The sequence below is a fragment of the Phaenicophaeus curvirostris genome, chromosome 9, assembly GCF_032191515.1.
Source record: "Phaenicophaeus curvirostris isolate KB17595 chromosome 9, BPBGC_Pcur_1.0, whole genome shotgun sequence".
NCBI classification, from domain to species: Eukaryota; Metazoa; Chordata; class Aves; order Cuculiformes; family Cuculidae; genus Phaenicophaeus; species Phaenicophaeus curvirostris.
Window position 1 is genome coordinate 24,639,576 of NC_091400.1, and position 144,179 is coordinate 24,783,754.

The window sequence follows — 144,179 nt, forward strand, 5'->3', positions numbered from 1 at the left end:
AAAGATGAAAAAGTGACTGGATCTCTTAAGCTGAAGGAGATTCTTTTACAAATAGCAGGCAACTGTCTACATCATTGGTTGCTGGGATAGTGGTAATTAGAAATCCAGGTGCTTTGTTCCCCCAGGGAATAGATCAGTAGAATAATACCATATGTGTGATGACAAAGTCCTTGAAAAATCTCTCTGGTTACAGTCTGTAGCATTGTGAAATTAGTACTGTAGACAGCAAAATCGACCAAGTAGCTGACCGAAGAGCCATTTTTAGAAAAGCCTTGCAGAAGGCAGTATTTAACTGTAACAGTCTTAAAATACTGAACTCTTTCCTCAGATACTCAGTATTTTATCATGTTGTATATTATTTATAAAAACTTGATTCATTTAATCAATATGGGACTGATTCTTTAATACTCATTATCTTACAGTCTTTGCTTCTGAAGGGGAATTGAAGAAGACACTGCAAATTATTTTTTTTTTTGAGAGGCAATAATAACCATGCACATACAGATTGTGACAAAAGTTACCCAGAAAAAGAAGGTATTTGTTGTCTGGAAAATCCTGGGTTGAAGTTTTTTGGTTCATCAAATGCTGGAACAGAATGTCAGCGTAGAGAAACTTGAGGCAAAACAGAACAATTAGTTTCAGATTTTTTTGCAAATGCGGTTCTTCCCGGCCAGGGGCTGCCTGCTGCGCCAGCCTGCTCCTGACTGGCTGGTAGACAAGCTGGGAAGAAGCCAACCAGGCTAGCCAGCTGGTTGGGCAGCAGGGAGTGCCTGTCTGCCTGGCATCTGAGGAGGTTTTTAGCAGAATAAACATGTTCTCAAGGAATATTTTTCATTCTCTTTAATCAGCATTTTTATCAGAATTTTGTTGATCAGCTGTACTAATTTACTGTGGAAGGGAGGGAAATGGGCTCGGGTCTGGGAAGCTCTAATTTCGCTTTCTCCCCCATTACCTGCAGGATCTGAATTTAGCAATCTCTAGAGATTGCAGTACAAAATGCTTTTTTTTTTCCTGAGCTGAAGGGCTAGGATATGAATTCACACATAAATCTGTAAGCTACTGAGTAGAAGCATAGGCAGAAAACTTCTGCTGTGGGAATTGGATTTTTATCATCCCAGTAAGAGCAGGAACAATAAAGCAGAGAACATGCTGCACCTTGGAGATTTCACCAGCCTTCTGCAGTAGTGAACGAGCCCTGAGGTGAGGGGCCTTTGGATCCACTGTGTCAATTCCCAGGGCAAGTTTTAACCTATGAAGTCATCAGGGAGTGAGAAAGAAGGAATCAATCAAAGAAGGTCTCCAAATTGTTCAGTGACTGGTTATGCCCCGCCAGCCCCCCAAACCAGCAATGCCTTATCTGTTTTTTTGCCAAATTTTATAGTCTTTCACATGTATAGGAACTACTTTCAATTTTTTTCTAGAGAAAATAGACCCCTATATTGCAATACCAAATGCTTCATTTGCTGTTGTTTATTTACTGTTGGATCCTGAGCAGTGTGAATTCAGTACAATCCAGTTTGTTTTGAGGGCTTGCAACAACTCAAAACTGAGACAAGAGGAAATGGCTTCAAGCTCTGCCAGGGGAGGTTCAGGCTGGACATTAGGAAAAAAAAATTCACAGAAAGGGTCATTGGAACAGGCTGCCCAGGGAGGTGGTTGAGTCACCTTCACTGGAGGTGTTTAAGGCACGGGTGGACGAGGCGCTGAGGGGCATGGTTTAGTGTTTGATAGGAATGGTTGGACTCGATGATCTGGTGGGTCTCTTCCAACCTCGTGATTCTATGATTCTAAGGAAACTTAACTGCAGTTGAATGCCTAGCCTTGTGTCCCTTTCACTGCTCCCTCTTCCTTCAGTTATTTCACATAATAAGCTTATTTCTCTGCCACAAACCTTTAGTATACACTAGAAGATTAGTCCATGGAAAATTATGATGATCATGATTATTATTATTTGCAAAACAAGTTAATGTGGTTTTCCAGATGTGGTAATTGTTTACAATAGAGGTCCATTTAGCTCAGTGTCCTGTCTCTGGTAATAGATGATTAAAGAACAGTAAAAGACAACTGTGTGTAACATTTCCTTGCTGTATTTTCTCAGCTTTGAGAAATCAACTCCTTGGCGATTTCCTTTGCTGGAAGTTTCATCTTGTTTAATTGCACTTGAATACATGAATGTAATTAGTTTGAAATTGTTTGTAATTTAGCCTCCAGAACTGGTGATGAGTTGCACAAAGTAATTTTGGACTGAGAGAGAACATAACTCATTCTTGTATTCTCTTGTTGACATCACCATCTAGTCTTGTCTTGGCTCCTGATTTTCAGAAATTGTGCTGTATCACTAGGGTGGGCAACACAAGTCTCTATTGAAGGCATCCAGTGTAACAGTTGAGAGGTAAGAGTCCATGTTAATAAACTGAGTTCTGCAGCTCAGGAATAGCTGGAAAGCATAGGACTCCTGAAGAAACTAAAATTTCAAGTCATAACACTGGAAAATGGCTGCTGGATCTGCCTAGAAGTTTAATAATAAAAAACCCAGGAAAGTTGACCTGCATCTTTATTTGTGTGGCTGCCTGCAAAATCATGAACTGTAAGCCTCCCTTTTCCCACATAATTTTTTTCATGATCTTCCCTTAAATAACAAAAATTACTGGTCTATGGCATTTCCCATATAAACGAATGGTAACAAATCTGCTTGTGTGTAGGGTAAAAGGATCAGTAATAGTAGAAGTTAGGCTCTAGGTCTCCACTTCTAGGAGTGTGATGTTATATTTACTTCCTAATGAAAGATGAAAAAGGAATAAATTGGAGATGGAAAAATCTAGAAGGGCAAATAAGTTTGTGTGCTAAGGGCAAATAAAACCTCTAAGTTCCAAGACTTGCATTCCTGCTGGCTGTGAAAGATACAGCTGTACGAGGAGAGCAGTTTTGCTGTAACCAAGGGAAGAAAAGCTGGTGCTTTTTTTTTGACTTCAGAAGCCCTACCAGGGAAGTGAGGAGAAAGATGCAATTCCGTTTGGGGAAAGGTGTTTTAGTTTCTCTAGTGGTGAATTATTATATTCCATTTCTAGAAAGGCATACAACTGTCTTGGGACTGGGCTGACTTATATTCTTTCCAATAGAAGTATCTTATCTTGGTGCATGAAGTAAAGTATTGGAGGAACAGAACTTCCATCTTTCCAGACTTTCAAACCCATGGCAAGAAAATTGTCCTATAAATCAGATAAGCTATTATCTATGTCTCCATGAAAATCCACTTATGGCTATGTTAAAAGATATGCTTTGTGTCTATGTCACTGCACTCAAGGGTGATGAGATGTAGGAGAAAAATCATTAGATTAAAAAGAAGCTGGGGAGAGAATTCAAAACCAATATCCTAGGGATGACAAGGATATAATTATGAACAACTTCTTACCTGATTTTTTTTTTATTCTTGTTTCTCTATAAAGTATTTTAGATTACTCATGTCTATCCTATAGTCATAAAGAATTCACAGTAAAAGTAAATTTTAAGGATTCCTTTGAGGGTTTCTTTTTTAACTGTTCCTGTGTGAAAGTCACTTGCCAGAAAATGTCTGTGGACAAAAAATGAGTTCTGCTTTGCAGGCACATTTTCTTTATTAAAATTATAAAAGGGGAAAGAACTATTTTGAAACATTTTTGAAAGTTTTAGGCAGCATTTTGATTTACAGGTCTCTTGATGGACATTCACTGGTATGTCCTTGGTTTAATTAAATTGAACTGTGCTTAAGGTTTGTTCCAGTACATATGGCATCGTGGGGTTGAAATCTAAAATATGGTTTGAAAGGGCACCCAGCACTCAGCCTGGGCAGTCTTGTAGTTTAAGATCATGTGGGTATATATATATAGTTTCTGTATCATTCTTGCCCCTGCATCCTTTAGCAACCCTCTTTGAGAAGGAAAGGAGTAGGAATGGATGACTAGTATATTAGTGTAGGTTGCCCTAGAAGGCTGGAGCCATGTCATTATCTGGGAATTGAAATTTCTCCTTCTGCCCACTCTCAGAATCTGAAAAGGGCCATATGTTCCCCAATATTATTTTCTTCAGGTCTAAACTGCTGGTAAATGTTCTCAAAGTTAATGGCAAAATCCATACTGTTGCTGTCCATGTTTTAAAAATATCTACAGCCAAGAACTGGAAAACAAAGGAAAGCCTGCTGTGTTGTCCACAAAAAATAACCTTTGGTTGTTGCTTTTGCAGCTTTTCTGGATTCCACTGAGCCATCCTGAACAATAGAGAGCATTGTTCAGTGCCTGTGATCCTGTGGGATGCACCTTTGAACATCTTACTGTTCAAAGAACGTGAGAATGAAGTGAAGTTTTAAGGAGATTTTTAGTGTTTAGCCTGAGCTGCAGGTTGAAAGGATGATGAAAACAGGAATTTAAGCCTGATTGGCTAGTACTTACATTAATGTTCTCTATTAATCTCAAGGGTTTAAGAAAATTTTCTGTAATCCATGTCTAAAATTCTCTGAATTGTCATAGATAAGCCAGGACACCCATAAATGCTCTCCTTGAAGTGGTATCATGAGTGGTATTAATTTCTTTTTTAAAAAAGTCAAAAAATGAGGTGGTAATAGGAACTACCTAGCAGTAAAGCAGAAAAGAAAATAGATATAAAACAGAAATGGGTCAGAATTTGGTTGCCATGGCTAGATACTGAATGTGGGGTTTTTAATGCCCTAACACCAACTGTTAAGACAGGAGAACACTGAAAGGAGATGGGGAGTAGAGTATTATGGGACGCTTACTATGAGGTTGATATGTCTACAATATGTGCATCAGCTGGCTTTGGACTGTTCCTTAATCTCTCAGCTGTTGATCACCACTCAGCCTTTATTTCTGCAGGGTTTCCTACCATTCATCTGCTGTTTGGCTTGCAGTTTGTCCAGACAGCTTAGTTGTCCTTTGGACCTTGCCAGGCTCATTTCCAGATATATTCAGAGCGGATATCAGAAAACAGATGGGTAGGCAGAGTGGTTCACTTCTCAGCAAGAGTTTTACTAACAATACAGCAGCCCTGAGTGGTGAAAGACAACTTCTTTATATGGCTGAGAGGAACGAGAGAAGGAAGAAAGTGCGCTGATGCAGGAAGGGTGTTCAATTGATGATATTCATCCTTGGAGAACCTGTGCATATAGTTTTAACTTGAGCAAAACATGGACTTGAAAATATGAGCAGTTAAAGGACATGTAGATGTGTTGCATTATTTGGATGGAAATTACTTGGCTGAAGTTTAGTCTCATAGGGTCTGTTTGACACAACAGCTTCATAGGCTAATGCTGAGCCTGAGCTCCCGGATACTCTAATTCCTTACACAAGGAAAGGGCTTTAGGAGTCATACTGGCAGGAATTGCAACAAATGAACTATGCCTAAAAGCAATTAGTCATGCACCTAAAAATTACTTTCTTTCACTGTAAACAACAGTTTGTGTTTGGGTCATATTTTCAGTTTTTTTCTTCGTGAACAGGAGGTCAGGAAACTTGCTGGTTCATTTTTTTCCATAGTTGCTTAGTTCCAGGAGGTGTTGTTTTCATGAAGTATTGTGAAACATCAGGGTGAATTGTCAGATCTGGCAAAGCTGCATGCTGACTACAACAATGTGAGCAGATAAGTAATCAGACAAATTGTGACAGCTGGGTATAAATTGACTGACTACATTCATGGAAATTAATTAAATCCTTCTGTCTTACTTTCTCAATTGAGTTCTAGTTCCTGCATTTGTTAGGGGCGATGTTGGTCTCTAAAGGTACCTGTGATCACACTGTTAATATGTATCTTAAGTAAGTTATATTTTATATGGTGGGTTTGCTGTTCACTCACATTTTGTAGTTTTATGGCACAAAGTATATTAAAGGAACCCTTCTCTTTGGCCATTGTGTGTATGGGAAGTAGGCCATAGCCCCAGCCGAATAGCATTCGGTCTAATTTCCCTGGCTCCTTAAATTTAGCTTGAAGAGCTGTCAGTGGAGGAAAAACCAATTAGACTCCATAGCAGAGAAAACACTAATTTCCTTTGGCTGACAACTCCTACAAGGTTTTTTCAGCTGAGTAAAAGAACAGCTGTGAAAAAAGTAAGCCTTTGTGCTGAAATCAAAGCATTAGCCCAGCCCTCAACTGTCCCTGCCAAACAGTCAGTTAGGAGCTTATGTGGGTGTTGGAGACGGTAGACCATGATAGTAAAGCTGGTGACGTCCAGACCCTAGCGTGTGCTGTCATAAGAGAAGATATTGGTTGGTGTTGGAGGTAGATGGCAGAATGGTAGGCTGGATAGCAGGGAAGATGTGCCATCCCCGACCTCCAGCCGTCTGCTGCCTCTGCAGTGAAGAAGAGGAGTCTCATCCCTGGCCGTGGCAGTACATGTTATCTAGCTCTCCATAGAGACTTGTCACAAAGCCATCTGGCTGGCTGTAGATGTTTTTGTTGGTGTATGCGCATTGCTGGAGCATGGTGATGCACAACTGAAGCCAGAACGCGTGCCTGCAGCGAAGACAGCATCACCAGGTAAAGCAGGGAGAACAGACCTGGCTGCACTGGGAGACCTGTCCATGTGACATGGCTAACGGAGCAAGGACACCCCACCGGTGGAGAACAGCCATGTGGGAGCTATGTGGACAGATGACAAGGAATGAGGCAAATGTAATTATTGGCCTTTTATGCCTGGGCTCCACCTAAATAGACAAGGCACAAGGGTCCCCCAGTCCAGACTAAAACTCCTGAACCTCTAGGGTTTAATTAGTCATTCCTGTCTGTGCAGGGAAAATCATAGGCCTGAGCATTTGTCTATTCCACTTCATATGTGTCTTGTTTTGTTTTTTGTTTTGGGGAGCTGTATCATGTAGGTTTAGGAAGCTAAGATACAAAGCTATGATGTCAGACTCGAAAGGGCATTCCATTATCCTTTGCATCTCAGCTACAATGCCAAAAAAGTCTGTTTCTGGAGTTTTTGAAAGGTCAGACCTTTTGTCTGTGAATCATCCACGTTACACTTGGGAAGTTGTGTAAGTTCTGGCATTTTTTTTTTTCAGTTTACAGTGTCTGAAGCTTTTGTAGTGCTCAATTTTATAGTATCAATCCTTCCATGTGTATTTGACCTGGTTTATGACTTCATAGGGATGCAAAGACAATCCTGAGATGATAGTCTGGAAGTTGATTGCATAATGGATGTGCTAAGGAATATTTCTCTTCTAATTAGTGGGGGGTGTATTTCACTATTTTTGTGCAGTATAAGATACCTCACACTGAAAAAGGGGCTATTCTGAGGTCTGACACGGACTTCAAAAATTATGGCCTTACAAGATCTGTCAAAGCTTAATACAAGTAACATGGTGCTGTAATATATGGCCTATGTTTTAGGGCTCTGCTCCAAAACCCAGCTTTCTCAGCAGGATCTGCTTATTGGTGTCTCGTTTTATCAATACCTATAAATTATTATCTTTATGCTTGTTCCCAGTGGAGCAAGAAGGATCAGATTTTAAAGGTACGTTGATGGGCACGGATGTCCTAATGCTTTTGAAAATTTGATTTGGGTTTGTTTTTTAGTTTTGTGGGTTTGTATTTTTTTTTTTTAACTTCATTTTGTTGGCCTAGTGTTACTGTGCTGTATGAATAGTTTTGAGCTCTGCTGCACGAGTGGGTTGGTGTTGCCTGGGTTTGAATGTTGGGTACACAGGGAAGACCTGAATGCAGTCCGAGTTCTGCAGAGAACTTGCTTCTGGGACCTGCTCTTTAAGAGGGTGGTTTTATAAAACATTACTGTTAGAAAGGTATCAGGCTTATACAGATCAACATCTTGAGAAAACTGTAGTTAAATTAGCAAAATAAATTCAATAAAGCAGTTAGCACACATTCAGTTGTAAAACATTTGAGATAGTTTTTGTCTACAATAGCTCTGGCCTACGTAACATGAATGACTTCTATCTTGGGTATCTTTTCTTAGTATGAATATTTCAAGAAGGTTTGCATGCACAAAGTTATACTTACATAATGATATACAAGATGTTTTGAGAGTCCTTAGAACTATCAGGTTCAAGACTCTTCACAAATTCTCTCAGTTTTATTTGCCTGGAAGATATGCTTGCAATCATTAAAAATTATCTAAGTCAGTTTTTAACTATAAGAAGGTATTTCAAAGTGTATAGGAGGAGATTTGGAGAAAGGAAAAGGAGGAAACACTTAATAAAGGAGGAGGAGGAAGTGTCTAAACGAGCCATAAGATGTTTTTGCTGTGGTGAGCTTGTACATTTTGGTCTACGTACTTTGTGACTAGATTTCTACCTATTGTTCTACTTTCCCTGCACAGGTAAGTTAAAGAGTGATGAAGGACTTCAAATGAAATAGTTTTGGAGTCCTAGATGTTTCAACAAATGGGTTGAACAGTGCTGATTCCAAATATTTATTTCTGACATTTCTTGCCATCTTAGAAATGAAATACTCACTGATTTGTAATGTGGGCTAATTTGTCTTAAATAGATAAGCATTTACCTCTTCTTTGTGGAATTGGTGTCTTTGAAGGATTTTCTAGAATTTTTTCAGTAACACTGAACAGCTTTTATCCCCAAGTATTTTTAAACCACAGAGGGCAATTTTACACTCCAGTCTACAAAGGACCCTAGCAAAGTCTCGATACTAGTTTAAAAACAGGAGTATATTGTGACTATACTTGTGCTAGACTGAGTCCCAAATGAAGTACTTTTTCTGTATAGATTTCATTTTAAATAGGCTCCTTATTAGAAGAAAAGTGCTCTTGAAACCTGTGTTTTGATATTAGAATAGTGGAAAGATTTTGGCCCTTTCCTAGTGGCACTGTATTTTACTTACCTTAGCTTTTTTTTTAATGAAGGTGGAGGGAAACCCAAAGCACAGGAATGATAGTTTTAAGTGAATGGATATTAAAATTTACTTGGGTAGTCAGAACAAAAACAGGTGGTGTTTTTCAGCTTGTTGGTGACCTTGTCATGCAAGAGTCATAGAATGGTTAGGGTCAGAAGGGACCTTAAAAGATCATCCAGTTCCAACTCCCCTGCCATGGGCAAGATGAAGATATGGAAACACAGATGATGAAATGCTACTGGATATGGGCCTTCAGAGACTGGATTTCCTCAAGCACAAAAGCTTTGATTCACAAAGCACATCTAACTGGAATGGACTGAGAGACTTGGAGGCTGTTTGGGACCTTGTCTCCTCTTCCTCAGCCTATACAGGTCAGGATAGAGTTATTGACTTTGCAGTATAGGTTCTAATTCTACAGAACAAAATGCGGCTGAATTTCCATTAGGCACTGGAAAGCAACCAGCTTTGTTGATTCCAACTTATTTAAGTGCATCTGACATGATGCTTTAAAAATCTATAAGAAAGAAAGAAGCTTGAATTAAAAACAGCAGCTGTGGGGTTTTCCTATGGTATTGATGTATTAAGGGTATGGTACTGCTGAAGCAAGTGGCAAGATGCTGGGGAATGCTGAGAACAACACACAAGGAATTTGTAATATTGTCCAGGCTGGCTTTAATCTTTTGAGTTGTAAGGGAGATAATACAGCTTTCATCTAAAGATTGCATGAATTGTTACACAGTTTTACATGCATGAATATTTGTTATGAAGAGGAAAGTTTGACAAATCTGTGCTTGGAAGCATATGGATTTCTGTGGTTTGTGCTGTTGTATTATATGTGTAATATATATATATCTCATTATCTATTTTTGTTATTCTCCTGTCCAAAGTTTCATACTTGGGGAATGGAAACAGTGCTATGTGACCAAATGCATGCTGAAAAGGCCACCAACAAAAAGTGGAAATAAAACCTTTTAGCCACAAGTAACAAGTATCTCAAAAGAATAAGCCTTCTGAACAGAACATTCAGAAAATAGGACAGCTACACATAAAGAGTGTAAAGAATAGAAGAAATAATCCACCAAGTTTGAGTGTCTCCAACTAAATTATAATAGGAAATCAGTACAGGAATAATTCTATACGTATACAGATGACTTTGCCAGAAGTAATACCAAGAGCCTGTGTCATCAGTTTAGTCCACCTGCATTTTGCCTCCATCCCTCTGACTAAGGTACATTGAAATTAAATTTCGATCTGCTCTTGCTATCAGTGTCCCAAAACTACTGAGATGTTTAAAGTAATTTGAATAATTTGAAGATAATTACTGGAAATGGCTGATCAGTTGTCATTCTCCACTTGGAGCCAGATTATTTCACCTTTAAACATGTTGAGTGATACTAAGATTAGGTCCGCTGGTGTCATGAGATCTGAGTTACCAGCTGTGGAGTGAGTTACCATCATGAGAATGAAGGTGGAAGGCTTGAGCCCTTTGCTCCAGTTACCCAATACCTTTGAATCATCTGGAGAATAATGGAAATTAAAATCTCAAAGTTCTATTTGAAATGCAATATGAATGTCACTCCTTTCATATGGAATGATTGTAGCTAAAGGCTTACACTTAGCTTTACCTAGGTTAAGAGATGAGTCATAGAGAAACACGTTCAAAGGCTAGACCTCTTAAATGCAGTTCCAGTCTCTTTGGAAGCACTTGACAAAGTGGAATAAGTATGCAGAGGTGTATGAGCTGCTATGCTTTGATGTGCAGTATACTGTCAATACGGAAAGATGAATTTTATCTCTGCTCAAAACACTGAAGTTCATAAGCACTCATGATTTTCCAATGCTTTAAGTTCATTTTTCATTGCCATTCTTGTAATTTGCTAGTGTTCTTTAAATAAACCTTAATTTTTGTGTGACTGTATTAAATATTGTTTGAAATAGGACACAAAAATTTCAGGTCACCTCTAGTACTGCATTCATCATAGAACTATATTTCTATATTTAAATGATCCTAAATTAGTTTTCTATCACATATGCTTGCAATTCCTATATGAGAGAGAAAATTAGAGATTGTATCTATCTAGAGTTAACGAGAACTTTACTTACCCATAAAAGCTCTAGCTCTCCAGAATGGGAACAATAACGAATAGCTGGTTTGTACTGCAAGCCTTTGTCCTTTACAGCAGGCAAGCTGTGAATAAGGGGGGATATTTTATAGTGTTCAGGCTGATGAGCAGCCCACAGCACGCTCACTCTCTCTTCTCCTGCTGTCTTTTTCTGTGACCCTGTTCTTCAAATGCAGCTAATACTCCGTAATTACTTAATCCTTGACCGCTGCTTGTGTTTCCAGTCCTTAGATGTCATTAACAGAAATGGAAACACACTAATTATCATGCTGGGAGAGAACCTTTCAGATCTTCAAAATAATTTATATTGAATTTCTCCCTACTGTCATTCAAGCGAGTGATTACTGAGTCTATTAAGGGATACATTTCCAAGAGACTAGATCCCTCATTGGCATCTACATACACCAGCCAGGTTTAAAAAGTGTTTGGCTCCTAGAAGCTACTGCTAAAGTGTAGCCAAACTATATCAATGCCTGACTCTTACCAGGTGGTTGCTAAGCATTAGAGAAAGTCTGATCTCAACTCGTCTTATTCTGCTTCACACTCACCTTTCAGGCTGTGTGGCTGAAAGATAGAGGAGTGTTCTTTTCTCTTCCATACAGGAGACATTAGAGCCTGAAGCTGTCACTGTTGGCTTAATATTTTTGATCAAGTAGAATTTTTTTTTAAAATTCTTTTCCACTTTTTTTGGTAATTGTTATGAAAAAAGTAATTTCTTCAATAAATATTTTCAAAAACGTACATATGTTTTCTGTCTTTTTCAGCCTACTCTACTACATTGGAGGGTTGAACTTCTAATAGGTAAGATGTGGTTACAGGATGGCTTACTGAGTGCTGTGTTCTCTCTTCGGGATGCATCACCACTCCCTAGCATTGTTGCAGTATGAGTTAGAGGAAACAAGGTCTGCCAGTTAATACTACATAGAGATTGTTGCAGCAAGTAGATGGAGCTTCCCAGTGTGATGCTGCCTGGCGGTGGCTGCATATTGCTGTGTTTGTGGTGCTAGCAGTGGGCTCCAAGTCTGTAGCATTCTAAAACTTCACTACACCGTGAAGCTGTAATAGTTGTTGTGATTATAACACTGGAGGGAGTTTAAATCGCTGACTTCTAAAGATAAAACGCAATCTGATAATGAGTTTGGAGCCTGAGGATCTTGCTAAGGAGCTTGGGACATTTTACTGACTCTCTTGCTAGATAATTAAAAAGCTGATCTCTTTGGCTGGGCTTATGGAGGGAGGGTGAGCTGAATGCTTTCTGGGTTTTGGTTTTTTTGTTTTGTTTTTCACTTGTAACAGCACGTTTTGCAAAGTTGCAAATTAATTGAAAAATGAAAATCCTGTGGTAAAGGTTGCTACACTACATCTCATAATGGGAAGAACTGCTCGTGTGTTTTCATTGTCACATTCAGAAAAAATGTGTTGGAGAATTATAGCATGTGTGTTTGCTTAAAAGGAGCTGAGGTCGGTCATGGATTAAACTGCATGTCGCAAAATGATGACACCTTCCTCACAGTGTTGGGATTGACAAGACAAATCAGTTCTTGGGCATCGAAGGTACTGCTGTTGATTGATGTCAGAGCGCAAAAAAAAAAAAAAGCATGAGTCTCCAGCATCACCATGTGCTGTCAGCATGGGCAGAGGATGTGATATTTCTGAAATGCAGGCACAAGGGATAAATGTTAGCATTTAGAGAAAATAAAGTACAGAGAAAATGAGTAGTTAGTGTTATTGCAGTATTAAATATGTCAGAAGCATTCAGCCTCCTTAGGGGCCATTTCCAGGATCTTTTGTAGTTAATATGAAATTTTTTTGAAGGAACACTGGAGCAGGCTCTTTGGATACGTAAAAAATGGTGATAACTGAAAAAAATTACTGGCTTTCCTTAGTAAAAGACTAAAGACAACAAAGGTAACAAAATAAGGAATACAGTAAATGAGTGAAGACAAGTAAGAAATCACATCAGATAAACTCATCTTCAGTTTCATTTATCATTTTCCTGCAATGAATGTGAATGGGAAAGCAAAGGTTCATAATAATGCACAAAGCACTGACAAGCAGCCAGGTATGGAAATCCTGTGTTAAATGAACCATACTTCTTATGCACAAACTAATCTGTTACACAGATTATGGCAAAATAAGTGAGTATGGGAATCCTCATTTATAGAACAGTACTGTCAAGCTAAAATGCCCTTTCTGTTTGAATATAATCCTGCAAACCAGTTTTAAGAGGTGCTGTAGGAGGTTTTTAAACAACATGAGGTGCTGGTTATGCTAGGTGCCATACAAATGCAGTGAGGAATTTGTGTTTGCAAAACTTAGAGCTAAACTGAAAAACTGGAAAATATCTCATCATTAACCCAGCAGAAGGTCAGTGGCAGAGGCAGTGAAAGGATACAGCAATGTTCCTTAGGTAAAGGAGGCTCAAGCTCTGCTCTGGGGAAGCATTAGCTGGTCAGCACTGCTGAGGGGGGATGATGTGCTTGGGTCTGAGAGTGACCATGTGCTTGTACAGCTTCTGCAATAGAGTTTGGTCACAGTGGACACAGCCTGGAGGAGCTGGGGTAAGTTTATGCCTCCTCTTCTAGTCACATCCCAGGACTTGACAACATGGAGAAACTATTTTCTCTGCAGGTGCCAATGAGAAAACTTTTGTCAATAGAAATTACCTAGAGTAAAGGGAGGAGTGTTTCTTTCTAAGTTGATGGATTGCTTTAGGCTAAGTTGATCTAATGTTTTGCTTTTTGTTGTATCTCTCATATAAAGGTTAATTTACTGCTTGAATTTTTTTACAAGATAGAAATGTGATTTGTTTGATCATAGCTTCAATAAACTGGCTTCTTTTCTGCAAAGAAATGGACAGTGGATCCCTGTGTTCATCTGAGCAGTAACATACCAGGAAGCAACTTATGGGAAAGGACTTTTTATAGCAGGGAATATATAGTGCTTCCATATTTAGTCTCATATTTTTTTTTCTCTGCCTTTGAATGCTACTGAAAGGATATTTTAGTCTGCTTCATGTGTCTAGTAAATGCAGTTATTTTGGGAAAATCGGAAGACTTCTAGAGAGGGAACTATCATCAGCTTACTTGCTCAGCATGGAATTTCTGTAATGATGAAAATAAACCTAACAGAGCAGAAGGCAAAGCGGAGGAGTTAGAGCAGGGGGTGAAAATGTCAGAGGGGAGACCTAGGGTTTATGGTCATGCTTCAGCAAACTTCTTTTGTGAAATATTTGGAAACAAGCTGAACTACAACATCACATTAAGATCCACAGCAAGTCCCAGTCTCTTCATGGGGACTTATCTTCACACTGGGATAGTGCACAACATCTCAGTGCTATTAGGGATGTGGCTGCAGTTCTCACAGCTTGCTGCAGAGCTGCTCTAGCTGCATAGAGGACATGAAAGATTTATTACTCTCTGCAATTCAGATTACTCTGAAGCACTTTGGGGAATCCATATTAGCAAATACCGTTACTGGGCTTAGAGGTATGCTTTTTATTATGGAAATTATTCCCTGCCTATGCCATAGGGGATGGAACTAGATGGTCTTTAAGGTCCCTTCCAACCCAAACCGTTCCATGATTATTTATCTTTATTTGTAAAAACATGATGTAATCACAGTTAGGAGTTCTGTCTAAAATTTTCTGCATGCTCTGGATTTTGTGTACTTACACATGTTAGATGTGACCTGAGCATGCTTGTGCCTTGGATATCTTGATGCTTTACACTTCTCTTGTAATTCCATCTCTGAGGGGACTAAAGATATCTCTAAATCCAGGATGAATTGCCATTATGTATCTGGAGCATTCTGGCCATAATGCACATGGTGGGGACATAATTTGTGTATAGTTAGGGGCCACATTTAGAGTTCTGGCAATTTGGGTGAGGGTTGTATTGGGATGTACCTGACGGTTATGTTCTTAAATTAGATACAATGTTTTCCAATGGAATATAGAACTTGTCAGTGAAAGAGTGTGTGAATTGATGCTGTCACTGCTACTTCTTTTCAAGCAGTTTATACCAATACACCTTCAATATTATGAGAAGAATTTGTAAACTGACAGAGAACTTTAGAGAATGACTATAGGCAATATCTCTGCTGAAAATCAAATTAATTTTAAAAGTCTGCTTAAAAGTATCTACTGAGAAGGGCAAGGGCTGATGTTGTAAACCTTTTCTAATCCTTTCAGTGTTCATGTTTTGATAATGAATAATCAGGGAGCGCTTCAAGGAAAAGTGTGATGACAAAAATGATGAAAAATAAGATGCAAAAGAGGATGATATCTTTTATTGAGTAATGTGTTAAGTGTGAAAAGCTGAATTTACTGCTCAGTTCAATCTGTTTCCTATCCCATCTTTACTACTTGAATGCATTCTGTAGTTCTTCAGGTACAGGAGGGTTGTCCTTTCTGTGAAGTACCTAGGTCCTTCAAGCCTATACGTTTCTCAGTAGTTTTGTCTGCCATTGTTCTCCCTTGCTGTGATTTGTGTACTGTTTCTTGCTTCCTGGTATGCTTGGTGCTGGCATAATAAAAATACACATGCACCCACAGATTTTTATTCTTTTTAGTACAGAATAAAAATATCAAATGACAATGGAAAAGGAGCAGATGCCTGACAGCTGAAATATCTTCAACTGAAGAAAAACCACCACCATTATCTTCTCTTTCTTGCATTTTAAAGAAGCGTATGTGGCATTTTCTTATGATGAACAGAAGCCTGAAGGAATTTAAGTATGTGGTTCTGAGGACCAGAAAGAAACCCCCCTTTTAAAGAAAAGGCAGTTGAAAAGTACCTCTGACTTGATTCCTCATTTTTAAGAGTTACTCTGGAAGACAAAGAAATGACTGACAGGAATAGATGTGATAGTTTGTGACCCCAGCTGAATTTATCTTTAGTCAGGACGCTTGCATGTGAAGATTCAGGTTTGTGGTAACAATGTACTACTGTTTTCTTATTTCTTGGGAGTCACTTCTACAAGTTTCACACACTAATGTTCCTCAGAGTTGTCTAAACACAATTCCTATCCTTGTTTAGTGCTGTACCAGTGTCACAGAAGAAATTCAGATTAGCTCTATGGAAGTCATCAACACCATTAGTCTCAGGACAATGGCCAACGTATTGTGTAAATTTCATGCATACTGGATTTGGATGTATCCTTTATTCTCATAGCATTTCAAGGAGTGGTATTGGGACAAAATCATAGAATCACCAAGTTGGAAAAGGCCCACCAGATCATCGAGTCCAACCATTCCTATCAAACACTAAGCCATGCCCCTCAGCGCCTCGTCCACCGGTGCCTTAAACACCTCCAGGGAAGGTGACTGAACCACCTCCCTGGGCAGCCTCTGCCAGTGCCCAATGACCCTTTCTGTGAAAATTTTTTTTCCTAATGTCCAGCCTAAATCTCCCCTGGCGGAGCTTGAGGCCATTCCCTCTTGTCCTGTCCCCTGTCACTTGGGAGAAGAGGCCAGCACCCTCCTCTCCACAACCTCCTTTCAGGTAGTTGTAGAGAGCAATGAGGTCTCCCCTCAGCCTCCTCTTCTCCAGGCTAAACAACCCCAGCTGTTCCTCATAAGGCCTGTTCTCCAGCCTCTTCACTAGCTTTGTTGCTTGCTGCTTGTTGCTCTTCTCTGGACTCGCTCCAGAGCCTCAACATCCTTCTTGTGGTGAGGGGCCCAGAACTGAACACAGGATTCCAGGAGCGGTCTCACCAGTGCCGAGTACACAGGGAGGAGAACCTCCCTGGACCTGCTGGTCACGCTGTTTCTGATACAAGCCAAGATGCCATTGGCCTTCTTGGCCACCTGGGCACACTGCTGGCTTATGGTCAGTCGCTGTCAACCAACACCCCCAGGTCCCTCTCCTCCAGGCAGCTTTCTAGACAGACTTCTCCTAGTCTGTAGCTCTGCACAGGGTTGTTGTGCCCCAAGTGCAGGACCCGGCATTTGGCCTTGTTAAACCTCATGCCATTGGACTCAGCCCAGCGGTCCAGCCTGTTCAGATCCCTTTGCAGAGCCTCCCTACCCTCCAGCAGATCGACACTTCCACCCAGCTTAGTGTCGTCCGCAAACTTGCTAAGGGTGCACTTGATGCCTTCATCCAGGTCATTGATAAAGACATTGAACAGGGCTGGACCCAGCACTGAGCCCTGGGGAACCCCACTTGTCACTGGCCTCCAGCTGGATTTCACACCATTTCCCACCACTCTCTGGGCCCGGCCAGCCAACCAGTTTTCCACCCAGGAGAGTGTGCGCCTGTCCAGGCCAGAGGCTGACAGTTTCTCAAGCAGAATGCTGTGAGAAACTGTGTCAAAGGCTTTGCTGAGGTCCAGGAAGACACATCCACAGCCTTTCCCTCATCCAGCAGCCGAGTCACTTTGTCATAGAAGGCGATCAGGTTAGTCTGGCAAGACCTGCCTTTTGTGAACCCATGTTGACTGGGCCTGATCACCCGGTTCTCTTGCATGTGCTTCATGGTAGCACCCAAGATCACCTGCTCCATGACTTTCCCTGGCACTGAGGTCAGACTCACAGGCCTGGTTGCTATGGTTTCAGTCCAGTTCACAGTCTTGACATTTGCTTTTAATTTGACAGTCTTGTTCTTCTGTCATAGTGAATCAGCAGAAGCATTTATTGTGATAGTGTTTCCTGTTGTTGCATATGTTTCTTTGGAACCCTGCTGGTTTTGTACAAGGGCTGCTGGTGGAAGTCCTCAGACTGCATATAAGGCGATTGATAGGCTTTCACATAGGTAGCTTCTTCTGAACTGCTGTGGGATAAGATTGACAGTCTGAGAGAATTGGGCTTGTTTAGCCTAGAGGAGAGAAGGCTCCAGGGAAACGTTAGAGCAGCTTCCAGTACTGAAAGCTGGGGCTATGGGAAAGCTGGGGAATGCAGGGATAAGTTGCAGGAGAATGGTTTTCAGCTGGTAGAGGGGAGATCTAGATGAGATATTAGGAAGATTTTTTTTTTTTTCCTGGGAGGGCAGTGAGGAACTGGCACAGGTTACCCAGAGATGTTGCGGCTGCCCCATCCCTGGAGGTGTTCAAGGCCAGGCTGGATGAGGCTTTGAGCTGCCTGACCAGTGGGACATGTCCCTACTCAGGGCATGGGGTTGGAAGTTGATGGTCTTTAAAGTCCCTTCCAACCCAAACCATTCTATGATTCCATGATTTATTTCTTTGCAGTTTTTAGTTAAAGGAGTTAAGACAGGGTTAATACTTTCCTCTCTCTCTGCAATATTGAGGCCTTACTAATTAGGCAGTGAATTAAACTGTCTTGTAGTGAATTAGAGATCTGTGGGTTGCATTAAGATTGTAAAACCTACCCAATATTCATGTGCATGCTCTTGAGCTCTGCTCAGTAGAGCATGAACTATGTATCTGTGTGACCAGAAGACAAGTATAATTGCTAACTAGCACAACCTTCTTTTACCTAGAGATCCTTTATTATCATGAATATAGGTCAGATTTCCATTCCTTGATTCTGTGACTGTAATGTGCAGCATAGGTGAAATCTTAGGTGTTTCGGTTCATAGTGAGAGTTTGTTCATAAATAAAAAAGAGGAGAAGAGAGATTAACTTTTCTATAGGCTCCCTAGCACTCTTGTGACTGGCAGTTGTCAAGTTTTTCTATACAACTCACTTTGATATACTTTTTCCCTTAGGACGTTGGTTAAGAAACTTTTCTGAGAGAAAAGAATGGTTAAAGGAATGTCAGTGATGATCCCTTGTTTAGGAGAACTGTTCTGCCACTACATTTGCAAAATATTTTAGGTCTTGCGTACCAGGCAGATTTTGGATTAGCTATAGATTTTTCATTCTCCCTATCTGTTTCAGTAAAAAGTTAATTTGCCTCATGACAAGTTACAATAATGGGTGGCTACACAACAGCAGCTTGTTTTTAGAAAAATTTTTTGATGTTCTGATGTGTCATTTTCTTCTATGTTGGAAAGATTGGAAGTGCAGTTATAAGATGAAAGGGAACAGTTTTCAGCTGAAAGAGGGGAGATTTAGATGAGATATCAGGAATAAATGTTTGCCTGTGAGGGTGGTGAGGTGCTGACCCAGGTTGCTTGGAGAAGTCGTGGGTGCTCCCTCCTTGGTGGTGTTCAAGGCCAGGTTGGATGAAGCTTTGAGTAACCTGATCCAGTGGGATGTGTCCCTGCCCATGGCAAGGGTGGATTGGAACTGGGTGATCTTTAAGGTCCCTTCCAACCGAAACCATTCTATGATTCTAAGTTTTTTGGCTTTGTTTTTATGTTTCCAGAGCAGTACTGGGGTGTAGTCTCGGAAATTGAAACCTTGGGATTTCAGTTAGAAGACTGGGCATACACATACAACTAGGCTCATAAAACATGCTGAAAGGGAGTTTTAAATGAGAATTCATCTAGGTATGTCAAAGACTTAAATATTAGGGCTGTTACAATGTGAACGTCTCTCTTTCGTATTTACACCTAGCCTCCGCCCCGCCTTCTTATTGAAATGTTTGTTGATAATTCTCTGAAATAATTAGGCTTTCACAGAACATTTTTGTAGTCAAAATCATTCTGATAATCTCTAATTATTTCTATCCATGCATGACAGAATGTACAGCACAAAAGCTAGATCTTGTTTACTACAATTAGTACATTCATTGCTCAAGAAAGGTTTAAAAGGGGGCATTATATTGTTTGTACTTTATCTCTGTCAGGCTTGGAGAACTTGTATATTTGACTCAACGCTGCAACAAGTGATATCACTGGAATATTCAATATCTTCTGTGCCGCTTCTTAATTCCCTTTTTTTTGTATAAATCTTGCTGTTCCTTTTCATTTCATATTGAGACTAGAGGAACTTCTTCACTGCTGAGATTCATTTTTGGCATCGGTTCTTTCCTTAGGTCCTCTAAGTATTTGAGAGTTTGTTTCCTATATTTTTCATTAATAGCTGTTTTTTTTTAGACTGGTTCTTATTTGGTTGTTCAAGCTGAGGCTCAAGAGGCAGATTCAAAGCCCCCTGAAGGAATTCTGACTTGAGGTGCTCTCTTCCCAGCTCTCTGCCTCATGAGGCAGTGGATATTGTAACATTAAGGGAATGACATGGATAGGTTCTACAGCTCAGCTGCCTAAAAAGGTGACGGGTGTCCTTGCTTAGGGATATTGGAGGATCATTCCAGCTGACCTTTGGAGGAGCTTTAGAAGATACACCTGGCTCTGCTTGTTCGTTGGGATATCTTCTTGAGTCTAATGAAATAGTCTTCCAAATCACTTGAGAGAAGAATTCCCAATTTTTATGTAGATATCTGAATAGAAATAAAGCAATACAGTAGCTGCTTTGCTGAGAGAAAAGGACTGGTGCATTATGCTTATGGTATAAGATGGCTTGGAAGTTAAAAAATTTGCATTCGTACTCCTACATATTTGTTTGAAGAATGACGATCTTCTCTACAGAGATAGCTGTAAGCAATAGCCTTTCTGCACTGCAGTGCCCCATTATTTTGCTGATAATCGTAAATTTAAAATGCTATTGTTTTATAGAGACAGACACTGTCTAAAAAACATGTAGTTAACTTCCAGAAAATGAAGTTAGTTAGGCTTAGTTGAAAAGTTAGAAAATTAAATGTGCTTTGGCTCAAACCAGAGCAGAAGGATATGTGTGAGTATTTATGATGCTCAGAACTGCCTGTAATCTTCTGAAATTGGTGTGGCTTTTTTTCCATCTCGTTAAAGTTCAGTGATGACAATATATCATTAGACAAAAAGTTATGAGATTTTTTTTTTCCTTTTAGACTGGAGTTGCATATATAATTTTTTACAATACTTGTATGATAGTTTTTCTGAGTTTAACATATGGTTATTCTTATTGAACGTTTAACAAAGATCACGATGTATCTTTGCTCAGAAGAAGACCTGATATTAATGGTAAGAACTATTTTGTTGAAACAGAACAGCTGCAAAATACAGTGATTTATCAGTAACAGAGAACCAATATTTTATTCAACCCACTGTTGAATGAGAAAAATAGAAGTTGTTCATAGTGGAAAACAGGCCATAGTAAATCTAGAAGTTTATGAATTTCTGTGAAGCAAGCATCATAGAAGTCTGGGGCTTGGTTACAATTTCAGAATTTCCATGTGTCCAGCACCTGTAGGCCGCAAAGGGATACTTCCTAGTAGAAGAGTTTCTGGATTCAGATTGTAATATTATTTTTGTGGTTAAAATCTGGAATCTCACTTGCTTAAAGTTGGGTGTAGATTGTTCCTTTTTAGTTCACAACACTGTTAGGTCTTGTTTTTCCTCTCTTTTTTTAATGCAGCTCCGACTTTAAAATGACTTCCTCTATCAACCATCTGCATCTTCCTGCAGCTTGTTTTTTTACTAAGTAGGCTATTTAGTCTATTCTACATAATGAATGCCTATACTGTCACTGCTAGTGAATGCAAATATTGTCCATCTTGCTCTACAGTGGATTTTATTTCCAGAAAATGTATCGTTTTTTGTACTGGAATGATAAGAACTAAAGAAATATGGTATCTGAATGTTTCTGTAGAGTAGTATAAAAGAGGCTGAAATAAAAAGGGAGAGATTGCAATAAATGACTATATCAAGGACTTGGGTTTTAATCTGAGCTGCGATCTTTGTGTAGCCTTGGGGTCTGTAGGAAGGGTCTGCAGCGAAGTTGGGGCAGTTCAAAATCCTGTGTAGCCTACAGAACCTTCAAGGTGGTTGTTATAGTGCCCTACCTGTTTTTTTTTCTAAGACAGAAAGGGACCTGAATATATGCACCTTTTCTCTAAATAAGCTACCTGTTCTGTAACGTTATGCCTTGTAGATTCTTTCACCTGATATATTTGAATGAGTTTGTGAGCTGCTGTGTAGACTGTACGGAGCAACATAACCTGTGGGCTGGTGAGGCCTTTGGAAACTAGCTAAGCTGGTTTTATGGTCCCTGTGGCTTCCAAAGAGCTATACCGGAGATAAGAGTTTGGCTTCTATTTCCCTACTCCCCTACATATTGCGTAATACTCCTTTGTACTCATTGAGCTTTCTTCATGAAAGATGTGGTGTTTGATCCCATTTCTTCAGTGCACTATGAAGCTGTTTAATATTGCACACTCTAGCTAATCCCATTGATTTTACTAGAGTTGACTGTATGGCATTGAGTTAAGTGCTTGCTTCAGTCTGTATTTTCATTAATAGCTGGGCCAAAAAAAGTAGACTCTGCTGGGTGACAAATCTGCAAGCAAATCCAATAAATTTTAGAAAGGGATAGAAAGCTGCTTTGTTTTCATTTCTATAACGGTTATGGTTATAAGGATTATTACTTTATATGATCAAAGTAAAGACTAAATAAAATTATCAGCACAAGTGCTACATTACTCCAGTGCCTTCTGGCAGTTATGATGCTGAAGTGCTTTAACTCCTTTGTGCTATCTGATGACAACACTGCTTGGGACTGACCCATCTGTCTCACTCTGAATTTTATAGATTTATATTAAATAAACCAGAAGGGACTATTTAAATAATTTTGATCATCACGGGCCATTAAAACTTCAGCCAGTTACCCATGTAGCATTTGTTCTTAAGGCTCGATAGAACAGATCTATGACCCTTCTGAATTCCATGGCAGAAAATGGAGAGGCTTCATCGGATTGCTGGAGCACTCTAGCACTCAGTATTGATGATTAATTAAGTTTGCAGGGAACTGTTTGTGGTGCCAGTAGAGAAATTACAAACTTCCTGCTAACCTGGGCCTTCAGCTCCACATTAGTGTATGACTGGTCCCTGTGAAATTATAATAACCTGTGCAATTTAATCAAAGGAGCTGCTTGAATCTATAGCATGTAACCTACTGGATGACTCAGTTGGAGCTTCCAACAGTATTAATGTAAAAATTCCTTCCTCTAGTAAATAATATAATATTAATTTAATAAAGTATGTTATCTCTGTATTTGGATCATTAGGACTCTCTCATCTTCCTGTTGGGAGAGAGAAAACATTGGGTAACCCAGGAACAGCACAGTCTTGTTGCAATGAGAGGAAGAGGGATGAGTTTACTGGAGCTGGTCCTCTTTCTCAGCAGGGAGCTGCTGACAGTGGGTAGAGACTTAGCACTGGAAGTGGCAATAGGAATATAAAATGCGGAAGCTTAAAAGAAAGGAGAAAATAAACAAAAGCACGAGGAACTGTGCTGTGTGACGCTGTTGGAAAAGAATGAGAAGATGGCTGTTGTAACTGAGGATATGACAAGGAAAGAGAGAATGAGGAGAAACAGAGCACTCCTTACTTTCTAAGTCTACCGTAAGTGACTGATAGAGGCACATTCCTACTGTGAAACTTGGATCTGTCACGGTTTTACAAATAGCTTTGAAGAGTGTATTTTCTATCAGGTGAATGGGGCACAGACACGAATGCCAAAGCTGCTGAAGTTTCTAATGTGGAAATGAGTCAGCAGGCTTAATTCAGGCTTTGTGCTTTGAAACTGTGAAGATGATGAGATTTAAAAAAAAAAAAAAGAAATCAAATAAGTCTCGACAATGTCCTGAGCTGTTCTTTGTCCCCCAGTATGTGATAGAAGTGGAGAAGGTCTTAAGAAAGCTCTGAAGTAAAAATGAATGATTTTTGTAGTATTTCAGGTATTGCTTTTTAAACCCTTTGAACAGCACATCTGTGTCAAGGTGTGGGAAGCGCTGAACATGGTGTGCAGCAGAAAGTTAGGAGTCTTCATTAGCAGCAGTTTTGCAGGAGGTTGGCAGCAAGTGAAGCTGAAAATCAAAGGGCTTTAAAGAACAATATGATGCCAAAAGTGTTTGTGGATTTTTATATCTCACCCTTGAAAACAAAAAAGAAATCTAACTTCTTTCTGGTGAGTGAAATATTACCACACCAACACCACCTCTCTCCCCCGGCAAAACAAAACCCAAACTAGAAATAATCAAAAGTGTTGATGCAATTCATGAATGTCAACTCGCTTTATCTAGCTGGATTGTTGATCAGGTCTTGCAAACAAGAGTGCAGCAGTCAAAAGAAATCCTATATAGTCTGCATGCAGAATGTTTTCTGCCTTTTTGTAAACCTGTTGGGCTTTATTGCCAACAAAGATTACACTAATAAGTGGCTTAAATGAGCAAAATACTGTGCCTTGAAAGAAAATCACTTGCATGATGCCACTAAAGCAAGAAATTTTGTATGTAAATCTGATGAGTCATTTAAATGATTAAAAATTTTCCTATCTATGACCTTCAGTTACTCAAGTAATCAATTTAGCTGCCATAATGCAGTGTCTAATATGATGTGAATATCATATGACTGCTGCATTGTGCATGATGCAGCTAAATTGTACCAGGGAGTATATTAAAGAAAGTTTGCTCTCACTCGATACCTTTTGATGCACTTACAGTTGGATGAGAAAAAGTGAACATACTGAGCATCTTCATAAGTTAATAAATATGTGAGAGAAGAAATTCACATAATTTAGTGTGTGATATCTCTTGGGTAGCTTATTGTAATGAATTTCATTGAAAACGTACCAAATACTGGAATAATTTCATGTAGCAATTAGGTCATCAAAGCCAAAGGTCTCTTGGGCTTTACAGATACACAAAGAGAATAATTCAGATAAAGGAGAATATTGCATTCCTGCTTGAAGATATGTATCCTGTCGTTATGCAGTCAGCTGGGTCTTGGAAAGGCATGTGCTGAGCGGAAAGAAGAGCAGATGATACCAGCATCCTTTCAGTTGCTGTCTATACTTAGAGTTTTATCCTAGGTTAGCAGTTCATTATAATGATCAGATAGAGGTAAATCAATAAAAAGGAAAGGTGTGTAGAGTCTGAAGGAAAGGATATCATTCAGGAGCCGAAAGGCAACCAGCTCTGCTTTGAAGAGTCAGGGGTGGCCTCCCTCAGCTATGGAGGCTTCTGCTGAGAAACAGATGGACTGCTGTATTTTGTACTTAAACAGCACAAAGCTGAACTGCAGTGTGCAGCGTAAGCACACGCTGTGTTTAATACAGTGAGGTATAACATCAGAATCTGACATTGGCAAGGAAGGGTAAATAGGAGAGCAGGGGGCAGTGCCTTCTGCCACACTTTTTGAACTAAGGAATTCCTTAGAGGCTGTTGCCAGTGGGCCTTTTAATCTGTGTTAAGGAGAGCTCCCTACGGGCCCTTAGTGAGTTGTAATTGCTTCTGAAGTAGAGCCTGCTGCCTGCCAACCAAGTGCAACCCATTCATAGCCGAGGGTCACACCTGAAGAGCTTGATTACCGTTTTGTAAAAAATATACCTGCTAATTGAATTAGCATAATCCAAGTGGGAAGATGGTGGAATACTGAGAGCTCTGTTTTAGCTGCAGTGTGTGTGATTTGCCTTATTTTAATGGCCCTCTCCTGCAAAGTATCTCTCTATAGCGCTTGGCATTGCATGCAAGCCTAGGTACCGTATTTTCTTAGATGAACTCTCTCAAGAAAGCTTGACTCTTCTTCTCTTTGGTTTACTTTTTACTGGTATTCACTCTGAATTATTTTAATGGTGCATGTTTCATTTCCATTTGAAAAGTTATGATGGAGCTTGCCAGCTTTTTTGAAATATCTTGCTCTTATGAGTGTGTTAATAGCAATAAACATTAAGTATGTAATGTTCTACTTTGAATTGCATCCATGTCTATTACTATAGAGATATTAAAATCAGAACAAGTCTAAACTTTAAGTTGACAAACTTGTATTAACCTCAGACCTTTAGTGTCGTTCAGAATCTCAAATATGTAGTACTGACGTGAAGAAAAATTGGAGCGCTGCCCTTTCTACTCAGCTTTCCAAATCTCTGATAAATTGTGCTGAACCATGAAGGCATTACAGGCTCCAGTGTAATCGTGTGTACAACAGTTGTAGCACAGAACACAAAGGGAGAGACCTAAAGTAATCTTGCTGGGTACAATTGCCATGCTGCCGGGAAAAAATAATCACTGATGTGACTTATGACAGACGAGTAGTGTTGCAGAGTACAAGTTTAACCTTGGGAGAGTAATGACAGATTGCTCTTTGTCTGCTCTGGACTTCAAATACTACTTTCAAATACTACTTGTTCCCATCCCTTTTCTTTCCCAATTGGCAGTGCTGTCTATACATGGGATTGTCTGATTTCTGTGGGGGGATGAGGATTTGCAAATTTAAAGCTTTCAAAAACACTCCAGCTAGGTGATGAAGCTCCTGCTACTCTAAATCACCATTGCACCATTAAAATACCAAGTTAACATCACTTCACTTACAGCTATGTGACTGATAAAATAATCTTTACTCATTAATTGGTTTGTAGCTCTTCTGCTGCATTCAGTTTCTTTAAGGTGAGGTTTTAATGTGTCTCTTAGCTATTTTGCTATGCAGACCTCAAGTGGGTTTCTTTTTGTTTCGTTGTTTGGGATTATTTATTTGTTCTTGCTTTTATTTATTTATTTATTTTTATTTATTATGGCACCGCCTTGTAGAAATATCAGTCTTGAACCAGTGCAGAGAAGATGACAAACAGACGAAGTCAGTCCGTGCTCCAGAATGTTTCATTGTCTGATTTACTGATACTAGCACAGTACGAAAAGGTAAGTCTGGAAAAATATACTCTTATTTTCACTCTGTCTTGCTTTGTAATGAAATAGCAGCTTCAGGGAAATGATCATGCCGGTCCAGCTGCAGGCTGTGCTGTTGACGAGCTCATTTGAGCCTTTAGAGGGAGCCACAGACTTGACTATGGAGATGAAAGATCAGCAGGCGGGTTGGTACATCTGCCTGCGACAAAGAACTCGGGGAGGGGATGGTTCTCGATTGTTTTTTTCTGTTTTTTTTTTTTTTCCTCCCCTAGTTTTTAATTGACAGCAATGTGCAATTCAAACAGAAGGCTGTTTTGTTATGGCGAGAGCCCTAATGTGTTTGCTTTTCTAGTGACAGATCTGTAGGGTTTAGGTGGCCTCAAACAAATGTTAATTTTACCTTTCCTTTTCCTGCTGTCAGCTCCCTCCTGCACCATTCAACTCCAGATCCACTGTTCTCTTTTTGATGCTGACACAGCAGGACTAGAAAAAATTCAGATACACTACACTGCTTCCTCTTTAAAAAAAAAAAAAAGAAAAATATCAGAAAAAGACAGAAACCACAAAAAATGGCTAAGGCTACAGAATTCAGTCTGGAAAATGATTTCCTCATTTTCTGTTTATAATCTTTTTCTTAACTGTACCCCTTTCTTTAAGGAGAGTGATGAATTACCACCTTTCTTTCTCCGTAATATGTAGGTTATAGCAGAATATTTTTATGTAAATGTCGACTAAAGTAGGTTATATGTCTGTGTCATAAAATCCAAATGAAAATGCTGTTCTGCCGGCTCAGCATTCATCAGCATTGCCAGTGAGCTATTCGGTTCAGGGAATGGAGGATGCACATGCTCAGAGGAAAATGGATGAGGAGATTTGCAAGCTTTGGCCAATTAAGCATTTCCACTTTTCATAAAAATGAAATTGTAATGTTTTCCTGTGCCAATTCCTCCCTCTCCCTACTCCTTCCCCAGCAGATGAATTCTAGTGGCAGTGCTGAAGACTGTGTAGCTAGAAAGATGCTGTTTCAGAAGTGGGACAGAGTGTATCTAGTGCAGAAGTTACTGTTAATCCTTAAAGGAAATTCTAAACTTAAATTTTAAACAGCTCTAAGTTCCTTGCAGAAACTACTACTAATTACAGCATCACATTGTGTGGCAGTTATCGTAACGTAATGACCGCTAACAGAACTGCGTTTATATTAAACTTGTATTTTGTATATAGGCTGTTGAGATGTAATGTCTTTCTGTAATGATTTTAACTTAGTTTGGACTGCTGAACTGGGGATAACCAAGATGCAAGAGCAACGGAGCAGTCATTGTCCTTCTAAACTATTCAAAATACTTCCTAGAAAAGCTGGGAAGATAATGAATGGCCATAATCAGGAACTGGGTGCCCTTACCTCAAGTTTCCCTGATTTTCTGCATCATTAATTCATCTGTGTCTTAATTAGGTCTGAGAAAGGAAAGGAAGAGAGAGAACTTTTGTTTGCAATAGAATTTTTTTTTCTTTTTGTCTGAATTATCACCTGTTCCTCAGCTTTCTCGCTCTGAGTTGACTGGGGCTGTAAATCTCATCGTTTACAAAATATGACCCAACCCTAAAAGTAGCAAGAATTTCTAAAGTAGATTTGGTGTTTCTTCAAGGTTGCCTTTTGTGTTTTGGACGTCATAGTTTTTCCAAATTTTCTGAGAAATCAGGAGTGTTGATGACAGTTTCTTTGTGATAATTCAGTCTATTCATTTGGAATATTTATGAAAAGGCAAACTGTAATGAAATTAACATCTTGAATCATCTAAATCTGACCTCTTTCAGCTAAAAATCATTATCGCTTGTCCTACCCCTACGCTTCTTGATAAAAAGCCCCTCTTCAGCTTTCCTGCAGGCCCCATTTGTCTAGTGTCTTGTATCCCCATCCTGAGCTACTTCTGTAGCTAAATGCAGTTCAGGAATGGTGATTCTCACCATGCTTAAATGTATATAACCCTTGATGAAGAGTTTGTTCTTTGCACTGTAATAGCTTCTGATCAGGATTTGATATCTGTTCTGTGAAGTCAAGTAAAATAAAATAAGAAAGATGACAAATGGGTGGAACAGGAAAGCTGCTTGCCCTGAAGCCTTTGAAAGGCGAGTCTTTTTCAATTAGTGCCAAAATGTGGAGACACAGCTCTAATATAATTGTATGATAGCAGAGAAACAAAAGCCAGGCCCCCCCTGGGCTGTCGTCCTTCTATACCTGACAAAGTAAAATAGAAGAAGAAGAAAGAAGCAGTAACAAAGTCTTCCTTATCTTGTTTTTGGTTGTTTTTTTTTTCTTGCCAAAATATATTTCTTAAAAAATAAAACAAAAACCCAACATTTTTTTAGGAGACAAAATCTGTACATGAGAGCAATCCTGTACCACAAAGTAGAATGCATGTGAACTGAACTCTGTAAAGCACAGACGTGATGGGATCTGGAATTCTGTTTAAGCCAAAGGCATCGTTTAGGTATTAGCTTTGGATTTGTGCTTCTAGGTGATGCAGGGTCTTCTCTTGAATTTTAGTTCAGATTAGTTGCATTTTCTGCTTAAATTAAGATGACAAAGACCTCAAAAGAATGTTACATGAATGAGTGCATTAGCAGGATGAGTTTTTAAATATGAGGATTGTGGCAGCCGTTAGAGTTTGACAGACACCCACCCCTAAAGCAAGTTTCTTGTGAGGAAATGCAGATCCTTTGCTCATCACACTTCTGTAAACATAATGCGGTGGGATGTGACTCAGCCTGCAAATGTAATCTGTATTTTGTTGCAACTTGGAGTGGCCATGTCTTAGTTCTCCTTAGAAGATGGCCCCCTTCCCACAAGGTGCCACTGCTCCCCATAGGAGCTGAGCCCCTGCCTGCTGAGACCTGACTTAGGAATCCAGAAGTCTTCTGTGGTTTTGGGTTTTTTTGTTGGTTTTTTTTTTTATTATTAGTTCCGTTTGTGGTTTTTTTTTTTTCATAGAGTCGTAGAATGTACTGAGTTGGAAGGGCCACATGAGGATCATCGACTCCAACTTTTGTCCTCACATAGGACAACCTCAAAAATTACACCATGTATCTGAACATGTTGTCCAAGTGCTTCTAGAATATTGTCAGACTTGGTGCCATCACTGCTATCCTGGGGAGCTCTTCCAGCACTCCACCACCCTCTGGATAAAGAGCCTTTTCCTAATATCCAACCTAACCCTTCCTTGGCATGTTTTCCTGCCATTCCCTTGGATCCTATCATTGGCTGCCAGAGAGAAGAGATCAGTGCCTGCTTCTCCTTCTCCCCTTGTGAGGAAGCTGTAAGACCATGACGAGGTCTCTCTTCAGTCGTCTCTTCTCCAGGCTGAAAAACCAAGTAACGTTAGCTGCTTCTCAAACGACTCCCCTCTAAACCATTCAACAACTTAGTGGCTTCTTCTGGATGCTCTCTGGTAGCTTCATGTTCTTTTTATGCTCCAATGCCCAAAACCACACACAGGACTCAAGGTGGGGCCACATCAGAGCAAAGTAGAGTGGGACAATCACCTCCCTCGTTCAGCTGATAATGCTGTGCTTGATGCACCCCAAGACATGGTTGGCCCTCCTGGCTGCTGGAGCTCACTGTTCATAATTAAGTCTCTATTGGCCCTGGAACTGAAATAACATTATTTTACTGATTTTGGTAAAACTGTTAAATAGTGAAATTTGCTTGAAGAGCAACACTGTAACTTTCTCCAGTTTCAAGGTGGAAAAGGAATTAACAGCAGGATTTACATAGTCTGCATGAACTGCTGAGAACTCACTCTGGTTTAATTAATATTAATTTACTATTTATAAAATGATAACAAGGTTCTTGTGGCTTTTGTTACATCTGCTTTTAATTTTAAAAGCATTTTAATCAGTTTGCTGCATGACAATATATGTCAACACTGGGTAAATAAGACGTCTAATATGACTTGCCCTGTTGAAACTCGTTAACAGGCTAGACTGAGAAATAATATGCGAACCTCTCTTATCAGAAGAGATCAGTTCCCAAAGTGACATCGATATTGTTGGTGTAGGTGATACCTTTAACCATGACATCACTGTACACCCCTGGGCAGCACTTAAGCCCTCGGGAGTGCATTGCTGCTGAATGGAACCACTTGAGCTGAAAGTCCGAGGCTTTCTCTACATTGGATTTCCTACTGCTCAATGGAGCAAAGCTGATGGGTTCAATCTAGAATCCCTTATTTTCACTGCTTTGCCATCAGATGCACTGAAGTGACTTTTTTTTTTTTCCTGACCTCTTCATTTATTTTTTCCATATCCTTATCTGTTCCTCCTCCTTTTTTCACTCGACACCTGTCCCTACCTTTTTGGAGGATGAGATAGACTACTCTATCCCTGTAAGAGACGAGGAGCGGAATATGCCTGCACAAAGAGAGCTAGAGCAAGAATCAAAGCTTTCCTGGGCAGGCAGGTGTGGGCGAGCTCCTTTGCTGCAAGTTGCTTTCTGGAGTGCTGTCGGTTGGATTTTGTTACTGTAGTGAATACAATTGGAAGCAGACATCTCTTTTTTTTTTTTTTTTTATTTTGGAGTCATCATGCTGCAGCAAATTTTGCGTGATATGTATATTGACCCTGAGCTCCTGGCAGAGCTAAATGAAGAGCAAAAGCAGATCTTGTTCTACAAAATGAGAGAAGAGCAGCTAAGGCGCTGGAAAGAGAGGGAAGAAAAAGCACGAATGGAGGAGGCTATGCTGCGAAAGACAGCAAGGCACAAACAAAGTAAGACTTGTGACCTCCTATGCGTAAGAGCTGGGGATGGTGGGCATGCAACTGGCTATGGTGCAGCAGGCATTTGGAAGGGATTACAAGGAAGGTTGCCAGCAGTCCCCAGGGGCTAAAAGACACTCTGGGGCAGTAAAAGCACTGGTTTTGCGTTCTTTGTCTCTTAAGGCTGGTTCTTTCTCTAGAGGAATACTTTAGTCTGAGAGTAAGGGGAATCATTTTGAAATGCCTCTTTCAGTCAGTATTCACTGCTCCTATTCTCTCAGAAATAAGAGATATACCATGACCTTTACCTACCCATCCCCATCTCTGTCCCTCAGTCAGGCACAAGGCAGTCTTGCCTGTGGTGTTGAGTCTTGTCTTAGCAGTAAATGTTTCCAAGTGACTGTAGTAAGAGATAGTCATAAATTAGAGCTTGTTGTGGAGGGCTTTGTGAATAAGATGTGATGTCAGAACAGCCACACTGTATGAAACTGTATTAACAACTATACTAGTAAACTCTCTCCAGAAGATGTCCAAGGAATAAGACAATAGTGGGGTGACCATACATATAGAAAACACAAACAAAACAAAAAAAATAGAAATGTGTATTCATGCCATATATAGTTAAACCATGGAGCTTCTTCCACAGGATGCTAAAAGTGTGTGTTGACTTAAAAAGCAAATAAGAAAACTCATGGAAGAAATCATCAGAAAAGAACTTCTCCAGCTATCATTTCCAAGTGGTTGGCTTCCAGCTCTTGCTCCATTTGCAAGATGAAGTTTTTAGGCTTATGCAAGATAGAAAGCATTTTCATACTGAGTGATTCCTCATTCAGCAAGGAAATGTCACAGACGTGTCAAATGCTCCTTTTTTCTTTGAAATGCCAGAGATTTTGTCCTATCTTTAAATCTATAAAAACCTAAATGTTCCAAATTACTAATAATTTTGGGTAGCTGATTTTGAGAAAACACTGATGTGACTCTGTAGTAAGTGTTTAAAGTGTTGCTCATCTTAGTGGACCCACAGTAGAAAGCTTTGCAGCACCTGAATATAAATAGAGTGTTGGATTCAATTGTCAGACTTTTTAAAACATTTAGAGCTTCTGAAGCCTACAAAGTAGCCATTAGACAGTTAACAATTCAAAGACTGTTATTAAAGAAACATGTTTCAAAGCAAAATTGGTTTCCAAGACTCAGTTGAAGCAAAGGATGGAAGTAGCCTCAAGTTGCACCAGGGAAAGCTTAGATTGGATATTAGGAAAAAAAGTCTTTACTGAAAGAGTGGTGAAGCAGTGGAACAGGCTGCCAGGGAAGTGGTGGAGCCACCATCCCTGCAGGTGTTCCAAAGAAGTTTAGATGTGGTGCTTCAGGACATGGTTTAGTAGACATGGTGGTGTTGGGCTGATGGTTGGACTGTATTATCTTAGAGGTCTTTTCCAACCATAACGATTCTGTGATTCCGTTCTGTGTTGGAAAATCTCATTTATTTTCTGTTTTTTTTATTCATGTTAGCATTCTTACTGTGAATGGCTCTCTCCTAAGTTGTATGGAATCAAACTATCTTCTTTCATACAGCACAAAAACCTTGTTTGCTTTGATTGATTTATAGTTGAGTAAAAAAATTAAAAATGCGATTCAGCTTCACATACCCAAACAACATTATATCATTGAGATAATCTGTATTATGCTCATTCTGTGAGGAAGACAGATGCAGAAAAATCTAACTGCAAAAATATTTATGTGATCATTTGTCACAGTGTTGACACCTAAATTTCCATATATAAATTATACATTAAATCTATCCCACTTCCTACTACAGGATACCATTTTTTGGGTAATTAATTTTCTGATTTATAAAGAATAAGAGAAAGGATAGTTGCAGAGTAACCTATAGATTATATTTGCTCTGACAAAAGCATTCACAAATACACATGAAGTTAAATTTCACCGAAGTCCATTTCTGTTTTGCTGCCTTAAACTGCCAGTTTAAGGTATTGCTTAGGTTTTACTTTTGTGTACTGTTAGAAACTTTCTTCCTCCTTCAGAATGGTACTAAGGAAATTATCTTACTGTCGGTTTTTTTGAGAGAACTGTTAGAATTATATTTATAAGCCAGGCATTAGATTCCACTGAAGATATTTTTTGACTTCTGTGAACTGATGTGGGCCAAAGTTACGAAGGATAACTTCCATCTTTCAGGCATGCCAGTCATTGAGTATTAAACAGGTACCTGTAGTTGATTTCTACTGTACTGTTCTATAATCTCCCAGTAAATGGTCTCATAATGGAGCTAGTTTCAGTATCCATGGATGATTAAGTGACTTTCCAAACATTCTTCTCATGCTACACAGTTTAGAATATGGAGTATTTATAATCACATTTAAAATTAGTGGCTACCAGGAAATTTAGAGCTACCGCAATTATATATTGTTTATTTTTTTGCAGATGTGGGATTTGAGCAGTTTTATCTGCAAGGTTTTGCTTCTGACTTTTTACTGCATGACACAGGTTTTATGTTTGTTCTGTTTTGTTGAAGCCAAGAGTTCCTCTGGTTTCATGGAAATTGTTGAAGCCTGACACATAGTAGAAAAGAAGGGGGGAGACTTCAATATTTTTAATGTTGTGCCAAGTTTATGAAATGTTCTAGCTGACAGTATGGCGTGTATGTTTTTTGTGAATATGACTTTACATTTCTGTAGAATATTTTTTAAAATAATTTAATCAGAACTGTCTTTACAGGACTACCTTTCAAATCCTTCTATTTTCCTCATAGTTTGAACAGCTACATGTGAAAACTTTTCCCTACCTCTTTGGGATGTCGTAGGGTGACAAAGAACATAAGGAATTAATGACAATTAAAAATGCTGCAAAAATTGCTTGGGCTTGATTTGCAGTCCTGCGCCCCAGCTGGGGCAAATCCTCATCAATTCAAGAGCTAACCTGCAATGGTAAATGTGAGACCAGCAGCAAAACAAAAGGGGTGGATTTCTTGAAACGGGGCAGTGATTGTGAATCCAGTTTGGATTTTCTACAGTGACTTGAGGATGAAGGGTTCCTGTGCAAGGCTTAGATGCGTTGCCTTACAGAAAGCACAATGCAGAGTTGGGAAGGAGAAAAGTGACATGTGCAGATTGGCTTCGTGCTAGGGTTAAAATCATATGAAGGTTTAGGGAATGCTCATCAGTGTGATAATTGTTTAACTGTTTGGAAACTAACTAGCAGAGGCCCAATGTCTATGATGATTTTTTTACAGAAGTGCCACTGAATGCGGGTTGTCCATAAATGTTCTAATCAATACTATGAAATTTGCTTCTTAGGAAACAAAACTAAGTCCAGCCTATGAAATAAGATGCAAGTAGTTGATGCGGTTTAGCAAGTCAAATATTTTAACAGTTTATTGTAACTAGTCATAGCCTTCATTAATAAAGAAAATAGTATTAGTTACTTTCAGTAAATGCTAATTTGTGCCTACTTTTCCATTTGGATTGTTTGGTTTCATATGGAAAGGATAAAATTGAAATTCGTATCAGAATGAGTCAATTGGAACAAAATATAAACATCACTTCAGGATTAAATATTTACTTTAGAAGATATTGAAATAACTGTTCCCATGTTTTTGCTGTTAGCACCCTGCCTAAAAATATTAGAATTTGAGCATCATCAAAGTGCAGCTTTTACTGAACTTATTCAAGGTAAAAGCGTTTTGTGGCTTTAATTAAATCATGACTGCTGGCTTGTACTGAAATAGCTCCACAACTGAGCTGAATTCTTGGAGGTCTGTATCCAGTTCGTTTACAAATTACTCCCGGGCAGATCTTTCAGGAACATATTTTCATTGTAATAAAACAGGTTAGCTTTTCTTATTGTGCTAAAGTCACTGAGGGAAGTCTTCTCCAAATTTCAGCATCCTTTTGGGATTTGCTGAGAATTGACTGACAGGCAGCTTTGCAATTTGCAAAGAAACATATTTATTTGGTTAGTCAGGAGCCCTTTAACCAGTATAGAAGATCTGTGAGTAAGCAAAGGACCCTGCCAATTTGGATTTTGACTCTGACATGGTATCCAGAGCTGTCAGCATAGCCAAAATGAGATCTCAAAAACTATTGAATATTGGGTGGCTGAAGGACTGCCATGTGGGAGGGAAGATGATGCTGATCTGCTGCTGCTTATTCTGACATTTATTCATTGTGAACTGCAGCTTATGATGTTCAGACAGGAGCCATTTGTAAACACTCTTATTTACCTGTCTTTAGCAAGTGCAGCTGGTAGGGAATCAAGTAGGCTTATCACAGCATGGCTGGCAAAAATAGCATTTGTGATAGACAATTATTACTGAATAGATGAAGCTGTTTTGAAGCAAATATTTCAAATATAAGTGGATGGCTGGAAGATACATCCATGTCATATGTGAAGGCCAGTGAGTGGGCATGTATACAGTGTGTATATGAAGAGTGAGTGGGTGTATGTGCAGTGACATTTTTTCCTATGTTTTTGAACTCAAAAATATACTTCTTGTTTATACCAAGTACTCTACGCACCCTGGTAGTGCTTAGCGAAGATTTTATCTCCTATGGGGAAGTGCTCCTGGCAATGTTCATTTTCTCTTTCTCTGTATCATTGGATATGGGTCTAAGCAGAGACATCAGACTTGAGCATTTCTGAAATTTCTCACTGTATGTGGTCTTGAACTCTGTAGAGCCCTGTCTCTTATTTCTAATTAATAGAATCATCATAGAATCACAGAATGGCTTTGCTCAGAAGGGATCTTAAAGATTATCCAGTTCTGTACCCCCTGGCTTTGCTCAGAAGGGATCTTAAAGATTATCCAGTTCTGTACCCCCTGCCATGGTCAGGGACACATTCCACTGGATCAGATTGCTCAAAGCCTCGTCCAGCCTGGTCCTGGACACCTCCAGACACAGCTGAAAAAGGGGAGAACATTAGTGAGAATATTAGAATAATTTTTGTTATGGAACTAAGACAACTAGTCTGAAGGCATTGGAAAAGTTTTAATGTAACATTCACAACATGTGTAGCAGCTTGTGATATGATGCAATTTTGTTAGTGTTTTATACCTTGGGGCCAGAACTCAGCTGCTCAGAGCTCGTGCTCAATGTGACTGTGTGCTGAAGTACGGTTAAACAGCAGTTTACTCTTCACTTCTCTGAACCTGGGGCTAGAGAGAGACCCCCAACTGCCATATGACCTAAATATGTACCAGATGGAATAAATCCAGAGGGACTTCTCTGCCCTCCTTGGATTAGCCATAAGTCTGTGCATTTTAGTTTCATATCCTGCCCCGCAGCCAATTTGTCTTTTTTTGCATAAAAGTAAGAGCAGAATACTGCTGGCTACCTGGGCCTAATTACTCTGGAGTTTTTTTGTTGCATACGTGTGATCCTCAGCGCTCCTGTTGTCTGAAGCATCTGGCATCAGCCACTTTCTGAGAGGCTACCTGGGTTAACTGAGCTGCCAGCATGGAGAGCGTTCCTGTGTTTCTCTGCAGCACTGTGCTCCTTAGCCTGTCTGGTGGTGTTAGATGGGTTTTCTTGTACATGCTAGTGCTCTGGTAATGATATGAGGTTGTGGCTGGCTGCAAGCTCATGAATAATTGATATGGAAAGAGACTAGTGCCACGGTCAAGAGGAGAATGGGATTCACCCAAGCTAATTCAATATTTCCGTGCTGATTTTGCCAGTTTTTAATATAAATGACAAAAATATTCAAGGACAGAGCCACCAGGTTTTGATAGCAGGATTTTAGCAGGGTAAGCTCTATGTATTCAAGTCAGCAGTGGGTTTAGCCAGGCACTGACGGTCTTTCATTAACCTGCAAGTTCACTCATGTGCTTTGGTGCTAGAAAATCTCACTGTAGTGGTACAATTCTCCCTGCTTCTGCAGTCTTGTGTGCCTGATAGAAGGAGTCCGTGCAAACCTGCCACGCTCAATTAAATAGGGGAGTCTGGTGCAGGAAGTGATCCGTAGTCCTCTGTTCATTCTATGACAGAGAACCTTTATCCTCCTGCTCTGAGTTTCCAGCAGATCCTGAAGTAGCCATGCAGAATTTTTTGTTTATTTTCCAGCAGTGGGAAAACATGGATGCTTTGCAATAGCTCTGTGTGAGAAACCAAGCCTTGTATATAGCTTTTACTTTTTATAAGAGACAACTAGGGTCAGGAATCAGAAATTACAGTGCTATGTTCTTGGCTTTATTTTTTTAAGAAGGAAAAAAGAATCAAATTAATGATACTGATGTGAATGATTTTACAGCTTTCAACTTCAGTCTGATACGTAGCTGTTTTTTTTATACTTTTTACAGTGAAAGGGTCATTAAAATGGGCAGAGAAGAGACTATATCTAGATTTTACGCAGAATTAGAACAATGCCTTTGAGAATGAGTTATGAATGTTATCTCCCAGTTGAAACTGGACAAATTAAGCATTGTTATGTGCAACAGTGTGTCTTGGCCAGGAAACCAAGAAAATTATTGGGATATAGTAGATAGAGACCACAAAAAATGCTACTTTATTTCTGTGTTTCTTTTTTGGTTCTTCTTTCTTGGTTTACAATTTGCAAACCCATACATACGTATTACATATATATATATACAGACACGCTCCATGTGACACTGCAAACCCACTTACCTTTGAGTGTTGTGTACAGTTCTTTGCTGCATTTGTTAATTACCATGGTCTTAAGTGAGTAACTTTCCTCCCTTGATGTTTGCTCTCTTGCAGTTACTGTTTCTTTATTTGATCCTGCTGGGGTATATTGCAGCATAATTATTTCCATGGTAACAGGTTGTAATTTCATAAACAGAAGATTGAGTTTGTTATATGATCAGGAAGTGGCTAGAGAGCTGTGAAGGCTAATTTTTCAGCAATGCTGAGATCCTGCAACACTTATTTATCTATTAATCTATATCAGCTAAATTTCTTTCTTCCTTTGCACATACTCCTTTAAACAGAAGGGCACACAACACCGTGTTGAAGTTGGAGGGTGTATAAACTGTAGTGTTGGGGGGATGCTTGAGAGGTTCAGAATTGTTCCCCTTTTTCTTGTCATTTTAAGAATTGGATAACTGTTTTTGTTTTATTGTATTCTTGAAAGAAAGAGGGGTTCATCATCCTATGACTATTAGCAGGGACAGACAAAATTAATAGTAGCAGGTCTTTGGTTTATTATGGGGTTATATTATTTTCATTTATTTCATCATTACCACCTAATTATTCTATATGTATTTTATTGGATTTATGATGGCAGTTAATGTTTGGAGAAGTGCAGCCTCTTTTGAATAGTCTCTCAGAAACATTCATAATAATTTCCTAGGTTTTGTTCTTGGAAAGAAGAGAAATGTATTTGTGTTTGTATATATGTGTGTATATGTATTATAAAACGTTGTACCGAGTAAGCTCAAGGAAGTGAGAACAGCCTAATGCTCACACTCTCATTTTCATCCTAATCAATGTGCTTCTAACACATGTCCTGCAGCTAACAAAACTCTGAATGGAACCTCATCTACCCATCTACTTTAAAGAAGCCATAAAAATCATTTGCTCAGAAAGCCAAGGGTAAAATCTCGTGTACAACACATTGTGCTTAAACCAAAGTATACCAGATATCTAAACTCCAAAAGAGCAATAAACAGCCCAAGACTACAATCACAACCAACTCCACAAGCTACGGCTTATCTCTAAATGACAAAAGTGGATCAGGCTGATCAGCTTGATGTCAAGAGTGGATTCTCATGGAGCCTGTTTCAGGAGCCTTCCTCTAGATCAGAGAGAGAAAAGTAAAGGAATGTTTTCTAAAGAGAGAGGCAAAGGATATTTGTATACCTGCAAAGCTTTCCAGTAAATGAGGAAAGAGAGCCAATTGCTATTGTAGAGATCTGTGGCTTCCAAGCAGGAGAACTATGGTGAGAAGTTCAACCTCATAGAAACAAAACTGTTTGTGGAAGCAACATACTCTTCTGAGAAAGTTTAAGCAGAGTCTGAATGTCATTCCATGTTTCTGAGATTTATAATCCGTGATCTTTTGATTTTCTGAATTTACACTTGACTGTAATATTCCCTGTGATAGCAAGGCAGGAAGGGTTACTTGTCTCTGTCATTTTGCTGGACTAAGCAGGCAGACAGTGGGTAAGTGGCTGCGCAGCTGGGAGACTTAACACCAAGTCAGGCCTCTAATGCTCCTTGGGTTAGTTCCCTTCTAAACACTGGAGATGGATCACAAGTGAGAATTGTCGGAGATGCTGTAACAGTTAAAGCAGTGATGAACAAGCTTGGAGGAAGGAAGCTGACTCTGGTAGTATTCTGTTTGCTCTAAATACCATTATTTTTAATTTTAATTGGAGGCATACTTCAAAATGAAGCTAGATATAATCCAGAACTGTAATTAAAAAACAAACAAACAAAACAAACCCACACCAAACCACAAACAAACCCACACCAAATAAAAAAACAACCCCAAAATCAAACGCCCCTAGGCCCCCTCAGCTCAACCTGCGGTTCTGCTCCTCTGTCCAGATTAGCAGAGGCAGTGAAGGGCCCAGTTCTCCTTTGTGTAACTCCATTTTTTTTGAGCCATAGTCACAGTATGGAAGTCTGATGGGAATTGAAGCTTGATGTAGCATGAGCATTGCATGAAGCCAGGATTCCCCCTCCTATGCACCTTCAGGTGGTGCTTTCTGTCTCTCCAGAGGTGGCTGGCAGTATTTGTGTTTTCCAGCAGGTTTTGGCTGTGGCAGTGATGATATCCTGCCTGCAGCATGGGCTTGCTAAGCGGGCAGCACCCCTGTCAAGAGCAGCCTGGGGCTCTGTACTGTGCAACACATGGCTGCACTCCAGCACCGTGTGTGTGTATGATGTTAGTAGTGCTGCTGGGAGAGGCTGATAATTCCTAGAGGTGAGAGCCTGGCCATTACTATTGCTCTCTAGGGCATTGTTTTATACTTGCATTGCTGTTAGAGATCTGACTCCATAAATACCAAATCATGTTTTCTACTTCTTTGTATTATTTTTGATCTTGAGGGCTTATATATGCAAATTTATGTTGTTGTTGGTTCCTGCTATAGGTCTCTGAGAAAGTTTTCACTGTGATCGCTTTGTGCTGCCAGTTTGGGATAGCTGACTTTGCATTCCCCTGGAGAAAGGAACAACATCCAGAAATGAGTTCATTGGTCTCAGGGTAGTGTAGATACGGGTTTAGGGGAATTCCGTGGGAAATAGTAATTCATGGATGAGCTGCAGGTGAAAAGAGCTGTAAAAATTGTTGTTGCTTTCTTCAGAGTTGTTTTAGACAAAAAAAATGGTAAATACTACAGCTGATAAATCATTGGTCTGAAGAGCAGAGATGGAAAAGACTTGGTAAATTATTTAGTACATTTTCCTGATAAAGCAGTATTTGTTTCTAAAACACTTCCATTTCTGTTATCCAATCCAAACTAATTTTGATGTCCATTACTTCCCAATGGCAATTTTTTTGCAGCCTGCTGCAGTCTCTCCAGGAAAAGAAAAGTGCTTCTGTGGTAAAGGCACAAGACTGGGGCTCAAGAGATTTAACTTTTATTTCCTGACTCTGCATTAGGATTTGTGACTTGCTTTTGAACAGGAGATATGAGGTTGTCTTGCCTCTTTCTCACCTAGATTTCAAGTTTGTTTAGTCAGGGTCTGTCTCTTCCTTTTAGATTTAGTGGAATTTTTCTATTTCTTTTGTTTTTGGTACTTCTGTTTAATTTGGAAATAAACTGTTATCAAGATATTATTTTTAACATAAAAAAGTAATACTTGAGAGCTATCTTAAAGCAGAAATGATTTTATTGTAATCAGCCCTCAATGGTGGTAATACTCAGCTTGCCAGGCAGACAATACTAGTTTCCTAAAAATATTAAGGAAAAGAATTTTCTATACTTTCAGCTCTGATCTTGCAATTCATTCTGCAGTTTAAAAGCGCAAACACAATAATGTTGGCCTAGAAAAGGTGACACTGACCAATGTGAACTTGATTCTACAGGCCATAGACTTTTTTATGGCAGGAATTCTGTTTGATAGTGCCGAGATTTTCTCCCTGAGCTACCTATTTATTTTCCTGAACATTCATTTTAGAATTATTATGTGCTAAGAAACTATCATGTTTTATGATTAGACTGTACAGTAAAGCCCATCTTTATGGGAGTGTAGATTTAAGGGAAGATTTTCATGGACATCATTTCTTGAGGTAAAATAAAAAGGGTGGTTGGGTGTGAAAAAGACCTTCTCTTATTCTAGAGAAAACCCTGAATAGAAGCTTGAGTGCTCAAATTGAATTGTTTTAAAATTGTACATGCAGAGGTCTGTTTAATGCTGAAGCTTAGAATTGCCAAGTTGTTTGATACTGCTATTATCTTTCAGCTTGAACAATGGATGTGTATACACTAACATGTACTGTAGTACACAGTAGTTCGTGCTGAACCAACAATATTTTATACTGATGTTTTCAAAAGAGTTTATACATCTTCTCTCTTTAGCTTTAGAAGAGAGATCTGTTGTTTTAAAAGGAAGAAAGAGTACAATTTCTCAAGACATGTCTACAAATCAGCAGTTTGGTTTAGGGGGCTCTGTAGTGATGGATAAGTTGTGCCTCTGAGAAACACATTAATAACTCTTTGGCACAGGAAACTTGGAAAGAAGCAAAGATAAAATTTGTCTGCTTACCTGAAAAGGATTTTTTTCATTCTCTATCCATCTGGTAAGCTCATAAATGAGCAGGAGTAGAGAAGTTGTCTCAGAACAGTAGAAGAACTTGGTATCTACCAGTTATGGTACAAATATATTAGCATGAGACATGTGGCTTGCAATGTTTTCTTTAAAGGATATCCTTTAAACTAGGATATCCAAATTCTTCCCAGGGAAGAGGACATGGGTTACTTTAAAACAAAATGTGTTATTGGTTATGTAGGATAATCTCCTAGAAAATAATCTCATGCTTCTCAAGATACTTTACCATGAGATGAAGTAGGTGAAAACCTCATGGATAAATGCTGACATGGCCAGTCAGCTCTCGGCAGATGGTGTTCAGATGCTGTATCCAAAAAATACAATGTAAATTTTGTGCTGACAGGAACACAGAAATGTACAGAACAGGAACCACAGTAAAATACATTCACATTTATAATCTGAGACATAATCTGATAGACTGTGAAAGAGCAAATGCTTTTGAGAGTTATTGAGGAAAAATGTTATTTGCTTAAATTTCCACCCCCCCGTTGAAGGCAGTAACATTACGCTAACACTGGGAATTCGTATAAATCACATTTTCAAATTTGATATAGAATATTAGCTTTCATTGAGTGATCTGATATGTTTGTTGCCTTCAGTTTGTATTGTCAACACTTGTGACAGTAGCACTGCCTGCTGTCAACAGCCTCACTTCATTCCCTCCTGCAGTTTTGTCTCTCCGATCTGGGATGTCAAAAACACTTTATTGATTGTGCATTGGGAAACTTAATCTGGTTAAATGGATACTGTTCTATTGCAGAACAACAGCTAGTTGAAAGTGAGAGTAGCTAAGCTGATTCTAGTAGAGAAAGGTCTAGAAAGACTAGAAGCAAAGATGGGCTATTCAAATAGGACCAGGTTTCTTTTAACTCTTGTGGGAGCATCAGAGGAAAACTACCTAGGAAAATGGTGAACTGTCAGTTTATTAATGTTTTCAAATGAGACAGGATACCTTTTAGAAGCTGTCTCGCCATGCACAATTTACTAACCTCAATATTTGGGTATGGAGGCAAATCTAGTGGACCATGATATAGAGCAAGTGAGATGCGCTGCTGAGCTTTTGTGGCCTTTTAGTCTGTGTTCTTTACAGTAAGTCCGTTGTCCATCTTGGCCATGGCCTTGGTGCGGGAATCACAGAATTGCTTAGGTTGCAAAAGATCTTTAAGATCACAGTGTCCAATCGTTAACGTAATCATTGCCAAGCCCACCACTAAACCATGTCCCTAAGGACCACCACATGTATCTTAATTACCCCCAGGGATGGTGACTTCACTACTTCCCTGGGCAGCCCGTTCCAGTGCCTGACAACCCTTCCCATGAAGTAATATTTCCTGATGTCCCATATAAACCTCCCCTGATGCAACCTGAGGCCATTTCCTCTCATCACTTCTTACTTGGGAGAAGAGCCCAGCACCCACTTCACTACAAGCTCCTTTCAGGTAGCTGTAAAAGGTGATGAGGTCTCCCTTCGGCATCCTTTTCCCCAGTCTAAACAGCCCCAGTTCCCTCAGCTGACACCCATAACACTTGTGCTCCAGCCCCTCCCCAGCTCTGTTGCCCTTCTCTGGACACGCTTCAGCCACTCGATGTCTTTCTTGTACTGAGGGACCCACAACTGAAACAGGATTCATGATGCAGCCTCACCAGCACTGAGTACAGACCCATAAGCCTTTCCTTCTGTACAAAAACAGAAGGAAAAGACAAAACCCCAGTAAGCCAGGTAGTGAATGTGCCAATGCAAATGTATTCAGATAGAATCCAATCTAGTGCCCTTTGTAGTCAGCAGGAACGCTATAGTTGACTCTTGAACACAAAAGTTCGCAAACACAGTCTATTTTGTAAAGAGCATGCAGGCTTTTTTGGTATTTTTAAAATCTCTCTGTCAACATAGTAACCTGAGATTTTTGCATGGTGCCTTTCATGAAAACTGAACCAGAAACTTAATCCCTTTCAGCTCACTACCTGAATAGAAAAATTCTCCAGTGTTGAACAGTGTTCTCTGACTATGCAGGCTTTCTGAAACCGTCCTCTCAGACAGTGGGAGCAGGAAATGCCTAGATGTTTTGCAGGGGTTCCAATGAAGTCTCCGTATGCTTGACATACAACATTCTCTGTGTGCTAAAGCCTTGCTAGTCACATAATGTCACTGGTGGGTCTTGTCACTCCATCCCTTTTTCCATTTTCTTCATTCATCCCTTTTTCTGTTTTCTTCATCCCTTTCTGTGTGAAATTCTGGAAAATGCGTGTCAGAATTAATAATTCCTTATTTTTGTTGGACAGTGAGTGTTTAAATATTGTGTGATCTGGAGTCTACAAAGCCTTTTTTTTTCTAAAGCATGGCACAGTGATTAAATCTGAAGTTTTCATCTAATCTTTTAGTAAAAAGTTTCATTCTGATTTGCAAATTGCAAGCTTAATATTTCTAAATCACATATTTCCCATCTTTCATCTGTATTTATAAAGGAATTTGAGCCGATATTTCTATTTTTTGTTTCTTCTTGGTGGCTGTTGCAGGTAATGGCAAACATGTGCAGTGGCTGCGTGGGAAGGATGGTGAGGTCTGGGTCTGGGTTATGGGAGAAGCCCCAGGTGACAAGCCATATGAACAGATATCAGAGGAGCTAATAGCAGAACGAGCCAGGCAACAAGCACAGAAGGAGGCAGAAGAACTGTGGTGAGGATTTAAGAGTGTGAATTTGGGATTCACTTGGCATAATGGGAGACATGGCCTTGTAGAAAGGTGGGAGGTAATAGTGGGTAAAGCTGGTAAGTATGTTTTGCAAACACTTGATTTGGCAGTTTTTCAGCATGCGAAAAATGTCATTTTATTTTTATTGAATACTGAAAACCAGAAATTCTCTTCCACAAAAAAAGCAAAGCAAGCATTTTATTCTGAAGGAATATTGCTAAACTATTGACCAACTTGTAATTAAATAAAAATGAAGCAATTTGGCTTTGAGATGACAGAACTAGAGATGTTTGTTTTATCACACATCTATGCCCACAATGGGATTTGGCACATAATATCCTTTTTGAAATTGGTTTTATTTGCATATTGCTTGTATTAGTTCTTATCCTAGCAGTTCAGAAACAGATTACACAAGTGCCATGCTGGTGTTCCTAACAGGGCCTCTTCCAGCTTTGGGAGAGATTCAAAAGTGGTTTGATGCTTGATATTGTTGGGAAGTAGGCCACCTGCCTCCTGCTCTTCCTTTTGTACTGCAGCACTGAAAAGTGACAGTTTAAATATCAGATTATTCTATATTATTCTTTTTCATATGAGATTCTCCTTGCCTATAGCAACTGCATATTTAAGCAGGGATTAAAAGCTTCAACCTGTGCTCTGTGTTCCTTTTGCATTGTCAGTACTAATAAACATTCTAGTGTAAGAATTTGGCAGACATTTGCATCGATATCTGAGAGACAATAAATTCTTAATCGTGCTTTTCTAGACTGACAGAAAAATCTATTTTTTCAGCCAAGGAAGGAAAAATATAGGATATGACTCTAAGGCACCCAGGAATCATAGAATCACAGAATGGGTTGGAAGTGACATTTACAGGTCATCTAATCTAAGCCCCCTGCAGGAGCAGGGACATCTTCAACTGGATCAGGTTGCCCAGAACCCCATCCAGCCTGACCCTGAATGTTTCCAGGGGTGGGACCTCCGCTGCTTCCCTGGGCAACCTGTTTCAGGGTTTCACTACCCTCATTGTAAAAAATTTCGTCCTTATATCCAGCCTAAATCTTCCCTCCCTTAGTTTAAAACTATTAGTGCTTGTTCTGTCATAACAGCCCTTGCTAAAAACTCTGTCTCCATCTTTCCTAATGGCTCCCTTTAGTTCTGGAGGGACTTTTCTGATTTAGAAGGTGCTATTTTAATTTGTTATTTATCAAAAGCTGAAAATGTCTGGTATCTGGATAGTTTACTCAAATCACATTTGTGGTAATCTCCTGTTAAATACATTTTATTTCTTTCCTTGTATATTTCCATGAAGTCGTATGCTAATTATTTCTTGTAACCAGTGAGCAAATATTGATGCTCAATTTGAAAAAATAATTAGTGTCTCAAATTATTTTTGTTTTCAAATTCTTTACTGAAGGAGACAGAAGGAGGCTGAAATAACAAAGAAATTCCGGGATGCTATGGCTCAAGAAAAAGCCAGAATAGTAGCAGAAAAATGGAAAATAGAAATGGAAGATCGTAAAGCTGCCAAACTGGAGGAGGAAAAAATTCAAGAGGAACTGAAGGTTTGCGTAGAATAATTTAGCTTTTTTAATAGTATTTTTATGTAGATTCAATTTTCTTGTAACCTTCTCTGCAGGTTTATTAATAAGCTTTAAAACCCAGAGTTGTAAATTTTTACCCTGGAATATACAAATAGCTACATAGAGTTCACCAGAACAGCTGAGTGAGTGATGCGAAAAAATTATATATCTCATTCAAAAGTGTCAGGACAATCAAACGGGTTATTCAACTCACGCATTAACAGAATTGTTCAGTCAGCTGTACGGAGTGAGTCATACTGGGGGAAAAAATGTACAGTTGTGAAATGTCTCATTTTAAGTTAGTTTGCTTGAACACACTTTGTGTATTTCAGATGAGATGTTCCCATATTTAACTTGAAAATTCTATTACTACTTTCTTTAAGGTAATGAGGGGTGGATCATTCTCCTGCTCAACATATGGCAGAAGTGCATCTGGGTTTGCTGGGCAAGGTTAACTTTCCTTATTTTTATTGACTTCTTCATGAATTTTCAATGAGCTCAGTTATAGTATTTTAATTTTTGTTTGAAATAATAACTTTTTCACATTATCTTGTTGAAAATAACAATTTGAAAACTAAACAGGAAAAGAGGGCCTCTCTGTCTACCCTTCTAAAATTACTTTATAAAGATAAAAACTTGTTTGAAAAATGAGAAAACAAAATATGATTGGTTTAGTGTGCAGATAAATTATCACACACAGTCTTTTGAGTCTGGGATGTGTGCTCTGTGTTGAGGCTGAGTTTCCATGAGAAAGCTTGTAGCAAAATATGACTCCTAGGAGATCTGCATCGAGTATCTTCCATTGACATCCCTCTCCTCTGCTGACTGCTTGCTATGTCATTTTTTCCCTTCCTGGGATGACGATTAAAGGTGTGGAAAGTGCAGATAGGCACTTGTCCCTCTGTGATGAGAGGAATGCTGAAAAACTCAGTGTTAAATTTATGCGGTTTGATTACAAACTAGAGTTAGCAAGTTACTTGTCATTCTAGAGAGCGTGGGACTGAGATTTGAGGGTGGCTATGTAGCACAAAGCAAGGGTGGTTCCTGTAGCCTCCTCTGCACAAAGTTGCTGGTTTACCTTTGCACAGTTAATTTGGATTCATAGGCAAGAACAGAGCCTTTGAAATTTGCTGTCAATGAATAATGAAACTATACCTTTCAAGTGCCTTTATTAATATATGAATAATGAGTAGAATAACTAATTAAATGTCCTTTCCTCTGCTTTCTGGAAAGCGAAGCCTCTTGAACAAAGACCAGTACAGGCCTGTTCAGTTATGTATCTGTGGTTGATTTACAGTGCCCGTGATGGGGTAAGTGCCCACAAGCTCGCTGTTATTCTTCTGTTTCAAAGAGACTTCTTCAAACAGCAGAGTGAGCAGTTTGTGAGACTTTTAGCAGCCAGTAGTCAGAATCTTCTGTTAGTGAAAACCAGTCTTTCATTTCTTCATACAATTTAAAAGGAATGACACAAAATTCTGCTCATTTTCATACTGATAGAAAGATAATGTCCTAGTGATCTGTGTTCCCACCATTTCTCAGGAAGTGAGCATAGACATAGAACATAGAATTGCCAGGTTGGAAAAGACCTCTTGGATCATTGCGTCCAACGATTCCTGATTGCCACTAAACCATGTCCCTGAGCACCTTATCTACCCATCTTTTAAACACGTCCAGGGATGGTTACCCGACCAGATCCCTGGGCAGCTTGATTGATTTAACCTTGATTTAGTGGTTATGTCTTTGCACACTGGGATCTGCTGTGGAATCTAACATAGGCAGTGGCAGAGGCTGCCCAGGGAGGTGGTGAAGTCCCCATCACTGGAAGAGTTTAACAGACAGGCAGATCAAAGAATCATGGAATCATAGAGCAGGTATCCTCCATTCAACTGTGCGCCTAGTAGAGGCAAGAATTAAATTGCTGTAAGTAGGATGAGACTTTGTTTTAGTTTCTACTTTGAATTTTTAGTGCTAATGTTTGACCAAGATTTCTTTAGCCCTATTCCATAAAGCTGTCATCATCTTTCTTATGTTAAAGAAACAGAAATATTTTTTTCTCCCTGTGGTTTCCTTTAAATCAAGTATTTCAGGAGAATGTTACAAAAATTTAGATAAATGGACCAAAATTTTTAAGCCAAAATCCAGCAGAAATTAACTCTTTGGCTTCAAAAATGAGTTTGGAAACAAGATATTATGCAGTGGTTATTTTTAGATGCACCTTTATTGAGTGCCTTCCTGGTGTTTGTAGTGTTACAACAATCATTACACTTCCAGCCCTGGATCATCAATTAGGTCTATAATTTGAGATCTATTAGGAGGTACTTGGACTAGCATAGGGTTCCACCAGCAGAGATCCAAATGCAGGATTGATCCCCGGTACTTCAACACCACCCCTTTGCTACTCAGAAAAGTAGCTTGTCTATTACTTGGTCTTGCAAGAGCAGGTCTTAAAAACAACAAAGGCATTTCAAAGACAAGTGAATCTCACAAGCTAATATGGGGTAGTTGTTAACTTCTCTGCACACATACTTGAGCTCATTTGATTTTCCTTCTCACATTTTATGCTTTTTAAAACTCCTGCTGTGCAGTGCAAGAAGTACATGAAATATTTACAAGCTGAATGATTGGAAAGGTACCTAGACAGGAAAATAGGAAAGTTATATTTCTGGAATCTACATCCAACTACAAAAAGTGAAGAGAATTAAGGTGTTGGGAAGAAGATCACAGAATCATTAAGGTTGGAAAAGACCTCTGAGATCACCAAATTCAACCGTCAGCCCAACACCACCATGCCTACTTAATCATGACCCAAAATGCCACGTCTACTAGTTTTTTGAACACCTCCAGGGATGGTGGCTCTACCACTTCCCTGGGCAGCCTATTCCAATGCTTTACCTCTCTTTCAGTAAAGAAATATTTCTTTGTATCCAATCTGAACCTTCCCTCTTGCAATTTGAGGCCATTTCCTCTTGTCCTATCACTTGTTACTTGGAAGAAGAAACCAACACCTGCTTCACTGTAACTTCCCTTTATGTAGTTGTAGAGAGCTATAAGGTCTCCCTTCAGCCTCCTCTCCTTCAGGCTAAACAATCCCAGTTTCTTCAGCCACTGATGATAAGATTTTTATTCCAGATCCTTCCCCAGCTTCGTTGACCTTCTCTTGACACGCTCCAGCAATTAATGAATCTACTCATGTATGACTGCAATCATTGAAATCACAAAGAAATGTACCTTTCATGAATGATTCAGGGTGTGGAATGAGATGCAGATCAGTTAGCAAGCCCACTTTAGTGGGTTTAAAATATTTAATACATTGGTAATCATCCTTCTGTGATGATGACAAGATCGCATTTAAAGTGGTTTCCAAAATGGGGTATCGGTCTCTGCTGATGCTTCATCCTCTTGAAGGATTTTGAATTTGGGGATTGGAACTCTGTGCTTTCGTCTAATGTCTTTAATTTCTAAGCATATTGTATCACAAACACTCCTGTTTAAAAAGCTTTCATTCCTCTTGAACTGTCATAGGACTTTAGGGCTGCCTGCACTAGATAAATGGTATCTCACATATCAAAGTGAATGATGATCCCTGTTTCCTTTCCCAAGACTATTAGAAAAGTATTGCTTTCTTTGGTGTTTCTTACGCAGAAATGCCTTTAATTTATGATGCCAGAATATAAGTGTTGACTGCTCTATTTTTGGAGTTTAAGGACAGCTATTCTTTTATGCAGCTATTGCAAAGGACAAATAAGAGAGCCAATTACTATCATTAATCTTTTTACTAATTCACAAAGGCTATGAGATCATAGGCATAATTTCCTACTGTTATCAGTTGCTGTCATTAAGAGTCTTGAACAATGTACTGAGCTAGGACAAATTAAAGGTATGAGTGTCAACCAAGCAGGGATGGATAATACCCTTCAGCTACATTTGGAAATAACAGAGATACTCTCTAAGCTTGCTTTCATGTGGTCTGCTTAAAGATAGAGTGAAGTAGTGTATATATGACAACATCAGATACCTGCCAAATTTAATAATGTAAGCATGGTTAAAAGTAAAGCTAGATTGCTTCTTAAAAGTTCCTTGGGAGATGAAATGTGTGTTAACCAAAAGATACATATAAACTTTTATGGGCATTATTTTTCTTCATGTGTCAAAAAACACGTAGTAGGAGTTTTAGTGAGAGTAGCACTTATGGAGAAATAATCCTTATTCTCTTGATAGGCAAGAAGAGAGTAACAGTGCATTATAATTTCCTTCCACAATTTCTTTTTTGGATGCAAGTTCATGACCTTTAATTCCAATTAGGTTTTTTGTGAGTTAAGTGAGCTTTTTTAAGGTGTGGATCCAAGTGTTTCTATGTGCAGACTGTTTCCATTTTCATGAAAGGAGACATGTTTAAAATCAACCTCCAGAGGAGAACAGAATAATTAGTGCTTCAGTTCAGGAAATCCCTAATAAGGATAGTTTATGCTTAATAGAAAGAACACACTTCAGTCCTGTTGACTTGGATGGGCTCTCAACACATGAATGCTTTACTGTGCCCCAAAGTCCTGTAGAACTGATTCTTCAGATAATTGCTCTCAGGTGTAGACTTTAGGAATACAATAAAATATAAACAACACCTCTTACAGTACTGTGGGCTTCTTATGATATACACGTCAGCATTCTGTCCTGATCTCAAAAAACCTCTTGTCTCCAAGTAAACATCAAGCAGTTGAGCGGGCCTGTTATTTTAAGTGCAAATAAGCTGTTAAGTTCATTTCTGTGCTTTGCAGTGCCAAAAAACCACAGAACTCTTTCCCAGGGACAATGTACTTAGAATCCAGGAATATGACACTAGCTTCTTGCTGGGGTTTGGCTCCCAGTAAGTTCTGAAAATGCCTCACTTGGGTCCATTCAATTGCAATTACAATAATCCAATAATACTTCATTTTGTTTTCTTCTGTGTGACTACAGTTCAGAAAAGCTTTTTTTTCTCTAAGCAGTTTTCTCTCGCAGCTCTGTAAGTGAGGCAGGTGTTATTTTCTGTTGGAAACCTGGTCTTCTGGAGTTTCTATCCCACTTGTGAGGAACTGTGATATTAATATTAAAGAAAAATCTTTTTCCCAGTGACATCAGTAATGATTAGACTGCTGGATTGCTAGTGAAAACTAGCAAAGTGCTGATATTTTTCATGGGGAGATGGGAAAATCTGAGCCACTGGTGAAAATAGTTTACATATCAGGAATTCAAGCTGTGAAGAGTCCCTAAGATACAGAGACAAACTTTTAATAGATTGTCGCTGTGTTTATGGCAAGTTACCCAGGCAGAGTGTGCTCCAGCACGTGCAATAAATCTCAGGTCTCTCCCAGTCATAGAATTGTAGAATCGTAGAATGGTTTGGGTTGGAACGGACCTTAAAGCTCATCCAGTTCCAACCCCCTGCCACAGCAGGGACATCTCCCACTGGATTATGTTGCCCAAATCCTCATCCAACCAGGTCTTGAACACCTCCAGGAATGGGGCATTCATGACTTCTCTGGGCAACTTGTGCCAGTGTTTTGTTTTCTGTCTCCTCTAAAAGAAGGTCTTTGTGAATCAGTGTATGTTTTTACCTCCCTCTGTGAGCCATGTGCAAATAGCACACCCTGAGGCATATCCATGACTGAAACATAACTTCTTCTACATAAAGCATGACTGCATTTTGTACATTTGTCTCTGTGCAAATACATGCACTGTGAAGTGATGCAAACCCTGTGTTACTTTTGAGACGCTGAGAGTTGAGAAGAGAATAAAATCTCTGCAAACACTTCATTTTCTGAGGCAAGTGAGAGAATGTTCTCAGAAAAAGGCTGAGAAGGTTTGTAAAGATTTCTCCTGATACTCACAGCTCTGCTGGAAACTGTAAGGTTGGTTTGTAGAGCATGCTGATCTCGGAATCCAGCCTGCTGTGTCAGCCTTGGTGAGAACAGGCTGTCCTGGAGCTGCTGATCCTGGGATTTCCAGATTCTATTCTTCAGAGCAGGGAGTCCTAAGGGCTCAGATCTGAAGAAGAGCTGTGCTCTTGGTTCTGTGGCAGGTAGCTGGAATGTCTGCCTGGGCTCAGGAGGGATTATGGAGGGCTCTCAGGAGATTCACAACAGCTGCAATGAATCATAAAATCATACAACTGTTTGATTGGAAAAGATTTCTGAGATCATTGAGCCCGACCATACCTGTCTGCTACTAAACCATTGCTAAACTGCCAAATGCATCTCTCTGGGCTGCCAAAGACACTGCCTGCCAGCCTGAGGCATTAAGGAAATCCCAGACACCCTTTGCATTTTGCATTGGAGAGGACTGTTGTAACAGATACGTCTTGTAGGTTTTGCCCTGAGCAGATTGGCACTCATTCAGCTGCCCCGCATCCATAAGGCTCCCAGGAGAACTCCCAGACCCATGGCAGCCAGAAGGTCAGTTTTCTGCTGCATTTCAGCCTTTCCTTGAGCCATTTTTTAAATCTTTCTACAGCAAAAGCTAAATGCTGACCTAATCTCCTCTCATCTGCATTGGACTGAAGCGTGGCTAATGTTAAATACTATTTAGAGTAGGCTGTAGCAGAGCTATCAAATATCATGAGGCGCACGTTTACAGTAACAAGTAAGAAGTTTGTGGTAAATGCCCAACTGCTAGAGGCTAGATAAGATCATTTAGCACGTTTAAAATCTCCAGTTAAAGCTGGAGATGATTGCTGCTGCCTGTTGAATTGCTGGTGTAGTTTGTTGCAGCAGGTTGGTGTGTCTTGGCAAACTGCAGCTACGTACTGAATTATCACCTTCCTAATTATTCTGGAAGAGCTGAAGTAGTCATCGCATACAGTACAATCTCTCTCAACTGTCAGTCAGAGGATGATGTTTGTAGATAATTACAGCTCTTCACTCAGCTCTGGTGTGAACAATCTAGTTCAAGGGGAGAAACAGATAAACTGGATAGTGTATTCTTTCAGTGGAGTAAATACAAAATATTTGATTGTTGTCCATTTTAAGTACAAACACACAGCTTTTATTCATATGTGACAAAAGGATGACTTTTCTTTCCTATGTGGTGCCATCAAGGATTGTTTCTCCTCACATGCATCTTTAAAGCACGGTAGAATATATTGCACGTGCATCCATGCTGTAATTTGAATAAATAGAATTTAAATTTTTCCTTTCTTTAAAAATGAAAATGATATGAAAAAGTTTTGTGAGTTCAAAGCCAAGTGTCAGCATTCAGATTTTTTTGTTGTTATTGTCTCTTCTTTCACTTACATAGCCTTCTCACTAAAAAAAAACCCCAAAGGTAGGATTTTCTTAATAGGCATTGCTGCTTTTCTTAGTAGGCATTACTGAGAACTCAAACTTTGCCTGAATTCTAGTTTATGGGTTTGGGGTTTTCTTTAAACAGGTTCATCTTTTTCCTTCAAATGCTTCAACAATAGCTACATTTAAAAAAACAAACTTGTGACAAGACTCTTGTGTTATTCAGGGAAACTGCTGCGAGATTGACTCCTCACCCCCGTTTCCCCCCCCCCCCACACCATGTTAAGCTTACCTTGTGGTTTGAGATGTTGAATAGAAAACATTCTGATGACCCAGGATTACACCTGTGGCTGTCCATCTTCCTGAAAAGACAGCCTAGATGTATTGGATTTTTTAAGATGAGTCTAAGTGAATAAATATTCTCCTCATAAGAATAAAGAATAGCAGATTGCCTACTTTTTCCAAGAAGACAATAAAGCCATTTTCTAGCAACTGGAGTATACCCTAATTCTATGAGGTAGTTGAAAAAATAATTTAAGGTGTTTTTTTTTTTTTTACCTGAAGAAGCTGCTAGGCTTGAAATCATTGCTTCCTGAAAGCATGGACTTTTCAAAGATAATGAACTGTCTATTCAACTAATCTTTTTAGAACTCAGGAGATAACAATGGGAAGATAATGTTAGAAATAATCAAAGATAGGAGCATTAAAACTGACTGAAGAACAATACTAGGCTTTTCTTTCTCAGAAATAGTAAAAGCAGCCTAATGTATCATTCATCATGTGTGCTATAGATCTATTCTCCACTACATAGGTATATGACTGTTAATACACAATATTTCACTTCCTCTGATATGTTGTATTATCAAGAAGACAGATCCTCTGCTGGTGTAAACTGGGGGAGCTCAGATGTGCTAAATGGAGAAACGTTTGTGTTGCTTAGGAAACGGAAAAGCAGTTGAGTTCTTTAAAAAAATGGAAATCTGCATTTGTTCCATTTTTCCCACACAGAAGATGGTGTTGCTAAATTGCTTACTTCTTGTCTGTCTGTTGGAATTGTCAGTGGACAAAAGCTGTTAGAGCCGTGTCAGCTGGCTGACTGTTCCTAAGCAAACAGTCCCTGTGAAGCTCAAGACACCTGTCCTTGTTTATTTCCATATTCCTGAAAATATAACATGTCATTGTATAAGTAGCATCTTCAAAAGCTGAATAGGAAGAACCTACATGTAAACAAGTTAAGTGTGCAAGTTACTTTTTTCAGGATTATGAGCAATATCATGAAGACTTAGTTTTGCATTGTCTGAGGGCACAGATTGAATTTAGAGAGTAAAAGAAGATAGCTTTTAGCCCCATTTTTCCACTTGCATTTGCAATATTTATTAAAATAGACTATGGATTATTTTGGTCATGCTGTGAATCCTGCTGTGACAAAATTTTGTTTTCAAACTTAGAAAATATGCCGTTCAACAAAGTTCATAGTGCACAAATACAGTATAATAAAATGGAAGATACATGTCTTATTGCCCTGTGAAAGCAGGAGTTATCCCATCTGAACATAATTTTCAGGCTTTACATCATACCATGTCTTAAGAGAAAAGAAAATTACCAGTACAAAGTCTGCAGCTAAACATTTACACAAATATATCAGCTCAGCTGATTGATCAAACATGTTGGTGCATTTGAAAAAGTTATTCAGCACTTTAGAGTAATCATGGAGTTTTCTCTGTTTTTTTTTTTCTCTTTTTTTTTCTATGCTCAACTATTGCTGGTCCCATTGCAATGAAATATTAAACTCCCACTGAAAGGGAGCAAAGTTAGGAAAACATAAAGTTCTTATGAAATTCTACTTCTGACCTTTAATAAACAAAAGTTATTTAAGAAAAACTAAAAGATCTTCCCCAAACCTCCTAACGTACAAACCAAGAGTTTCACTAGATTTAATTCAACAAGCTGTCAGTTGGTTCACCCTAGATATTTGATAGGAATAATGATTTGCAACAACTCACAACCTACTGTGGGCTTCCCTTACTCATAGTTTAGATCAGGTAACTAGGTTTGTAATTCAGGGTAGCTTTACTCAGTGACTTGTAACAAAATTCTTATCCTTAATTTCATTACCCAAAAGGATATGGTGTTGTTTCCTTTATAAAATTAAATGAAAAAACTGTTCTTACTCATAATTCAAATTATTTCAATAATATGAATAACATTTCATGAAGTTTAGTTTTGGGGAGTTCAGCTGAACAATGAATTAAATCTGTTTCTTGTCTACCAATGGAAATTGGGAAAATTTATTAGAAAACAGGTACAGATTACTCTTTCAGCTCTAATCCAGCTCCTGTGTTATTGTTAGCATGCAGAAGACCAGCTGTAGTGGCAGCTTTATCAGACCTCAGTCTCCTCTATGGTCTTCTTGGAAAGGAACTTTTTCGTATGTTACTTTTAGCTGCATTTTGCAAAGTGACCTGTGTGTGCTGGAGGATCTGGCTTTTCTTCCAGAATGTAACGCTCTTGATATTTGGAAAATGCTATTCTCTGTGCTGGCTGAGGTGACACACGATGACAGTTACTAAACTAAAACCCCTATGGATTCTGTAGCTAATGCATATACTGCTTGGGTGGCAGTGATATCTCCAATGGGAGTACATGTGAACTTAAGACAAACACTGCTTATAGATGGTAGGATAGCACAGACTTTGGTGGCATATGATGAAACATGTTTCCCATATAGATTTCAGGTCTGAAATGCATGTTTCCAAGGAAAAGGTGGAATCTCCATCCCTAGACATCTTAAAAAAATGTGTAGACATGGCACTTCAGGACACGCTTTAGTAGACAAGGTGTTCTTGGGTTGGTGTCTAGGCTTGATCTTAGAGGTCTTTTCCAGCCTTAATGATTCTACGATTATTCCTGTGATACCTGTACATCTCAAAACGTACCTTGCTCAGAAATTCCTAAGAGGTAAGAAACTTTTGTTAACCTGTTGTGATAGGTGAGAAACCCAAAGTTAGAAGAGAGAGATGATTTGTGCAAGGTAATGTAGCTATTTTGTGGGAGTGAGCAACTGAAGCAGTGTCCTAACTTTTGGTATATTCTTCTTTAGTAACCTCCGTTTTACTTCATTTTTCCTAGAAAAGAGAAGAAGAGGAAAGACAAAAGGGTGAAGAACAAATAAGGCAGCAGGAAGAAATCCGAGCAAAAGAGTTGTATCTGAGCCTCAAGCAAGCTCAGCAGCACAGTCAACACAGCGATGATGATCAAGAGTGGGAAGAACAGTGTGAGTAAAATTACCTTCGCAGCTTTAATGCATTTCTAAAAGCAAATGAAAGGAGACTTGTAGAATGGAAAAAGTTGAAAATCTCTTCTACCTAGAGCAATGCAAAATGCTATATTATTTTGCAGGAAATTAGCAGCTTGACTTTCCAAATAGAAGTTGTTGTGAGCTTACTAATTTCACATTTCTCTCTGAATAAGAATCCACGTCAATGCCCTATAGAATTTTTTTTCTGCACAGTGACCGAGATCATTAATTTTTGTTTAATGTAGTTAATTACAGGTTTGGCTTAGTAATAATAATTCTGGACACAGCTATTTCAACAGCTTGTCCTCAGCTATCTCTGCAGAGGTAAAATCTATCTTCATCTGTATTTTAATTACTTCCATATGGTGGCAGGATCAATCTATGACATCACTGAAACTCACTGCATTTCAAAAGATTACAGTAAATAATACTTAGATTGTTTCCCTGAAAAAACACCTTCTGGTGATGATCTCACTGTATGGAGGTGCTAGTCCTTTTTACCCTGAAATTCTTTATTAATATGATTATTTATGATTATGATTATTTATAATTATGATTAATTTAAAAACACATCAGTGATTTTTTAAAAGCCTATAAGAAACAGAACAAATATATTGCTTCATAAATGTATATGTACATTCTGTAGACAAGTAAAGATCCACATTATAAATAAATAAGACTTAGGCCATTGTGGATACAGTGTGCATCAATGGAGTCCACTGTATACTTAGTTTTAGAATAATTTTTTTTTTGTTTGCCACATCTATACTGATTTGATTGCTCTGCAGAAAAAGGAAATGTAATTATTGGGAAGTTTTAGCTCAAGTGGGGTTATTGTATTAATTATGTATAACAATGATTAATCGACTAATACTAGACATGGAGTTGAAGGGAGCTGATAGTGTGTGTTGCATGATATGCCTCATGAAACAGGAAAAAAATATTGCTGCAGTCTTACTTATTTCCTGACAGAAGTAAAAAAAAATGTTTCAAAATATGCCATGATTTTATTTTATAGTTTTAGTCATCAGTTCAGGAGTTCCTGAAGACTGATTACAGCAGTCCTGTTACCTGGGATTGACGTGATAGTGAATCATTCTGTACAACATGAATTCAATCTGCATGAGATACACTGGTGCCATTTTCCAAGCTCAAAGCAGGCTATGCTCATTTTTGATCAATAAAAGCTCTGCATATTACTCTATCAGTAAAGGGAAGGTAGTTATTTCCTGGAGAATTACCTGTATCCAGGTGAATGTGTTTATTCAGAAAAGAAAACTGTAGCTTTCTGTTTAATACCAGAATGAGTTGAGGAAAACAGAGCCCTTTAGTTTTGTAGAAAATGAGGCATTGTCAATTAGCATCAGCTGCCAGCCTAGCAGAGAGGATGTTATTATGTACTTTTGCATTTCTTTGGTGGTAGATAAGGAAAGAAAATACATCTGCAGCTATGTTCTTAAAAAAACAAAATAAAAAATCTGGCCTGACTTTACACTGTAATTGGCAATTAAACAAAATGCCATAAACATTACTAAAACCAGCTATTGTTTTCTTACTATTGCATTAAAGAAGTAACTGAGGTTTTAAATCATTGTCTCAGATTTCTCAAGGAATGCTGGTTGTGCAAGGACAGGTATCAGAAATGCAACTCTGGAACTATGGGAGAAAATAGACAGGAAAACAAGAAGCAATTTAAAGTTTTGACCATGATTTCTGCAATGGCATTCACAGGCTGTCAAAACACTTTCTTTTGACTGTGCAGATATCATCTACCACCAGTATTCTGTGTAACCTTTGGAGAATTCTGTGTGCTCTGAAGGATTTCTATTGCCTTCAGTCTGTGTGCCTTAATGCCTATAGACCTGTCCGCCAGTGGTCAAAAGGGTGACTGACTGCAGCTCACCTAATTTCAATTTATCTTGCCTGGTCACCAGAAATATTGCTGCCGTGGCAAAATGAGAGCCCACAAAAATTAAACCCTTCTAGCTGGTGGCACCACGGTTGGGGTTTTCAGCCTTCTATAGATTCTGAGCTGCCAGAGTTTATGCTGTTATCAGTAATTGATTTAGAACTCATCTAACTGCAGACTAATGACTAGAGTGTATCGCATCCTTATTTATCCTCTTATGCTTATCTCAGTGTCTCAATTTATCCCAGCTGGTTTGGAGGCTTAGAACTAGGCTCCACTAGTGAATGCGTGTGGCAACTAAAGATATGAAGATGCAGTGTTTAGAGCCTTATCTGAAACCAGTTCCTGGCTGGTTTAGACTGCGCCATCAGACTTTGCAGTGAGCTTCTTGAGGAATGTTAGCATCTTCCATTTCCTTAACTTTGCTGCAGAAGCCAGAACCTCCAGCAGACTGGCAGAAACAAATAATAGGAAGGGGTAACATCTGAAATTGCTATGGGATGACCTAGCACTTCAGGTTCACCAGATTTTTCACTTTTGATTTCAGTTCCAGATTTTTTTTTATTTTTTTTTTTATTATGGTACTCCTTTCATTTTCATAGAATCACAGAATCATTTAGGTGGAAAAGACTTTTGAGGTCATTGAGTCCAGCCGTACCTGTCCACCACTAAAGCATATCTCTGAGCATCTTGTCTACCTGTCTTTTAAATGCCTTCAGGAATGGTAACTCAGTTGCTTCCCTGGGTACCCTCTGCGAGTGCCCTATAACTTTGGGACACAGAGGGGAAATTTAGTCCAGTTAGGCAAAGCTACCCACTTGTCATCTTTTATAAGCAATGAATAAATGCATGAATGCATAAGAGAATTACAAGCATATCTCATATTAACATCTTTTGTCTCTACACACCTGCAATGGAAACTATATTGCTTGATAGGAACAGGGCCAGGCTCCTTTGTGTCTTATCTCCTTGAAATCAGCCCTTCCCATTCAACAGTGCTGGGGGGTCAGTACTGAAGAGGAAGAGCAGTGCTAGAGCAGCTATTGTGGAGAGCAAATGTAGCAATGATATTGATGACACTACTAATTTATTTAGTAGATGGAATTTAGTATGTGATGAGGATTCATCTCTCATCATCACATTATCCTTCAGCTGTTTATTGCCAAGGCAATAATCAAAGTGTTGCTGATATTAGTTTCTGTTGTTCAGTTCAGTTTGCATCTGCCGCTTGCCTGCTTGTGCCAGATAACAATAAAACCCCATAGAACCAATATGCTAATTGAAATACCTAATTTTAGTGCTTTTTTAATATACTAAATGTCACATGTAGAATAACTTGAGAATTTAGTACTAAAAGGAAAAAGTGGTGTTGTGAGAGCAATTGCACACTTTCAATTTATATAATGGATATATGTTGGGGTATTTTAGAGGGCAGTTGTGAGTTAACTATGAGGAGCAAGCATATTGGTTGGCAAATGAGGAGATGAGTGGCGGAAAAGACTGAATCAGAGACTAGAGTTCAAAGCTGTTATTCTTTGAAGGAAAAGTGAGAAGTAAGGCTAAACTTGGATACTACATATTCTGATTAGCTTTGGACCTTTCTACAGGCTCTTCCAGTTTATAGGTTTCTGGAGTATTCAATAAGCAATACTCTATATCACGGTCTCTAAGTGTGACCTCTGTCTGTGAGAGCAGAAAAGGAATCTGCAAAAGATAATAGGAAAATCTGTAGCATAAATATTAACCTGATTGAATATTGCAAAGGGCATTCTGTTAGACACTTACAAACCCTTGCAAACTGCATGAATCCATGAAGTGCTAAGATATCATCTGACCAGCTGTACTCATCTCCAGGCAAAAATTATTCCAGTAAAAATGCAAACAGCATTGAGTGACTTGATCTCTTCTTATGCCTTTCCCTAAGCACTCACTTCTGGTCTTTGTTGGAAATAGGATACCAGGCTGACTCGTTATAGCTTCTTTTGTATAGTTATGTTTTTGTGTTCATATAAAAACTATGCCTATGCATTTGTTTTTGTCTAAATTTTAGAAGAATTCATGTTTGTTTGGTACTTGTCTTCCACAGAAATTAAAGTGAGTGAGTTTTGGTAGCAGGAGCGTTTGGTAAAATGCTGAATTTTAAAATTAGTAGTCCCCAGTTTGGCTATGCATTAACTAAGCAAGTGCTCAACCTTAAGTATGTGCTCACTGAACTTCAATAGATCTTAGAGTATGTTGTTGAATAGGGAAGTGATTATGCACATTCTTTCAAATAAGAAGACTGCTGAACTGGAGCCATATTGCAGAGTATTTGTGGGAAGTTATTTTCCAATTAGGAAACTGAAAAACACTGTGTGATTTGTATGTGCACTCAGAAAATTTGAAGATTGAATTTTATCTATTAAGTAGTCATTCTGAATTGCTCATAAACAAGGTTCCAAGAATTATTAAAAAGGATAAAGCTGAAACAAAATTAAAAACTGAGGGTGAATATTCACAGTATATGGGTTTGGGCTTTTTTTGCTTTGACATAGCTGACAGTAACTCACCGTTCTTCAGAAGTACAAAAGAGATTATACAAAATGGAGAGTTCCTAGTCTTTCACAAATGATATGATTAGGTTCAGCTGCAGCACAGCATGAATGAATCCACATCTGTATCAAAAGATTTGGTATTAGAACTTTGCTAGAGCTGCTAATAGAGATTCCCCAGTCCTAAGTGAAAATATAAAAGGCTATCTTGCATTTTCACTCAGAAGACATAGATTAGCATAGGCAAATAACGGATTCTTGTAAACTGTTTGATGTAAACAAGGCAAACTCAAATTAAGTCCTATAGGATCATACAGGCTATGACATACATGAACTTTGTTGTTTCTTCTTTTTGTTGGAATGTTAGCACTGCAGGTCATGTAGACATGCCCATCTGGGCTTAAATTACTTATTTCTAGTAATGATAACCATATAATCATGACAGCACAAACCTTAGTCTGGATACCAGTTTTCCAGGAAGGTTTGATGACCCATTTTTGTCCTGCTCTATTGCAGCTACAATCAAATTGGCACCCAGGCTATGTAAACAGCTCCAGCATTTCTAGTGAAGTTACAATGCCAGCAGGGCAGGAGTGTGCTTAATTTTATGAGCACTAAGAGAGAATGTACCTGTTGTTTGTATCACCAATACCTGAAGAGAGAACGAGTAGTGGAGATGGACTTACCTGGTTGAACTCTAGATTTCCCGTGAGCTTGGCAAATCCATCAAATTCCTTGTTGTCAGTCAGTCATGTCAGTGGTGGCATTATTCCATGACATAAAAGGAAGAAAGAAAATGTTAATTAGTATTTGTAGTAATTCTTGATGATTGATATATGGACATATGTTGGTGATTCAGAGATTTTAAGGATGGAAGGCATCATTCAGATATCTCGTGTCCCTACTGAAAATATTGACTCCTGAATTTAATGTTTCACACAGGGGTCGTGTCAGAAGTACATTTACTGTAAAAAGACATCCAGACAGGTAAAGTAATCCACTCCAACTTGAGATAGTCCTAGAAGTCCTGACTATTTTTTCTTTCTTATTGTGAATGTCTATGAGGTGTCCTGAAACACAAGTAATGCAGGATTAGGGGCTTTTTTGATCTTAGAATATTTGTGTGACACTTGATTCAGACATCAAGTTCTTATTTCTTGTGAGATGGTTCACAGTTGGAGAGATAAATGTGAATATTCCTTAAATTCTAGTGAAAGAAAAAACTGCCTCAGAAATATGTCCAGATTTACCTTCAGATTTTGAATGTCTTTCTCAAGATAGATAAACTTGTGGGAGGTATTGGTTAGGAAAGACCGTTCACGTGACACACATCATCTTGTCTGGAGTGTAATGAAAACCTTTTTGTAAGTTCCTGACTTCAATGGCTGAAGGAATCTTTATCCACAAAACTCTTTCCAATCACTAAAACTAGTTATTGGTGCTAGTGACTTTGATTATTTACCCTACACAAAATCCATTGACTCCTCAAAGACTTTTAAAAGTAATTTGGGATTACATAGAAACGCAGATCCAGAGTAGGAGTTGTGCTAGACAATTCCTAAACATAGAGGGATGTGAGGAAAGAGAGAGAGGCTTCTGGGAATAACTGTGTGGAATAGAACAGGGAGAAAATCAGGACTCCAATAATAAAAGAAAAAAATAGGATTGAGGGACCCTGTGTGTCCTTATGGTCAATGATACAATTCTTCAAATAACTCAGTAGGGAAATTTCAAGAAAAATTCTTCATAACATGAAAGAGATGCCTAAATACCTGTGTATGTATAAAAATCTATATGCATATATTTAGATATCTGTGGCATGCAGCCTTCTGTATCTCAATATACGTAAAGACATACACATATTCATATGTACGTATATGGGGTCCGACACAAAGTGTGCCTGTCTATTTAACCCTTTCTATTTAACAGATAAAGAAAATTTACTATGATCACTATCAAAATAATTCCCTTTTGACTTGACACACAGCTGCATGTGATGCTGCCAATGTTCAAAGCAATTCCACAGATCTTTTTCTGAAAGGATGTTGAGGATCCCCATCATTTTTTCTTTCATGTCCTTCTTCTACCAACAAGAAATGGGCTCCTTTGAGCACCAAATTGATCTTTGGGAAGAGGTAGAAGTTGCAGGGAGTCTGCTTCACAGACAGTGTGTTGTGGGCTGGCATGTTATCTTGGTGTTAACTCACTGTTCACTCTTGCACACCAACATTTTCCAACCAAGGGTAACAAAATGTCTCTATTTGAACACCCATTTACTCACTCTGAGTGAAACAATCGAGTTCAGCCTCGTCTCACTGTGACAGGTTAGAACGTGTTCTATAACCTTCTGTTTGTCTCTTCCTTCCCACTTTTGGTTGCCAGCTATAGGGTTAGTCTCATGGTTTTTTTCATCAGACCTCGTGTGTAAACACATATACATGCATATGGAGGGACAGGGAAGACTGAATGTCATATATCCTTTCAAAAAATTTTCTGAATGTTCTGTTTGACAGTTGCAAACCATGTTACCTCTCCCCTTTGTTTTGTGATAAGAAATAGTAAAATTTGCTATGGGCTGGGGTAATGTTGTTTGGGTCACTGGCTTCTGACAATGTAGATTTATTTGCTACTAAAAGTACAGGAAGAATCACTGTTGAAAATTGTTGCTGAGGAAAGTGGGGCATGAAGTTACCTTGCCTTTTTCGTTACCAAGGAGCCTGTATATCAGTAGAAAGGAATTCCAGAAATCTCCAGGCAGTCTGCCCTAGATTGTGACAAACAGTGACTGGTTTCTAAATGTCTTACGAAGCTACATTGCACTCATCTTCCTTGCTGTCTCTTGTGTTGTTGCAAACACGGTCCACATTTAAAACAGCCATTACTGAGTGGCTTTACAAAGGATATATCACAGAAATTGTGTAACCAATATATTTGATCCCTAGAACTAGTATATGTGGATGACATTATCTACCCTTAAAAATTACCTGTAAGATAAATAGTGAAGCCTGCTACTCAAATTTTCTGTGCTGTACAATTTTCTACAGTGTTTAGCTAAAAGTACAGGGTATGTAGTTAAATTAAACTAAGATTTTGCCAGATGAATACCTATGAAGTCTTTATGACTTGTTTATTATGCTGTATTGATAAGCTTTTAGACCTGGATATCTTTCTACCTATGATAATATTAGATAACTCTAAGATCAAAGGTCTTATCTCCCTCCCTTATTTGCCTAGAGGGTTTTATTTGATTTTGGTTTTGCTCTGAGTCCTTTTATTTCTTGATTCTTTTAATTTTTTTTTGTAATTTGGACAAATCCATTTATGCTTCTGCTTGCTTTAAATCAGTAGCATAAACCAGAGGCGTGCAAACAGCCTAATGAAATGCAGCTGTCTGGTATTATATCATGCATTCTGAGTCACAGGTACAGTCACAGCAGAGTAAGAAATAGTGTATGCACTTTATGAATTGGGTATGATCTAAGCCAAGATAATCATGGCAGGATAGATAATTGCTACTGGAGGCAGTAGTTTGCTTCTTTAATATTTGCTTCACTGGATGTTAAAGGTTTCTTTTGCACTGGAATAATTTTCCTGCCTGAAGTTATTTGTGTCTCAAAAAAAAATGGGGCTTGAGGAACCAGAAAAGAGCTGATGGATGATGAATATTTACAGTACAATTCTTGGCACATTTAGGTTATACCATTTTGAAGACAGGATTATCAGTACATTAGTTTTAAAATAAAGATGCTTTAGTGAAAGATGCCTGACCTGCAACTGCCAGAGCAGCAGTCTCATTTTGGGTTATGAAAATATGCAACTCCCTGGTCAATGTCATTGATAAGCGTGTGTTAAATCTTCCAGTACAGATCCTGGTCCTTGATATGCAATTTCAGAGACTCAAGTGTGAGGCAATTCCATCCATAGCATCAGCATGCCCTTTCCAATGTCTATTTATTTCCCCCTTGTCACTGAAACCATTTTTAGACATTGAAAGATGGAAACTTCTGTGACTTTTAAGTACTGTAACAAGGAAAAAGAAAGCAGCATTGACAACCAAAAGTGTGACCTACATATTAGTTTTTATAATTGTAAGTTTTGAGTCATTCCTGCATTTCTAGTTATGTGCATAGTCACAAAGAATTCTGTTAAATGCAGACCTAATTTTAAACAGTAGTTAACATTCTCTCCTGAAACACAAAGCTTGGTGCATTGCCAGTGGAAAAGATCTCCTGAAGCAAAATTTCTCTTATTGCAGCCAAAGCAAATGTCAGATGTAATCGCAGCAGGGAGAGACTCAGTTATTGCCAGTGATCAGTTCATTGATAGGTCAAGTCTGGGGTGCTTCATCTAGTGGTGAGCACGTATTTGAAGCATCAGGGAATTCATAAAGTTAGCCATCTCTTTGGCAGAGCATTGTAACTGATATGTTTTAGCCATCAGGTCATGTAAGGAATAAAGACAGTAAGTTGTTGTATAAAGAAAGAGGTAAATGGCTGTTTGTATTTCTAAAGTCTCTCCTCCATATCCCTCCTATTCATTCCACCCAGTGCGTCGTTCCAAAGCTGCAGATGAGGAAAGGAGCCACAAAGCACGCAGGGCACGGGACGAATACCGTCGACAATCCTTGCGTGCCATCCAAAAGGGAAAAGTGGCTGACCTGAGTAATTTGTTCCAGGGGACAAGCCTTAACAACGCTCAGGAGATAAAACTGAACAACAATAGTGCAAGTCCTTTGCTGTCTCTCTCTGCAGCATCCAGGTTAGTTTGTACAGGATTGACTTTGAAATATTATAGTTCTCTGTTGAATTTCTCCCTCTCCAATCCCCGTCATTTCAACAAGCTCTTCTTCAGTTGCTGGAAATTCTTGGAGTCTTGCTCTTTCACTATAACCAGAAAAAGAATGTTTAGAGAAAAATTAAAAACAGATTGAACACAATGTAAAGTATATGCCTTTATTTTTTCAGACAGATTTCTTAGAGTTCACACAGAGAGAGATGAGTCCTTCAAAAGGCAATATTAGATTAGAATGCAAGGCTGTGATATGGAGAAGTCAAATGGACAAAATCTTAAGCAAGTCTTAAGCTTCAAGCCTAAAACTGCCTGCTGCTTAACAACTCTTTGAAACATTTTACAGAGAGCTGTCATGCTCTTAGGTTTCAGGAAAGTTAAGATTTTTCTCAGTCTTTGATGTTTCTTAATCTTTCATCTGATTATTTAGGGAGCACCATGAATTGCAGAAGAGGAAAAGAAACCAAACTGGCAGATGGGTACTAGAAGGTTGATGAGTCGCTCTACATTTTTCCTGGTTATTTCTTATATCATTGATTTGGCTTCACGTGGTGATAAAAGCCATGTGAGCACCGACAGGATAGTAGCATTAAATGCTAAATACATATATACACACATGAACAATTTTGTGATGCTAGATGTAAATCTTTTCAAAAAGGGCCTGAAAAAAAGCTAAAAAATATTCTTATCATTATCCAGCTCATGTTCAATACAATTTGTCTGTTTCTAAGATACACATATTTATCTTGTCTCTTAGGGCCCCTCTTTGTCTGTCCATGACTTGACTCTGAAGGTTTCGAGAAAAAAAAAAAAGTTGCTTTACATGTGTGCTTTAATGGTGAATATACATAAATATATATAATTCAGTCTTACACACTTAACACTGGTAAAGCAGGAGCAGATGTGTACCTAAAATCTCACCCTGCCAGTGTCCTGGGAGGTCAAGGAGGAGATGCAGGGTATGTTGTTATTTCATGGAATCATAGAATAACCAGGTTGGAAGAGACCCACCAGATCATCGAGTCCAACCATTCCTATCAAACACTAAACTATGCCCCTTAGCACCTCGTCCACCCGTGCCTTAAACACCTCCAGGGAAGGTGACTCAACCACCTCCCTGGGCAGCCTGTTCCAGCGCCCAATGACCCTTTCTGTGAAAATTTTTTTCCTAATGTCCAGCCTAAATCTCCCCTGGTGGAGCTTGAGGCCATTCCCTCTTGTCCTGTCCCCTGTCACTTGGGAGAAGAGGCCAGCACCTTCCTCTCTACAACGTCCTTTCAGGTAGTTGTAGAGAGCAATGAGGTCTCCCCTCAGCCTCCTCTTCTCCAGGCTAAACAACCCCAGCTCTCTCAGCCGTTCCTCATAAGGCCTGTTCTCCAGCCCCCTCACCAGCTTTGTTGCTCTTCCCTGGACTCACTCCAGAGCCTCAACATCCTTCTTGTGGTGAGGGGCCCAGAACTGAACACAGTATTCGAGGAGCGGTCTCACCAGGGCCGAGTACAGAGGGAGAATAACCTCCCTGGACCTGCTGGTCACGCCGTTTCTGATACAAGCCAAGATGCCATTGGCCTTCTTGGCCACCTGGGCACACTGCTGGCTCATATTCAGTCGCTGTCAACCAACACCCCCAGGTCCCTCTCCTCCAGGCAGCTTTCTAGACAGACTTCTCCTAGTCTGTAGCACTGCATAGGGTTGTTGTGCCCCAAGTGCAGGACCCGGCATTTGGCCTTGTTAAACCTCATGCCGTTGGACTCAGCCCAGCTGTCCAGCCTGTTCAGATCCCTTTGCAGAGCCTCCCTACCCTCCAGCAGATCGACGCTTCACAGAATCACAGAATCACAGAATCACAGAATAACCAGGTTGGAAGAGACCCACCGGATCACCGAGTCCAACCGTTCCTACCAAACACTAAACCATATCCCTCAGCACCTCGTCCACCCGTGCCTTAAACGCCTCCAGGGAAGGTGACTCAACCACCTCCCTGGGCAGCCTGTTCCAGTGCCCAATGACCCTTTCTGTAAAGAATTTTTTCCTAACGTCTAGCCTAAACCTCCCCTGGCGGAGCTTGAAGCCATTCCCTCTTGTCCTGTCCCCTGTCACTTGGGAGAAGAGGCCAGCACCCTCCTCTCTACAACGTCCTTTCAAGTAGTTGTAGAGAGCAATGAGGTCTCCCCTCAGCCTCCTCTTCTCCAGGCTAAACAACCCCAGCTCTCTCAGCCGCTCTCTTCCACCCAGCTTAGTGTTGTCCGCAAACTTACTAAGGGTGCACTCGATGCCTTCATCCAGGTCATTGATAAAGACATTGAACAGGGCTGAACCCAGCACTGAGCCCTGGGGAACCCCACTTGTCACTGGCCTCCAGCTGGATTTCACACCATTTCCCACCACTCTCTGGGCCCGGCCAGCCAACCAGTTTTCCACCCAGGAGAGTGTGCGCCTGTCCAGGCCAGAGGCTGACAGTTTCCCAAGCAGAATGCTGTGAGAAACTGTGTCAAAGGCTTTACTGAAGTCCAGGAAGACACATTCACAGCCTTTCCCTCATCCAGCAGCCGAGTCACTTTGTCATACAAGGCGATAAAGTTAGTTTGGCAAGACCTGTCTTTTGTGATCTCGTGTTGACATTTAGCACTGGTGTGTGAGAGCTTTTTTTGCCTCAACAGAACATGGATTCAGTTATGTCTCTAAGCTTTGCAGCATGAAGGATAGCTCCTGTGGTTTTTTTCTTGCCTTGCCTTATCTTTTAAGTAGCATGAAAATAGCATTCTTTTATTTTAACTTGAGATCTCTCTTTTTTTAATTTTATCTATAGTTTAGAAAGCTTCCATTCATTTCTTTTTCCTACTATTTCTCTCTTTTTTTTTTTCCTGACTGTTCTCTTCCTGATGAAACTCTTTGGCCTGCTCAGTCACTTTTATCTTTTTGCCTACTGGCTTTTATTTTTATGTTGTGGCTGTATTTCTTTCCTAGTGCCCCTACCAGACAAACTTGGCAGTGGAAATTTGAGATTTGGCCCTGGGCGGAAAAAATATAGGTTTGACATATTTTTACAAACTAGCTGAATTACAGAGAAATTAGTTAACAAGAACGCCCTGCAGAGTCTTGGAATTTCAAGGACTTCTTTTTTCTTTATAGAAAATATAGAAAAATATTCAAAACCAGGAATAAGAAACACATCTAGTTTGCTTTTTTAAATGTGTGTGTGTCTGTCTATAACTGAGTTCTCACTTTCTCCTCTCATTGATGGCTGTATCTTCAAATTTGATGATAATATTGGCCAGATCCACTCAGATGTGTTCATGTAATTTAGCAGTAACTCTCACATTCACTACAGGCTTCATCACTTCATGTCAATGGAATCGATCACTGGTTTGAGTAAGAAAAGCTGAAAGGAGGACTCAGTTGCATATCATCAAGCAGATAGCATCTATCTTTTTTGCTTTTATTCCTTTCTAAATAGCACCTTGCTGTCATGAACTGTAGAACCTTGATTAGTTTTGAGGGTTCTTGTTTATCTCACAAATTAGTTTAATGGTGTTTTGTGACTTCTGAGCTGATGCTCTAATTTTAGTGTTAGTCCTCTGTTAACATTGTTTAGAAATAGACTTTAACTGGCAGCTCCATTGCAGGTGCAGTAGGAAAGCTAGAATTATGTAGCCACCTACTGCACTTGGCACTGTGCAGTGTCTGTCTGACCAAATGAAAGTGAAATTACAGTAGAAGACATACCCACTCTAGCCTTCACCCTATTTATTTGAGAAGAACAGTAATGAAGTTGTGGCAACTTGTGCTAACAGTTTGAGAACCCAGAAACCCATGGGATTTTAAACTATACAGAGATCCATTGTAAAACCTTCCTTTTACTACTGTTATCAGGGTAAATGAGATTGTATTCTTAATTGGAATGCAGTCATACTTCCATTTTATATAATACCCCTTAGTCTTTATTGGGGGTAGCTGGATGAATTTTCCAGATGTTTTACCTGATAAATAATCTGAAATGCATAGAAAGTAGTAGAAGCAGTAAGGGAAGGTGTCACATAGAGAATGCAAAGGGAGGATAAAAGTTTAAACAAAACATTCCCTCTATTATTCTCAATGACTTGGATACACAGCCTATTACAGCTGATTTCGAATTAGAATTTCCTGCCAGTGAAAAGGAGTATACTCTAAGCCAAAAAACAACTTTGCTTGTCAATATGTACATTGCAATAAAGAACGAAGTGGAAGAAGAAAGCTGACTGAAGTGTGCATTGCCTTTTTTATGGTAAATTGTTTTTCAGTTGAAGTTCTGTGCTCAAGACAGTGTTTAAGGTCCCATTGCAAATGTAAAATAAAAACATTCAGGTTTCCATTGAAACTTAAAGTAAGTTTAACAAGGATAAAAATTGTTTATTGAGCTATTCTGAACAACAGTTATACTGAGCATTTTGTAGCTGTATGTTTTGTAGATATATAAAAAAGAGATTAATATTTACATTGGTCCTTGCTTTCCCACACTGCTAATTGTCTGTATCACTCTTTTCTGTAATTATGTGCCTTTTGATGCAGTAACATCTGGGAGCGCCCTTCTAGACCCTTTTCTCGAGAAGTCATCATTCGCTGGTTCAAAGAAGAGCAAATCCCTCGACGTGCTGGGTTTGAGAGGAACACCAACAGGATTGCTCCATGGTTTCATGGTAATACACTGATCCTTCATTTCTTATAGAGCAGAGCTGTAAGCATACACTCAGAAAATAAATCTTCCCAGCTTTCACCACAAAAAGGAATGTCTACTGACACTGTGAAATATTGTGCCTGTTAAAACAAGATTTTTGCATCATTCCTATTATTAGATTATGATTTTCCTGTTTTCTTTTTTTTATGATAATTTAGACTAATTTGTGATGCGTATCACTGAAGGATTTTTTTTCAGGAATATTTTGGCTAAAATATACTTACTGTAAAATAACAAACTGAGCAGGAAGAATGAGGCCAAGATAGGGTAAGGAGGATTCTAAAATAAACTGGCAGATACTGCAGTGATATGGTATGTGGATGAGTACTGGCATTCAAGCTATTGCTTTACCTGGTTTGCAAGATAGGGCCTGAACTCCCACCTGTTTAGTCCCTATTGTACTTTCTAATCCACGGTACCATTTTTTCTTTCTTGCTTTCTTTTGCAAACAAAAATTATTGAGAGATCTTGATTTTTCTCAAAAAGTCTTGGGTATAATTTTCAGCAGTTTCATGAAATGGGAAAACCAATTCCTGTTCAGATCCATAATTTACTGTCATATCTGCTGGAGTTCTTAGCAGCTCTGAGGCTTTTGCGCTGAAGTGTTTGATGTGCAGCTGAATCATAGCTAGCAAACTCACAGGTGAGACAGCTGATTTTCATAGGTATTGGCAATGATCTTTATGTTTTGTTAGACATGAAAAAAGAAAGAGTCTGGTTTAATAGCTGATATAATCGAGGGACTGGAAAGACTTTAAAGTTAAATCTCAATATTTTTTCATTGCTGCTTTTGGCGAGTCTGATATTTCTTTGTTCAAAGCACTGAGCTGACCCTGATCCCATTTTTCTGGTTCTCTAAGGGAAAGAGGAGGATGTATGGGCATTCTAAACTGAAGAAGGCAAGGAAGATTTCAGAACAAATTTGGTGCTTCATATATTTCAGATTTCTTTTTATGATACACAAATTCTTATGTGTTAAAAGACATCATCAAGCTGCTATTTTCATTGGTTTAATTAGTCGAAGATACTGAAGTTAGTCATAAATAGCTTGTAAATGCTACCTACTTCTGTTTCTTATGAACAATGATGCAGACAGGATTTTTTGTTTTCTTACAACAGACATTACGTGTGGTTTATTTCTGAGAGACAAACTGATTAAAATTTCATCTGTGGACTTTTTTCAAAAGTATTTTCAACCATTATCTCTCTGTGTGGTCCAATGGTAAATGTTTTCCCTGCTTGTGGGAAGTTCACATCCGTATAAATTGACATGAGTGGTTACAAACATAATTCATGCTCTAAGCCAAGAAGGCATCTGGCCTTGAGCTCATGTCTGTGCAGTCTTTCTGTTAATTCAGTGGCTTTCAGATTAGTCTATTAATCACTGCAAGAACTGAGGAATTCATGGGTGTTCTTTAGTTTCTCAGATCATGCAGTTCTTATCTTAAGAAACTGTGACTAGCCAATGACATTCATAAAAATGAGCGAAGTAACTAATTCGTCCACCTCTCACTCAGGGAGTCTGAGAAAGATAATAAAGTTGGATTCCCAACACCGAGCTCTGTGGTTTTATTTGCAGAGACCAACATGAATGCTGGTTTGGTGCCTGTTTGCTGGGTTACTTGTTTTAGCTTCTGTATCTCTTATCAGATTCACTGTAATTCTTAGGGATCAACTCATCTGCCTTATAATTCTTCTGGAGTTGTGGAAGCTGAACATCAAGTTATTACAGATGCAGCAGACAATGTTTTATAGTGTTATGTAGTGTCTATGTTACCTTTTATAATGTAGAAAAAACTTTGAGGAAAAACAAACAGACAAATATCTCAAGTAAAATAGTAGAAAGTATTGACATACTGTAATTTCTTCTTTTCCAGAGGAAAAAAAAATCCTCTTCATTGAATTGGACTCCAGTTTGGGCACAGGGAGAGGTGGGAAGGCAACAAAAAAACTTTTGATCATAGAATGGTTTGGAAGGGACCTTAAAGATCATACAGTTCCATCCCCCCTGCCACAGGCAGGCACACCTCCCATTGGATCAGGTTGCTCCAAGCCTCATCCAACCTGGCCCTGAACACCTCCAGACATGGGGCATCCATGACTTCTCTGGGCAACCTGTTCTGATGCCTCACCACCGTCATAGGATAACATTCCTAATGTCTAAAATGAAGATTGTGACTTTTATTGTATAGACCTATTTAAGATCTTCTGCATGGTGGTGTTTTGTACTGCGTTCAGGGAACCAGGGCATCCTATATGGGTTTTGGGTATGAATAAAAATACAGCAGAATATATCTGGCTTTTATAAGAAATTGGCAATGCAAATGAAAACCATTCTGCACAGCCCAGAATTATGGCTAATGACTTGAGCCAATGGGATAATAATATCATCGTCATTTGGATTGGTGGATGTTTCTTTGGAAAGAACTGTGACCTAGTATTTAATGTTGTCTAGTGTTTTGGTGACGGGTTCTTAAAACCTCAAGCATCTCTCAAATCAGGTATAATGAAGTCCTTCACATCCTTGAGTAACTTATGTATTTTCTTTTATCCCAGTTTTGGACCATAAAATTGGAGTAAAGTATTCTTCCACACATTAAGATCTTTTTGAATGCAATGCACTAAGAGATCAATTACAGCAGTACTGAAAAAGTAGATATTACATGTTTTGCCAAAGTCAGTAGACCTTTGCTTGCCTGCTTTGATTGTCAGATTGTTCAGCTTTTTAGCTAAAGTTAAGCTTTAGTTAATTCACTGTTTTTAAATGGCACTATGGACTTATGATATTTTTCTAATTATATAGAGAGGAAGGTTCGAGACAGATTTGTTTGTCTAAAATAAAAAAAGTCCAAATAATAATGTGAAAATGTCTTTACCCTCATAGATTTGGCATATTTCTCATGTTAAGTCATCAAACTAATCTGGATTCTGTTTTAAAATATATGATGCCTTGGGCATTTTCACAGTATGTGGAACAGGATGACATGTGCAATAATGTACCTGAAGTTTTCCTTTTGTCTTCTTTTAAAGAATCACTACAAAATGTTTCATTTGAAGTTTAGTGGTAGAACTCATGGTAAAGTCGTCTTTTTTTTTGACATCTGAGCATTTCCTTCCTTATTCACAAGAAGTTACTTCTTAAACGAATATCATCTTCAACTTCTGCTATCTGTCTTTGTCTCTTGAAATGATCATAATTTGTCTGAATTCCACTAACAGACATTCTTAGATCATTTTGCATAGGTTTTTCTGTCTTCTTGATTAGAAAAAATAATTTGTTGAACATACAAACTGTTATGTTCAACTGAATATTGGATGTAAATTCTACCATTTTTATTATGTTTGATTAACAGATCTCTGCCAAAACTGAGATCATTTACCCCTTCAATACAGAATAATTTTTTTAAGTTTGCAAAGAAACAATATTATTTTAAAATAGCTGTTTTTAAATTATATTTATAACTTAAGACCATCTTAAATCCCTTCAGAAACCATAAAATTAGATAATCTTTACGTCATTCGTTGGGAAGCAATGAATCTTTTTTTTAAGTGGTTTATGCTTGCTTAGTGGCCGCAGGGCAATTATGCTCAGTGCTCAAATTGCTAAAATAAAGGAGAATCAGAGCAAGTGACTAAAGTGTCATTGAGTCTGTCTTGACACATAGGGTAATTGGTGTCTATATCTTTTGTACAAACCCCAGCTGCTTCTTTGCTCTTACTTAATAGATGCCTTAGGTTTGGGTGAAAAGAATTATGCCTTCAATTTTTTTACTATTATGCCTTCAGAAACTGGTCTGAAGGTAAATTCTTATCGTATTGATAACCAGGATGTTAAGAATTCTATTCTACTTTCTTAACTGCTAAATGATGAACGTGGGCAGATGAATATAACTTGTAGGAGCATCCTAATGTTGTATCAAGATGTATGAAACTTTTCTGTAAACCTGAATTCAGAACATTCCTTGACAAGATTTCAGCTGCCAGTAAGTAATTTTGTATTTAGGATGGGAGGTCTGTCTCTCAAAAGGGCTGGAAAGTGAGATACATTCATTGTTTCGGCCAAGTTTAGTTTTGAACTGGAATTTACTTTCCCAACCTCCATGTTACCCATGCCAAGTAAGGGAAAAGTTAGCAGCCTTCCTTATACATTTTGCCAAACTCTATCACAGACATTAGCAAATTGGAGTTTTCAGTTTACTGTAGTGATAGGACACTGAGAGTAGAATTCTATATGGCAATAAACTAGAGGCCTCTCCAGTGGCTGAAACAGATCGTTTTCATTTGTTTGCTCTGTCTTTCTTTTGTCCTTTAACCTTTCTCTTTTGCTTTAAATCAGTTTTAGCATTTTTTTCCATTCCCACTCTTTTTCATCTATTAGTTTTGACAGTTTTGATGGTTTTTCTTTACTTCAGGTGTTAGATGTTTCATATATCCTGTTCTGCATGTGCTTATTTTCCATTCAAAACAGAGAAGAATTGCTGTTTGCACGGGTGACTGATCTCCAAATATTTCCCTTGTTTTAGTTGAGACCAGTGTTATTTATCCATGATATAAAAGGGTTCTCTCAGATGTATGGTGAGTACAATGCACTATGATGAAATGAGGAATCTATTCAATGCTTGACAGTGAGCTGGCTATGCGCATGCTTGCTAAGCATCTGCTGTATCACTATCAGATCTTTACCTGCCTTCAGGCTGAAAGGAGAGTTCAGAGGCTGATATCACAGATCTGGAAACATGAGGTAGTTGCCCTGAAGGTTGTGCCTTTAAAATGTAATTGCAGTAGCATGGTTCCTGTTGTGGAAAACTATTTTATCAAGAGAAGTCAAGGTGGCAGGGCACTTAGTAGCTAAGGGAGCCGAAACTGCAAGGAAGCTGATCGGAGCAAGCTGAAGGATGGATTGGAAAATGCTGAGAAGCAGAAGCTGAGTAATCACTGAGGTCAGGAAGCCAGGGAAGAGAGTTTTCAGTTTAACAGGATCGTGTATATCTTTGTATATCAAGGTTTAATTTCAGATGGCTAATGTTGTTTTCAGGGAGAAACTTGTTTCCAGGAGGAAAATCTAGCAGGCCTAAATAGTGACAATGGTTCTGCAGATCAATTGGTCTCAGTAAAGTATTCAAGACTTAGTATTTCTAAAAGTCTACTAACTTTGAGTCTTTGAACAGCAGTGGCAACACTGAACATATTGATACAGCTGAACTGTGGGAATTATGTCTTAAACAATGTGGCTTGTACTGTAATATTTTCTAAAGAACACAGAAATGGCAAGGGTTTGGTTTGAAAAACACGTAACAGGGAGTTTAGTCTGCTGCTTTAAATTTAAAAGCATACTTTTTTTTTTTTGCTTTTGAAGAAACAGCTTCACTACTTCATTGTTACCTAACTTTTACGTCTGTTCGAGAAAGTGCATAGAGTCTCTGCTTAAGTAAACTGAGACCCAGGGCTTTGGAAATATTTTTCTTCTCTAGAAATGTTGATGAGGTTCTTTGTTGGGAGAAAGATAAAAGATCATGTTATAAATCTCCTGAATTCCTGAAGCTTTTCCACTGTCTTCCACAGCCCTTGAAAGATGCATCCAAAAAATAGCTCCATGCAAACCTTCATATCTAAAACATGCTGTGATTGGGAAACATCTAGAGTGGAATCAGAGAATTCCTGACTCAAATGATAAAACCAGCTAAAATAAAGGTTGTCAATTACAATGTACCTGTTATCATACATACATTTGCAGGATAGCTCTGGGTTTCTAGTTTATGCAAGTAAATGAAGAAAAGTGAGTGTGAGATAAAAAAAATTAGAGTATCAAAATTTGTCTGGAACAATAGTCTGGGAAAGATTAAATAAAGACAACTTTCAGAGTGATAGGTTTAGAAAAGACTATGCCTTACTTTATCAAAAAGGTACACTTCTCTGTTTTCTACTCTGCCAGAGAGGACTTGCACAGTTGTGATCAGCAGTTTAAATAACTGTAGACTTTGAAGCTCACTGCTCCAGGGATACACCCAGATCGATGTTGGCTGGTGATGATTGCCAACTGACAGATATTATGTAAAACAAGTAATGCTGCAGTCATTTAGCATTAATCATCATTCCTAATCAGCGGGGTTTTCTCAAAAAAATGTTAGGAACAGACATGGAACAAGCCTGGAGACCAAATGTTTCTCTCATATAACCCGACATTAGAAAACCGGTCAAGGTATGCACTGCTGTCACTCCTGTCATCCTCATTCTGTGGTTAGACAGAGCATATTAGTTTCCAGGGCTACTTTGTCCTGGGCTTTTCATCACTGCTGCATTCAGACACAGAGATTAATGATATTCATATCACAATGGTTATGCAGGATGAATGAGAGCCCTCTGTTGTATTATATAAAGAGGTTGCTAAACAGAGTGACACAAGTCAGGCTGGAAACTCTCTGGCACTTGAAGGACTGATGATAGGCTCACTCTGATTTTGTACCATGGCCTTTAAATAGTAATAATACTGTAATTTTACTTTAATTTGAAATAATTATAAGGCAGTGATGTTTTTAACCTACACACACAAGTTTTATTAGGGCACTAGGCATGAACCATTTTGTCCTTGCAGTGCTATACATATTGTCTATATGGGTGAATTTAAGCCATTAGCAGAGCCATGATATGGTTTCTTTACTTGCTGTGAGATGAAACACTTTTTTAATATAATATTTGTCAAAGATAGTACAGTATTTGGTGTTAAGTGATTAGATCCTATGATAGAATCTGATAATTGATATTAGGGGTGCCTCAAGTCAAGCCAGACCTATAACATGACAAAACTCAAATGCTTCATCAGATCTAATTCATTCTCAGCTTCTTCCTTAAGAAATTAGAGGTGTATTACTGTTTTCTGAGAAATAAAATGATCCTCTGTATACTAAGTCATTGCACTTGGGTCATAATGATTGTTTCACTCTGCCAGTTCTTTTGAAGGCTTTGCAACTATTTTTGTAGTGCCATTACATTTCCAAAGTGTCTGCACAGTCAGGTTATTAGCAAGCAAAATAAATGTTTTAGACTCATGGCTCCCCTTAGAAGGGAGCAAAGTATCAAAGTGAAGTAATGTGAGCTATAACACGCTGTGAGGAGACAGGAAGCACAAAAGAACAGCAGGGAAAGTGTAGAATGAAGCAATTGAATAATTAATGTAAGTAGGCTAATTGCTAATGTGAAATGAGCTTTCTTATTCTTTTACAATGCATTGCCCTTCTTGACTGCTTTTTAACTGGAAACTATATTGCAAAGATTAGGCATGTTCCAAAGACCGAAGGCAGCATCTTTTCTGAAAAGATATTGTACACACTAAAAATGAGAGATAATGAAACGCATGTGACCACAAAAGGGAAACAAGTTTAATGAAGCGTTAAGTGTTTCATGGGTACAAACAAGTCAGGTGCAGTGCCCATACAGTGCACTGCTAGTCAAAGATTTTAAAAGAAAGAGCTCCTTTCAGGTTCAAGTTTGTGCCAGGTGATTCTGTGTGTTTGTGAAGAGCATGCACCAGCTTTTTCATAGCATTTCCTTCCAGGTGAATTTACTAATCTCTTCATGAAAATATATTTTGCAATTGAAAATCAAATTGCTTTATGTTCTGAAGACTTCTTGCCCCCTTTATTTAAAACACTAAGATTTTCTTCTCTGTGTGCTGCCATTAGAGCAAGACATACTGAGCAGTTATTGTTTCATTTAGTAACCCATCATGGTAGCTTAATGTATTTACCTGTAATTTTGCATTATAGTTCTGTGTCCTGTCTCCTTATCGAATGGGACTGTGTGTGAGTACATTTCTGTATTACTGCAGCTATTTGAATTAAGAGTTCTTTATCGCATTGCATAAGACAAAAAAGAGGTATTCCTGAACAGAAAGCTCCGCTGTTAGTGTTTGGAAATAAAGAATCATTTATAAAAAATAAGTGATATAAGAGCACAGGTTATTTGGAAGAAATCATATATAAAGACTTAAAATTGACCCATTTTAAAGAAAGTAAGGAACGTTAGTTTAAGTAAATAGCTCTGACATCCAAAAAGCTTTCTTTATTCTAAGACTGGAAGAAATTATGGTGACTGTTTATAGTAACCAAAGAAAACACAGAAGGCCTTGTTCATCTGCCCTGCAGCCCGAATCTGAGCTATGGTACCCTTTTACTTATATTACAGTCTATTTCTTATATGCTGGATCATGCTTTTTCCTTTCAGTGTCAATTGTATGTGTGCTAAGTGGTTAGTTAGCTTATCTATGCACAAGGTGCACTTAGATGTCAGTAGCTACACGACATTCACCTCTTACTGCCTATCTTTAAATTCTGCATCTGTATGTTTCCTAACCACCTCCTCTAGCATAGCATGGGTGTCCTATGTAGAACCTTGTTAGTCTTGGGTGAATTGCTGGTATCCTACTTATTTTTAGTCCATATATGTTTATCAGTCAAGCCTCCAACTCTTGTTCCTTTGCCTGCACACTTACAATAACACGCTTCCTATTTTACAGGCTTCCATACATTTTCTTCAGCTTATGCTAGACTAAGTTATATTTATTATCTTATCTGGAGTATTTTCTCTTTAAAGCACAGCACATACTTGCAGACCCAAGGTCAGCAAATTGTATTGGTTTCCTAGTTGATGGCCCTCTTACTGGTCCTTCTGTCTTGCTACGCAGAATGTTGAAACCACAGCCCTATTGATCCAGCCTCAAGGCAAAAGATTACAAATTATTAGTTCGACCGTTCCTTTGAAATGACGCTGTTTTCCTGCCAGGCAAACACAACTCCTTCAGACCAGGGTGTCAGCAGGTGTGGTGTGTAGTAGTGCAGGGGAGGAAAGCATGTGACTGCACAAAATTATATTACTGCTTTGTCTTAAGTCTAGTTTGCCCAGGTATGAGCAGGTTGTAATACTTAAGCTGCTTTCACCACAGAGGACAAACAATAGGAGATGGGAAAAAAAAAAAAACCAAAAGAAAGAGATTTCTGTGACTTTGTGGGCAACTAACTATACGTGCAACTTCACCATGTGGCGCTGGTATGGGGGCAGAATGAAGTAAGTGTGGGAAACAAATTTGCCCTCCCCTTACAAAAGTTAAGGGAATCACAACTCCCGTTCTTGCCTCTTGATCTTCATAAAAGACAGTTCTTCCTTCTGGTCCTGGCCTTTCAGTAAAAAGGATTGTCAAATCACAAACTTAAGAATCTTTTTTTTAGAGTTAAAGCTCAAAAAGAGCTATGCAGATTAGCACACTGGTTAGCATTGGCTCTGACTGGTTCATACCCTACCTCTCTATCCAAGATTAGCATCTGTAATGCACAGTGGTTCTTAATCCACGATAGGGAGGACTTAGATCTAAATTATATATAATTCTATGGAACATTCTGCCACTGCTGTTAGCACTGTTTCTTACAATCAAACACAGCATGGATCTTCCATCAGTGTATGTGGCTGTTGTAAATTCATTCCACTATGCTTGATAAAAAAAATCCTTTTGTACTTGAAGTGAGCTGTAAATATTTATAGATATTTCAGTCCAAGATACAAGAAAGTAATAGTTCATTAGTTATGGGACAGAGATCCCTCTCCTATTTTCTTTCTTAACTGTGTTACCATTTACAGGCTAGGGGCAGAGGCATTGAGGGCAAAGATGGTGGTAGCAACAAACCATTATGCACATTTGGCATCTGTGTCCAGATCCTCTCATCATGTAGACTGGAATAGTTCCATTGATGAAATTCAGTGTAAATGAAAGACACCTGATTCCAGACTTTGTATTAGAAATTAGGTAAAAATTGTGTTTGCTTCTGTTTGTAACTTTTTCAGAACCTCAGATGAAGTTGGTCCCTCCATTGAAGCAATTTCTGCTTAATAAGTAGTGATTTCCAACATCTAATTCAGATTACCCTGCTGTGAGTTTGAGCATAGCTGCTACCTCACTTTAATTCCAGTGCTAGTAGGAAATGAGGCTATTTAATGGCTGGGTTTTAGTAGCTTAACTGCAAACTGGGTCAAACTGTCCAGAACTGGATCATTGCAAGAGCTGCACGTGGTTATTATACCACTACTCATTAGGCATGAAGTTTTTACTATCCCAATGTTATTCTCATTTGACTTTCAACAGTGCTTCAGTGTCTGGTTCACTTTATTGAGTCATTAAAGGTAACCTTTTCCCCTGAGGAACACTACACTAAATCAACGGGCAGGAACGTTGCAAGGAGCTAGAAAGCACTGTAATTAACAAAATTAGCCTAATGTTCCCAAATCTAGCCAAGTGTGGAAGAAGAAAAATTAGTTATCAATATTAATCATAGATTTATTTTTCTTTGAGTTGGATAAAGAGTTATGGTTTCTTAAGCACTTAGAGAAAATACCACTATCAAACTGCTTTGCAGAAATCTATCAGGAACTGCTATTTTAATTTGAGCATGGGGAAATATTCCAGATTTAGCATGATTTAAATTTGTATTCCTTTTGGCAATAAAACTTCTAATGAACACTTGTTTAAAAATCATGTAGAAAGATTTCCTATAAGCTCAGTGATGTTGTCTGGAAGATTCTCACAGATGCAAATAGATTTCAGATTTTACTGCTAATGTATTTAAAAAAAAAAGCAGGCATTCTTAAACCTTATACAATTGGAATATGATTGAAGCAAAACCGTTTTCCTTCACCTCTGAAAAAAAGCATGAAAAGCAAGGAATGCAGTATATTTTTCTGCTTAGTTGTCTGTTGTAACACTAGCTGTAAAATTTGAATTCCAGGGCTCCATGTTAACTGTGACTTTTATTTTTCTCTGTCTATTGAGTGATGTCTGGTGACACTGTGATTTACTGTTACAGTTGTCATTTAGGTTTATGGAAAATGTATCTTGACAACTTCTTTGACACCTCTGAGATTATAGTGGTCTAGGTAAGCTGTAGGATACATGTGCTTTTGAAGACCATCATGAGCACAGGCATGTGTTTGCATACAGGCAAAGTTTTCCTATTTTTTGTGTCTATTAATTTCATTATAAAATGTGAGTTATTTTTGCCCGGAGAATGTATTTTTGTTAATAATCAAGAAGTTTCTATTTAAAAACAAATTGAGAATGCATTTAACTTCTGTCTAATTCACAATCAAGAACATTATCATTCAAACCTCCTGAAAAGTTATTGTACCTCATACTCACAAATTGTTATTGCCATTATCAGTTGATATCCGTGTGGTGTATTCATGGTAACATGCCAAACTGGCTATAAACTGCAGGCCAAATCTGTAATGATAGTCCAGATTCTTCCTGAAATTAATAGTTTAATTCCAGGAGCATACAGTGACCCTCAGCTATGTCATAGTGTACAAGGCAATACCCCATGGGAAGAGAGAAGCTGGAGCCCCTTAGTGACAGTGGCATTTGACTCCCTACCCACCTGAATGATCCTTGGATGGCCTTCCTAGGGCTGATGTAGAATGGATCCCAGAATCGATATCACCTGTAGTTCCTTATGGAGATGGAGGTCAAACTAGAGATTTAATGAGTCTTGTTGGGTGCAATGAAGAATCAAAATCTAACTTCCATGTACTCAGATAAAAAGGAAATTAAAATTAAAATAGCATAGGTACATCAATGCAAATCAGTATCAATATAAAAAGGCAAGTGGAAAACATTAACAACTCCAGCAAACTATCAGCTTGTCAGAGGTTGTAACACAATGTTTTGTTTACTACCATGTAACTCAATTAACTTCTAGACATTTCGGTGTGCATTCATTGGGCAAATGCTCTTACAGCGAAACCACTAAATTAAATAAGTTGTATTCCTAATACATTCCTAGTGTACTGAATGACAAATCAATACTAGCATAGAATAAAGCCATTGAAGCTAGCAATATACCACAAAGGATCCAGAAGGCTCTGTACATTCCTAATGCTGAAAAGCACGATCAACCTACATATTACCTCTTTGTCATCAAACAGCAGAATTACCAAACCTTTCCCACACAGCTGTGCATTTTTTATTACACTATGCAAGATGCTTGTTCATAGAAATTTGCCATTTACATAAAACTTCTAAGAAATGGATGTATACAGGGAGATTTCATTTTCTATTTACATACAAGCAGATTTTGAACATCTAATAGCCATTACCCATGCAAAAATATTCTCTGTTTCACACTAGTAATTGTGAAGCATGTTTGTTTTAGGTAGAAGTGCAAATTAATCACCTTTATGGAAAATAAGTATTTATTCAATATTATTTCTGCTGCAGAGATACTTCATATAGAAAACTATTTGGATCTGTAGAAGTATCAGTGACATCTGCTGTTCTAAAGCCAATCCAGTTGTCATCTTTTTTATTCCTCTCGCATGATCACTGTTCTTCAGATGTTCTTGAAATGTGCTTTCATTCAGTACATCTCTTTAGTTTTTTTTTAGTTTTTATTATAAATAGGATTAGGGTGTGTTTCTGGTTTGCCTGAAGCTGTAATCTCTATATTTCATTGCTTTATTGTACTCAAATAAAATATGTCAACCACATACTGAAGATGTTAAGTTCAGTTTCTAAGCCCCAGTTTTGAAGTTTTGAGCTTTATCTTAATTCACTAAAATTGTGAAAAACTTAAGTATATACTGAAGATATTCTTAAAAGTACTTTGATTTTATTCTGAGGAAATTATACTGCTTTTATAGGAGACATTGATGATTAATGTGGAGAAGGAAAGAATGACTGAGAATATCTCCTTTTTCTTTTTTTTCTGTTTTTTTAGGGGGGTGGGGGGGTTTTTTTTTTCCTAGGGAATGAGCTTGAGAAAGCAACACTGCTTTCTCTCCATTTTAGCCATTAAAAATGGCAAGCTTTTTATAATTTAGATCATGACTGAATGCGCTGGTTTTCCTTCCTTTCTTTTTTTTTTTTCTTATTATGTTTCTTGGAGATGCTCTGGTAAAGGCAGGAGTACCCATAAAGTATGGAGTTATAGATGGGGCTGCTTTGCTTTTGTTTGTCTTTTTTATAGTCAATCTCTGCATCATGCAGCCTCCAGTGCAATTAACTCCTGATTTAAGATTCTTCTTCTTGTTCATTTTATTACTTCTCACTTGGCTTGGTGAAATTTGCCAGTATTATTGAAGTAGTTTGTTCCTTTTCTTCTTTAGTAGATCCAATGGCAATGTTTCATATGTATTTACAGTTATGGCAATAGAGGCACAGGAAAACTGCACTAGGACTTAAGGTTGGTGCCTTACTTATTCCTTTTGATATGCAATCATAGCAGATTGCAACTCTCAGTAATTTATTAGGATTATTATTTGAAAGCTTTTTGACGGTGGACAAGGGCCTGATTTTTTAATTTCTCCGTATTTTCTGTCCTCAGTTATGTGGTAGGAAAAATGGAATAATGGGTCACAAAACCACCCCAGAATAAATGATGGCACAATATACAAGGCAAAACTGAATCAGGCCCTAACTGTTCTGCCAGAGTTTATGTTGATTTATCATATAATTCATACAACATAATGTCATGGTCACAACCTGGATGTTACGAATTTTACTGGCATGGAGTTAAATTCCCCATTTTCCTCTAGAAGTAGTATATTCATGATAAAGCATACAAATGTTGGGGGGAGGTAACCACAGTGGACATTTTTTAATGAATATGCATTACTGCTCTCTGTTCTTCATGTCCTTAAATGAAGGCAAGTTTTTAGGAGAAGGGCTGGTTACACAGTCTGCATTTGCAAACATAAATGATTGTTTGCCTAAGCCTCAATGTATTTATGGTTTGGAAGCATCAAAAATTATTTACATATCAATACTGTAAGTGAAACCATATATAATTGGTTTTCACATACTGTGTTTTTCTTATGTAAAAATTATTTGAGGACAGAAAGAAGGATCTTCTTAAGAAATATCAATATATTAAAAACTGTAGAACAGCAGCAAAACATAGTGCTAAAATAAATGTATTGTATATTTTTTAGCATTTAATAATTAAATAATGCTTCTGGAGTTACATGTTTTGTAAAGGATTGCCCACTCCATTCAGTAATGCCTATTTCAGAGTTAGTAAAACATACACACTGTTCTAAAGGATTACATAGCTTGTTCCTCTAGGTAGAAGTTTTGTATTTGACTTGTCTTTCTTGTTTAAATTAAACATGTGCTGATTTGCAGGTATAAGCATTTCTTCTGGCACTGGTTTTCAATGAAAATCTTGGTGGTTAAATATACATATATAGTTGAGTGAAGGGAGAAGGAAAAACTGATAAAAATCCAGTTTGTGCCAAAACTGAGAGGGGCCATCTGAGTAAAGATGAAAACAGTAAAATAAAATGATGGAAATTCTACTATAAAACTTAATGACTCTGGAGGTGTTTCCTGGCATCTTCATGCAAAGCATAATGAGGAAAAGACAATTTTTTTTTAACTGAGATAATAACTCACTCTTAGAAATAGGGCACAAATGTTTTAAGTTAATATTTTCACTTAAAAAAATAGCTATGAACTGAAGTCTAACTTTGGTTTTATATATTGCTCTGAACGTATCAAGAAATACTTTTGTGGAATATTCAATCCCCTTAATTAGTCTGATGTAGGATATCCTGGATTTACTCTCAGTGCTGAATGTTTTGGTGTTAGTGATATTTTTTTGTGATGACTTTCCTGTTCCGGAAATATTACAGAAGTATTTCAAATTGTTTTGTCAGTTGGGGAAAATTTTCCTTTGAAATTTTCATTAATTTATAATTTTAAAAGACAAAAATATTTTAAATATCACAGAAATTAAACCCTTCCTCTGATGAGATCCAAAATTTATATATGCATCATCAATTTGAATATTTTTTTCTGCCATTGAAGTTTTACATCTGTCACGTGATGGAACGTCCATCTTTTGTCTGTTCTAACAATTGTAATTGTTGAAACCACATTCTAAAAGAAGAACTTAAACTGAATACCTGACTTCTCTGGTAGTAAGCCTAGAGTAATTTATAAGCACTATCTTTCCTTGACCTTCCCTGAGCTTCTCTAACCTTCCTTGACCTCTCTGACATTCTCTTGACCTTCTCTTACCTTTCTTGACGTTCTCTGACATTACCTGACCTTATTTGACCTGCCTTGACCTCCCCTGCCCTGACCTCCTTTGATTTCCCTCGACCTTCTCTGAGCTTCCTCAGCCTCCCTTGACTTCCCTCAACCTGTTTTGACTTCCCTGACATTCCCTGACTTGCCTTGACCTTCCCTGACGTTACCTGACCTCCCTCAGCCTTCTCTGACATTCCCTGACCTCCTGTGACCTTCTCTGACCTTCCTTGATCTTTGACCTTCTCTGGCTGTACCTGTTGCTTCATGCTCAGTAGACATCGTTGTCTATGAGAAGTTTGTCCCATATCTCTCTGAACTGATGTATTCATTTGGTTTCCATAGTTTCCTGTGGCAGTGAGGGCCTTTAGGAATGCTATGTGAAAAAGCTTTCCTTTCATTCATTCTAAACTTGCTCCTGGGTGTTGGCACCTGGTACCCTAAGTGCTGTGTTCCAAGTGGTGCACAGAGTTCTTCCCTTTTTGCTTACTCCACAGCAGTCATGATTTTATGCAATGCCATCATCTCCCTGTCTTTGTCTCTCTTGGCTGTGCAGAGAAGCCATAGTTTTGGGACACTGAGCTGATTAAAGAAACACGTTCCCAGCATGTTGGTTCAAAATTTTAAATTAATAACTTCCAACAGGACTCTTTCACAAAAAGCATGCTGTTCAGACTAGAGAGTGCATTTTTGTAAACAGACAGTGGTTTAGGTTTTTGGAGTTAACAAAACCCTATGGAAACCTGCAGAGAAAGGTACGTCAGAAAGGAAAAAAAAAATTTCACGGAAAAGGTCATTGGACACTTGAACAGGCTGCCCAGGGAAGTGGTTGAATCACCATCCCTGGAGGTATTTAAAAGACGGGTGGATGAGGTGCTGAGGGGCATGGTTTAATGGTTGCTGGGAATGGTTGGACTTGATGATTCTAGGGATCTTTTCCAACCTTGTGATTCTGTGATTCATTTTTCCCAAAATCCCTAGTTTCTTGGTCTCTGATTTCTGCGTGGTGCTCCCTGACCTTGCTGCCTGTTGGCATGTGTGTGGCAGCCATTGATGTTCTTCACACTCCGTGTTCCCTTCCACTGAGTTGTTTTCATTCACCTGCTGGGAACCAAGTAACTTCCAGATTTGCAGTTAGGTACAAGGTTCCATCAGGTTACAGTATTCCTGGTATTTCTTTTCACAAAACCTCTTTGTGCTATTGGTTTGTTTGAGCATTTATATATAAAGAAGTGGTATAAATGTTGTTACCAAAGGAATGTGAAGGCCTGTTCCTTTACCTTTTGCAAAAAGAAAGAATGATGAAGGAATGCCAGGAAGATGCACCACAAGAGGATTAGGTTGGACATTAGGAAAAGGTTCTTCACCTAGAGGGTGGTGGAGCACTGGAACAGACTTCCCAGGGAAGCAGTCATGGCGCCAAGCCTCACAATATCCAACACTCTCAGGCACACTGTGTGAATGTTGGAGCTGTCCTATCCAGGGACAGGAGTTGGACTCGATGATACTTGTGGGTCCCTTCCAACTCAGGACTTACTGTAATTCCTATAAGTCATAGAAACAGGAATGCAATGTACTTCTATGGAGTCTTATAGACAGTATTGGAATTATGTGACCTTTTTTTCAAAAGTGGTCTCTAAGACTGACGGTAGTTTTAAAGCTTTCAATTTTTTCATTCTCATCTCCCCTTACAGAAAGTATAAAATAGTCACACATTAAGTAAGCAGATGTGTAGTTTTCAGTTCCAGAAGCAGCTTGCATAGGAAATCAAAGAACTTGCACTCAGTTCCGATTCTAATGCCTTCGGTGTTTAAAAGGTACAAACTTTTCTCGGTTTCTGTGTGTTCAGAACTGTACCTCCCAACTCTCCTTCAGCAACTCTCCACCAGTGAGTAATGGGCTCTTTGAAACCAGGTCTCTGCAGGAATGCCATCCCAGCCAAGGCCACTTAATAACAATTACATGCATTATTCTTGTCTTTGGTCCATGTGTTCCTCCTGGAGTGTATAACCCTCAGAATGGGTTGTAGAAAGCCAAGAAGGGGCTACAAAGAGCCTACCTTTAACTAATACTTCTACTTTGTCTTTTTGCACAAATCTAAAGCAAACATAAATCTCACTGTGGGCTTGATTTTGTTTTGTGCAATTGATTTGGTAAAAGCTCAGTTTTCCATGTTTTTTCATGTCCATGCCCTCAGAGGTATTTAGGAGGAAAAAGGGCTTAAAACGGCTGGAGTTATGAAAACAAAGAGAGATCCCCAGAGGGCTTTGCTCTCTCATTCTCTCCTCTCATAGATCAGCTTTCTCATATTTTTCCTTGATTTAGATCTCATTTGCATACCAGAAGATTTTCTCTCTCATTTTCAAATTCAGCAAAATTTGAGGAAGTAAATGAGAACTAACAAGGTGAGTAATGTAAAGAAGTGAAGTGGTTAAGAAGTGCTTGCAAATGATGCCCACAAGCTAGAATTTCCCTTTCTTTTTCCTGTGTTGCTTGCAAGACTGAGACCAAGTGAATGCAAGTATTTTGTCTGCCAGGAGAAAGGATGGTCACTATTGGCCAGTAACCTAAAGAACTGCCATGCTTTTCCATTTTCACACAATACACAGTATCAGTGACTATTGTACTGGAACATATGTGTTTCTCTTTGCTGAACCAGGATCAGAACTTAAATCAGCTTCTTTGCTCTAGAGCAGTTTTTGTTGCACTACTATACTATTTCTAGCCCTGTCAGGCTGCTCTAGTGAGGTTTTCTGTGTTCCTTATTGCTTAAGCAAATGTTAATGTTTCAGAAGATAGTTAAGGTAGACCTCAATAGATATGAAGGTCTTAATATCTATTTTGCTTATGTCACATCATGCACTTGTCATAAAAGTTTATTGATAATCTGTATACCTGGCAATTAGTTTACTGATATTTTCTTAAAGCAAGTGTTTGCTCCTTATTTGGAGTTTGCAGGCATTCTTAAGAATATGCTTATTTTCCATGCTATTTGCAGGAAATATAATCTATAACAGTGTCTAGCATGCTTATATAGGCCCAGAAGCATTTACTGATTTTTTTATCTTATTTTCCAATCATCCTATCAGCAAAGAAAAAAACATCATTATCGATAGTATTTGTATGCCTGTTTATCCTATTTAGGTGCTTAGAACCTCCCTGTATTGATTTTCCATTGGCTTTACTATAGAGGTTTCCAACTTTAGTCAGTAAACCAATACAAAATTAAATGTTCTTGCTCCTAAATTTGTGGTAAACTCCACACAAAGAATGTACTTTGAGAAACCTCTGAAAATGTAATGGTTAACTGTTCTAATTTTTTAAAATGACCTTGTTTTCAGAAGATGTTCAGATGAGAAGAGAAAACTCACAAAAAATCAGAGCTGATAGCTGAGGTTTAATGCAGGGTTATCTGGTTAGAAGAGTCCACCTGAGAGGAAAAAAATCAAGAAATATATATATGCGATAAAAGGTTAAAGGTGTTTATTGCTACCTTTTCTCTTCTGATAGATGATAGTTAACAATATGCATAGACAAGATAGAGTCTGAAGTCTTTGTTTTCCTTCTGGCTAATGCATTCTATAGGCTGATCTTAAAGAAAGGAAAGAAAGAAACCAACACTATGCTGTGAGGAGACATTAACAGAATTTATAGCTCTATTATAGCAGTGGTGTATTCAGACAAGTAATGCAAACACCTATCTTTTATGTGCTGTACTGCTTGTTAGTGAATATGGTGTAAATGTTTTGACAGTGAGTATAAAGGGTTTTTACAGTATTTGATAGTTTGGATATAGAATGAACTTTAAGGGGGACAATTAAGGGGTGTATTTTCTGCAGAGTGCATAGGGAATTAACTGTGAGCCACACTGGCAACAGTGGATGTGGCACATCTGATTATTGTAAACCTGAAGGAAAATACCCACTATAACTGCATTTAGTCATTTGGATAGGATTTTCAACAATTCCTAGGGCAGTAAGGCACCCATTTCCTTCAGAATCTTGGTAGGTTTTTAATTGCTTTAAGGAATCTCAGCCTTAGGGAATTGAGACAAGTTTCTGAGGTCTGAGTTTTCCTTATTCTAAGAACAGAGAGATGAATCCATACTATTAAAAAAAGAAACAAGAAAACCCCAACAAAACAGGCCTATGTATTTTTACACATGATACTTTTCCTTTGTGAATTTCTGCTGTGTATAGTGGCTCAAGATAGTCCTATGCACCATGTAAGTCTTCAAGGACAGCTTCTTGAAGGCATGGTGCATTATCAGAATGCCTCATCCTTGCCTGAAGGAATCTCTTGCCATCAAGAAAACATTATTCTTCTGGGCCTTGGATTTCTATACTTGTCTGTATGTAGCCCAGAGCATACTGAGCTCTGCCCACTGGGGAGGCAGCCGAGATTCACTGATGTGTTCTTTCCCAGTTCTGCCTATATCTTAAATGTATCAGGATGGTTACAAAGGACAGGAATGGTGAAGAATGGGTAATGGGTTCCTGCTCATATTTCAACAGCACAGATTTATTTCTGTCTTAAGTATGCTACTGCATGTGTGTTCCTGAACCTGTGCGGAAGAAAAGATGTTAAATGTTCATTTTGTCTGTGTAGCTCAGAGAGGATACCAGCCCCATGCTGGCCACTCAGTCCTCAGATAACCTATGGACAGTGTCTTTCAAATACGCATTTTAGCTGCTGATTTCTAAAGAAAAAATTTGCCTCCCATTGCAATACTAGGCAGACAGCAAGTTTTTGTTTTATTGACTCATATTCTAGGTTTTGCTTTGCGTGATCTATTGCACATCTTTTCTCTTTTATCAGCACAGAAGCTTATAGCCCCTTCTTTAATAACATTTATGGATATTGTAGTACTTGCTAGGACTTAAATCAGATTATCAACATGCAACACAATATGAAATATCTGTGTTCTCACCAGCTGTAAGTAGGAAAAGCATTTCATAGGAACTCAGCATCCCTTGGCTCTTGGTTTCTTGCCATGACACTTGTAGCCAGGTTTTTAAGAAAAACAGTCATTGTGCTGTTTTTTCTTTATTTTCTTTTTTTTTTTCAGTTTTTTTTGTTCTTTTTTTTAAAAAAAAACTTGGCCACAAGTGTATTTTGATGCCTAAAGGGGAACAGAATTCTCTTAGTCCTTTGAAGATCCAGTCCCATGTGAGTTTACCCTGCATTAACAGCAGATGGTGAATAGCTTCAACAGCTTTGTTTCTATTACCAGCCATCTTTGATTTACTCCCTGGCTTTGCTTTTCAGTCTTTATTGCTTTTATTCTGAAACAGCAGAGGCAGAGCTATTGTTATCTCTCAGCCATAGCTTTTCTCACACAATACTATTGATCTCTTCTTGCACTATTTGTTTTGCCACACAATCAAAAAAAGTATTGGTTCTAAAAGGAAGGAGAAGGAGAGGATCAGAGCTTTTTAATAGAGTGGTGCCCTGTAAGATCTTATTGTTGCAAATATTTGTGCCTGTATTTAATTGTACATGCTACTCCTGCTGTAAATTCTGGAGAAATGAGAAGGTATAGCCTAGATATGTACATTATCCTTTGGCTCTTTCAGTTGCAGATCAGTCCATAAACCATCATAACTGATAACATGAAGAATTCATTCTAGACACCGTAGTGGTTTTAGATTAATTGTGTTCTTCCAAAGAACAACCAGGAGTATGTTCAGTCAGCTTAAGGGTCCATATATAGACTTGCACCTATGGGAAAGAATTGAAAAAAGTCAACCTGAGGAAACTATTTCTTTGAATAATGTAGAGAGTGCTTTTCCTTCAGAGCATAAATTATAGCTGCTCTATTTCTTGCACTGCAGGGAAGCAATCACTTCATCTTCTCTACTTTTATGCTTTTGATGTTTCTGGGTGGTTGAAGTAGCTGGATTTTTCACTTTCTCCTAGACCACAGCTGGTTGCTAGTGTCATGCATTTGGATATTTGTTTCAAGCCTTTATTGTCTGGCCTAATTATGGGATCTAAAAAAGGTTAGATTTTTTTCTAAACTTTTGTTCCTTAGCTTCAGTTTTCATCTTAGCTTGTGTTTGTTCCTTGTGTGTATCTTCCTTTGCTGTGAGCTCCAAAATCTATGATTCCCTTCATTAGGTTCATGGGCGAGTGTTCCTAAAAGCTGTTTTTGCACTTTGTGACAGTAGTTTATGTTAATGCTGGCATGCTAACCCAGGCTGTGAACTCTACCTAAACCATATTAACTGCAGTTGGATTAATCTCTCCTGAATTTCTGTTTCTGATGATTTCTTTCAATACTGATTCATATTTTGGTCCCAAATAGACTGGGTCATTACTTCCAGCAAATGATTTTAATTCTCGTGATGATATGGACAGAAAAACCTATGACATATTTTCCTCTTCTCAAACCAGGACTTTTCTGTTTTGATTAAAAATACCCAAGACCCTAAAACGTATTCTATACAAATTTATTTACCAGCTTTTATAGCAGTTTGTTCTGAAATTTGTTTCAGCTTTTTTTTTTTTTGCAAAGTGAGGAGTAATCGAACTTTTGACTCTCAAATTAAGTCTCAGAGGAAATTTATTTGGAATTTTTGAAAATTCACTTATTTCCCTTTGGGAAATCATTTTATTCCAAATGGTACAGTTACAGTAGTGTATCTATCTAGCTCAGTTTTTCAGTTCTGAAAAATGGAAGGCATTGGCTGGTGCTTAACAAACTCATCCTTCTAACCCTTGCGCCATTTTATCACTATCTTTCATATTACTGTTTAGATCTGCCTGTATAATTGGACAAATATAGTCCTCTACATTATTCAGGAGTTATCTGCTAATTCCTCATTACTCCTTGTGCTTAGTCATTTATTTATTGTTTACACTTGCTGTAGCTATAAAGTGTCTGTATGACCTTTAGCATGTGATTTATTTATGTAATGATTGCCAGGAATACTTGTATTTATATGGTCTTAGATTTAATCCCTTTGAAAACACAGTGATGTTGATATTAATTTACCTGTGTTTTGGATCCTACTCCTAATTTTGATTGGTGACATAAATCACACATTTCCCTGGTTAGAGGTCTTAAATTGTATAAACAGGATGAGTCTCTTTCCTTTTCATTGATTACCTGTGAATATTCATAATTGTTCAACAAATCAATTTTGCATGAAATAGAATGCTTTTCATAATGGTCGTGAAAGCAGTTATGGCATGAATCCCATCATTAATATTTATCTATGTCAGTATTTGTGATGTTTTTGCTCTATGAGTAAAGCCTCATGCACTAGAGTGTTTGAGATCAAGCTAATGAAAAAATATGAAAAGAGAAAACATCAGCTAAGCAAACAGCTTCTGTTGCAGAAGGGTAAATGAATGCTTCTGGGCTGTTTGTACCTGCTGTCCTTCTAATCTCAGTCAATCTCTTGGTATATATAAATGCACATATTCATATTAAAAATATATGGATCATTAAAGGCCAAATTATATTTACATATTGACAGTGTTATTGCACGTGGTACTTTAGGCCACTGGTATATTACAATGAACGTGATGCATCTATATTTGTATAATAAAAAAATAATTTTAGATTTCTAGTATACAGTCCTGCCTTGTTGGCAAAGTTTATCAGCTTTTCTAGTTTGAGTTCATGCTTGTTATGGCACTCTTTTAGAAAATATTTATGTATTTCATCTCCTGAGTTTCACTCAAAGATGTATGTAGGATAATGCTGAGAGAAGAGTGGGAAGCTGAAGTGTCATAGCATAATATTTCAAAATAGGATTTTCTGCTACTGAGGCAGCTGTAAGCAAGGGAAACAGCATCAAGAGTTCTCAGCTGTGCCCACTAAATTCATACTGGACTCTGCAGTTCCCAGGTGAGCTTAATATACTCTAAATGTTAAGATGTTCTTTTTCTTTTTTGGAAGATTGGTGGCAGTAAAAAGAACATAATTACAACAGAAATGTTAAGACTTGCCTAGCATCTAGAAATTATCATTACAGGCACTGCATTTATAAATGAAGTTGTTAATTAGGTACATGTCTGTGGATGATGAATGTGCTATGATATCAAATAGCTGTCTTCCAAAATGTTATTCTCCTGGCAACAACCCAAAATGCTAATGTGGATCAGCATTGTAAAACTAGAACTAGAATCTTTAAAGTGGACATGTAGATGCATGTAACGTGTTAGATGCATGCAGCGAACTTGGGGGGCAAGGGGCTAAATCTCAAGCCAGCTGACAGTGTTTCCATGCTTTCAAGAGGAGTTAGTTACACCTTTCATGTTCTCCTAATCAAACCCCTACTGCTCTTTTACAGTGTTTTATAGACAGTGACAATTCGGATACTCAGAGAAATTATTTGGCATGACAGGTGGAAGATATAACTGGGTTTCAGTGGGATAGCTGACTGCTAATGGCCATATGATGAGTTAAAATACTAGTGATAGATTGATTAATTGTGAGGTATTTATTTAAATGATTGATTTGCAAAGTTGTGCTTATGTGAAAGGATTGCTATTTTTGACAGTGTTGCTTTACACCAAGTGAAGATGTTGCCTTTTTATTTTTCTTAAGAGATTAGCAAAAATCATGAAGAAGGAAAAATTAGCTTTCAAAGCATCAGTGGTTTCTTTTCCAGAGACTATTTCCAATTAATATCCTAACTAGCACAAATAAAAACACTGGTGATTCTAAACATCTTACTAGAGCCTTGGGAAACCAAAGTTTCTTGACTTCAGTTCAAACAATTTTAAATGTTCGTGTAGGGGTTTCACAGATGTTGTTTATTTCTCTGCAGCTGTCTCAAGAGTGAGCAGTGGCACTCATTTTCTAGCTGTCTTGAGAACGGTATAATGTTTTTTAAAGGGTGGAGGGAGACTTCCATTGCTGCAATCACCATCCACTTCAGAACTGAACCAGTGAAAAATAAAATAACTAGGAGGCAGAGAGAGGAGGAGGTGGTGGAAAGAGGTGGTTTCTCATGAGCTGTTAACAGAATCAGGGGAGAAAAAGGAAAGAAAGCAGCTGGCTGATAATTTATTACACCATTTTTAGTAGAAAAGAGAATTAAAACAAAAAAAAGAACTTGGCCTTGAGCAATGTAGCATTTCTCGCCTACTCCATGATATAAAGTGCCCAGAACAAAAATAAGGTCTGGCAAAGAAAATAATGTCATGTGAAAGCCTGCAGTGTTTTAGCTCTGCTGGTGGGAGTTGAGAGCGGGTGAATGGATTGTTCAGCATTGAACTAATCAATGCTAAATTAATTTTATATTATATGCTTTATAGTGATGGTCATTAAAGTCCTAGAAATATCCTAAGAGTAATGCTTACCATGTAATACCCCCCCCCCCCTTTTCTTTACAACTCTGTTTTTTTAAGAAACCCTCCACTTTTATAGGTGCTGAATTGTCTAGGCAACCTCATTCCCTAGCAGGGCTGCATAACAGTTCTGGTACTGCTTAGAGAAGGGGTAGTTGCAATGGCACCCAGTTCTTATCCCAGAAGTTACTGCCACGGTTTCAATCTTGAATTACAGTGTAAATATTAATTATCAGAATTGATGTGATATTTGGTAGTGATGGAACAGTTTATCCTTTCCCATGTCCCTGACTATTCTGAGCTTATTGATGTGGCTCTTCTACATGGATTTCTAGCAGACATTCGTCAAGGAAGTAGGCATCATAATCACTAATAAAACCTTCCATTGTATATTTCAATTAAAGCAATTTGAGAGAAAACTGGATATTTGCCTTAACAAATAGCGTGATTTCAGAATCAACTTTTCTGTAATTCTTGGCACATGGCATCTGGTATTGGGATCTAGAGATACAACTTCACATAATATGCTGTATCATATCTTTTCATTTGAATGGAGTTCAAGAATTTTTAACAATTCATCTTGGAATGCTTCCACTAAAACTGGTTTTAGTTTTGCACAGTGCAGTAATTGCCACTGCTGGCTGAACAGTTGCTTGCTGTTTCTAAACAAATGCTTATGTTTGCATGTTTACTGTCTGATTTGTATGTCTGGTGCAAAGATGATGTAATATTCTCAAGAAAAGAGAATTGTACAACATTCAGCAGGGTTTATATGTGTATATTTGTTCTCAATACTGAGAATATTTCAGTAGGGACCTCTGAGTCCCATTGAGACTGAGCCCTTGTCATGTTCATAATTGCACCAAGTAAAACTGTGAAATAAATCAATTGCCTCAAAGTAGACAAAACTGAAAGGAGATGCTTTTCTAGCTTTCCTAACATCACACAGTGCTTGCTTTAAGCATCTAGATCTCTTTGGACCCTTCCAGTGTCTCCCAAAGGCATAATTTTCCTTGTGAGTTTAATAAAGTATGCCAAACTTTGGACTTTGAGGTAAGCCCTTCTTTGTGCGAATTGGTAATTCCTGGACTATGTTTATCACTACACTAAACTGGTGTGGCTTTTCAGTACTTGGACTCCATGGAACTCTCACTAGGACATGTGTAGGATTCTGTGATGACAAGCAGTCCCATTAAATATTGCATGTATTGTTTTGAGAAACATAAGCTTCACAGAGAACACCTTCGGAATATGTCCATTTATTATTTATTGGCATTTTTGCCATGTTCACATTTAGGATGGCCTAATACAACATCTGTTTCTGATTAAAGTGAGCATCTGGTATTTCACAGATAATTATGAGACATGAGCTTACTGTTCTCTAGGCCTACCAGACAAATTGGAACCAAGCTCTCTAGGTGGATGGTAAGAGGTGGTTCAGTACTGGGTGCAATTCTGATCATGCCTTTTACATGGGGAGTGACCAGAATAGCGTTTAACTGTTACACACTGTTTGCAAGGAAGAAGTACCAGCAACTTCAGTGTTGTGTCCTAAGAAGCAAAAGGAAGAGAGCAATTAAGACTTTTCCAACACAGAAGAATAAAATGGGAAAGTTCTTGAAAGCTCTACTCCTGTTAAACTTTTTCCCTTGCTTATTCTGAAAACCTGAATTTGTGATCCTTCTTTTGCTCTGGCAAATATATTTGTCATACAGCAAAGGAATGGATAAATCTATAAAACAACTGCTCGTCGATAAAGATATGGTGAGAGAGTTTGCTTCCTGATTAAATTTGTCTGCAAAGCTAAGTTGGCTCAGAGAAAATGACCACCGGATAACAGTTATGCACCAAAAGAAACCCCAAGTAATTTTGTCTCTTTTTGTCATGGAGCAGGGTGCACAGCTTATTATTATTCATTATGAATTGTAAAGATGAGCTCAGTTCTGGTGAACAAGTAAAATATTCAATCTTTCCTTTGTGTTTGTGCTCTGTTTAGCTCATGGCTACAGTTTTTAACTAGAGGAGATTCTTACTGTGGTATATAAGCCTGAAAGGTCATAGAATCATAGAATAGAATCACAGAATCATTAAGGTTGGAAAAGACTTCTGAAATCATCAAGTCCAACCATCAGACCAACACCACTGTGTTTAATAAACCATATCCTGAAGTGCCACATCTACACATTTTTAACATCTCCAGGGATGATGACTCCACCACTTCCCTGGGCAGCCTCTGCCAGTGCCTGACCAGATGGGAGGACACAAAGATCCCAGAGGGAAAGGGCTATGATATTTGTTTCTTGTTTTCCTCTGTGACAACGTCCCCTAGAAATGCAAGCCTGTGAATAAGTAATCCAGATCTCTTGTAGTCTCTCTGTTAGTTGCAGGATTTGATTTCTTTGGGCTCCAATTTATCTATATACATCTATGGATGTGTGTGTGTGCATGGGTATACAAAACCAGGAAAGTACTTTTTCTCCTGGCTCTTGTTTTATGTTTGGTTTTTTTTAGGACCTATAAAACAATTTTAAGGCAACAGTCTCCTAAGTACTACAATGCAATTGCAAATACCAATTTGCATTACCAAACTATGCTAGTCTGCTGAATGATCACTTGTACGGAGCCTTCTGGTCTGATAGACCAGTTGGGTTGATGCACTTCCTTTCAAGAAAACAGTAAGCATGGAAAAAAATTCTTAACCACGTAATTAAAATTTATATCCCACCAGACTCCCTCAAAACCTGTCCTTCAGAAGCAGATAGCATAAATGTAGTCTCCACAGCTCTAACTGCTCATATAAACATTTAAATCTTGAGAAGTTATGCCATTTTAATTTCACTTCTATTCTCTATATGTTGCATTTAATTTACTATGACATACTTGCATAACCATAGGGGTTTTTCTTGCCAGGTATTATCAGCCGCCAGGAGGCAGAAGAGTTGTTGATGAATAAATCTGAAGGAACATTCCTGGTGCGAGTCAGTGAGAAAATCTGGGGCTATGCATTGTCTTATCGCCAGCAAAGTGGGTTCAAACACTTCCTGGTTGATGCTTCGGGGGATTTCTACAGCTTCTTGGGGGTAGATCCAAACCGACATGCAACACTGACAGATCTTATTGATTTTCACAAGGTAAGACTTGTGAGGTACAGATCAATAGCTGAGTGGAGCAGATTAATAATTTAAAGGGTAGCCATGTAATTTGAAACCACACTGGAAAGTAGTAACCACAGCGGAGAAAAGAATATGCATATATATTCTACAGTAAGAGTAGCTATAACATTTACAGTTTGTCTTTTGCTGCACTGAATCAGAAGGCTTTCCCCCTTCTTTCAAGTGCTTCAGCATGTGTTTGTGTCTCCTTCTAAGCAGAATCTTATTTAATGCATGCTCTCCTGGCCTAAAAATGGACTAATAAGGGCTGACAGAGCTAACACTTTTTGATCCTCTTTGCTGTGCAAAATTGGATTGGAAATGCCATAGAAAGGTCTTTCAATGAAATTTCAGCATTTTTCGACCTTTCATGTGAGGGTTGTAGTGTGCAAACCCAAAGGAATGGAGCCCTGCAGTAAAGAAGGGAACAAGAGGGGTTCTGTTTTAGGGATGTGCTTAGGGTTATTCTTTATTATCCAAGGCAGTCTCACATGAGTAATTTACTGCTGGTATTTGACTTTAGATAGGTTTGAATTACTTTGGCTCTAACTTTTGTTTCTTGTTGCCAGGCTATGACTAAAAAGTAGCAGAATTTCTGAGGGCATAAGTTTTTTTCACCATCTTGCGTCTCTCTCCCTCTTCAGCAGTTTTAATTTGTTTAGCCACCCTTACAATTTCTTTTCATCCTCTTTTTTTCTAGTTACCTTCTCTTTTTTATCCTTTTCTCACTCTTGTCTCAAAATAATTCTATTAATTTTTGGCTCCTCCTTTTCTTCACAGCTTTATTTTTTTTCAGTGTTCAGTCTCACAACTAAGCAGAGATTATTTTTCTTTGATTTTCCCTTTACTTTTCATTTTTTCTTTTATTTCAGCTATTTTGCAACATCTCATTTGTCAAACCTTCACACTGTTTCTTCCAGCTGAGATCCTTACTTTTCAATTGTCATTAGCAGTGCAGTAGAAGTCACTTATTTTGAGTATTATTGGATTAACAAAAAGAAGTTGAATTTCTCAGAATTTACATTACATGAAGGAACAGAGGTTATAATGTGTTAACCTTCATTAAAACATAGGTATTCATCTCCTAAACAGGATTTTTAAGTCCCAAACTACAACGACAACAAAAACTCAAGGGCAGAAAGCCCCAAACTCATTTAGTTTTGCTGAAAATGATGAATTAGTTCTGAAAGTTAGGATTTGATTGGCCTTCTCTCCCTTACCTTCTTTCTCCCATATTAGCTACTGGCACGTGTGCACACATAGGTGGCTTTATTTTAAGATCAAGTAAAATGTCAAGGCAAATGGGATTTGCCTTAATGTCCCCTCACAGATCACTATGGCATGATGTTTCCACAAATTGTTTCCATGTGGGAGAAGAGTAGGTGTCATATTTAAGCAAAAGTACCTCCTCCCCTAATTTGATGAAATCTATTTTCAGATAGTGGTGGGGCACTTGCCAAAAGTAGAATGGCTTTTAGTTCCTGACATTAAAAAAAAAAAAGTTTTCTTAGGTGCCCTGTGATAATCGTTAATATTTCCCCTGTAGTGAGCCTGTTAGAGACACTGGTTCACCTACACAATTGTCTTTTAATTATCTGGCTTAACAGCTATATGAAAATTTGTCTCTTTGGTAATCACTTCAGGAAGTTTCTTATCGTATCTTTCACATGTTTTTTTTTTTTTTAAGCCTTTCTGCCTAACCTTTCTGGTGCAGTACATTGTCCCAAAGCCTTCTGGTACATAGTTATGCAATCTTTATGCAAATAGTTGTGCTGCAGGCACACTTTCTTTTGCGGCTATTGCTATATTGTCTGGAAAAGTTACTACCTCCTCCAGGCTATTTTTGGCGAGAGTATACTTCCCCATCCCCAAAGTTGCATAGACTTTTCTAATTGCTTATACTTAGTCATCTAAAACTCCTTCATTTTGATTTAAAATATTTAAGAAAAGGTCACTCAAGCATCTGACAGATACAAGGGGGTGGCAACCATTAGCTGGAAAAACAAACTTCTTACAGAAGAGAGTGTGAGTGTGTATTTTCTCTTACTGCTATTTGCATTTAAATACGGTGTGGAAAGCAACAAAACATATCCAAGATAACAGCTAAATTTGTGGTTTTACTTCCTTATAACCTTCTCAAAAGCATTTAATTTGAGTAGTAACTTTCTGAAATTATTCTCAGTCTGATGTAGTGATTGGGAAGGAACCACAACTGGGAGCCTGGATGTATTCTGAGGAAATCGGGCACCAAAGTTCCATTGAATTGCAGTAGAAACTAGATAAGTTTTGAAAATGCTAGGCCATATATATATATATATATAGGCCCATAACTTGGATCTAAACTTTCAGATGAAGGATTGCTATTTTAGACAATATAATTCTGGACTCTCATTGATTTGGTGCATCTATAAATCTTAAAACTTCTAGAAACCCCAAAATGAACTATCATTACTCTAGGAATAAAGGTAAGAGAAAGTTCTCTACTTTTCGAATAAGTTTTTTTTTTATTCATCTTGGTAATTAATTACTGGAATGAGAGACTTGGCATGTGAGTATTTAATTAATGAGAATAGTGCTATTTGTAAAGACTGTCTTTCCCCTAGCAAGGTTATTATCTTTTAACTATCTGTAATCAGTCATAAAGCTGTTACTGTTGTGTGTGAGCAATTAACAGTGAGCTCTTGCTCAGTCTGCCTGGGAAAGCTTCTTTTATCCCAATGACTATTAAAGTACTGTAGTAGGACTGGCATAGAGTAGTTGATAGGATCCCTTTGCAAGTCTGTAGTTATTTTATCAAGCATTTATTCATAATTGGTTACCAATTACAGTGGTGTGGTAGTCTTTATTGCTATTAATTCCTTTTATTAGAAGACAGAGAAAGGCTTAGACATCTATGAATGATGTTTTAATTGGTTTTATCTTTCTAGGAAGAAATCATCACATCCTCAGGAGGGGAGCTACTAATGGAGCCATGTGGACAGCAGAAGAATCCACCAGATTACAGCCCTTTATTTGAATAATTGACCCAGGACTAACAGCATTCTAGATATCTGTAGTACTACATAGCTACAAAAGTAAACACTGAAAAATAGTTAGCAAAATTCCAAAGCCACTGGTCTTGTGGGCAAAAGGTATCCTCATTAGAAGACAAAAAATATTTCTGGTTTGCATCTGAATTATCATAATTATTCATATTGCTGACATTATAAAGTTGAGAAATTACTTGCTGGCAAATTACAGATGAGGACTGAGCCAGGAATTTTTCAAGGGGTTGTGGCCAATTTCACTGAGCACTAAGTTCCTATCTTAATTTTCTTCATGTCTGAGATTGAACAAGTAAAACGCAGCAAGAAGTGTGGGTGGGAATTATTCACAGAGTATTGTATGAAGTACCAATATTGCTGAACAGTTTATTTTTTCCAAAGCAATATTTGTCTGTTTCTGCTGGCCATCTCATTACTCAGTGCTGCACTTTTGATAATAATAAGAGAAGTAGTCTTAAAAAGTCCTTTTGCAGTTTGTGATGGCTTGTGATGTAATAAACAAACAGCAGCATCATCATTTTCACTTCAGAGCAGATTTCCTACTTTTAATTATCTACATTTTTCTGTTCAAGTTTCATCCATTTCTCATTCTAGCTTCTACCTGGCTTTGAAATAAATCCCCTGTAAGTTCCCCTGCAAATGAAATTACTTGGAAAACTGCAATGTCTTCTGAGAGTTTTATTATGCTAATAAATGTCAGAATTCACAAGTAAGGGACTGTTTTTTTTTTAAACATAGCTCCACAGAAATAGAGAAAAATAGCCAGCCAATTCTTACAGTTACCAGAAAAGAAGAACTCAACAATACGTAACCAGAATCAGCAGCAATAAAATACAGTGCAACTTAACTGAAGATAAATTTTGGAGAAAACAAGAAATTAAGAAGCTTTCCTTGCTAGAGATGGGCAGCTGCTGCCAATACACTTGAGAGCTGTGGGCAAAGTCCTAGCATGGAGAAGTTTTCTAAGCTAACAAATGCTTCTTGTTGCCTTCCAGAAAATAAATGAACTATGAAAAGGCAACCAGTTAGTAGGAAGAATAGAAGGGAAAGCAATGAAGCAGTAAATATGGTAAATTAAGAAAATAAGAGAAGGGAAAATCTGCTTATCACATTGTTCTGAAAGTATTTTGGATTTTTGCTACTCTGGGAGGAAGACTGGGCTCTGCTACCTCCCTTTCACTCCTGCAAGTCTCCAAGATTTCAGCTTTGAGCTAAATCTGTCTCGGAGCTAGATTTTACACTTTCAGTCTGTAAGAGTTGAGTTAGTCCATACTGCAGCCTTGAATGCTGCATCTGCTTAATGCTGTCTGCCTCTACGTTTAGTGCTGTCTGAAGCTGCTGTTCATCACTGTATACAAAATCTTTTTAGTGCTGCAGTTTCATTGTCTAGAATTATTATATTACACGGTGACCTTCAAGTCTTGCTTTCTGATCTGTTTTTCCAGTGGTAGCTGTTGTTGAGTTGTAAGAGGTGCGTGTTATGGATTTTCATTATAAGATTTCTTGTCAACGAGACCACTGTGAACACACTGAGACACCTGTTATGGTAATTCTGTTTCATAAGGAAAAATGCTACAGCAATAAGGAAAACTTTTAAACTTTCATAGGAACTGAAATTCTCTTCATATCTGTTTCACAGCAATAAAATAAGGCACACAAAGTCCCAAGCTTGTTTGCACCTATCTTTGAAAAAGCAGTTCTTGAGGGTTTATTCTTGCTTCTTCCTGAATCCACTGATGCATCCACTCTTTCTAATTTTGTCTTGATCTATTATACACAGGCATCTCCAGTTTAATACTGCTCTTTTCTCTAAACCAGAACAAAAACCAAGCAAAGAAACTGACTGCAATCATGGATGAGATTTTCAAGGCTACTCGAAGAATGTAGAAGCCAGTCTATCACCTATTGTAAATACTGTATTGAAATAATTACATAGTATGAGTGTTTACATATTAGCTTCAGAAAAGAATAATCCAGGGCAACTATTAAGTGTACTAAATCCCTATTGTGCTGAACAGTCTTGAGCAAAAGAAGATAGTTCCTGCCTCAAGAAACAGATGCATAAAAATTTTAGAGATTATTTTCATACTTACTGAGTAGAAACAGTTTCCAAAGGCCAGATTCAGAGTGAGAATTTCCACTAGATTTCAATTACTTTGAATCAAATTAATAAAACTTATTTCTTTACTGAGGTGAGCCAAGGTTAATATACTGAATACAGTAAAACAGTTCAGTTTTATATAAGCTAGGGATCCACTTCTGTTCATTCTTCTCCCCTCAAGTCCCCATAGACCTGAATATAGAGCATGTAATGGAGTTACACCACGTTTGATATCAGTCTCAATTCTTCTGTTTATGTAATGTCACAACACAAAGCTGGTCTGAGGTGAAATGCGGTAGTTCACAGTGGGAGAATTTTCTCTCTTCCTTTGTGTGAATAAATTTGTTTGCTTAATTTACAGATTAGAGTTTATTTTTCCATTGTTTTCAAGGACTTACTTTCTCTTCTGTTTTATTATGCCTTTGCTTTAAGATTCCTTTTCACCTTCCCAAGAGAACAGGGTTAGTGACCTCTGAGAAGCAATAATGTGTCCCTGTCTGGGCTACCAATTGTGGAGTGAGATGTTTGCACTTGACCAGATGTTTGGTTTGTGTTTCCTGAGAGGAATCCTCTGGATGCATACTATCTGTTGATAATGATGTGTAATTAATTTTTACGGCTAATTTCTTGCTATGCAAGTCCTGTGTGAAACCTCTTCAAATATTTTTTTACTGCTAGTGATTAGTCTTGTACCTTTTGTATCTACATTATGACCCATAGCCAATGCAAATTTCCTACTACGCTGGAGCCTTCAATGAGTTTGCTTTCTTCTTTCTTGAAATTTCTTGCAGTAGTTTCAAATGAAGGCAACATCATTTTATGGTATCTTTATTAAACATTTATAAGTGAGTTTTCTTACGGAGCAGAAATTACTTCATAAGAGTTTGAACATTTAGTCTGGTCCTAATTATCTTTCATCTAGGTGCAAGGAAACAGCATTTAATGTCTCCTTTAAAGCTGGGCAGCCATTTCTTCCCTGTTCTCAATTTTAATGAGAACTGTATGTGGGAGAAGGTGATACAGTCATGGGCAATGGAAAGAAAAGAGAGGAGGTAGGACTGTCCTGTTCCATAAAATTTTACATATGACAGCAGGCAAAGTCTTGAATTAAGCACCTCCTGAGATGCAGTGTTTTTCCTGTTTAGCGTTCAGAGGATCTAGGCTGAGACATTTCACCATTACTTTTCCATTACACCACAGCAACAGGGAGTTATTCATCCTGGATGTGAAAAGGGCCCAAATGGAGTTGAACGAGTAACATTACGGTGCCACAGGAATGGTACAGAAGTGGAGATCAAGAATATGGTAAACACATATTCTGTGTATAGTTCTATTGAGCTAGAAGTGATTACAGATTCTTGTTTTGTAGAAGTTAATTCTTTTAATTATGTGATTGTCATTAAAGACCAATGCCTATGAAGACATGACCAATCTTAATGCACTTCCTACTCCACAAATTCATAGAATATAGGAAAGGAAAATCAGAAATACTGGTCTTAGACCAGAGTTAATATGCATTATCGTATGATATTTGGGGCAGAGAATTTTAAAATGTATTATGCGTAACTATCAGTATATGAGAATGTAGAAGCTAAATGCTGCTTACCATATAGAGCACAATGAACTTCTCAATGTAATTTTTATAGCACTTAAAAAGTCAATGAAGAATAAAGCTATCCCCAGTTATGCCCCTTTCCTGTAGGAAATGCTGTCAATATTGTAAATAAGAAAATGTCTTCTTATCAAGGAGCTTAAGCTTAATAGTGGACTTAAATATTACAGCAAATCGTTTCAGAGAGCTGGACACCAAACACTGTGCTCCAATTATTAAAATAGCCTGCTGCACTTATATTTGTTCTTGGTTCTCAAACTTGTCATGCTTTTGATAGCCTGATGCTAATGAGAAATATGATATTAGTAAGTCATTCAAATCCAGCTTTATGGAAAATGTGCTAAGGTATATATTTCATTATCATTTTTACCATTAACATTTTCTCTCAGGGAATCCCAGGAAAAATAAGAATTTCTAAGAGCAATGACTAAATGCATACATCTCTGGTCTGACTGCTCGACAGTATTTTGTCACCTTTTATGTGCTGTACTCACAGCATGTTGGTTCATTCATTTTGAATCTCATCAGTATGCCGTGTGCTACATTGGAACATGTTTACATTTTTTAATAGCAAAACAGTGAAGAGGGGTGCATGTGAGCAGTGTTCTATTGCATGAAAATGTTCACACAATTCCAACACTGAGCCCCCACAACATCCACTGGAGTTCGTGTGGCAAACATTAGTTAATAAATATGAGAATTATTTATAAGGACTGCCATCAGAATCCCTTTTCTCTTCCCCAGGAAAGAAATTGAGCTACTCTAAAACCTTCCATTGACACCTTTTAATGGAGAAAAGTTCATTTTTCAAAATGCAAAGCTTCTAGAAATTGTTACAATTTTTTAGACTAAAATGACTAAAAATATCTAAAAGCATTTTTAATTGCAGAAAACATGAAGAGTGCACACAAATTTAACACACAAATAAAATTTTATTTTTTTTATTTAGCCCTGAAAGAAAATGTGCTGCATTAGGTTCCAAAGTCAATACAGATATTCAATGTTTTTGACATTTCTTTAGATATCCATTCTCTCCCTTAATTCTAGTTTCTTTTCAAGGGAGAATGGAAATACCCAGGGAACAGTTATTCAAGTGTCAAGCCCATTAAATATCTCATTTGACAACTGAAATAAATTTATGAAAGTTTAAATAAGACCCTCTATAATGTTTTCTATGGAAAAAAATCAAGGTAGAAAGGTGGATGAGTTCAGAAAAGTAGACTGATGTATATTGCTCAAAATTTTGAATTTTTTGTGTTACTTCCTTGGATCCTTGCAGTATAATTTCCATTTATAAACTGTTAAAAAGTGTGAGCACTGAAAAATAATTAATTTAACTGGAATAATAAATAGCATAATGGAAATTAAGCCTGCTATCCAAATTTCTCTGAAAAAGGCTAATTCTATCAAACCTATGGTTATATAAAAGACTAAGCTTATTAATGAACTTTTGCAGGGAAAAGGATCTCATTTTCTAAGTTGTCATTGTGACTAATCACCACAGAAATCTCCTTCTGGATGAAAGTCTGTTTAAGAAATACAAAGTTCTAGCTACACATCCAAATACCAAATGAAACACTTGCAATCAACTAGTTGCATGCAAATGCTTAGCATCCCACAGAACAGCCACTGTTGTGTAGCAAAAATGAATAGCTTGGACTCCAGTTGTTCACCTTAAGATGGACTAGAAAGGTTGACTTCATCCCGAGCTCCAGGTCACAATGGTATCAAATTTTCTGTCAAAGATCATTGGTTATTTGAGGAGAGATGGGGTCAGGAGAGAGTGTTTGAACTTTTGGAACGTTGAAATATACCCATGATAGGAAAAAAAAAATACTTCCTCTCCCTACCCTAGATGAGAATCAGTTTGCAAAGCAAAAAAAGGGAGGCTTTGTGAAATTGTTGCAAACATCTTTTTCTTATTGGTAAGCAGACATTTAGACAATTTGTTGAAGTCATCGAGAAGTAAGTGGGGAATAAGGATTTCACAGCCAGGTCATTTTTTATTCATTCTGCTCTACAGTACCACGCATACAGTCGTGAAGTGCTAACCCATCTGTTCTGGGAAGTTGTTCAAATCCAATGGACTAAAAATACTCTGTCTGCCAAGGAGACAGTCAAGGTGATTTGAAAAGGCTTGAATGCTTTTACTTTAGGCCACAGTCTGCAGATAAATTAAGATGCATCAACGCTTCCCCCCCTCCCCCCTTCCTTCTCCAGACCTATTAATAATGAACCAAATTCACAACAACCAAGGAGAAACCTGCCTGCTGGCTAATATTCTGTTTGTTATACTGTGTCTGCACCTGCCCACAGTGCTAAAATTCATTTCAAGTTACACTTTAGTAATTGATGACCACTTGCCATATCACTTTCTAAAGCTTTTTTATCAATGTCTTTGGTGGTTCATTTTGTATCAGCAGCGAATCAATGCAATTTTAATGGAACAGAGTGCTCTACTTGAGACTGAATTAATGTTGCTTTACCTGTTTCAATATCAAGTGAAGTTTTCAAGACTAGAGGGATAATAGTTTTCCAGATTTTTTTCATTGATAACTTTGTTTATGCACAATGGTGGCATCCTTGTGATCAGCCATTGTAAAAATTAAATGCGTTAATGAATTTAGTTTAACGTTAGAAGTGTGTTGTGAGACACAAAAGGAAATTGTGGCGTTTGAAGCTGATAGCTGCATCCTTGTAAATATAAATCTGGCAGAGGTGCAGAAGGGAACACAGTAACTCCTAGAATACTAACTGGGGAGTCAGAGAGGGTCTGGGGTTTTAGAATCTCCAAGGTAATACAGTAATTAACAGTGCACAGGGAAATAAGACAAGGTCATGGGCTGTGCTCCCTTTATAAAAACTGCAAGAGGGGCCTGCGTTGTTGTAAGAATAATCCCACAGCACTGCAGGAATAACACCAGCCACAGCACCCACTACATACCAGCTGGTCAAATACACATCTTGCCTGTGACCTCAGCACAGAGGCAGCACCGGGGCTTTAAGTGCAATAATCCTGCCAGTCTATGTCTATCACAAATTAAGAAACTTAAGGATCTTGAGAAACTCCAGCAACTCTTAACATTATCTTGAAGGTATCTGTACAGCAAAGTGATTGAAGTATTTTATTGCCTTGTAGAAATGGTTTCTTTGTGGCCCTTCAAGCTATATGAACTAATTATGTAGTATTTCACATTATTTTTCGCTACCATAGCTAACTAAAAAGCATGTGAGAAAAGAAAATTACTTTCACTCAAGCTTAAATAGACTAGGAGGAAATATAAAGCTCCTCCTGACAATTTAGCTCCTGGCTTGTGCTGCAAGTTGCATCCAATTTCATGCATGGCTAGAGCTGAGGCTGAGTGTTGTCTGTTGTTGGGAGCACCTGGTAGAGCTGCGTGGCACAGGTGACAAGCAGATCACAGAATCGTGGAATCACGGAATCGTTTGGGTCAGAAGCAATCTTAAAGATTGTCGTGTTCCACACCCCCCGCCATGGGCAGGGGCACCACAGCACTGGACCCAGGCTCACAGTCATGGGGAACTTAGTGCATAAAATAAGAGAGCAAAAGCAGTCTGCAGGCTTAACTAGATGCAGGTAAGACAATCAGCTGTTCTAGAGAGTTCCTTAAAGTTAAACCTACCCACAAATTGAGTCTTTCGGTTGTTTACAGACTCACACATGTTTTCAAACAAATAGGTTTCAGGTGCTAAAGCTTATCCATTTGCTGAATGGCTAATGGCCACATCTGCATGTGCTTGCCCAGGAGTGGTTGCCCACTCTTGCCACCGAGAAACATGTGATGCCCCAAGGCTCGTGCCCATTCCCTCAATCCAGCCCTTCCTTGGGTCAGGAGCCGACTGTGCATGTATGTATGGCAGCCAGACAGCAAGTGTGTTTTGCAAAATATAATTTTGATCTTTTTAAAATGAGACTGTTAGACTTTAAGCTTCAAACCTGACAACTTTTAGCCATTCTAAATACTGACAAAAAAATCTTTGCAAATGAGAGCAAAATTGAAGTAAGTAGCAAACAAACACCACTTCTTGTTTTGCATTGGATAATATTGATTGAATTGTTCTAGATTCACCTACACTGATCTGGATTTATCACTTGTCTTTGCTTTTGTCGCTAGTTTTGATAGATGCTCTTCTTTATCCCCTCCTGCTCCGATCTCTAAGTGTGGTGGATGGATGGAGGAACTGCCCCCTAGCCCAGCCTTGTCACCATGTGGGTTTTGGGATGGGAGGTGCTCTGGCACACCTGGGGTGGCTGGAGGAGCTGGAAGCTATGGAAAAGGAGTAAGATAGAACAGGCATGGCTTAGTTGGCTCATCAGTGCCCTAAAGCAAAGGCTCAGAGGCTGAGGGCTTAATTTTGCAGCTTTACTGGAGAAAACTTTCACCAGCAGTTTTCATCTGCCAAAAGCCTCCTATTTCCCAAGTCGTATCCAAATCAGGGCCCCAAATGCAAGCCTGATTAAAACTTTTTCCATGGGACAGATTGACAGGATAAAACTGGCAGTAGGAAATACATTAGTGAACACCAAACTATCCTGATTTAAGGACTTTTCATCTGCTGAAGAAGCCTTACTCAGTAGTGTGACTTTTGACTGGACAATAGAAATGGGAAGACTGTAAGAAAGGAAGCTGCTATATTTCCTTCAAAGACACAGGAAAGGAACATTCTTCTCCAGCTATGTTAATCTCACGGAGGCAGACTGACAGGTAATATGCATTCTTTTATTTGGCTTAGCTTCTCAGAATTGCCAGGGTAACAGTGCTGGAATGCAGGAAAGATACTGGCTGATTTTTCAAATTGGAAAACCACAGTGACTGTTAAGGAGAGTAGCTTTCACTTGCCCAATTTCTTAACCATGTTCAAGGTTTGAGAATGATCTTTCAAGTATCTAAAGGAAAAAAAAAAAGTCCAACATGTTTTTATCTGCATGAATCACTAAAATAAAATAAAATAACTGTTCAGTATTGAGGATGTTTACAAAAATGTAAATATTTTCTGATGTTTCCAATCGGTGTTGGATCAAGCCTTGAATGCAAAAGATAAATCCGCCTTCTTGCTTTCACAGTCACAGCTGGAACATGCATTATCAAAGCAGCTTGTGTTTCCTTTAATGGAACTGTTTCTATTCAATGAAAGAAAGTGTATCAGTCTCTGCAACTGTAAATTTAAATCTTATCACTGACACCTTTCTCCATACAGCAATAAACACAATTTCAGATACAGGAGAGGGAAAACTGTCTGAAGATTTAGAAATGTCAAAATAAGAAATGTCTAAAATAGAATTGTTGTGGCAGAGAAAGTAGGGTGGCAAACAACTACATTCTGGTAGGTTTGATGTGCTTTAATACAGTCTATAAACTTTGAAAAACTGGGGCTGTTTCATACATACGGAAATAATGCTCAGTAATATAATGTAATAAAGATTTGCATAATAAGGAATGTTGTAAATAACTGTCAGGAATACAGTTGTGCCTATTTTTCACAGTGGAACTACTTTGTTTTGATTTCTTTTTCTAAAGTAATCTCAATACGTATCCTTTCACTACAGAAGAATAAGCTAGAGAACATCTAAACAAAGTTAAAGTTTTCTTAAGTAGTTCAGATGAAATGTTTATGCTTATTTAATATTTTGTGGGCATTTTCCATGGTAATTTAATTTCTAACAAACCAAGGAGTCCAGCAGAGACTTCTAATTTTAGTTAATTAGAAGCAGCAGGTAAAAGATGAAGGAGCCCTCATTCTGCACAGCCCAACACTGGGTTAAAGAGCCAATTTGTGATATGGAAGGAAGTTGCTTTTAGTTCAGAATGGAAGAGCTGCTGAATCATACAATAATTTGAGGTTTTAGGAGGTCTTTGGAAGTCTTGTTTGTACTAAATTTTAGCATGGTTTCCCCTTCACTTCTGTGGAGTTTGTTCAGCTTTCTTTAACGGTGCAGAATCTGGGATTTTTTGTTTTCTCTTCCTTATCACCACACCTTCTGGAGGGCCATAGTTGATTTATGTGTTTGTCCAACAAATAAATTTTTCAGTCTGGCCTCGTATGGTTATGAATTTCTTTCAATTGGCATTCCCAGACTTCATCTTTCAATAAGGTTTTTTGCTCTATGCTTTTATTTTAAAAAAAATCTTAGTTTACAGCAGAAAAACTGTAATTTATTACGTGTGAATATGGGCAGAAGATCTACCAAAGGAGGCTGAAAAGTGTTTTGGAGAGCCAGCTGGGAACTCTTGCCTGTTTCATTTTTGTGGTGTTAAAGTTCTTAATATGTAGGTAATAAAGATATAGAGGGTTTTTTTAGGGTTTTTATGTTTTTTGTTTAAGTAACTATTTGATGGGGTTTGTTGAAGGCTTCATTTTAGCCTAGACAGCTGGAGTTTCTTCTTTAAGCTTGACATTTTGCAGTGACTGTTGTTTTGCATGTCTGATAAAACGCTGTTGCTATGAGTTCTCTGTCAGCTACAGATAGGACTGTCTGGGGTGTTGGGCGGTATAAAAGAAAAAAACAAAAAAACAAAAAAACAACCACCCATTTCTAACCAAAGAATGCAAGGAAACAATTCATCACTATTGACAGCAGGAACAGGAATAAATATTGCAATAGATATGTGTCTACCAATGAATATAAATTAGCATCTGAGTGATGTCCTGTCTCAGGAAGGTTAGTAGACTAGTGTTATTAACTTCCTTGATGAAGATCTTTCCTTTTAGGCAGTGAATACATGGTGTGAAATCAACATCTCATTTATTGTTTTTCTTGTGTTCTTTTACTTCCTAAAGGAGTATGCTTGTTATTATATTATACTTTGTTTTAAAAGCAAAAAAAGATCTTAGTTGCACGTCCAGAGCTGGGCTCCAAAATTTGCATTTTTGCACCATGGTAGAAATGGCCAAACTGAAAAGTCTCAGATATTCTACATAGTTTTATATGTATGATGGATGTTCAATATATGGGAAAAATTATGATTCAATATAGTGTTTCTATTTGATTCTTCTTGTTTCCCAGTTTTCCATGTCCAGGGTCTCTTGCTTCTTTTCAGAGACACAGATATCTTCCCATTCTTGATTGCTTTCTCCTGCTTTTTCTTTTTTTGGTTATTTTTTTATGGTCTAGTGTTTGCTGGTAAGCTGTAGTTAATGGAGTGCACTATTGAAATGTGCTTGAAGCATTATTTTGGCAACCATGCCAGAACAGTCATTGAAGAAAAAGTAAAGAAGAAAAACTCTAAACAATTTAGTTGAACAAAGGAAAACAATTTCAGGCAAACTGAATTTTCTGTACTTTTATAAATAACAATACCTTAACACTTGAAGCTTAAGAAAAGCTCATTGTCTCCACTTCCAGTCTCCTCTTAGTCTCTCCTAAGTCCTTGATTTTTACTGTTTTTTAACTGAGTGCTAAAAGCCTGCTTTGTTAGTGCCTGTTTGATCCAAAACTCCTGGGAACCCACACAAATCTGCTTTTATTTTAACTTTCCAACTTGTTAAACATTTGATACAGGAAGATATACAAAGAATGAGAGGGCTCAAAATAAGACCTTCCTAGGAATAGATCCAGTGGACCCCAAAGACTTGAATTCCATGAAATAGTTTCAGATCAGTGAACTCTCGTGCTTTGTATAAAAACATCTGGACTTCTTGAGAACTTCTCTAATGAAAATGTCTTTATGTATTTTTTAATCTGTCCTGCTACTTTGGATGATAAGTCCTTTAATAACTCTCCTGAATACATCAACATGTCATGCTGTGCCAAACGCCTTACTTTTTTCCCTCTGGATTCCAGCAAAAAAAATGAATGCTGTACAGTATGAGATAATTTTGGATTACAGAAAACTCAAAATGTCTCTGGTAAATAGTCAGCAAATCCCTTACTATCAATAAAATGGCACTGATATTCAGTAAAAAGCCATTTGTAATACTTTTAAATCCATATCCTCACAAACCTTTTATCTTGTCGCAATCCCACCAGAATGAAGCAAAATAGAGTTTAATACAAGAGGGATCATTGGGTTTTTGCATGCCTAATGAACTTAAGTAAAGGTTTGAGAAACTCCTGCTGGACAAAGGACTTTGATTTTTATAGTATTTTAAAGGACACTGTTTAAAGATGTTTTTAATTCCCCATCTTTCATTACTCTATTAGATATAAAATCCTTTAGTATGGGTACAGATACAATTAATTTTCTGTATAAGAGTCTTTTATTGTTTGTGAAACTGCTTTGCTCTAAATACTAGCTTGAATGTCACTAAATCTAGTGGATGAGTTGGTTTCTGGCTTGTGTTTAGTTATCTTATTCTTTTACACATATTCCTTAAAAGCCCTCTATCTTGTATGAAGTGAAAAAAACACCTCTGCATGTTACTTGTATGGAAATTGTAACTCAGTAGGCCTAAAGCCAGTATTTCTTTGATACAGGTCAACTGTAAAATTCCCATTGACTTAATTGGCAGAGTAGTTAGAGCCATGTGAGAAGCAGAGAAAGAAAATGAGTGGGTGGGAAAAAAATATTATGAAAATTTTACACCATCAGAGAAAACTTGGTGATGTTCAAGACAAAAAGTGTGAACATAGTGATGAGCGTTGGTGTTGGATTGAAGAGTGCAAGCTTTTTTCCCTCAGTGCTGGGCTTTCAGCACTGTGTTACTATACAGTTCATCTTGCTTCAGTAGAGTTTTAAGACTGGAATGATGAATTTGACTCTATGCTTTTGACTTACCTGCTGCAGTTTTCTGACTGGCAATTAGGTAGCTGTTTATTGGGAATCTTACATTAACTTCCAAAAGTCCTCAGCCTGAACTGAGCTGTCCCTCAATAAAAGACTCGCAAGGGCAAGTCTAGGTATCTGGTTGCAAGCTGCAAGCCAGTCAATCATATGTGAAGTATAAGGAGAGCTTGTAAAATATAACTCTTTAAAAAAATAATTTACCAGGAGAAAAATGGGTGTGTAAAATTTTTGCCCAAAGAATAACAAAGAGATCTTGTGAAATGTATCATCTATACCTTAGATATTATTGCTTACAAGAAAACATTCTTTCAGTAACATGCAATACTATGTCTTTGAATAGAGATGGTTTTGAAAGAAAAAACCTCTCAAATATTTGAATGAAAATTGACTAGATTTGACTTCCAGAAATGTTGCAGCCTGAGTAAAACAGTGCCACAAATGTGTGTTAAAGTCACTCTCAAATACCAAACCATTTTAAAATCAGATTAATGGCCAGCAGCAAAGTTTCAAACATACGCATTATTTTTTATAACATATTACTCACATGCTCAGGACAAAAGTTTGTAGACGTCTGGCTGGCTTCATTAAAGCCTGCACTAACCGCATAGCCGTTCTTTATCAAACTTGCGGTTCCCCAAAGTATTTTATGATACTTTCTCTAGCTTCTTTTCTTTCTAAACTGCCAATCATGGTACATGATTGAGCAGTCAGCAATGTTGACAGCTAGTGGATTGCGAAGCTGAATCTCAGAGCAGCTTCTGCTAGGAGAACAGCTTGGACTATTGCAGTGGTACGCCTCATTTAACACTTGAGCAGAGTTGGAAACAAGGAGAGTTTAACTTACTTGAATAACTCCATTTAAAATGGAGACATAGCATGCAAGCTCCAGAGGATAATTTAGACACTTTAAGATGTAGAAAGCAGGGCCTTACGATCTAAGAATGGGCCTATAAGGTTTGGTAATCATCAGCAGTCATCAACAGGTCCTCTAAGGTAAGAAAGTAAATGCATATCAACACATTTCCATAGTCTGTGCCTCAGATATTATAACTCTAAAGAACATGGAGGTTTTTTTTTAATGTTAAACAAAAGATACATCGAGTTTGTGAAAAGGTGTGCTCTGCACAAGGAAAGAAAAGGTAATTAAAACCTCATTAAAACCGTGGTAAAGAGAAGGACTTTGAAAAACTGACTCACTCAGAAGTTCAACATATTTAACTTATTTCTCTTTGAGCCTAGTATACAGAATCTGAAAATGAGAATATAGTCTAGTCTTATTCACACAGATATGAGTGTACTCTTTTGCTTTGCGTATTCCTGCTGCACGCAGATGTGAATGTATTCCTCCTGTGCTCAGAGATCTGAAGTCAGTGAGCGTAGTGCTGAGTCAAACTAATAAACCCTGAACCAAGTGAGCATATATTAACTCAGCTCTGACACTGTGCAAATGGTTAAGCCTAGCTCATCGGTTTTGGTGCTCAACTTGATGATCATTTCTAAGTTGTAATGCTGAAGTCAGGAAACTCCTGACGGGTAAAGTTGAAGAAGGAAGAAAAGGGAAAGAGACCTTTTCAGAGTTGTTTAATTTTACTTAATTTTCCTTTTTTTAAAGTGCGTCAACATGCAATTATGCAAGTTGCTCAACTTGCATAATTCAACAGGAGTGGTTACTCTCAACTCTCTGTTACCATATTTCTTGTAAGTTTTAGCCTCCTTCTAAAAACCATCTTTGTGTATGATAGCATTTTCTCAAATGTTCAAGAGTTTTAGTCACTAGGACAAGTCTGCTGAATTGGGATTGTCCTGCTCACACAATCTCAATACTTGCCACATCTTTTTAAACAGTATTTTATTGAACCAGGCTGCCAAATCAATGTTTTTCCCATTTGTTCTTGGTTTAATAGATTTTGAGTGGCTGTAGCGTCCCCTTGTAGCTGGCTTAATTTTGTAAAATATATCTGTTGGAATAGAGCCTTCCTCCTTATGAGATAGGGAACCCCCTGCTGCAACATTCTGCCAAAATTTGACAAGGGTGCATAATTCATCATAAATATATAATGAGAATAGGTTTGACAGGCCTGGAGTCAAGTAGGTTGCATTCTGATTTTGTCTGGACGTTCACAATTTAACCCTTCTCAGAGTCTGGCAGACACAGCCAACTTAAAATGCTTCAGATCACATTAAAATTGGAACAGGCATAAAATCCTCCTTAGCTAGTGTGTCACTGTCACTGCAAAAGGCCAGAGTTCTGAAATGTCAGTGAATTCACTTTCTCGTCACTGGTCTACTTTGGAGACAAGCAGACGGCACACTGTCCTAAAATAAATATTTTAATGGTATTTGGTGCTTTGGCTTGTGTATAGTGTTATGCCTTTGAAATTAAAGCCAGAGAACAAGACAAAAATTGACTTGTTTTGTAGAAACAGTAGCCATTTTTGAACCAGGATGATTATATGCTCTTCCAAGAAATATAACAGGCAGGGCTGATCATCCTGGCAGACGGCACGCTGCAGTTCATGTATTTGTATCAGTGTGTATTTCAAGCACTGTCTTAGCTGGGAACATACTACAGCTCAACTTTTCAAATGTGATGAGTGGTTTTTGCATTGTCTTGGTTTGTTATTTAGAGGCATTTTGTAAAGTTTTATATTTACTAGTGCTTTGCAGAACAAAGCCTTTCAAAGGAACTCAGGCGAAAAATTGAGGCATCCAAAATCATTAGTTATTTTTGAACAATCTTTCTTTCCTTGTTATTTCATAAAATGCTTGTCAACAGTTCTTGATTAGAGCTTCTAAGGGAAATTAAGGGTCTGGAATATGGTTGTCAACAAGAATGATCAATTGATAGTGTCCATTTTGATGGATACTTTTCATGCATGTTAAACATGGTATGCAGATGCAATGCTGTAAGCTAGCCGGATCGAGGGGGATTGTCTAGCTCCTACCTGGCCCACTACTGTCTTTTTGAGAAGATACAGGGTTGTGTTGCCAAAATAGTAAGTGCTGCTCCTGATCCAGTGATGTGCAGAGAAGAGGTTATTTGTATGGGAACAGAACTGTATTTGCCTGCAGGGGAGAGGAATGCTAAGAGATAGATCAGGCCTTTAGGCTGACTCACTCTCAAGTGGATGTGAAGCAACTGAAGAGTAACAGCTGCTACAGCCGTGATACCCAGGTGAAGGGGATGACAAGGGCCAGTTTGCCCCTCCAGTACTTTGGTATCTCCATCGGTTGATGCTGATTTAGGACCTCTCCTTATTCTCTCTCCCTTTTCATGGGAATGCACGGGAGACTTCAGCGCAAGGTAAAAAAAAACTCACAGAGTGAAAAGAAGTGAAAGGAAAATCAGTCCCTGCTAGCAAGCTCCTAGGCAGTAATTTATCTGGGAGTCAGGCTAAAGTTCTTGATCCTTTTTCAGGATTTGTTCCTGCTGCTGCTTCTCTACTACATCATCACTGTGAAGAGTAGTTCTTGCAACTGCAAAAGCATTCAACTTCTCCAGGTAAATGTTATTAGGAAACATATATCTTTATTTTTTCCTTGAAGACTATGATGGACTGAAAATGTGATGGGGTTTTTTGATATTTCAAATACACTTCAGTATTTGAAATTTTCATTAAAATGTGAAAAAGATTACTCAGGGTTTCACAATTGTGATGATTATTGAAAATAGTCAACTCCATGAAGACCATTGAGAGCTAACTTAAATTGCGTAATCATCTCATCTTCTGAATATTTTTTGTAGCCTTCTGGCTGTGCTACCAACACTGGATGAAGACATAAGAAATAGATTTGTTGTTTGTGTGTGGGCTTTTTTGTGTTTGTTTTGGTATGTTCTCCAGATTCTCTCTCTCCTACAATTTGAGGAAGAAATTCCTAAATGAGAAAAAACGGGTTAATCAAGTTAGTCAAGGGATTAACTGGAGGGTGATTGGTAATGGAGGGTGACGAAAATCATTCATCCTGTGGCAAGGTATATATGTTTGTATGCTTATTTGCATATCTTAAGTGAACACTTGCAGAGAGAGTAAGATTGCTAAGCAGCCCTAAATTTTGGGAATATGTTTGTAATATACCACAGCACTGCCAAGGTTAAATTACAGACATAATGTCTTGAATAGCATAGATATGTTAATCGCATTTACTAATTAAGAAAATTGCACTGTTTCCCCCCCATATCATTAGAGAGAAATTATACAGTATTGATATTTCCAAGAGAAATCAACATTAAAAGCAACAGCTTTTTTTCCCCTTATAATACAAGTAATTAAATAGGGAAAAAAACAGCATCAGTACTATATTCCATGGATTTCAGACAAATGATAGTAATGGACATTGTGAATCGAGGTTTAAAAAGCAAGGCCCCTACTAGGAATACTTATTTCTGTTTTACAAATTCACTTACAAAACAGGGCATATTTAAAGTATTTGTATGGAATAGCAGAAAACGGCTCAGTTGTTACTCAAACTCTTTCAATGTCTTGAATATAAGCTGAAAAAATCCAAGCAAGTAAGTTTCTTATGGTTGAACTTTCTGTTTGGGAGTGGCATATGCATTAACCAGTCGAAGATTACTATTACTTATCACTCTCATGTACATACTGCATGAGTATGTACAGTGTTCACAATTTAAATGTGCAAAATGGTGCAGTCTGTATGCAGTACATGTGATGATCAATACAATTTCAGTACTTTGTGAACCACCTGGGCTTTCTGTTATTCTAAGATGGAGAAGCAACAGCTTTATGTGTTGACTGCAAAGCTGCCAATGCCAGTATTTTACAATATTTTTAAGAAGTTATTTGTGTGTCTTTTACTGAAAGAATGTATGCAAATCTTAGAAATGTAACATTAGAAACAGACTCTTTTATCTAGCTCATCTCTTTTCAGTGAGATAGGATTAATGACAGATGTTTTTCCTTTCATAGTCTAAGCAGTGACAGAGCTTCCCAGGCCATGATAAATACAGAAATGCTCTGAATTAGAAAATATATTCCAATATGTATCTGAAATCTCTGTTACAACCAAAATTTGTTTCACTTTATTCCTTCTCTCAGTGAGACTGGAGAACAATTTGTCACTGTAGCATTTTTACCAACCTTCACATTAGAAAACTATTGTCTGCACTGGTCCTAAATGAATTTATCTTACTGACTAAACTATTTCTCTGACTTACCTGGGAGTCATTTCAAGTTCTGATCAGCTTTGCCAAAACTCTTGTAAGTTCTCCCAGCCTGATGCCATGTGTGTTTTGTGTGTTTATATCATTACCTAAATAATTTACAGATGTTATAGCTTGAATAGTTAAAAAACCTATTTCAAGACAGACCACTGAAAGACCTCACTTAACCTCTGTCAGTCTGATAATGAGTCATAAACTATTAGGTTTTGAGTTTACAATATTTTTCGTCATTCTGCAAATAATTCCCGTTTATTACAATATCACAGCATCAAGTACCTCACTAAAGCTGAAGTGTGGCGCATCTATTGCTTAACCCTGTGCATTAGGCTAGCTAGAAGGAAATTCAATTGCTCTAATAAGATGCTTTGATAAAGTATCATGGAGAGAGTTATTTTATTTACTTATCACTAATCTCAGCATGATTAGCAACTCTTCCAGCATCTTCATGGGTGTCAGATAAGGCTGGGTTATCTGTCATTCTCAGGTACTGCTTTATTTTTTCAAAAATGGATATTATTTTCCCCTTCTGATTTTGCAATAAGTCATACTTTTCCCTAAAAATCAGTGTCAGTTTCTGGTCTTGAGGCACAAGCTGGGGGAACTCCTTCTAGATCTAAGTTTACTCACCTTGTGGGCTCATTTCATTTCTCTCCTAGCTGTCTGAAGCTAGATATGCATGCATGCATTCAAACACTCACAAAAATCTTTATGTGAAAGAACTGACTTCAGAAAAAGCAGGCTAGAGCCCACAGAATGATATAGCATTTTCCAAAACTATGTCACGACATCAGTATTTTAAAAATGCATATAAAGGAATGTTATTAGAGATGGAAATTTACTTGCTCAGGTTCCACATTATACATAGAAATAAGTGAATGTGCAAGGTACAGAACATTGGATAATTATATTCTTAATTTCCACATCCTAAACTTATGGAAGAAATGAAAAGAAGCATCTCAGAAAAATGTGAGTTATGACTGTAACTACCAGACAGCCAGAACCCTTTTTAGGATAAAAGCATTCAGAAAATATTGAACTTGTTAGCACAGGAAAGCCAGAGTCCCAACCTGAATTATTCAATTACAGTATTAGAAGGATTTTACTATTAAACAAAACTAAGATAGTTTGTATAAACTAATTTGAAAGAGCAAATACGCCTCACAACCCCTAAAACAATCAACCAACCATTTGCCTGTTCCATAATTTAGGGGAGAAAAGGCACAGCAGTGTCTGTATTTTTAGTAGATATTATGCATTTGAGGTGGTCTATTTATATGTCACAATCTAGTGAATGAATTAAGATTTATTTTTTTTTAAGTGAAATACCTGTTACGAGAAATCCTCAACTTAATGAGATGGTGGGAAATGATATCAAAATAGTAAGTTAAGAAAGTTGTAGCAGCCAGTTTTGCACTGTAATTTTTATTTTCAATTAACAAAATATCTACGTTGTTGTATAGGTGGTTATTTGCTAGTATTTAAGAACAGAAACAAGAATGCCTGCATTGTTACAGCCCAGGAATTGTCACTTCATATGTGCAAGCAAATAAAGTGAGAGCAAAGGTATTTGAAAAGGTTCGGTCTTTTTATCCTGCTGCAATTATTTGGTGAAATGATTCAGGATATATCTAAATCCTCAAGGGTGGTCAGAAGAAAACTATTAAGCATATCTCAGAATTCCATGCAAGGACAATTACAAATAGAGGTCTTGCATAAGACCTCAAGGAAGCACTATGGTAGATTGACACTGTTCACCAGGATTACAATCTCAAAGTGCTGTTCCTGTTGTTTTCATGTGCTGACACTGTTGAATATCGATTTTTTTTTTTAAATGTCCTGAAATTATAAGTAACACTAGTTAATACTATTATGTCTGTGTGGCAAGAAAGTATGCCCTTAGGGAGCTATGGCAAGAGCCTGGTGGCTTGATTATTGCAGGTGAAGTTTATCATTTGCAAGGGAATGCAGCTCACCTTTGTCAAGGTTTTGTGGTTGTTTTTTTCTGAGATGTTTCTGAACACTGCCACATTTTCAGAGAGAATCTTTGTGGGAGGCTGAGATTGCTACAACATTAGACAAAAGGCTGTAAAAGGGACATTTATTTTGAAGTAATCTGAATAACTAATTATATGGTGGATATACAGCTTGGAGCAACACATCTAGAGGTAGCCAATACTCTGTTCCAAACTGGGAACTCAGTTGGAGTCTCACAACAGAATAGAATTTTGCAAATTCTCATAATGAAATGTCAGACCTTCAGTGCAAGTCACCCAGCTTCTGTAGAATCAGTTGAATTGTATCAGTGTACACCAGCTGAGGATTTCTCCCATGGACTTTTAACAGCAGAAGCATGGACAGTAAGATAAACAAAACTGACGTGCCAGGTTTCTTTCTTTTTGGGAGCTACAGCTTATCTGGGAATACTTCTAGCATTATAGGGGAGAAAAAGCCCTTTAAACATGAAAATAATTAATGCACATTAAGTAGCAATTAAAGCAAACTTAAAAGCAGCTAATCATTTCTTTCACTAGTAGTTCAGATATAATGTGTTGTTATTTTTCTTTTAGAATGCTTAGTCAAGAGGACTGAATTAAGAAAGGAAAGCAAGATAATAACAACCTCCTACTTTAATTGTAAATAGTGATTTCTACATCAAAGGCTCCATTTCTGCTTTTGATGCTAAGCAGAGAACACTTTGAGGATTTAATATTTTCCCCAAGCCTATGTTTTTCAACACCAACATTCCAAAACTGATTCCACTCTCCCAATATGTGGTCTTTCATCACACTGTTAACTTTGAGAAAAGTCTTTCTAACATTTCACTTTCTAACATTTCATTTCCTTTAATAGAATAAATGGCTACAGCTACAATAACTGGTTCTTCTAGCCTGTGGGAGTTCATGTTTCTGATAGCTGAGGAGCAACCATCTTTTTATATGTTGAAAGAGAAGAACAACACATTCCAGCTGTGATATGTTTCATTGCCTGAGACTTCATCATGTTCATTAGTTCTTGAAATTAAAGTTTCTTGTAAAACTGAATGTGCTTCAAAAGTTAAAAGCAACATATGTTCAGCTTTTAGCTTAAGTCAAAAGCTGTTGTTCTCTGAAACATTAACATGGCTTCAGGGATGCTAGATCAATATGGTCATTAATTTTCACATGTCCACTAGAGGACTTTCTTCATGCTGAAGATGTGGGACAGCAAGCCTTGTTATAGTCATTCTTTATAGCTCCTAGTAGAAAACTCGTGTCTACAATTTAACAGCATGAGTTATTTCTTCCTCATGTTAACAACATGAAGAATGACAGCTGAAAATTACTGGTGCCATTTTTTTCTGCATTGCCTATGTCTGAATCAACCAAAGCCTCTGGAGTCTTTCCATTAATTTCAGGGATTTAGAATCAGTGCATTTTAGAGTTGGATTTGATGGCCTGGCGCTGTAAAAGGACTTCAAAAAACATTCATGTTATTGTAATTGCTGTCCTGATCAAGAACTTTTTAACTTATGTGATCATTTTTTATAACTATGAATCTAAATATCCCTACACGGATATTAATGCCATGCCTTCTTAAGTTTTTTTTTGATGCTTCCAACAAATACCTTGATTTCTTTTTGGAAAAAAATAAAAATAAAAATTGCTTTTGACTTTTCTGAGTATGTGGGATGAAGAAGAAGCAAAAGAATAGAGAGGTTCCAAAAAAAGATAAATCAAACTTTTTCTTGTACCAAATTGTATACAAATTTTCTGTGATGACAAATAAATTTTACTGTAGTTATGAATTATTTTAAAACACAAATAATAGTTTATAAAGGAATAGCATTACAACAGAGAGGAGCATATTGAGCGCATTTAGCTAAATAAACGAACTCTCTAATGATGGAACACCAAACTTTTGTCTGTTACCACCATTTACAGTTTAGAATGTACTACCCTCACTTTCTTTTTTTATTCTTAATTTTATATACCACATAATTGCACAACATGTATGCAAATATGTATAATCTGTAGTGACAACTGTGCCACATGTTGAAGGTGTGAAAGTAGAATTATTCTGTTTGTTCTCAGTCCGTGGTCTCTGTTATTCTATAAGAGGAAGTTACATTATCTAAGCCTCAAAATTAAAGTTGTGTCATCCTAGAGAATGGTGTTAGTAGTTAATACAGAAAGGAAATGGTGTATGTACAGCAGTCCCAGTAGTATCATAACAATAGGAGTTCCATGCTTTAGATTAGTTTAACTAGACTGTAATTTTCTTACTTACACCTTGCTAAGCATTCCTTCAGTATCAGCTAAATGAGTAATTATTCAGAATGGTACTTATAGATTAATAACATTCAAGAGCCCTTCGGTTAATTTTTTGGATAGTGTACTGGGAAAATGTAGAGGTGCATTATGAAAATACTGGAAATAAGGCTGGTTCTTGTAGTCTTAGATATTGTTTATTAAGATGTTTTAAAAACATAGTTTTATAGCAAAGATAAATGTTTACTTTAAACTCCTGACCCCTAAGACTCCCAGACCCATTCTGGAACCTTTCAGGAGAGACTTCTATGCATGCTCCATGTCAAGAACTTTCTAAGCAGCGACACTGTGTAAGACTGGAGAGTCTAGTTGTCTGTGTGCCTTGTATGCTGATGGGTGTGGAACATTATAAATAACCCATGCCAAAAAAACCCATGTGTGCACCTGCTGCCCTGTGGCCCACGTTTTCTGCTGAAACCTCTGGATACATTGGGTGGTGATTATTTTTCTGTTATATCCCCTCTTTTCCTGCTATTTTTCTTTTTTTTTTTCATCTCTCTCCATCATTATTCTTTCTTTTCAAATGTACCTCGCTTCCCTCACATTCTACCTCACTTCTTTGTGGGACTTTTAGGTGTCTGTGACTGTATTTGGGCTGCTGCTATTTGTACAAGCCAACCTTTTGTGGAGTTGCATTGTCTGAATGTGGTTTTGAGCTACTTCTGTTTTGTAACATGCTGGCCTTTTGCCAGGTTCTTGTCATAAATTGTTGTGAATTTGACTGTTTTTCTGTCTGTACAGTGGGAATAATACTAACAGGTATCAGCACATGCTGTGAAAGGACATGGAAGCTGATGGTGAGTGCCCCTGTGGATGCTCACCTATGCACAGTCCTTCTGGCTGGCTGTGTGATCAGTACTGCTGTTCTGCATTAGAAAATCCACCTGCATTTCATGGCAATGCTGTTATACAGATAGCCTTGGCATCCCTTGACTATGTTTTCTGTGTTCTCTTGGAAATCTAAGTTAAAGTTGTTAATAAGAACAGACACTTCCATGACACTGTTTATCAGGCTGCTCACATGCCTCACCAACACAGAGAGCTACAATTCCATTGAGAGAAGCTTTTTATTCCTTCTGCCAGCACCATCCAGAGGCAGAAAAAAATTATCTTGAAAATTAAGTGAGGTATTTCTTTGCAAAATTTCACATAAATTCCTATCAGCAGAAAAATCTTTCCAACCCTGAAAGGTTTAAAACATTCACTCTAGCATTGTTTTGGCAATTAATGATGCCTGAAATTTAAATGAAGTTGAGCTCAAACAAATTCATATTGACCCCTTTATAAGGAAAAAACAAAGAGATAAATAGAGGAAAAAATAAAAAAGATGACTGAGGAATTATTTTATATGATTATCTGTTCGCAATTATTCTGTCCATCCTCATTGTATTGGATATGATACTCTTTTTTAGTTTACTCCATTTCTGGCTGAGTAGTACTGTACAACTCTGAGGGTCTTATAAAGTGAATAAAAAAGCAGTTCTAGGTAAACTGATGAGGCCACAATTCCACTCGCTTCAGTATGCAGCTGACTTGCAGAAGAAGCCTAAACAGCCTGAAGAAAAATAACACTGACTGGAAGCAATTTGAGCTTAAAATTTTTTAGATAGGACTTATGTCAGGTAAGTTTAATGCATACCAGCCCACTTGTATGATGTATTAGAATCTCAAGGAAATGTAGATCTCTACCTTTACATCCTGACCCCAGAATTTATAGGGTGTAGAATTCACTAGCTTGCTCTAGCTGCCTCTACTGTGGAACTAAATAGATACATTGGTTTATTTTTTAAGATAACATCTTAAAAATGAGTCCACAGAACATAGTGGTTACCTGCCTACCTGGTCACTTTGCTTATATCCCATATTTATTTGTACATTCAGATTTGCATAAGCAAAACTGAAGTCAGCTGACACTGGAATCCTGGTGATAATTATAAGAAAATGTCCTCATTATATGAAACTAAAGGGGAAATGATATTTTGACTGAAGAGTCATCAAGGTAGAATTAGTACAGATCAAAACATGTCTGGGAAAGTTAAGTGCATGCTCCTGACAAATAGATTAATCTTTCTCCAAAACAGCATTGTATTTGCTTGCACATGAAAGAAATCAGGAGACCCATGACAAAACAGGACTTTTTTCTGATTTGGAAGAATGTGCTTGTAGAACAGGGTATCTTATATGGCACATTAGAGATAATGAATTTCAAAATACATATGAAAATAGTTCTGTGTGCCGCGCTTGAAAGTTTTCACACCCTATGTGTTCCCATGCGTACCCTGAAAGTTCATCTCAGTTACCTGAAGGAAAAAAATTGGAAGGAAGTGTAAGACAATACTGTGAAGTTTAATGATAGTCTGCTTGTGAGTTGGTATAAATAGTTAACCAGCAGTTGGTATCTGCTATTCAGGCTGTAATTAATTCTTCATCATAGGGAAAAAGAGAACGCTGCTTCTTCCAGGAAATCATTATAAGTGAAGGGATGGCCAAGTCTAGCGCATTCTCCTGTATGTAAGTCACTTAGAAACTCATAGTGTACGTCACTGCCATTTAAGAACTTGAGTATTTTTGGGAAAGAACTACTGAATGGTGTAGTTAACTATGACGATGTAAAGTGCTATGATGGGGGAGGGGATCAAGCAGTTTTGGCAATGTGATTTTAGTAACAGCATTTGAAAGCAAGGAACCTCACAGAAATGGCTTGATTAGAAAGCTTGATGTAGTGTCCTGTTTTCATTTATTCGGAGATCATGGGGTTTGGAACAGAAAATTCAGATAAAACCAAGCAGGGTGGATCAAATCACCTGTGGCTGCTTAATTTTGTAAACTGATTATTTTAAATTATTTGAAATTATGACAGATATATTGCATAGATTCCAGTTAATACCTTTTGTAATGAAATGTGAGTGACAAAGTAAGTCTAGCAACCAGGGCTCTAACTGCTCAGAATTTTCTCTGTCTCTCTTTTTTTTCTCTTTTCCCAAAGACCTGAAAGATCTTCAAGGAGAATCTTTAGATCTGATTTACTAGGTTCAGTACAGTGGAAACAGTGCTTTCTGCTGGTATTACATGACAGATCTTGGCAGGTGACTGAATTTACCAGATTCATTTTAAAATGTGTGGGTCAAGATGTCCTTCCTTGTTGTACCTCTAGAGGCTGTGTACTGCAAACTGTGAAAGCTGCACTTGATTTTTCTCCTCAGAACATTTCCTGCATTAGATGTGCTAACAGGTTATTCATGTCGGCTTCATTTCCATGCTAGGAAGCACAGTTTACCAAACGTGAAAGATATCACCCTGTCTGCAGCCTTGCCCTTCCTCTTTATGGTTCCATTACTTTGAAAGGAGGTGTGTGGTTTGTGTTTCTTCCCCTCTTGTTTTATTCTTTGTCATGAGAAGTTGCAGGGAAGAAAAAGCAAAAGTTACATGCTTCAGGCTCCTGAATTATCCATCTGTTTCAGGGCAATGTGTGTTAAGGGTAATGCTAGGTATACACATATAAGGACAGCAAGCTATGTGCTACATACAGCAGCCTGTGTCTTCTGGAGGTATGCGAGATTTCTGATGCTTGGACTCCTTTCAGATGCTGGTAAACATCCCTGTTTCGGAGTGGCCATGGCACTATGGTGGGATAAATCCAGCCCCAAAGATTTAAAACTTTGGCTCCGTATTTGCCCTTTCCCGGTGCATGACCTTGACTTTAAGAATTTTGTTTAGAGGTTTATGAAGAAGACTGTGTTAACTGGTGTAGAAACTGAGCAATGTCCATGTGGATTGAGGTCTTTTGATGTGAAAACACAAGCATTCAGTTACAGAGGAAGATTTTTATGAGCTCAACAGTGGAAATGGTGTTTTGTGTTTGCTTTCCTTCCTTTCCTTACCTTCATGCACACCATGGCTGTATTTCTCGCTGAAATAACTTGTTTCTTATCTGTAGCAAAGAGAAAGAGTGCCTTTTACATCAGCTGCTCACATTTACTAATACAGGATGACAAAAGCCTGATCAAGATAGGAAAAGAGGCCATACTAAGAATAAATAATGATTTGAAGATGGATCCTTTAAACCCACCGTTGTAATGTGAGGAAGAGACAGAGGGATAACATGCCACCTTTAAAGCCACACAGCTCCTGGGAACCTCAGCTGAGGCTGATTTCTAGGCGACTGATGGAAAGATGCTGTCCCCGTTTGTGTGGGTTCACCTCTAAAAGAGGATAAAACCCGGCCAGGGGAGGGGGGCCTTGCTGGGGATGTTATGCAGAGCAGGACTGTGAAAAGACCCTATGATGAGCAGTGCAGCGGGGTAAAACGACCTGGGCTGCCTGAACCAGCAGTGGCCTCAGAGGCAGGAATGCCTTGGACTTCTTCTCAGCAGGTGGCAATATTGAGCTTATCACGGTAATATAGCAAGGTCCTCCCAGGAGAGCTCCCTCCTGCCCTCTCTGTTGCTTTTTTTCCTAAAGAAATATTTTATTTCTATACCATGGTGATGCATTCTGCGTGTGCCTCATACAGCAAGTCGTGACAAGGTGGTGTTGTACCTCTTCAAGTGCCAAGGGCAGCAAACACACTGTGTGCAAGACCAAGGTATCTCACATTGTTCATGCTTGAAGTGCATTTCTTTCTGCTACCAGAATAAAAACCATTCTGATTATAACTAGAGCCTAATTGTATTATGTTTATTATGACTAATTCTATTCCTTAATTGGATAGAATGTATAAACACAGCAAACAGTTATAGACAAAGTTTAACATGGCCAAAGTCCTCTCAGCACCTGTACTTCAGATGTAAAATACACCATACGGGGAAGGTGGTTGGGGGTACCCAAATCATCTTTATGTTGTTGGCTGCAGCCTTGTAAGTAGGTGCCATCCAAGCAAGATGTGGCCAACGTTCTTTGTGTTGCTCTGCAGAAATACTAATATATGAAATACTTATGAGACCAGGAAAGTGGTGGTTACTGTAGTCCTGTTTTTTAATTTCCCTGCACTGTCAAACCAGTTTCCAGTCACTGAATGCTCATATCTCACCACTGCTGGTTCACAGGCTATGAGATTTTAGGGTTGTCATTGATGTAAAACTGAGCATAATGAAGGTTTAATCTGTTAAAGTTGATTTGTATAATGGCAAGGATTGGGTTTAAAGGAGCTAACTATTCCCAATTCATTCTTGTGTGGCTACTGTCTAAATTATCTTTTATTTAAAAGAATCATGAGATAATTCAGATTTGTGAGCTTTTTTACTTGAAAAGAGTGGGGCAGATGGCAGATAATGAATAAGAAAAATCAGGAATAACAACTAAAAATAATTATCCCTGCAAACAGTTTCTCAGTGTAATTTGTAGGAGATATTTTATGTTAAAAGGCAAGAGGAAAAAGAAAGAAAACGTTCACTTGAAAATGTTTATAACTGGAATGTTAGTATTCTCAGCAGGTAAATAATAACATAGTTCACACATCCTCATTATGTGCATAACAATTCACAAGTAAAATGTAAGTTCTATGAGGCAATTAAATTTTTCTCTGTTCACCATTTCCACCCAGAGGTTACCCCAACTATTTTTTATGAAGATCACATCCACTCTGAGGTAAAGACTGCCCATGACACTATACAATGCAGATATGTCTAAGTTATTCTTGTGCATATATTGTGATGTCTTACTCATTATTTTTAATACTTCTTTTTCTGCAAATGTCAGCTACATTCCTATATTCAATAATGTGAAACAAGAGCACATTGCATAGTATTTGTGCAGTTTTACTTGACTTTGTACGGGCAAACAAGAAAAGTTGCCAAGAGGCATGATACGTACAGTTCCGATTGTGGTCTGTCCTTAGCTGCTTGAAAACCTGGGTGTATTCATGATATGTTAAAATTGTATTACAGAGAGCTGGAATAATACTGACCACTTTTAGTAAGGATTTTGATGTTTTGTCTAGAAACTATCTGTTCAACTCTCTGTTATATCATGCGTAGGACGGATGATGCCTAAGTTTTCACTTTGTGAAAAAGAGAGTGTGTTTCTTTACTCATCATTTCTGAGACACTTCTGAGCAGCTTTTCAGGCAAATATTCCATCCAGCTAGAGATTCAGAAGGTATAGGTGTTCTAGAGCAGATGTTTCAGCAATGCCTGATATGACTAATCATGTGTGATTGCTTCAGCAACTAAGAGATGTGACTGGACTATCAGAACTTACTGTCTCTTAAGACAAGTAAGAAATAATCAAACTCAGAGATGGTACCCAGAGGTATGAAACACGACATGTTTCAAGGATCTGTCTCCAAACCTTTGTTGCTCAAAGGCCGTGTGAAGCCTCTAGACAAAATTGTTTCATAACAGCATAGAATAACATCAACACTCTCATAATGGGCAGCTGTGTATCTTGTACCCTATGGAGGTTAGTCTCTGCTCTGGAGAATAGCTTACATGACATTGCCATCTGGATGCATACAAATTATTTTGTTCTTGGTTTTATAAAAACATTAGCCTGGCTGCTGAGGGAAGGTCATTCAGTGTCTTTATCAACCTGTGTACATAAATACGTTCCCTGCCTAGATAAGCTTACAACAGATTGTTGCAAGAACACAAGAATTGCTTGATACGAATGATAGGTTTGTAAAGAATATAGTCAATTGCCTACTTTATTTTACTAGTGAAGACTGTCATTGCAGCACACCTCTTCCAATTGTCTTGTGGCAAACTACATCTGTTAGCCCAGTATGCTGGATGTGATATGAAAATGTCTCAAACTGTACATTTTGGTCATCCTGTGCTCTTATTTGTTCCATATTGACCTTGCAACTGCAAGACATTCTCCTCACCAGCACAGTGCTTGATTTATTGCAATTCCCCTTCAGTCAGGCTTCCAGCAGAGTAGCTGATCTGCTTTAGCTTCTTCAGAGTTCAGGGACATGTTTACCCTCTCATTTTGAACAATCCTGAGCAGATTACACCTCTTTTGTCTTCTTTATACTGGCGGCCTGTAAATTAGCAAACAGACTGTAACAAGTATAAATAAAGGGTAATGAAAAAAAATTACATTGCCCAGTTTTGGTTGGTTTGTTTTGCAGTTTGGTTTTATTTTTTCGAGGGGGGGTGGGTGAATGTGTGACTTATTTTGTCTTGTTTTGAGAAAAGCATTTAATGGAAAAAATATGTTAGGACATGTTTGTATGTGCAACACATTCCTCAGGGATTTGTCACGCTGTGTATGTATTTATACAAGATATAGTCAGATATTTGCTAGCCTCAGAAAAGAAATTTTATTTTCCTATATTACCAATGGTCAGTTAGTGGGTATTTTATGATGCTAAAGAGAAATTACTGGACAATATTAAAAGCTCTCAACTTCTGCCTGTTTTATTAGTAATTACCTGAACTAATTGGATTATTCTGTCCCTGATTAGAATCATGATTTTATCAGAAAGGTAAGATTGTATAAGAAGCACAGATGGCAGGTGGACAGACAAAAATGAGCTTTCAATACAAAGCTATGGAAAGGGGTTTAAGAGAGTCCTTGGCTGTTTACAGTGGAGATGGACGAGAAGCGAAGGACTTTCATCTCTTTTTGCCACAGGTAAGTGTGATGCAGAAATTCTGTGTGAAGTTCCAGTACTCATGTTCTTCAAAAGAATGTTGCAAATCTTCTGACAGTACAATAAAGAAACATCCCCTCCCTGTGTATGTGAATTGGAGATTATGGAGAGACACAAAAGAGGTCAGCCTGATTAGCTGACCATGTGGAAAGATTGAGAGATGGCATTCGTTACAATACAAAATGTTCTTTGAAGGAAAACGTGGTTAGTGGAGAATGATTTAATGAAACTGGATGTCAGGAAACTGAAGCCTGAAAGAGAATAAAATCTCTAAAATGCAAACTTCTAACTTTGGGATTATATCTTGCTGTCCTTGTATTAGAACACAATATATTTTGCTAATCCATAACAGGGAGAAATACGGTGTAATCACCTTGGGAATAAAAGGGAGTCATGCAAGAAGATATGTCAGGATTTTCTGTGTTTATCCATATAATTTATACATCGCATAATTGTACATTCTTGCCATGAGACATCTACAGCTCCATCACTTAATTTCATAGTTAACTTTTTTTATACAATTGAGAAAAAGATATTTTTCCCTCTGACCTTAATAAGCAGTGACTTTTCATTACTGTTCTCATTTCAGCCTATGCTGTAATTCAGTAAAGTTAAAATACTGGTGAGCTGAGATTTGGAGGAAATTATTACTGACTTCCTGGCTCTGTTTGACCATGGAAACTGAAGCAAGATTTCTGGGTCTAAACCAAAGGTGAATGAAGGTCCCCTGCTTTTCAATCTCAAGTAGGGCATCATCAGAACCCGCCATGCCACCAGATATGAAGATGTGAAGGACAAGAATGCACACTTAGCATTTTAACAGGACAAAATAATTCTGTTTATGCAACTATCTTCTCCAGTGAGTACCAACAGTGCACAATAAATCACCTCAATTATATGTAGAGAGTCTTACAAAACACCCTATTGCAGCAATTATTGAAGAGTATGCTGTGATGGTTTTCAATTAAGTGTCTTTCACTTGGAAGACATTGAACCTCCTACCCAAACATGTTTCTACCCTGTACCATGTTTCCAAGGCTGAAAAGTAGAAAATACTTTTAAAAGAGTAGGGGTCAGGAGGAGGACACAGATTGAAAAAGTAAATACTGGGAGGCATCTAAAGATGTTGTCTTACCAATAGTAAAGCAGTAACAGTCTGTACAGTAGCTAGGGCTTCTTATAATGATTTCTTTCCTATTCTTTCTATGAATTCTAGACCAGCATGCAAGGTGAAAGCTTAACTACAGTGCTTTACTTCAGAGATGCTCATAGGCAGCAGAGCGTGCCAGACTTTATTGGAATTTGAAACTGCAGTCCATGGCATTTTCTGCCATTCTGATGTTCATCCTATTCAAACAGTAAATTTACTATCTAATCACAAGTTGCCTTGTCAGTCTAAACAGAGTAATGCAGGGCTTCAATGCATAAGGTAATCCAAAGGGAATGACAGTCAGTAAAATTACTCTTGTGTTTGCTCTTTCATTTTAGAGGGAGCCTTTGAGCTTTCAGAATTAGTGGCCTTATAACCTCTGGGGATTCCCAGGTACACAAGTGCAAGTTATACATGACAATTGGACAGGTGGTCAGCTGCCACTTTCCAAGGCTAAATCGTGCATTCAAACTTTGATGGAAAGCAAAATAAAACATTGTGATCATTGTGTAATCACTTCATCAGAGGCAATAGGCCTCTCTGCTTCCTTTCACTTCGGGTAGTTGAATGCAAAGAGCTTATGGCCCATGACCCAGTGAGAGTTTTCTACTCACTGATGCTCATTGTAACATTTTGTATTCTTTTGGTGCAAATTTAAAGAGACATAGAAGATTAACAGCCCTGGGGAATCAGGCCCATGGTATAGCTGGAAATCACTATTGACCTTTTAATTATGTGGATTATGCATGCTCAGGGACACTTGCAGGATAATATTTTTAACTAACGTCAATACTTCGACATGAAAATCTAACAAGGGCACTAACTCAAATTTAAATCAGAGGTGTTACAAAGAATTTATGTATGGACAGATGTCGAAGAGGTGTGCTCAGTCCTGGAGGCCATGTGATTTTCTGTGGTGTATATTATTCCTTTTGGGTGGCTAGTCTCAAATTTAACGTCACTAAATTAATTTATAGAATGCACTTCCAAAGATTTACACAAATACTTAGAGGGAAAATACGGTAGGTATGAATTAATCTAAGAAATGTAACTTTGACCTTGTCCATTCCTTATATCTGCTCTCTGCAACATTAGTGCCTCAGGTTAAGATGTACTTATTCAGATGCTGAATAAGGTGCTTAGTATACTGGACACTTGAATCTATAGTAATCTTGAAGTCTCTTCAGTAAACTAGGAATCAAGAACTTGACATTATTTTCCTATTTCTGCCTTACCAGGTAACTTGACCTGAATCACTTAATCATGTATTATATTTTTGTATTACAGATATAAGACTTCCAGCAGCAAGAAATAAATACTGTGGAAAAGGAAGGAGCAGAGATAATTTTTTTGTTTTTTGTGTTTGTGGTTTTACTCAAAAGCTATTATCTAAGTCTGTTACCTTAAAAGTAACCGGAAAGAAGGACAAAATATTTCAGTACCAGACTATAGTTATTTATATTGGTGTGCTTGAGTAGGGCAACAGGGTTTTGATTTATCTGACAGAAAAATAAACTGATTAACTAGAAAAAGGAGTCTACTGTTTAAGACCTAAGGTATGATTTTATAATTGATCAGGTGATAATCCAAAGAAATAATCCATCCTATAGACAAATTACATGAAAGATCTAACTTTAAACCAAAAAAACCCCAAGCAATATATGCTTATGTCCATTATAATCTGGTTTGCAAAAACATAATTATGAAATTTTAACAACTTATTTATTTTATGTATGACTTTTCTACCTAATAGAAATACAGATTTGTTTAAACCGCATGCTATTTGGTAGCTGGAAAGAGCCTTCAAAGGGTTATTGTTTTGCACAACCATGTAATTAATAAGTGGTACAGAATAAGTATTTTTTACTCCAACATCCATTATAGTCTTTTTGGGATGAACACTCACTGCTGGATAAAAGTCTAACATACTCCAGGAATTTTTGCTTTCTAGACTAGCATCCTCACAGTCCATATGATCTTTCATATTCTCTGCACTAACTTATTGAGTAAAAGGTATGATCCTTTCCATAAGTGGCATATATAATGAATAATCTATACTCTTTTTTGCTAAGTATCTACTGATCCTACACTGAACGCAAATATCCATTGGTCCATACGTCAAGAGAGCCATCTACCTTTGTGTAACTTGCTGACTGGTAAGAAAATGACTTATAGTGGAGAAATGAGAACTGTGTATGTGTGAGGAGTTCCAAGTCTTGGCTTTCCCTGAACAGTTCAGAGTTCGATGTTGGAACTCTGAACAACATAGAGTCATGGAGCTTCAACAACTTGGCATCCAGAAGAGAACAAATACTTGGCCAGATTACTATCATTGTGCTTTGCACATCTCTTATTTAAGATTTGTGAATATCTTGTATTAAAAAAAAAACTAGCTACGTTGCGCTTTCCTTGGGAGGACAGTTCATACAGATAAATTACACTTGTATGAAATTTAGTGATGACTAAAGCTAAAAAAATGTAAGCCATTATAACTTTTAATTTTTTTTTGCACTGAAAAGGTAAGGAATACTATAAAAAAATCATGTATTCTACAAGGTGATTTAAGGTTTATTGTATGCAATGTTATTTTATTTTAAGAATGGTAGTTGGGAAAACAGACGACAGTGAAGTCTGCTATACTAGATGAGCTGTGTCTGTGGTAACTAACTATAGCTTCTACTTAGACTGAATGGAAGGATATTTTGCAAGAGTCGTTGATTTCTCTCAAATCTGTGATTTCTTGACTTACTTATATGACAAAGGTAGAGTTTTATTGGAGCATAAATTGAGATGCAGAATTCTAAATGATTACACAAAGGTGTCCTAGTGCTAATCTACTGGCACGGGTGTGAAATGCAGAATATGTTTTCATAACAGAGAATGCTGAGTGACAGCTGAAGTAATTTATAATAAATACACCAATGTTAAGCTCCTGTGTCAGAATCACTGTGACAGGATTCAGTCAAATTGTCTACGTGGCATATTAGCATATTAACTATTTTCATGTTTGGTTGTGGTTCTTATTCATCTAACAATAACATCAATTACATGGGTAAAAACATACCTTAAGTATGTGTGGGAAGCCTGCTTCTCAAAAGTTCCTATTTGATTTGTTTTCATTGATCCAGTTTTGCGGGATATTCAATATAGGAGATGTAAAGAAACTGTGCAATTTTTCATAGTCTAGAATGAGTGACATTATTAAAATCTGGCTTCTACTTGCTAGCCACTGTTTAGGTTTTCTGTCACTGCTTGTTGAATTCATACAGATTGGCACAGCATGATGTCTTTCCTATACTCCAGTTGCTTAAGGGTCAAAATAGCTCCTTTAACTGATCACAGAATGTTAAAATGTCTCACTATAATTCAGTGCACCCTAAATATCTTGCCCTGTGCCATTTACCATTCATAGTAGTGACCAAAACTCTAATGCTTGACAAATTGGCCACCTGCCATCTTCTCTTTGCTTTGCGATGCAGTACATAATGTCTAATGCTGTCAAAGTTCAATGCCTCTTTCTAAATATTTTTGCCCTTTGTATTGCAGTAGGAAGGGTCACGTTTTGAAGGTTCATTCCTCCTCTGTGTGGGCTAGGTAGAAATGAAAGCTCAGCAAGACTAACCTCTAAATGGAGTGATGACTCGTGTTAAATATTAATAGATTAATTATGTGGAAAAGAAAGTGATATCACTTGTAAAAAGCAGTATGCCTCAACCTCGCATCCTGCTCAGACTAAGTAGCAATCATGTTTGCAAATAAAGCCATTGGGCGAAATGGTATAAAGATTTGGGCCTTAGCCATTATTTAGCATTCAGAAATGTTCAAGACACTTAGTGAGAGCAGTCTGAAGATCTCTCTTCGTAATCAGTACTCTTCAGTTTTTGTCAAGGATACAGAAAAGTCCAGGAGTGAGAACTGGACTGAAAAAATAAAAAGGTAAAAAAACCTGAAGGTGAAGGAATGTGAGAGATTTCAAGAGTTAGTGATGCATTTTCACCTGCTGTTTGGTCCTCCTTCCCTTTACTGGTGTAAATCGATACTAGATGCTGAAGTTTTAGCTCAGACTGCTGTTTTTAGCGGAATCACTGTGGTTATTTCAATAATAACAAAATCTTGAGTTATTCAAGTAAAAAAAACATGCGTAGTTTCGCTGCAGTTATATGATAACCTGTCACAAATCATAAATATTCTTAAGGGATTGAGGAGAAATAAGTCACCTTATTTCCCTCTGACATCTAGCAATATTTATGGTGTATCTGCAGAGCTGCTCCTTTTCCTCTAGACAAATTGTACTAGGCCCAAACATTTGAAATCTATTTTGACAAATGATAGCTACAGATTACTTCTTATTTCTTTCATATTTTTTGAAGCCTTTAATGTTTTAAACATTACCCCACCATCTTCAAACCTACCTTTCCTTTTTTTTAATTGACGTTATCTCAGAGTGACAAGTTTCAAGAGCCAGATAGTTTCAAGGAGAACAAACCTAGGCCCACGGGATCTGGATAAGAGGTATTAACACGCTGTCGCACGCGAAGGCGAGGAGCGAATGGATAAACCCAGGTGCTTCTCTCTGACAGGCCAAGCAAAGCCAGCACTATAGAAAGTCATGTTTCATTAGGTTTGTACAGTATTTCTGTTCAAGAACAAGGAGCTAGGCCATTACTGTCACTCTTAATTTCTCATTTCCCTCCTAAAATGCTGAGTCCACAAGTAGGATTTGTAGGAAATCAAACGGCGGTTCAGCCTGTTCTGTCACAGCTTCAGAAAGGTATGGAAATAATTGTAATTGAAAAGAAAGCATTTTGTCGAGGAAGGAGAAAGGGTTGTATGTGCATATGTGTGAGAAAGAGAGTAAAAAACTAGTTTTGGGGATAATATTTAAAACTTCTCATCCAAGTCTGAAAAAATCCAGTGCTCTGTGGCCCTGCTCTGGCCCAGACCAGAAACATCAGAAACTTATGGAACTGGCCCAGATGTGATTACTTTGCCTTTTCAACATCTAGGTTGGGAAGAAGTGGAAACAGAATATTTTCTTTAATTTCCCAGTACTGTTTTTGGGAAAGGTGTACTTTATCGACATTTTTTATCCCCCTCTCCAGGACTGACATAAAATAGGTCTCCAACCCCCAGATCCTGCTGTTCCCTCTATCTTTGCTTCTCTGGAGATGGGCTAATTTCACTGGGAGATTTATGACCGTGGGAAACCTTCTTGGATTCAGATTTTTCACTTGATCAAGGATTTTATTTTCTATATATGGTAGAATGCTAAACTTATTATTGATATGATGTTCTATTTGATCAGCCTTTGTATTTCAGCTTATTCAGATTTTAAGCTTATTTTCTGTCTCACCTCAGCTTCCTAAGAATATCCCATTGTGAATTAATTTGGCTGAAAAAAACACCCAATTAGTCTTTTTTTGCTGCTCTGGACTGGCTTCTGGCAAACAATGAGGGGTTAATTTCAGATTACTTGCTAAAATAGCCCTGCTTGGGAGCTGAAGTAATCTGTTATATGTGTATTGTCTGAAGTAACCTATTGTCTGTGTATTGTCTCCCAAATAATCAGTTCTTTGGGTACTTTATTTCTATTGTTACTTCCCATTGAATATTAAACATCTCACTCATTAGCAGTTATTATTTTGGGGGTTTACAGACTGCTTTGCTTCACAGCACACAGCGGAGCTTCTGCCTGCGTGATTTGATTGGAGCAAAGTGCTTGCTGTGATGCACCGAGGCCACTAGGGCAGTGGAACATGCTGCTACTTTATTTGATGTGGAGGAGGGTGTGAAACAGAAGAGTTGAGGGCCTTTGAATTTCTTAGAAACTGCTGGACTAATAACCAGCTCAATGTATAAGGTTGATAAGTGGCTTTCTACCTTGTGTTAGACTGTTACGAAACCATTTGGTCTCATGAGGGAGAGAGGTTTATTTTGTCCTCAAAAAATTTGGAGATCTTGTGCTGCCAATTTATGTTTGTAGTGTAAATATACACACAAACGCATATGCATGCGTATGATTATATGTATATGTCTTCAATGTTTGCCCATAATAAATTAAACCCTTTTCTAAGAATCCTTGGAAATATTGGGACCATGCAAAAGGACTTCCAGCTTCTGACAATGAATTTATTGTCAATATTCTAATGGAATTCTCTAATCTCCCAAACCATTCTAAATGGAATTTTCTCATCTCTTTCAATTGGCCCCTGATTTTATTTAACCAGATAAAATCCTGAATTCACATGATTCAGAATATTTTTACTTCGAAAGGAGAAATCAGTGGTTACATCACATGCTGGGAGACCAGCAGGCAGTCTGCTTTCTTTATGTGCCAAAGTTTACTTGGAAATACCTTTCCTGTCTTGAAACCATTATTTTCACTATTGGAGAAGTCAGATAAGACCTCTTAATGCATTGTGTTCTCTCACTTCCCTGAGTAGAGTGAAAATGCAGAGCAATACAAAAGCATTGCTATTTAATTTTTGTATTAATTTTAAACATGGAGGTGTGGAGGAGGGGGAAGTACTCCAAAGCCTTAGCTAGAGTCAAGTCTTTCTTAACTTACTTGTGTGTGATCAAGAGGAACAAAATTTAATGTATAATAATCATGTAATTACCCTTCTTAAGAGAGATTCTTACTGTGATTCAGAGAAATGACTGCTGGCTGGATCTGTATTGAGAGGTGGTTGACAGGCGTGTTAGTGGATTAGCTAAGCATTTGTTGGTCTTTGAGTCAATACTAGTGTTACTACTGTGAGTTAGTAATTTACAAAAGCTCTGACTTGATATTTAGTTGTCAAACAGGCTAAAATGAGTTTTAGAATTTTTCAGGAAACTCAGCGAAGGAAATAGAGAACCTAAATTTGCCTGCTTCTACAGCCATGGTCCATCCATGTCATCAACACTATACATGTCTGTTTCCCTAGCTCAGAGTAGTAGGAAAGACCTCTCCACAGACAACTGCAAAGAGTGTATGAGAGAAGTATATGAGGTCTTGGATAGCTTCCTGCTGTCAGAAAGTATTAGCAGCAGGTGAACTGTGGTAGGCAAAATGACTGTAGAAAAGGATTAGCATCTTTCAGAAATAACACAGAATTAACATTTTAAATGTTTCAGAGTAATATTATTACACTCACCATTTCTCTTTCTTCTCATTTTCTTGCCTTATAGTGGGACAAATTAGATTCACATGTGTCATTTCTCATCCACTTTCAGTTACTCCCCTCTCTCAGCTGAAAACCATTATCCCCTTGTCCTATTCCTGCACTCCCTGATCAAGAGCCCCTCCCTAGATTTCCTGTAGGTCCCTTTAAAGTACTGGTAGGCTGCTCTAAGGTTTCCCTGGAGCCTTCTCTTCTCTAGGCTGAGCAAGTCCACCTCTCTTAGCCTGTCCTCATAGGGGAGGTGCTCCAGACCTCTGATTATCTCCATGGTCTCCTCTGGACTTGCTCCAAAAGATCCCTGTTGTGCCTGTGCTGAGGGCTCCGGAACTGAACACAGTGTTCCAGGTGAAGTCTCAGGAGGGAGGAGTAGAGGGGCAGAATCACCTCCCTCAGTCTGCTGGTCACACTAATCTATAGGATAATGCTTGTTTAGATATTATCAGTTTCACTGATTTTTTTTAAAATAGTTATAAACCATATTCTTGATGTTATCATCAGTTGTCATAATTGTCACTTCCCCAGAGAAAAGTGCCATTGTAAACATTAAACATCCACACTGAAGCAAATTAAACAAAAATACTCTGTGTTATACAATACAGTATCTGTGTAGAGCAAGAATTGGGGTTTTATGTACTATCTATTTCTTTAGAAAGTGCAGCTGGTTTGCTTCTATTTATCAGCTCTCTGACACTTGCCTTAAGAATGTCAGGCTCAGATTCCATTGCAATAATCCTTGTTCCAAAGTTAATTCCATCCACTTACCTATTCAGATGCTCGGAAAGGTGGTGCCACAAAAGGCTCTTACCAAGCATAAATTACATGAGAATACCTTTGAGTCCATTGTTTTGCAGAACCAAGTGACTACAAAGTTTTGCTTCTGAAAACTTCCAAGTAGTGATCTCCAGCATGAATCCAGGCTGTAGACTATAATCTGCTGTTCCTTGTTTCAGGAAAGGACTTTGCTTTGCTGATGGCACCTTCTGGCAGTTAAAACCTCTATCATGAAATTGTGGTAGCCAGTAATCCAGATAAATTATTTCCTTAAGAGACAGACAAATCTGTGTAAAATGTGATATAAATACAAAGCAACCTATGGTTGCTCTCCTCTATCTTACTACCAAAATTTGTTACATTGAAACCTCCTTTGGTTCATGGTCTGCAGCTGCCTAATTACCCAAATCGATGTGTCATATATCACCCAGTGTTTTAATTAAGTCATAAAGAAACCTGCTAGTTTAATTCCTTGCATTTCAGTCTGCCTTTTAAAAACCTTTTCTGTAGGAGGGTTATGAAGTCTCTATGTGAAAGAGGTGAGGTAATACAAAAGATTCCTCCCTCCCTCCCCCCAAGCAAATTCCTGTCTGCTGGTATTTGTGTGGAAATAATTGCTTTGGATTTAATCACAATAAATATTCCTTATAAACAGTGTGGCAATTAATTACAAAAATACTCCAGTAATAGTTACTGAAGGAGCATAATACAGAAGAAGTTTATTAATATAGCAAGCCAAAATTAAAAAAAGAAACAGGAAGAAAATAAACCAAACCTCATCACCAAAATCCTCTTTCATTTTCTAAAAATTTCTTTCCACTCCCACTCTTCACTAAGTACTGTCAAAAAGTTGGCTAGAATGTTTTTTTTCCCCAGAACTGTGATTTAAAAGTTCATCTCATGTGAAGATGAATTTTTCTACTGTTCTAAAATGTTCCCACTTCTATGTGGATATGCATTTTAAAAGCAGGAATGAATGTGTTTTAAGACAACAGATTCAGAGCTGGGTGTAACTATCAAATTTAATGCAGTTTTTGCTTATACAAATCTAACAGATTTGTGCTTATTTTTTTTTAAGGATTTTACAACTTTGTCATGTATGCAGAGTAAAAACCAATGCTTAAAGTTTTTCCTAGCCAAACACATCTTCTTTTTAGCAGTAAACATTAAAAATTACCAAATGAAAATAGATCTCTTGAAACTCTGTTCCATTGGTCTATGATGAGAGGGTCTGTTAGCTTCCGCTGCTGTGTACAGCCTTTTATTTATCTATTTATATTTGGTAAAATGTTGAGTTTTGGGAGAACAAGCTGTGGTGTTCTTAACTTTTCTAATTCTCTGTGCTGAGTAGAGGATATATTTTGTAGAAGGAAGAAACAAAAGAACTTATCATCCATTAAAACGTTAATTCAGGTGAACTCTTTGGGAAGAGCTTTTCCCTGCCTTTTGTATATGTGCAATTGAGTTTTATTCACATTACTCAGATTTCCCACAGAGCTGAAGAGCCTTTAACTACATTGTTAACGAGAGGAAATGGAATGCTAGATAAGAGGAGACTTGCTATCAGAAAAGAGATTTCAAGAGGGCAGAATCGACATTAAAAGTGTTGTATTCTTCGAGAAAGTTTGTAAAATGATGGGTTTTGCTGTACAGCTGTTTCACTTTCAGATGTCTGCCTCAGACCTTAAGGCCAGGAGGCAATTTCAAAGAGCAAAAAGCACTATGCAACGTATTGCCTTCCTTTCTTCAAAGGAAAATTTCCAGCAAATTCTAAAACATGAGTGTAGAGTTTATGGCATCTCTAAATTTCTTACGTTATTCATATTAGTTTGAGACCTAATGATTCTCCTAAAAAAAAAAAAAAAAAAGAAGAGAAAGCCAGGTCTAGCCTAAGCTATATGGAACAGCAGGAAGGTAACCCAACAGACTGAGGATTGGTGAAGTATATGCTGTGCCACTGAGAAATACCTCTATAGCCAATAGGAGGCACACTTTATTACCATGAGATTAATAATAATAACTGTAGCATTGATTTTTTTTTTTCTTTTTATAACTTTGGTGAAAAAAATCAAATAATAAATTCTAAATTGCAGTCTAATTAGAGAGGAAAACACAGCACAGTTCACTGTTATTTCAGCTCCCATAGAGAGTAAGGAAAGTCAAGATCCCAGCTAGTGATAAGTAATGTATCACTTCCATGAGATCCCACAAGATATGAGTAGCTTAATGAGCACTAATAGGAAGTCCCTTTATATCTTATAATGAATTCATTTGAGTTGTGAAATGATGCACATTACGCGGGTGAACAGTGGGAAAAGAATTCTAACAACTTCAAAAATTATGATACCACCCCTCCAGGAGGCTAAAGAGAGGTAAGGAAGGCTAAATGGGGCAAAACCACAACAGACCAGTAAAATCAGTCTCCAGAGCCACAAACGAATGACTGACCTCATTGGTTACTCTATGTTCAGTGTAAATTGCATTTCATAGAATAATATACCAAGAGATGAAAATGAATGCATCAACTCAGGTTAGTGGGCTGAAATCCTGTAATCTCTGAAGGGTTTGGATTATAGGACAAACCAAAACCAATGTGTGCCTCAAAAAACTGCCAGCAGATAGTAGGGTTCCACCATTGTTCCTCCAGCCTTTATCCTGCCAACTTTCTCATTCATCCATGGTAGAATAGAGCTACCTTTAAGTATAGATAAGGAAGAATGGGATGGTTTGAAACTTGGTGTCTGTTGTCTCCTTATTCACATGGGACTACAGACTGTTACTTTAAATGGGAGAGAACATATATAAAAGAACTCTTTCCTACCTGTGTTGAAAAGGTCTTTATTTCATGAAGATAAATTTAGCTTATAGAATCATAGAATTACCAGGTTGGAAGAGACCCACCGGATCATTGAGTCCAACCAGTCCAAACAATCTCTAAACCATGCCCCTCAGTACCTCATCCACCTGCACCTTAAACACCTCCAGGGAAGGCGAGTCAACCACCTCCCTGGGCAGCCTGTTCCATTGCCTAATGACCCTTTCAGTGAAGAATTTTTTCCTTATGTTGAGCCTGAACCTCCCCTGGCGGAGCTTGAGGCCATTCTCTCTTGTCCTGTCCCCAATGTGAAGAGAGAATAAGTGGGCTTGTAGTAACAAATTTCAAACACTTGCAAGGAGCTTAACTGTTGGTTTTGTACTAATATTTTGGTAAAAATTCAAGGATGTATTACATTAATATTCTGCAAATTTGCAAATAATGCAAAATGTGTTAGCATTTAAAGGGATTGTTATTTTCTGTCTACAGAAAGGTGAGAAAATGAACAGATAATTGACTCATAACTGCTTTTAATGAGTTGTTTTGCATATTTATTTTCCCTTTTAGCGATTAATGTTTCAAATATTATGTTCATCCTTTCATTTCAAATTTACCATCTTTGCATTTTTTCATATTGCTTGCTAACATGTATAATTTTTCTGAGATACCACAAAAGAGTGATGAAAAATATTCGCAATAACACTGCTGTAGTTAATCACTCGAGAATGTAATATTTAAAAAATGTGGCAACAATTTTTGTCCTTCATAAAACAATTGATACATCTTTAAATAAAAAGAAACAAATCAAAGTATAATATAGTCATCTTGGTTCAGATGCAAAGGTAAGCGGAATAAAGAACTTCACTTTTTTTCCCATTGATGGCTGTGTTCAGTTGAAACGGTTTGAGTCATCCCTGACTATGTGACTAATATGAATATTTTATTATGATAACTGCTTTATTTGCACTGATTTATTGAAATAACTGGATGACATGTTTTTAATTGCTCATCATTCTTAAATAAGTCCTTAGAATCATCCGTGCTCTTTCTTCTTTTGTTTTGCCTTGAATCTCTACCTGTTTTATAATGGGTTATATCTGTCTTGGGTTGCATTAGGAGCAGATGGAAGCATTTCTTTTTAGAATACATTAAAATAAATTGTCAAATTCATATCTTATCAAAATGCACTGTTTCCTCTGGGCTTACATGTTACAATATGTAATAAGTAGTATTTCTTTGTTCCCATTTGAGTCAAAGATCTTTTAAGAAGTCTCGGAAGAGGGATGGGACATTGCTTCTTGACAACTTTTGAGCCTGTTCAAGGCAGAAGGGACTTCAGATCTATATGTGAGATTATGG

General features: G+C 37.9%; 1 protein-coding gene across 1 annotated transcript; it reads left to right on the forward strand.

Annotated features, from left to right (window-relative positions):
- Window positions 1-31,112: 31,112 nt before the first annotated feature.
- SH2D4B (SH2 domain containing 4B) lies at window positions 31,113-101,638 on the forward strand. The gene is made up of 8 exons (XM_069863979.1): window positions 31,113-31,296; window positions 44,553-44,712; window positions 46,142-46,289; window positions 56,693-56,837; window positions 65,849-66,059; window positions 70,638-70,765; window positions 98,087-98,307; window positions 101,256-101,638. Exons 1-8 carry the CDS (start codon window positions 31,113-31,115, stop codon window positions 101,346-101,348), a joined length of 1,290 nt encoding a protein of 429 aa, XP_069720080.1. The 3' UTR covers window positions 101,349-101,638.
- Window positions 101,639-144,179: the final 42,541 nt, after the last annotated feature.

Bases quoted from the DNA above. Each gene is read 5' to 3' on its own strand.
- SH2D4B (XM_069863979.1), top strand. From the start codon at position 31,113: ATGCTGCAGCAAATTTTGCGTGATATGTATATTGACCCTGAGCTCCTG. The intron at 56,838-65,848 runs GTGAGTAAAATT...CATTCCACCCAG, and splicing joins TCAAGAGTGGGAAGAACAGT to TGCGTCGTTCCAAAGCTGCA. The intron at 66,060-70,637 runs GTTAGTTTGTAC...CTTTTGATGCAG, and splicing joins TCTCTCTCTGCAGCATCCAG to TAACATCTGGGAGCGCCCTT.